Below are 144,179 nucleotides of genomic sequence, written 5' to 3'. Positions count from 1 at the left end.
TTGGTGTGTGCGACGGCAAGGCTATAATTATTTTCACATAGCTTTATCGGTGGGATCAGACATAGAGTGCAGGAAGCCACAGTTAAAGCTTTACGAGGAGAGAGAAAGAAAAAGAGAGAGGGGTGTGTGTGTGGGGGGGGGACTTTTCTGGCTTTTTCTGGAAGTAATGGTGGTGCTCGGTGCGCCTTGTTAGCGTGGACGTTACCCCACCCCCTCCACAGTACCACTCAGGCGATAATTCACACAAGATGCCTCAACTTGTTTCGGCCCCAGTTTTATCAGCCACACCACTTGAGCTATCAAGTGGCCGAGTTTGTTTAGCAAACTGCTTAACTTTTCCTGTAACACTGAGCCACGGGGCTCGATCTAAGTGCTCAGCGAGACCTCGCATAGGGACGGAGGCAAAGTGGATGTATGTGGTCTGCTGCGATTCAGAGGGGTGTTAAAATCGCTCTCGTTTAAAAATAATGAGCAGAGTTAAACTTCCCCACTGAGCTTTCGAGTCAGAGTCGTGCAAGCCTTATTTCTGCACAGCCTCCATTTCCTGTTTGCACGTTTATTATTTATTTTTCTTGTGTTATGTGAAGATGGAGATTATTTTTTATTGTGCTGTGTATTTTCATTTATACATTTATTTTTGTACATGGAATAATCTGACTCTATTTTTGTGTTTATTTTGTCTGGGCCTCGCTGGAATCTTGTGGTACTTTCAGTTTGGCTAAAAGAAGACTTTTCCCTTTGGATCTGATAATCCTTTAATACGGTTTGATAGTTCTGAAATAACTTTACACTGATGTCAGAAGAGAATGAGAAGTTGAACAAAAAACTCTAGAGAAAAATAAATGTAATAAAGTGTCATTTCTGTATTGCAACACAAAAAGGTAAAAGCAGACACTACACATTTTGGCTATTCCGTGACAGATGGGCTTGCCTCAATTGTGATCAATAAAATTTTAATGAAAAACCTTGGAAGACCCATTTCCCAGTTCCAGTATTGGTGCAGTTACTGCTTTTTAAAATGTGCAATGCCATTGACTCAGATCAAGCAAATCCTTTGGAAACCCAGAGCTAAGCATTAGTAACATATACAGTAACTAAATGTATTTACCTATTTCTTCCTGAGTCTCTGAATCCTTTTGCAAATGGATTCCTGTCGATCTTCAGTCTTGTTATCTGTAAAAAATCCACACACAAAACACATTCTCTTTACTGACCCAAAGCCTGTTATGTCAAATTCCCTGACCTAGCACCAGTGACCCTTATCCCACAATGCAATGTGTGTGGGTTTATTTTATAAGCTTTTTTCTTCCGTATGTGTGTGTGAGAGAGAACATGTGTGTTGTGTTTTTATAAGCTCAGACAAATGGGTGACATAATTTCTAAAACTTGGCAGTTAACATGAAAACGATGATAAGATTTCAAGCTCTAACTTAAAACATGCTCTGGTATTAATCTGTTATAGCAAACGAAAACACGTTCATTTAATCAAACAATATATAAAATCAAAATTTTTCTGTGTTGCAATTTATAAATACTTTGCTTCTGAACTGTAGGCAAAGGAAAGTCAATACATTTGTACCCTTTATAAATAAATTGCCCTTTATGGGGTGTTGGTTGCATACTCTTTAAGTCTCATAGAGGCTTTGATCTATGAATTTAGAGAGCAGGAGCCCTTCAAATCCCAATTTTAGGAGATTTGTATGATTATTTCAGTAATATATCATATAAATTAAGTCATTTATCATACCAGTGTATCCTAAATACGAGCGTTCTGCAAGTTAACTGGGTTTATTATAAAAAAACATAAAACATATTAAAAAAGTTAATAAAATGAACAAAAACAACTATTATTGTCACAATAGAACAGCTCTGCTTCATCCATTGTATTGAGTCCAGATGATTCTAAAATAGGTCCTGTGTGTAAAATTTTGCATATCTTGTATCCTAATAATATTATTCATATTGTATATATTACTTGCTTTTGTCTTGCTTGCTTGGACTTACAAAAATAAATTGGCCAGTTTTGTTGTGGCTGGCATGACTTTCCTATTCATTTGTTTTATAAAAATCAAGCCGTAATAATGTAATCCAATAAAAAGAAAAGGCACTGAGCCCGACGAATTCCTCTTCATTTAATTTCAAGAAACAATCTGAACCTTATTTGCAGCTTTTGTGATGTGTTATCAAATTGTGCATAAAACAGTTATGGCAGGATGTGTTGGGAATTACCTGTTGGTTTTGGTATGCAGTCACCGTTGTGAAGACAGTTTCAGGGAAAGAGAAAGCTTTGACACCATCCCCAGTGGGAACCGCCTTAACCGGCGAGAGTTCTTCACCGCACTCCTTACGGATGACGTGGACACGGGGCTGGTACTTGTGCATGGAGTGCAGAATGATCTGGAAAACATTACATCGCGCATCAGTGTTTAGAGTGGGAAACGGAGGAATTACCAAAGCAGTTTTCTACCTCAATAAAAACACACATGCCTCCATTTTCAAAGGCCAAACGGGCCTTTAACTGCCTCGCCCTGGGGATGTTTTCAATTGAGTTTGTTTACAACCCTCCACATTACAACATGTTTAGACCTTTAAAAAAAATACAGCAAAACAAAATGCACACCGGGCGACAATGGCTAGCATATGTGTAATAGGATGCATGAAAAGAGTTGTCCAATTATAGCATTTCATTTATTTCAGGATCACAGAGGGAAATTCTAAAGGTCTGCTTTACTAACTAACTTATGAAGTCTTAATGTATTTGCAGGTTTTCCTTATAAGCCTAACATAGACAAAAATTGTGCAGTTTTCCTCATTCAAATGTACAAAAACAACAACAACAAAACATTTATATTCAATAAATTACTCTTGGATACATAATAAGAGATTGTCTCACATGGCCTTGGTCGTCGAGCTCGTTATTGGTCAGTTTGAGTTTGTCGAAGCTTATAACCTGGCGCATCCACGTCTCACCGGAAGCAGGGGAATCCGGATGGATGTAGACGCGTGGAGGGACAGGAGAGTCGGCGTTACCCGCTACCATCCACTTCGAGCTGTGGTACACATACCTTGGAATGGGAAAAAAAAAGTCAGTGTGGTGATTTAGGCTACATAATATGATTTACATATTATGTAAAATCATATTTACATAAAATGAATTTTAGACGGCTCGACTTTTTAAAGCAATATCTTTCAGTATAGTTTTGGACTCAATGTATTTGAGTTTCGTCGCGCGCAACACATTTCTTTGATTTCTCCGTCTCAGACTACATGGTTGCTTAGTCACAGTTTCTATAATATATTTGTGCTGTGTAAATAATAAAATACATAATGACAGTAGCCTTATTGTTTTGTTTATGCAGTGAAAATGAACTGAATCACTTGAGATCACCCATTACTGTCTTTACAGCTGTAAAAAAAACCGTTCAGATCGCATTGAACTAACGCGATATGAATTTGTTTTGACTGCCGTTGTCTCATGACCTTCAGGTCCACGAGGTCAAGCTCCCAAAAGGGCATCGCAAAAGGCCGGACTGAAGATGTCAACAAAGTCCCGGAGTGCCATTTGTGGAGACGGTTAGTTCAAAATGCTCAATATTATGCAGCGACCAGTTGGGAAGACAAATTTCGTAAATTGCTCACCTGTACCGTTTGTTGTCGACAGGAACAATATCCATAGCAATATAATACTGTTGATGAGGATCCAGTCCCACAATCTTAACCCTCATCGCGGGAAACATTCGCCTGGGATAAAATGACATTTTATATTAATATTTTCATTAGGACTACATAATATTGAGGCAAGCAGAATTGCAAAAGGAAATTCAGATTTCCAAAGAGCACAGTTTTTACCTTTATGTGGGCATCATTTTTCTAATGGTATAGCCTAGGTTATAACGCAGCCCGTCTAAGTCAAATAGCCTACTTTTTTCCAAATAGGCATATTTTTAGAGATACGTCAGTTAATTTAAATAAATGGTCAGTCAACAACTCAACATAAAATTCAGCATAAAAGTAGGTAGCTTATAATGCACAAAACCAGGTCTAATATAATAGTAAAATCTATCAAATGTGTGAAAAAAAGGCTATATGAGCAGTAGGCCTATTAGCCTAAATATGAGCGGCATTTTCGTCGCAATCCCTTTTTAATTCAGTATTTAATTCCCAAAGTCCATTTCTGAAAGTAACCCCATACAAAATAGACTTTAATTCAGATTTTTGGATTAAGAATTCATGTTTGGTTGCATCAAATAAATGTTTTTATAGAAATTAAAACAAGTCACATGGCGTAGGCTATTTTTACTATAAAAGAAATTAGTGTCTTTATGATTCAAACGTAAATGTGAATATTGTGATTTTAGCCAATAACCATTAAATATTGTAACATTGAAAAGCGTGTTTTGTGTGATGCACCTGCCGGCTTTGGTGATGATCATTTCAGTTCCTATCTCGTGGAATCGCTTCCATAAGTCTGAGCCCTGCAAATCCACGCGCATCTCCTCTCCGGAGCTCGTGCCCGATTGCGCGAGGAGCTGCGCGCCCTGGGGTGCAGGTTGTGGGCTATCCAACAACACGTCCTCAGACTCAGCTGAGAAAGACAGAAAGAGTTTGTCTGAATTATTGCATAACAATCTGCAGAACCCTTTTTATTAAAACTATTGTTATTGCAATAACGAGTGCTGAAGTGGCATGCAAACTTGCTTTGCAATGATTTTCTGTATTCGTACTACATGTATTTACAGACTAGGCTATTATTACTTTATAAATGCTCTTGAATATTATAGTGCAATTATAAATAGCCTACATTTCCCCCGTTTTTTCCGTTATGGAATTAAGAATTTAAGTCATGACTTTGTGATGCATTATCGAGATGACAGATTCTTAGAAGAACTGCATTCGTTTACTTTAAAATATAAATAAATAGGCTAAAAAAATAAGCGAATTTTATATTTTATTCCAGCTCTATCCATAGTTTGTTTGTTTTTTTGCAAGTAAGCCTATTTAGGCTTTAGTAATGGCAAGTTAATTTGAGTGTTTATGATTGTGGCCAAACTCATAAACAGAATAGATTAGTCACTCTCTTAGTGCCCATATTTATGAGGCTCATAACTGTGTTATTTTGTGTTTCTATACTGTATTTTTCGTCATTGTCACCCTGACTTGACTCAATTACATGTCTAAATTACAGAGGTAGGCTATTTTTACTTCAGAATTTATTGATATATTTATTGAACATTTTGTTGGTGAAAGACTGTCTTCTTTAATGTCAATTTTTGGTTTGTATTTAGCAGCCTATTACAAAACTATAAAGGCTAGAAATACAGAATAACATTGTGTATGTTTTCATCGTGCCATGTTAGCCTACTTTTCAACCAAGATAATAACAAATACATTTTTATTTTGTGGTTGTGGTTTGTTTCGCGCGTAACAAGCCTATTTGTTACATAGCTAAGTTAGTCAAGGGATGGCTACTTACGGGATTCGTCGCTTACGCAGTCTATCTCGCAACTCCTGGTGCTGGGACAAGTTCTCCTAGTCTGGGGTTGCGGACTTTCTGTCAGGCTCGACTCCTCGTTTACCTCCTCAAAACAATTTTTGTTATCCTCCTCCAGCTTTCTTTTTTTCTCCGTGCCAATGAGCGCTTCTACCGAGAATGCGTGCGCTTTGAGGCTCATAGTACACGGGGACCGTCGTTTCTCAGCCATGGTTACAAACCGAGAAGACAGATTGGACGAGAAAGAGAAGTTCACCAGAAGTGCACATGCAACAGCACTTAATCTAGCATTCCTTGAGTCAGAATAGTCCACTTCAGTAACTAATTAAAACGGGCGATGTGACAAAGACGCTGAAAACGAAGCGACAGTCTATTTAAAACAGTCTCATCGGTCTGTCAACGCGCACGGACACCGAGGCAGTGGCCGGGATTCGTTAAAGTGCCAATAACCAGGGCAGAAGAGGGGCGGGGGCTCCTCACGTCAATCACCGGCGCTCTCTGCCAATAGGCGCGCTGCGTTTCGGCCCTCGTGTGAAACGTTCCGCCCATATGTGGTAAAGCCTGGCTGAATGAATCATCTCTCACTCACTGAGCTCCAGTCGTGCTCGCGGCATTGCGATCATTTTCACACTGCGGCTGTACATGCTCCACATGCTTCCGCATTACCTCCTCACGAGCCCTTGTGAGCCAATTCTGTAGAATTATTACCAAATCTACGCCTGTATCTGCGTGAGGCCCAGTAATAATACATGTCAAAACTGACTTGAGACTTGCAGTCTACAGTTTCTAAATACAAGTCCCCAAGAAGCACTCATTTTTACTACGAGACACAATTTCCTGGTTCAATAAATCACCCCCCCCTCACCCCCACCCCCCTCCCAAAAAATAACTATTCACTGTTAATTGTATACATAATTGGGGGGAAAATAAAACGACTGAATGCCAGTAGCCTATACAATTTTTTAAAGAAAGATAATGTTTGCATGTAGGTATTGATATACAGCAAGTTTATACATTTTGAAAATTAATTAGACATTTTACCAAGCAATTATAAATAGCCTTTAGCTTTAAGTAAGGCATTTTTATTTATTTAAATAAACAGCACGCATTATCGATTGTGTATTTTGGTAGGCTGTTTGAGTTGGTTTTACTTGTGTTATTTGCTTAGGCTATACTAAATACAAGAGGAAGAATTTTTTTTTTTTTGTGCCAAAAAACAATTTGCCTTGGGCCTATTTTTAGCTAGATGTTTTTCACAGATAAACACGGATAAGTCGCATAAATGATCATTGATTCGATCTATTAAACCCATGTGATTTTTTGAGCATCTTGTGAGTTTTATGTGCAATGCTCTGGAGGCTTTATATTTTCCCGCTGTTTGAAAAGTGTAAATGATTGCACTGCCATTTGGAGAATTCGTGTCCCACGCGCATGTGAAGACATTAGAACACATGCAGTGCGGGTTGACTTTCTGTGCCTGTCAACCACCAGAAAAATAAGAAAAATAATAATAATAATAATAAGGATGAAAGAAGGAGATGCGTGCATTATTTAATAATAATAGCCTATTACAATATAATTAATACAATAAAAAAGAATGTCCAAATGACAGTCGTCACTTTATAAAACGCTCACTTTTACCTATCTTTACATTTTGTCATACAAACTGTATAAGGCATTAGATTAGATCATTAGATCAATGTTTCTGCGTAAGATAAATATAGGCTATGCAGACGCACAGTTTTGAATGTTTGCACACACTATAGCCTACTATTCACTCATTCTTCGTTTATGTCACTTATGGACAATAGCCTGACTACAAATTACAGTATGTCTGATGAAGGCATTGACAATGGCCGAAAACTATTTCATTTAGTGAGTGTTGTACCTTTTCTTCAGTTGAGATGAACTTTAGATTTTTGGTCAGTAGGTTAAGCATCCCTTTTTAACCTTTTATCCAATTGCAGTGGCCACCATTATTATTTTGACCTGCACAATATAATGTGTAAAAAAAAAAAAAAAGTCGGGACGACTTACAACTCAGATTTTGTTTGTTTGTTAGAAACATAAAACATATATTTAGAAGTTTCTGTTTTGTATAATGATTATACGAATTATTAATATTAGCCTACTATATTAGAAAAAAACCAACTTTTAGTTTAGTTGATGGGGGCTAATGATTTATTTTGAATAAATTACAAAATATTCAGCAGTACTAAATTACATGTTCGGTCTGCCCATGTATAGACATAATGTTTTACTCGATAGAAATTGAGTCTATTTAATATGTAAAACATATTGTATTTTCAGTATCATTTTAGATTATTAATATTACCAGTAAAGTCTTTTTATTAATTTGTTAAGAGTTCGCATGGAGAGCTGCACAAGAATTTCATTTAGAACTAAACGTTGCGGCTTGCCATTCAATATTGAAAACAAAACCTGTAGATACACTTTACTTTGTATCGAACAAAGTAGGCTATTTTTATTTATTATTTTTTAAAAGGCATTATTGAAGACATTTAATTGATTATGCCTATACTTAAATTATTTCCAGGTCTATAAGTTTTGATCGTCTTTGTACATTCATGAACAAATTATGAAACAATTTATAATGTGGGTTTATTATATGACGGCTGTAAATCACAATAAGACATCCTTTTCCTATTATAACTAATAATAATAATAATTATTGTTATGCCTATCCATTTGGACATCTTAACCTGAAGCAAACGAATACTTAATGAAACAATTATCTAATTAATTAGATTTTGTTTTGTATCTTGAATTTACTCTATAATCTGCAACAAGCGTTTCTATATTTTTTATTTCTATGCCTTTATGCTGATTTTATATTTCTATGTAATATAGCCTACAATTAATCATTTAAATGCTTTTATATCTGAGAATGATAAACTGATGTATTACAAAAACCTTTTAGCATAGGCCTATTTGTTTGTCCTCAAGTTTGGATATGTGCATTTAGTATCTGCAAAGCAGCATATCTTTTCCGTTTTTTACATTTTTTGAGCATATTTTCGTTCTTGTTTTTCTTGCACCTTTAATGCATGTGTATAGTCAGTTCATGGAATGAAAAGCGTCTAATAATAACGGTTCTTTTCAACTCGTAATAACCCGGTGCAGAGAAAACACACGCTTTTTGTTTAATCTCACAGCTTGCAATTAACACATTTCTGTGTAATCGGCATTGCACAACTAAATTTAGGCTTATTTAAAATTGCATTGAACATATATTTTTTAACAAACTTCTTCGCAATAAATGAATGTGTTTCATTGTGTCTCTTGTGAAGCATCAATGAAAATGATGTGTGCACTTAATGCACATATGAGACTGCACTCATGTGTAAAAGGAGTTTGTTTACTAATCCTCGCTCTGTAACCTCTGGCATCACTGGACTCAAACCATGTCGGCTGGTTAAACTTTAGAGTCGGAATTGCTGTGTCTGGGCACCATATTGTTAACAGTTATTTTGCTAGTGCTAATGGCCGCGTGGCAGCCAGCCAAGGGCTTTATAGCGGAAGTGGCAGCGCGAGGAACAACGCGGGTATATAGGAGGAAGAAAAAACTATTAAGAAAAAAAAAATCCCTTTGAAAGCAGGACGAGAGAGACCCCATTGCGACCCACTGCTGCCACCGTTATGTGTGTCAGTGTGTCCATATGAGAAAAAGACCGATCACAGAACCGGTAACCGGCGGATAAATGTCTGAGGGCACTGAAGCATCCTCAATCCGCCTCAAATGAAACGACACGCCAAACCATCCGTGACCCACAAACCCATTCATAAAGTTAATCTCCCCGTGAAAATGCGGTATTTCTTAACCTGCACCATATACACTGATGTATTTACCGTATTTATGACAGTATTTATGGGGCGGCGCGGACAGGGACCCCAGCGACTCTGTCGTTATTGACATTGGATTTCCGCGCCGCGCGTTACGACCTGTCACGCGGGAGTGTAGCGAAACACACGTGGGCAGAGGTCAACTTTGTTTGTGTGAGAAAATGATTAGCTGAGCTGGCATGAAATATTCATGTCCTATCTTATCCTTCCTTGCAGCCCAAAAAAATTAAAAACAAAAAATATGGGGGATAATTTAATCACACAAGACTATTTAATAGGTTTCCCCTGTTAAAAAATATGCTGGCCTTACCTAGTTTAAGATGGTCTCCCAGTCTGACCTGAAACATCTCAAAAACCAGTTAGCAGAACGATTTGACCAGATTAAGACTTACAAACACAGGTGAATAATATTATAGGCCTAGTTAAGATAATCTGATTCTATATGTTTGGTTTTGTGATATTAGCTACTTGGTAAAGACGGTGTCTTTTTCATCTGAACAATGTTCAGAAGATGAATTCATGCATAAAAAAGAAGAAGGGATGAATATAGAAATAATCAACAGGCTCCCTGGAATTGAGATAGATATATTTTAGTTGAGGCTGGAGAAAATGATGGTAGTTTCTAATTTTAGCCTCTAGAGGGAGATGAAATGGTTTCTCACTCTATAGACTGACGGCAGGGAGTGTGAGCATCACTCAGAGGGTCTCCAAGCCTCTTGGGACAACATTAGCACTGGACGGATGAAGTACCAGAGAACTACTCCCTCTCGTAGAGCACAAAGAAGAAAGGAAGTGAGAAAGAGGAAGTGTTGAATAGAGAAGAGGAAAGAGATCGTAGTTCAGATTTGGGGGGAGAAGAGAATAAGATGAAAATTTAAGAAAAACCTAGAGCAAGCAGGTGTTTTTTATGAACTCTACTCTCTTGAGAAAAGATAGTGAAAACAATTTAAATCCAAAAGCAATAAAATCATGAATGAGTGAGCCGCTCAGAGGAAATGACTGGGGAAAGTAAAAGAAGAGGGAGGAATAAATAAGAAGCAAAATACAAAATACACTTTTTCTTAAGAATATGTTGAATGCGCTTAACTTAGTTGGAGTAAATTATTTTTTTATCGTATCGTTACAGTTTATGGGTCTCGTCATTTAGAAAAAAATTACTGCCTTTCTGTATACAAACCTAGATCAGAAGGACATCAGCCAAAGGTAGTCATTTTAAAATCAATTAAATTTAAAGATAAAAAATACCAATATAAACCCATATATAAGCTTACTGCATGAGATAAAGCTCTTCCATCTGCATTTATTCTTATGAATTGTGATTCTTTAAAAAAAAAATAGAATGTATAATGCAGTGTTCTTTTGGTAATGTAGTAATTCAACAAAAAAATTGAAAAGCACATTAAGCTGTATACTTCAGTATGTTAAGTGTTTTACGTGTCTCATACTCACTTACACACATGCATATGCATACTCACACACAGCAAGTCTTATTTTAGACATTTTAGAGCGTGTAATTGAATGTAATGGTATACAGCTGGACTTTGGGAAGAAACTAGCAAAAAAGACCAAAGAGTTCAGAATTACTGAACTGGACACACACAAAAAATTCCTCCCTCCACTTATCCGTCAGCTGTCTATTTGGTCTGTCAATCTTTCTTTAACAGCTCATTAACACATATACACTCACACACACTCTGTTGTTTAATATTTAAGGATGGGTTGCTCTGTCCCATGCTCCTTAAGCGCTGCGGTATCCCCTGGCTGAGTATGGTTTTAATATACATATCTGTGTATAGGACTAATAGAATTATACTGTGTCTGATGTGTTCTCCGAATTCACACGGGCATCCTGCCTGGACACCTGCAATAACACCGCAAGGACCTACTGAAAATATCCGCACTGTCAGGCAGCCGCAGGGCAGCCCTATTCCGGGACTTGGACTGTTTGATAGTTTATGAATGGGAGGAGAGAAGAGAATGGAGGAGAGGATGAGACTGGGGAGTGAAGAAAGAAAGCGAGAGAGTGTGCTTATGTACACACAAAAGCTGTTTTCTCTTCCTTCAGGTTGTCATCAGAAGGGCTCTCACACTCGGCACACATATGGAACACTTTGAGGAATCTGACTCGATGCGTCTTAAGGGCACACGGTGCGGGCCGTGAGTGAGCGACTGCGCGATGAGGTCTGGATTCCACTGACTGACATGCTGTGAGGTTCAGAATCTGGCATTCAGAATATAATTTAAACCTGGAAAGTTTAGAGAAAATGATGAATTCGTTCGAATCAGTGTTTTGAGTTTCGAACAAATTGTTTGAGTAAACTATTCAGTCGGTCACTTGTTTCAGTGTTTTTGAACAAATCAATTGTAGAAATGAGTCAATGGGTCACTCATAAAGACAGTCACTTGTCTCCACCTACTGGTGTAATCTTCAGAAAGATTCACTTAAAAATTCCCTCAAAATGTAAAATAGAACCATTTTCAATAGTAGTCTCAGACTTTTGGACTCCGCTGTATGTTGTAAAGTCCTCTTTTATGCTTGGCCTCAGAGACTGGAAGAGTATTGAAGTGATTAAGTGGGTGAGTATGAGATGTGTTGTATTGTGAGTCATTATATCTGTGTGTGTGCCAAAGCAAGAAAGAAACACATGACAAGAGAGTAACCTAAGATTAACACGTGGCAAGAGAAATAAAACTTTCTTTTCTCTATATTCCAACCAATGTATAAAACAACAGTATATTTTCACCCACTATCTATCTATATCTTGCACACACACACACACACACACACACACACACTCATTTGAAGAGGCCTGAAATCCATATAGAGACAGGTTTAATTAATAAAATGCAAATATAAATATATGCAGATATATATATATATATGTATGTGTATGTATGTATATATATATATATATATATATATATTATATATATAGGAAAAGCAGAACATAAATTGAAGAAATAAATGGAGTAAATTAATAGAAAAAAGCAAAGTTGTTTAACTCTGTCCCATTCTCTCCCTCTCCCTCTCTCTCTTCCTGTTTTATATGCCCCTTTATTCCCTTTCCTGCTGCTCAAAGCCAACCACCATGAAACCACTGCCACATTAGAGCCTTTAACTGGCTATGGCCGGCCCTATACTGGCATAGCCACCCCGATCGTGCCACTCCAGTCCTTATCAGTGTCAGTCATGTTTCATCATTCTTCATTCTTCAGCTGTCATCACAGACAACCTTTAAGAGAGCCCATAAACCCAAAACTCAGTTCCTGATTCATGCTAATCCAAGACAGTTTTTTTTTAAACCAGCACATTTTTAGAGTTGTTCTTTATTGGGCTTTGCACAGAATGTTTGGAACATTCGAGGATGGAATGGCGTCGTAAAGACCAGCTGGACTGGCATGACTTGGATGTTCTGTTAGAATGAGATCATCAGCATGAGATGACATATTTCTGAAGGGTCATTATAAGAGACCGGAGTTAAGTTGTGCTGTTTCACTGTCACATGTGGTCACAAAACACCCCCGTCCCCCAGAAAACGCATGCATATAACGTTCAAAAGTTTGGTTGGTAAGATTTTTCAAATCTTAAAAAAAAAAAAGCCCGTATTTATTTGATCCAAAATATAGTACAAACATCATTATTGTGAAATATTATTACAATTAAAAGTAACTGTTTTCTATTCTAAAATGTAATTTGTTCCTGTGTTGGCATCATTACTCCAGTCTTCAGTGTCACATGAGCCTTCAGAAATCATTCTAATGTGCTGATTTGCTGCTCAAGAAACATTTCTAAAGAAACACACGTTACTCCATATGGTCACTCCTATAAACTTTCTTTTCTCAATGATGCCATCACTTAATTAGCCAGAACTCACTAGTTCAAAAGCATTAATCTCAACATGTAGTCAAACCAATGCAATTTTTTTTAGCAATGAGACAAAAGTTAAAACAGGTGGATGCCATTATTCTTAGTCACTGCGGTCATTAGCAGCTGCGATTGGGTTTTAATCTAATGAGAGAGAGGAAGAGATGAAGTATGTGTGATGTGAGAATGTATGAGAGTAAAAGACTGAAAGATAAAGCCAGACAATGATGTGAGGTGATCAATCTTTACGGGCTTAACGCTGCAGTGTTTATCAAAAACACAGCTGGACATAATGAGACAAAACAAGACCTCATGCATGCGTGTTTGTGTTTTTATGATGCGCATAAAAACTATTTTACATATTAGCATGCGGCGAAAGCGATTAAACGAATGGTAATTGAATGTATTGTGTGTGTAAACCTGTTTGTCAGTGCTTGTGTTTGCTAAAGTGTCCTTGTTCAGATTGTTATTCACCTCTAATTGCCAGTGGTGAACGCTCACTGATTATCTTAAAATGTTGCTCTTGAAGTTCTGACAAACAACCAAATAACTATTTTCACATCTGTGCTTGTCCAACACATTTCACTCTTGGATGTAATCACAAGACTATCGTGTATAATAGCGTAATTGCACTCAATTCGTAAACAGCCATTTAGCTCACCATTTACAATTCAGAGACTGTAGTAAGAACTCGCAACGCATTTGCCACTTTTTGAACATCATCAGGCCGTGCTGAACCCCCAAAAACGTCTGTTTATAATTGAAAAACTGGCCATCTAAATACATATTTATGTCAACAAATTGATGACAGAGTTTTGACCAAATAAAATCCCTATCATTACACTAAGAACCATTGGCACGCTGCTTGTCTAAACCAATTTAATCTGCTGCGTTAAAAAAACACAAAGCAGTCTTTTTCCAGCTCTTGATTCCTGCCAAATCTATATACGCCTCAGCACACTCTCTTACAAGGGGAAAATATCCATAAAAAAATAGAGTAGTTTAGACAATGTAACAGGAACCTTCATGTAAACAAGATAATTGTGTGCATGTATGTATGTATATGTATATGTATATACTGTATATATATATATATATATATATATATATATATATATATATATATATATATATATATATATATATATATATATATATATATATATATATATATATACAGTACCAGTCAAAAGTTTGGAAACATTACTATTTTTTATGTTTTTGAAAGAAGTCTCTTATGCTCATCAAGCCTGCAGTTAAAAAAAAATATATATATTATGAAATATTATTACAATTTAAAATAATGATTCTCTTTTTTAATATACTTTAAAATGTAATTTATTTTTGTGATGCAAAGCTGAATTTTCATCAGCAAGTACTCCAGTCTTTGGTGTCTTATGATCCTTCAGAAATCATTCTAATATGCTGATTTATGATCAATGTTGGAAACAGTTGTGCTGCTTAATATTTTTTTTATAACCTGAGATACTTTTTTCAGGATTATTTGATGAATAAAAAGTTAAAAAGAACTGTATTTATTTAGAATAGAAATCTTTTGTAACAATATACACTGCCGTTCAAAAGTTTGGGAACAATAACTATTTTTTTTTTAAGAAACTAGTACTTTAATTCAACAAGGATGTGTTAAATTGATAAAAGGTGATGGTAACGATTTATATTGTTAGAAATGTTTTTATTTTGAATAAATGCTGTTTTTATGAATAAATGCTGTTAACGTTTTACTCATCAATGAATCCTGAAAAAAGTATTCCAAAAAAATATATTAAACAGCACAACTGTTTCCATCATTGATAATAACTGAGTATCAAATCATCAATGATTTCTGATATGGTATTATGATATTAGGATCATAAGACACCAAAGACTGGAGTAGGCCTAAAAAAGAGAACCATAATTTTAAATTGTAATAATATTTCATAATATTACTGTTTTTTTTTTTTTTTTTTTTAACTGCAGGCTTGATGAGCATAAGAGACTTCTTTCAAAAACATTAAAAATAGAAATGTTTCCAAACTTTTGACTGGTACTGTATATATATATATGTGTGTGTGTGTGTGTGTGTGTGTGTGTGTGTGTGTGTGTGTGTGTGTGTGTGTGTGTGTGTGTGTGTGTGTGTGTGTGTGTATATATAATGTTTTATATTTTTTGAAAGCAACTTTTATTCAGCAAGGATTCAAGTTGATCAAAAGTGAGAGTAAGACTATTCTATTATGTTATAAGATTCCTATTTAAAATAAATGCTGTTCTTTCTAATCATCAAAGAATCCTGAAAAAAAAGTATCACAGTTTCCATAAAAAAATTAAACAGCTCAACTGATAATAATAAGACATGTTTCTTCACAAAATCAGCATATTTCTAAAGTGAAGACTGGAGTAATGATGCTGAAAATTCAGCTTTGCATCACAGGAATGTATTAAAATAGTATTAAAATAGAAAATAGTTCTTTCAGATTGTAATAATATTGCACAATATTACTGTTTTTATTTCTATTTTTTTTAAAACATAAAAAAACGTACAGACCGCAAACCTTTAAACGGGTGTAGGCCTACATATAGGCCTAACTGACCCTGACACGTCCAAATGGATCATTTAAACATTTAAATATATAATAGGGCAGCAGAAAGTGCTTTTAATACAGGAACAAACTTTAGTCATGTTTAAATGATCCATTTGGATGTGTCAGGGTCAATCAACATTTTGTTTTGGTCCTTGCTTGGATTAAGCCTCTGCTGCCAATATCCAACTATTTTGCAGACTACCATATTTAGACGTCTGGCAGTGATTTCAGACTCGCACAAGCACAGTAGTTGGACTGAACAGGTTCTGAATGAGACAGAGTAATTATAGTCTTACGAGTGTAATGTTTCTTACATTTAATTCTTATTTGCTTGAAAGGCACTATGTTTTATGTTGAAGCGTATTATTTCATGTGGTGGATACACTGATAATAACTGTCTTGTAGTTGTTCTTTACCACACTGTTGTGCTGCTGTGGTCTGGGCGTAATTCATTTCATACTGAACCTGTGGACAGACTCTCAGTGGGGAGGTGGATTATTTTATTCCCCCTGATCATTTCATAAATCATATCACTGGAAGAACGAAGCCGCATAGTAAAACAAAGCAATCCTCGCCGTCACGTGGCCCCGTGGTGAAGACTCGGGATCTGTGCTGAAATATGATAGAAAAGCTGCGGTTCTATTCTCTCCTTCTATTCATATCACACTGAGGCCTAACTTAACAGGCTACAGGAAGTATATGGTGGCTCTGTGGGGACAAAATTAATTTGCATTGAAAGGTAATGTTGTGTGGATTACCAAGGACCGAGGAGACGGCGGTACGGTGGCTTTTATTTGATGGATGAATTGAAATAAGTTGCCAGACAGCTTGGGTTTGGTTTGTACATTGGCGTTCCAAAGTGCTGATGATTCGTTTGTTACTCATAATGCCCGTTTTGCTGTCTGTGTTAAAACCGTCGTTGTTTACCTCTACATGTTTTTGGCCATGGTCTTCACATCTGATGGCTGTTAGGTGGATAGTGTAGTGACATTTGTTTGTCTGGATTGAGCCAGCAAAAGGGAAATACTAATTTTAACGTCAAACACCAAGACTCTTGCACTCAGTTCTGACCTTGTTGAGAGAGTTAGAGCAAGAGAACATTAATGACATGTTTGAAGAAAGAGAATGGCTGCCTTCCCAGATCACCTCATGCTGGCTGCATGGCGCCATCATCAGACTTTAAGTGGAATGTCAGCACACAGTCAAAACAGCCAGTTTTTCCCCCCCTCGGTGTAAATAAATAAATAAAATAAAATATTAGGCTATTATCATTACTAAATATTAATCAATAATGATTATTAAAGCTGTAATATGTAAGATTTTTGTAATAAAATATCCAAAAATCCCTTGCACAGTGAGTTATCCTGCAGTTGTGTATACTTACAATATCCCAAAAGTTCCCAAAGATTTTTAATTTCAGAGAAATTCCAATTTTAAATAATGTCTCGTCCCGGTTCACTTGTCGCCTGTCAATGACGTAATATCCGTGTTATCCCTGTGGTTCTGCCGTAGTAACCATGGCTCACGCTGTTGTTGTCTCGTTCAAACATCATGGACCATGTCAAGCAGACTTTGGGACAAAAGGAGAAATAAAACGAGGATCAATATCGGCGTGGCGTTTTTCGAGATGCCGAGAGCTCCACGTCCGTGACAAACTTTGACTTGACAGAGACGCGCAAATGTACATAAAACTAATCAATGTTATATAGCTCAACATGATGAAATGTTAGAATATGATCAGTATGTTATTCTAATGTTGATCTAGCTTACTGCTAGTCTCATACAGACAAACTAACACATAGAATAACATTATAACTTTCAACACACTCAAATGCAGTTTAGTGTGATATTGTAGACCAAGTGAAACAGCGCTGCGTTACCTCATAAGTTTCATTCGTCTAATAAACTGACCTGTGTGAGTATTATTCATACCAAGTTAAAATGTGTTAATGTTAAAAACATCAATGTATTTACTCATCCATAAACATTATTAGATCCTTCGGCATGACGGCAAATTCCATAATTCGGCTTATGCGTCATCAACATACGCTTTTGTCATTGTAAGAGGTTAGCGACCCCTAGCGGCGAAAAAAATTACATATTGTAGCTTTAAATTATAATTTCATTATTAAACATCACACATTATGATGTATGATAATATATACACATTATTATAATTTAATAAATAATGTTAACAATGGAAACATCACTGTGAAAACTTAAAAGAATGAAATAAAATTATACAAAGTCCTGGATTTTAACAATGCCATGAAATCATGTTAGATTTTTCTGGGAATACATCAGTCATAAATCATGTCAGACACTTTGTCTCTGGTCTCTAGTAAGCAGGGTTCAGCTGATCCTGACTGTCCTTTGACACACTTACACCCTCAACTGTTAATCCACTCATGGCCTCACTAGTTCAACTGCTGAGGGACCGAGCTGATCATTGAGCTTCTCTCTCTCTCTCTCTCTCTCTCTCTCTCTCTCTCTCTCTCTCTCTCTCTCTCTCTCTCTCTCTCTCTCTCTCTCTCTCTCTCTCTCTCTCTCTCTCTCTCTCTCTCTCTCTCTCTCTCTCTCTCTCCCCCTCTCTCACACACACACACACTTTTTCTCTCATATAATATGGGATTTTTCTTTCTGGAGTGAATGAGCGTTGAAATTACATTTCGCTGAAGTTTCCATCGTAAAACGTCTATGCGGAATTACTTCTGGCTTTCGACATCGCACTTCTCCCTGCTTTCTTCTTTTTTTGTCAACAGCTCTGTGAGAGAAAGGAGTAATAAAACATAAGAATTTTAACCAGCTCTTGAAGCAGTCGTTTTTAATTTGCTCTCCAGTGGGATTTCAAGGGCCCTGTTGATCCCCCTCGACTCGACCCGAACTTGTTCTGAGCACTCAAGCATGATGGTCTGAACTTCACAGAGAGATGGAGATTGGCAGGGCTGTGTGTGTGTGTGTGTGTGTGTGTGTGTGTGTGTGTGTGTGTCATCCATGTGTGCATAGAAACTTGTGCTTGAGCTAGAAAATAAGCAATTCCATTGTCATAATGATCAGTCCCTTTTACATTTTATGATCATGGACCGCGCTTGAATTGTTAAGAAAGAACTTTTGAGTGAATGCGGAAAGTATGTCTGATCATGGTATGTTTCTTCTGTGTGTGAGGTCTGTGATCCTTAGCCTCGCACCTGCAGCGCTGTCGTCTCTGCACCCTGGGGTTTATTTAGATGAGAACTAACTAATGCTTAAAGAGCGATCCTCCCATCATGTGTCTCCCGAAGGAGGAAGTTCTAAATTAAAATCAGCCTTTAGAAATGAAAGAAGAATTTACAAAGAAGAAATGGGCACTAAATGACTGTTTGATATCAGTGGGGTTTCCCTGATAAAATGGTTTAGTGGTCTTGGATGTCTTTTAAAGAACATTTTATTTTACTTTAATTACATTATTTTCTTGTTAGCATAGAAGTAACTTTTTGAATATTTGACTTTTGGTGTGTGTATATATCGTTTAAAAGTTTGGGGTTGGAATGATTTTTAAATGTTTTTGAAAGAAGTCTCTAATACTCACCAAGGCTGCTTTTATTTGATCAGAAATACAGTAAAAAAAAAAAAAAACAGTAAACATTAAAATTGTGAAATATTTTTACAATCTAAAATCAATGTTTTCTATTTTAATATATATTAAGAAGATGCATCATTCCTGTGATACAAAGCTGAATTTTTAGTCATTAGTGTACTTCAGTGCCACATGATTCTATATGCTGATTTTGTGCTCATTAAATATTTCTTATTATTATCATTGTAAAACAGTGCTGCTTAATATTTTTTGTGATAATTTTTTTCAGAATTAAATTTTTTTTTTATGATTTAAATGCATCCTTTCTTAATAAAAGTCTTGACACAAACATTTTTTTGTAAGTTATAACTAGCATTGTACCAAACGTATATATATATATATATATATATATAATCTTTCTGTTTTTTTTTTTTATGTATTTACTCCACCTTAGTTAAAGACCAGCTGGTCTTATAAGGTCTTTGAACATCCATGTAAAATAAATGTATTTTAAAATAAGTCTCCCCTCACAAAACAACAGATCAGCACACCATGTAGCTGTAGCCTCATTGTTCCTCTTCTCCTTATTCTCCACAGCCTGGGTCACTGTCCAGATATTCATGACATCTTGCTTTACTGGCCTCTGTTTTCATTCTGGGATTTCCAGAGGAAGGAAAAGTGTGAGAGGGAACAAAAAACAGTCAGGTGTGAGGAGTGTTTGTGTCTCTGGCATCCGTAAGCCTTATGTGTGTGTGTGTGTGTGTGTGTGTGTGTGTGTGTGTGTGTACTTGGCACTCATTTAGCAAATGTGTTTGTGTATGTGTGTTTAGCGAGTTATGACCTGCTAAAACAGCCACATCTTAGTCTGCACACTGTAAATCAGCAGGAAGCACCAAACACAGCAGGGTGATTGGTGATGTGAGACCACACCCCCTAATTACTGCAACCCCTCATGCCAATGTGCTAACGATGTTCTCGCAGCCAGCCTTACTCCATTTAACCTCGCTGCATTTAATCACTGACCTGATTCCAATAACCCAATTTACCTTTTGCTCCTCTTTTCCGTCCCTTTTAATGTTTCCTAACACGAAACCTGAAAATAGAACAGCGTTTATAAACAGCTCAAGTGTTATATGTACATACGTAATTATGCCTTTTATCTGATTTACGACTTTCCAAAATGTCCTTATTTTTTTGCATATATTATCAATATATTTTTTTGATTTGTTATTTAAGCAACAGGCAATTATATTGTTGTTCCTTTCAGTTCTTTCAGTATTTAATATTTGTGTCTGGGTAAGGATGATAAAATATTCACTATTTAAAATAATTGTGTTGGAGTTGCTAAGGAAGTTCTGAAGAAACAGGAAATTTGGACATTTTTATAATAAACTGACACATTCGGAATAAAGACCTAAGGTAAAAATCAGGGATAGATGTATCAAACTATATCAGAAAGATGATGACAATAGCAATAAATAAATAAAAGATAGGTCACTGAGTTAGAAGAGTTTATATTTTGTATCCTTTCATGCACTTGTCTCAAGACATAATATGCTTTACTAGCTTTGACCTCAGAATGTGTTCTCTTACTGTCAAACAGTACTGAAAAATGACAGACAATGACCGTTTAGTTTGCTGATCCATAATTCGCGGATTTACTGCTCATAGCCCGAACCCCTTTGTTATAGTGTAAAAACTCAGTTCAGAGTGAAGATTCTGTTGGCCAGCCGTGGCACTGAAGGTGTTAACCTGTTGCATGTGAAGCTGAAAACAGCTAGGAGTATTAAACTCACACATCATTAGTGAGGTGTAAATCCCCATCCCACACAGACACACACTCACACACTGAAGATTGTTTTTGTGGGTCCTGGAGGCATACCACTGAAAATGGACCCAGTTTAACACAAGTTGCTTTTAATTGGCTGTTTCTGCCTGGCAAACAAGGTGTGCCATTAACAACATAACACAGAAATATCAGAGAGTGAAAACACACTCACTCACTCACACACACACATACTAGTCTAAAGCAGAGGTTTTACTCTAATGCAGGATGAAAAATGCTTCATTTAGAGTGGCAGAAGTTGGCAGTACAGTGTCTCTTTACAGCAGTGCAGTGTTCGCCGAGTGAAAGTGAGAGAAAAAAGCCCATGCGGATGTGGGGGTGGCATTTGTCGATTTCTCATTTCTCTTGAGCCGAGCTGCGGTTTCTTTCCCATCTTAGACCCGATGACTTTATTAAATACCGGTTCCTTGGCAACCATCGCCCTCCAACACACACTCTCTTTATAACCACACGGCCAGCTGCTGAGTTTGGGTTTGATGTGGCATAGCCACAGTCTCTTGAAACCATGTGCCCAGCAAAAAAGGAAAGAGTGGGGAAAGAGGAGTTTATCAGGCATCGCAGATAAATTTACACACAAAATATTTTTTATTTATTTTTTTTAATTATCATTAAAATATAATAATAATATATGTTGTTGTATTTATATATTATTTTTTATTAACATTTATATATTTATTCACCAAATGTATAATTGTTAAATATTAAATACACACTGCATAGTGGTTTCAAAACGTATTTAGACACACATACAAAATATATGAATATACTGCATTATATAACACAAAAGCCTCATTTTTATTGTAAAAATGTTGTAAAAACGCTATACGAAAAAAAAAAATTTAACAATAAGTTCCCATACTATGGAAAAACTGTAAAAGTTCTAATTGGTCATTTCATGTAATTCTTACAGTAAAATACTGTTAAATGCACAGTTTTTATTTTTATAGCATTTATTTTAATAGAAGACAGCAAAAACTTTTAAGTGCAATTAAAAAAGGATATTTTTTTAATAAAACTATAAAAAATAAAACAATATTTGTATTTCAAAACAAAAAACTGTGAGATAGATAAACTTTCCATATTCTAATGTCATATCACTCATCTTATTAAATAAAATAATTTGATATGCTTGCATATGAAATGTCTATCTTTATAGAAATGTGCCTGTTGTGAAAGGCATTCTCACAAGGTTTCATTCAGTCGTACAGTTAACGGCAGATTAGCAGAAATCTTTTGTTCAGTGGAGCAGACAGCCGCTTGCATGACTGCTGTTAAGTTTGGCAACACATGTACATTAAAATCTTGCCAAATTAAGAGCAGATTTTTGTTAACACTACGATGCATTAATGATTTCAGCAACTCGCAAGCGCACGTGTGTTGCACGCACACTCATTAGCAGCACATTTCCAGCCATCTCTCATCTTGCTCTTGTGCTCTCTCTCAGCAGGTACGAGTCTGTAGTGAGGACTCATCAGTACACAGGTTGTAATTCATATTTGGCCCGAGGAGCAGAGGAGTCTTTACAGGCTTGAGAAAACACACGTGTTGTTCCAGTCTGTTTCCTTTCAATAAAACCCGACACTTAGCACATCATTTCAGACCACTTCTGATAAAATGATGCAGGTTAGTTAAAGAAGGAAAACAAAGGGAGCTAGTCAAAGAGACGGAGAAATGGGCCGATGAAGAGAGATAGAAAAGTCAGTAATTCAGCAGAGCGTTTCAGAGGTTTTTTTCTTAAGATAAGTAAGCCTCTCTAAATGGAGGGTGATCGAGGCGTGCTCAGCACAGCACAGGGGGAATATTTTACTGCTGTAATTTTCATGCGCCTTTAAAACTGCCTCTAAATTAAGAGTGGGCTATACAATATATTATAGCCCATTATCGACCATTCACACATACAAACCCCAAAGCCAGTGTTGCCAGATTGGGCGGGTTCCCGCCCAATTGGGCGGTTTTGAATTTGATTGTGCGGGTAAAAAAGGGTTTGGGCGGGTGGACAAAATTTGGGCTGGTTTGGGATCAGTTCGGCGGTTTTCAAACATCTACATTTTAAAGTCTAATTGGTTAAAAAACTAAAATAAAGTGTGCATGTAGTCCATAAAATCAGTCATCATGACATTACTGTACACACACGCCCATGCAGAGTCAGCTGGCATTGGTGTTGACATCACCGACGAGCACGCACTTTTAGCCAATCAGCGATCAGCAGGCAGATGCGATTGAGCGCGATAAGTTGTAGCTGTATATTCAAGTGATGGCTAATGCCTCTACTAAGTTGTATGTACACAGTAAAGAGTGAGATAGTGAGCAACTCTAAAAATGTACACGTGGTGGGAGATATCGATGGTGACTATAACTCTGAGAGGAGAGCACAGTTATGTCCATGGTCATGTGCACACTAGCCTAACTGTACCAGACATCGTCAACTTTACACCGTCCAGACTGCACTATACTCGCCCCTGACACCTGCTGAAAAAGGTTTGAATCAACGATGAATCAGTTTTGACTGCTAAATTCTGCGTTATGTTCTGCATTGTGTACTTTCCTAGGGTTAAAGTCATCGGTTCATTTCTTGATTGCCGTTTTGACAGTGTCCATCTGGACATTTTAGTCATATTGGCTAATTCTCCTTAATTATTGCCGTTTTGATCTGTTTTCCTGGATTTTTTTTTTTTTTTTATTTATTTTTTTATCATTGTTATTTGTTTTAAGGAGATACAAATTGTGCTTATCAACCTTGAATGACATGGTAATGAAATTATATCATATTATTTTGGCAGTAAAATTTTGGGCGGTTTTTTCTTGTAGTGGGCGGGTTTTGGTGAGCTTTTGGGCTGGAAATCACCGTTCCAATCTGGCAACACTGCCCAAAGCCCAAATCGCATAAAGATTGTATCAAAGGTTACAAGACGGATTAAAGCTCTACACACACACACACACACACGATTTTTTCATGTTTTTTAAAGAAGTCTCTTATGCTCACCAAGGCTGCAGTTTTTAAAATCATAAATACTGCAGGTTTTTTTATGTTATTACAATTTTAAATAACTATTCTATTGTGATATATTAAAATCTAATTTAGTTCTGTGATGCAAAGCTGAATTTTCAGCTTCATTACTCACATGATCATTCAGATATCATTCTAATATACTGATATATACTGCTCAAAAAACATTTCTTATTATTATAAATGTTGAAAACAATTGTGCTGCTTTATATTTTTGTGGAATCTTTTGTACACTGTTAAACATTAATGTAGGGCCTCATTTATATTGTAAAAATATTGTAAAAACACGCTTTTTTTTAACAATAAGTTCCCGTACTATGGAAAAACTGTAAAAGTTCTAACTGGTCATTTCATGTAATTCTTACAGTAAAATACTGTTAAATGCACAGTTTTTATTTTAGTGTCATGTTTGTTACCATAATTTTGTGTTTGCGTGAATGACTTTGTGCACCTCCTATAATTCAGCTTGTGGAAAGGCTTCTTGTGAAGAACTTCTTCATGAATCTTTATGTGGCTTTCTCTTTTAACACCTGCATTATTATGTTGGATGTCAGTATATTTTAAAGGTACAAAATAGATTTTAGTAGCAGTGTGCATTGTTGGATTTACCAATTCAAATAGCAATTTTCTTGTTTGTAAATAACAGTTTCATACTGTAATATTTACAAATTGTTCAAAATACAGAATTAATCTGGCAACCACGATTTTTTTTTTACAGTGTAACTTTTAAATCCCTTTTCTGTCACTTCTTTACACACTTTTGATTAATTTAATGTTTCCTAGTGGAATTTATTTTTTCCAAGAAAAACTTAATGACCCCAAACTTTTAAATGGTATATGGCTGTTCATCTTTATATAAGTATATTTTTTATACTCTTTTATGTCCTTGCTTAGCCCTGCATGGTACAAATGGAACATTTGAAATGGTCTTTTTCCTTTTACATATTTTTTTTTCATTCAATTTTCATGTGTCACACTTTTTCAATCTGTCTGCATGTTCTATATCTAGAACTGTCCATATACATCTCTCTCTCACTCGGACACACATACGGAGGAATCCCTCCAAACCCACCCTCAGTTCTATTTTCAGGAGGAAAGCCAAAGGCAGCCATTAGCTCACCACACACTGCTATTAAACTTAATATAACACCCTTTCCATAAAACACATCCATTATGCTGTATGGTCTCTCTGCTGTTGACTTTGGGTGCACGGATGACCATATGAGCAGGAAATCACTGGTATTGTGGTAGAAAAAAAAAAATCTATGCGTTCAAAATGAGGCAGAGAGAGTCAAATAATTGTGAATTTACAGTCAGGGACGTTTATGGAGAGATGGATGTCATGGAAGTCATTTTTTGGGAAGATGTTTTTTGCATGAAAAATGCTTTTGTCGCAGCATGCTGCTAATCAGTGACAGAATGGCCAGGAAATAAGACTCGCAAATGCATAATTGGTATAAACACTTTTTTGCATGTGCAATTAATGAAATGCACAGAACAAAAGCCCCTTTCTTGTTCTATGCTTGCACGTTTAAAACGGTTTCCCCGTTTAAAAGCTGCATTTTTATGTATTGTTCAGAGTGCGAATCATTAAAGAAAAAGCTATTTCAGCAATGGCTTGTTTTACTGTGAGTTTTACAGTGACCACAAACTGAATTGTGTCAAATGATTTATTATTACAGGACTACAGTGGAGTTCCAATCCAAACAACATTGGATTTGTAAGTTATTTGGTCTCTTTATAAACTTTTTTTGAGCTGATTGATTCATTTTTGACCTGTGTAAAGGTTAAAAACCAAGAAATAGCCTATTAATCTTAGTGTTATATTAGGTCAGAATGCCTTCAGATTCCCTGGAAAAATGAATAGGCTAAATTCATATATAAAACAAGGTATAATATATTATGTGACTTATTTATATTTAATTTTTTATATTATAAAATGTCAAATGTCAAAAAAAATAAAAATAAAATAATATATATATATATATAGAAAAGGTTTTCTAACGTTCCTTTTTTTGCTACTTTTTTTTTTTTTACTCAAACAAGGGTTTGCTAGTATGCTAGTGTGTTTATAATCAAAAGAACCTTTCTTTTGAAAAAAAAAAAGTTGCAAAAAAGGAAAGTTGCTTTATATACATACGATTGTACTGTACCAGGTGTTTTGACCTAAAAACTAAGGTTGTTAAGAATTTTCTCTCAAACAAAAGTGTTAAAAAAAAGAAAATGAAAAAATTTCCCTCTAATGCCCTCTTCTGGCATCTTCAGAAAAAACACTGATGGACTCTGGAAAACATCTGGGATTCATGCATGTTTCCCATATGCAATGGAAGGGTCTCTATTTCTCACATCCACATGCATTCTTACATGATTAATGATACATTTATCTAAGTTTAACGTTTTCCTATCTGGTACAGCACATCCACGTTAGCACATCATTCACTCTAACAATTCAGAATAACATCCACTATACAGCAACTGTTCTCTGAGGAGATTTTTACTGCAGTTGCACTCTGTTGATTTGGGCCCTAAAATCTGTGCTTTTAGCTTTTACACACACACACACACACACACACACACACACACACACACACGCACACACACACACACACACACACACAAGCAACAGCCCACATCCTTTAGAAGGTGTGCAATTTACGAGCTGTGAGCGCAGCGTGGCAGTTCCACCATCTGAGTTCCTCACAAACTCACACACAGCTTTTCATTAGCACAGTAATTAAGCCACAAGCTGCATCACACACACATGCATGCAAACACACACTTACTACTCAGAACACTCACTTAAACATCACTCTGTTATTTTATCCACCTCTGTCCCGAAATAGTGCGGTTCGCCCTTTAGCAGGACGTCGTAATTAAGTTTTGCTGAGCTGCTATGTCTGAGTGACCCTAGCATTGGTATTAATGAGAACTAAATGTCTGACTTATTACACACCAGTGTGTGTGTGTGTGTGTGTGTGTGTGTGTGTGTGTGTGTGTGTGAGTGAGATTTCTGAGATGTAGTGTGTGAGACATCTGGCCATGGTGCTCAGGAAATGACTGCTTCACTTCACTGCTGTCATCACCCTGCCCCATGTTACTCTGTGTGTGTGTGTGTGTGTGTGTGTGTATGTGTGTGTGTGTCTGCAGCAGGTCTTCATTAGCTGTGTTGAAGCATTTTCAATGTAATTATGGTTTAAACTCGATCCCTTCTACAAGCTTACAGACAGGACAATCTCTCTCTCTGTCTCTGTTCCTCAGTTTTATTTGCTTTCCCTGTCTTTCTTGCAGAGCGCTCTGTTGACAGCGCAAGGCCTCTAAACAAGCTGTGATGCTGGCAGTAAATGAAGGTGTTTGTTTGAATTAAGGCTGCGTCAAGACATTGTACAATTGTGTTTGAGTCAGGCAAAACGAAATATTAAACACATTTGCTGACAGTATCCGCCATATACCATTGAAAGAAACACACACACACACACACACACACACACACACACACACACACACACACACACACACACACACACACACACACACACACGTTGGGTTTCCATGTTTTATGGGGACTTTCCATTGACATAATGATTTTTTATACTGTACAAACTGTATATTCTATTTCCTAACCCTCAACCACCAAAAATTTGTGCAGTTTTAAATAAAACAAAACTATCATTTAGTATGATTTATAAGCGTTTTTTTCTCATGGGGACCACATTTATTTTGCCACAAGGTCAAAAATGACTGGTTATACTATCTTTGTGGGGACAACACAGGGTTTATATACTGTATATATATAATTTATTATTTATGCAGATATATTTAGAATACTAAACAGTATTATTATATATTATTATGTTATAATAATGTGTTATAATATTATGTGTATGAAGTAATTTAACCAAAATATCATTTGTTATCATTCACCACTATTTCTTCTAAATAAATAAAATATAAAGCATTAAAAAATCTTAAAAAACAAACAAAAAAATGTTAATTTAGGCAAATAATGGCACATTTCCATAGTGACAACCTAATGTATGTATGATTATAGTTAACCATACTCTGCCCTGAAAAATTTGTGGCAACTATAGATGCATGCTCCACTATATCATAGGGATGTTGAATAATATAAAAAGGTTCAATAATATGTTTTCATGTGTAATTCAGCCACAAGAGGGCGACCTTTACAATGGTTAGTAGCCTACTTGTTCAATCTGATCAAAGCTGACAGACTGTTTAAACTGTTGTTCACAGCACATGTTATTGAGAGAACATGCTGTATGACTGTATGACTTATGCAAGCTTAAAGGGATAGTCCATCCCAAAATCATTTTCATCATTATTTTCTCACCCTCCTCATGTTGTAAACTGAATGAACATAAAAGAAGATTTTTTTTATTATTATATTATTCTATATTATTATACTTACATTATATTATTAAATAACATATTATTCAACCAATACATTATTTGACACAATTCTGTCTAAATGAATGAAAAATAAAACACTAAAAACCTAAATCAATCGTTTTAGTTGTTACAAGTGAATCATTTACTCACCTTCCTTGTGTTTTTCCAAAACTGAATGACTTTGAATGAGCTGAATGAGAATTTTCTTTTGTCTATATACAGTGGAAGTCAATGGACTCCAATGTTGTTTAATTGCTAAAGTTTGTGTGTTCTGCAGAATAAAGTTATACAAGTTTAAAATGACATAGGGATTAGTAAATGATGAAATATGGGTGAACTACCCCCTTAAAAGAGAGACTGCAGACTGCACAAATATCTGAATAATTTAACTGCTAGTATGCTTTATTTTTTAATTTATGTTGTTTACTTTGTTGTGTTGTCCTTGATAGTACATTTTGCCGGGTGATGATTCTGCTGATATGCTGTTATGAAACTTCCTCGTGAAGATTAGCATGCTTGCATATAGGCGCGGAGATGCTCCAGAAGGGTTTTAAAAAGTTATTTAGTGTTAAGATATGCTTTAATGGATTGCTGGGGATTGGTTTCTTACAGAGCAGGAAATGGACAGAGGTTTTCAGCACTATTAATTTGACCGCGCGGTGTTTTGCCAAAGCCTCGAGGCTGGAACACATTTTTTGGGGGTGAACGCAAAACGTTCTGTTCTGTGCGTCTGTGTGTTTGCACATTCTGGCTCTCTTTGTCATGGCCTGCTTTGAACTATGGATATAAAACTGTTGAGGCACACACACACACACACACACACACACACAGCTTTGCCATATAGGGTCTCTCTTTATTTCCTAGATATGAATGAGAGATATTTACCATACTGCAGTGTATATATGACCGTGTGTGTGTGTGTTTGTACAGTATGGTGGTCTCAGATTCCAGCCCCTTGCTGCTAAGTTCATCCCTCTCCGGTGGATGAATTGAGTAAGCGAATAAGAAATAAAGAAACCTGACCCCAACCACACACTTATCCAACAATGGCCTCTCATTCAAGCACACAGACCCCTACTAACACACTCTGGTCCAAGGCCAAAACCAGATGTGTACTTCACTTTCTAAAATCATTTTATGGTATTAATATCATTGTTTAGCCAATGAAATCTGTCCACCTCATTCTAGAAGCTTGTTTATTGGAAGATGTTGCTTTTTAAATTACTGTAATAGTGAAATTATTTGGGGGGAATATGAAACTGTGTAATTAATGGGGTGATATGTCCTTCATAATTTAATTTCTGATTTAGTGGAGGATATTAATCTCAGTTGTTAATACTGAATGTACAGGCTTACTGAATGTACAAGAAATATATTACTGGACCTTAGAGAGACAGACACATACAATACAAAACATAACATAATATGATATAATATAATATAATATAATATAATATAATACAATATAATATAATATAATATAATATAATATAATATAATATAATATAATTTTTCTAAATGCCAAATATATACAGTATATATATATATATATATATATATATATATATATATTTCAAACTTATATATTCAAATATATAAATATAAAAACATATTCCTATACAAATGTATTATATTATTCAAACTTGCATCATGTGTGTGTGTGTATATATACATATATATATATATATATATATATATATATATATATATATATATATATATATATATATATATATATATTTATGGATGTTTGGATGTTTTGGCATTTAGAAAAAAATATATTATATATTATATCATATCATATTATGTTATGTTATGTTAGGCCTATATATTTCATAAACTGACTTAGGTTAGGGTTAGGGTTATGTATAACTAGGGTTAGTTATACATTACAAAAATACATTTCAAAAAGACATAAAGCTAGCAGAAATATGTAGAAACTAATTAGTAGTAAATAGAAATAACTCAAAGTTTCAATCCCTCTTATGCACTTATAATATACATTAAAACTCTGCAATGTCATTTTTTGGGAGCTGTGTTTTTCAGGTTGCGTTCCTCTGCGTGCGTGTAGGTGGGGGGTCATTACGGTGTAGTGTGTCCTCTCACTACGCTAGGCTCACAGCATCAACCTGAGACCAGATACAGTTAATTATCTACCAGGCGCACACACACACACACACACATACACACACAAAGATAAGAGTGCATGAACTAACCAGACTGACAGAAGAACCTTCCGTTGGACCGAAAAGAGACAGTCTAGATGAAAAAAAACAGATAAAGAGAGGTAGATCTGAGGCTAGAGACGAGTAAAAGACAGGTACCTGGTCCCAACACAGGACATGTGATTATGGATCACTATCAGGACTAAAGAAAAAACACACGAGAGGAGCGAAGAGTGGATATTCTCCTTCTTAACAGGACAGAGCAACACCAACATCTAAAGAAGAACCAATGAGACCAGCCTCCATCACTCATGCCCTTCCTCCCTTGCCAACCGGTTTTCCTCCATCCTCTACCTGTCCGCTCGGTGTCACCCTGTGGATCTGCTAGCAGACGGGCATTACTGGCATCATGCCGGCTGCACTGAAGTCATCTCTGGATGGGAGCATGACAGATTCAGGGGAGCTGGAGCAGGCGGCACCTCCCTGTCTTGGAAAAGTGCCCCGCGACCTGCTCCAAAACTTTCCTCACACTAAGCGTGTGGGCAGCTACCTGGTGGGCAAAATGATCAACAAGGGCTCGTTCGCCAAAGTTATGCTGGGGATGCACATCAGCACAGGAGAGAAGGTAACAGGCACACACCCAGTCTCTTACACGCAGACGCCTGTCAATCAAAGGCACAGTGTCACACACTAATGGTGTCAGTCATCAGTGCGCTGAAGGGTTGTCATCCATTTTTCATGCTGTCTCTCTGTCTCAGCTTTCATAGCGACTCCGTCTTTCCTAATCTCTGACACGCACCGCAGTAATAATCCATTCACACAAACACACTCACACTGACGGAAACATTTAATGGCACTTTATGTTTAGTGGGATGACCATGAATTGTGTGTTGGCTAGTGATTTTTATTCATGCTAACTAGTTTGGTAACATTTTACAGTAAGGTCCCATTAGTTAATGCACTAACAAATGTATTGCTCATTGTTAGTGAATGTTAGTTACAGTATTTATTAATCTTCGTTTACATTAGTTAAAAAAATAATTTCATTGTTTGTTCATGATAACTCGGGTCCATTAAATAATATTATATTATGATTAATATTATAAATTAACATGAACTAAGATTAATAAATGCTTTAGAAGAATTCATTATTAGTTCACGTTAACTAATGTAACCCTACTGTAAGATGTTACCTGTATTTTGTCTGCAGACGTATTACTAGATGGTAATGATATAGTGGTACTTTAGATCATCACTGTTTTAGTGATTTGAAATTTTATTTTACAATTTTTGCGTTGTAAAACATTTCACATCAGCTTTAATAGAACTTGAGTGAAAAATCTATTTTTCATGTGAATGTATTTGCGTATGAATGTAATGTAGGTTTACATATACATTTGATCATTTATAAATAAATATATAATATTAACAGTATATCAGTAATGAGTACATTTTTGGTCATTTGAAAACTTCCGGGTTCATCATGACACAGACAAACAGAGAGAGAGAGAGAGAGAGAGAGAGAGAGAGAGAGAGAGAGTTTTTAGCTCAATCTGGCCTCCTCTCCTCACTGTGGTGACCTGAGCTTTCACGGGTCAGTAAATGTGGCCTGTGTGCGTGTGAATGTTACCAGCTCTTATTCACATCACTGAGCCCTTCCTGACCACTCTGTTTACCTACACAGGTTGCCGTGGTGATGCGTAAGCATACATCACCCCAAGCACAATCCTAGAATTTTAGAATGTAAATTATTATCATGGAGTTCCTAAAGAGAGGGACTGTGAGCTATAGTGTACGCTGTGCTATGGACGGCGTCGGGAAACTCACTTAAACCAGTTTTATAAGTTTTCTTTACACAATATTGTCTTGTAGAAAATAAAAATCAAGTGAGATCTCTTGATCCCCCCCCCCCCCGCCCCCTCAAGGAATTTACGGAGAAACAGCTGTGAAGTTAAATTAAAGACTTCTTACACACAATTTCTTACAGGATATCTTAAAGGGATTGTTCACCCAAAAATGAAAATTCTGTCATCATTTACTCACCCTCAAGTTGTTTCAAATCTGTATGACTTTCTTTCTTCTGCTGAACACAAAAGAAGATATTTTGAAGAAAGTCGGTAACCAAACGACTGATGGACCCCATTGACTTCCATAGTAGGAAAAAAAAATACTATGGATGTCAATGGGGACCAGCAACTGTTTAATTACCAACCTTCTTTAAAATATCTTCTTTTGTGTTTAGCAGAAGAAAGGAAATCATACAGGTTTGGAACAACTTGAGGGAGAGTAAATGATGACAGAATTTTCATTTTTGGGTGAACTATCCCTTTAAGTACTTCTAAGACTAAACTGTCCTCTTACATTATTATTTCTTCTAATAATTTTTACTAGAAAAACCTTAATAATAATAATTGCTCTCTGTTTCTGCAGGTGGCGATCAAGGTGATAGACAAGAAGAAGGCTCGTCAGGATTCATACGTTTTAAAAAACATGAAGCGTGAACCCCGGATTCACCAGCTGATCCGCCACCCCAACATCGTCTTGCTGCTGGAGACGTTGGAGACGGAGAACTGCTACTACATGGCTATGGAGCTGTGCGGAGGAGGAGACCTCATGGACCGAATCTGTGAACGCAAGCGGCTGGAGGAGAGGGAGGTCCGCAGGTACACCCGCCAGATACTGTCTGCAGTGGAACACCTGCACCGACACGGGATAGTTCACAGGTAATCAGCACACACACCGATACTGACAGGACCTGTTAAATGACAAAATTACACCCACGAAATGAAGTGTAGAGATCATATGGAGTGTTAGGGATAATGGGGTGGAATGAGAAAGAAAAAGAAAGGAAAACGCTGAGAGGGTGTTATGCCGTAGAGCGGATTCTAGTCTATAAAAGCCTAAAATAATGAAGTGCTGTGTCATAGATGAGAGAAGTGTGTGAAAATGGATGAAATCAAAGAGCAAGCGTATGTGTTTGGCGGTGTGCTTGGTTATAGTGTGAGGACACATTATCAATAAAAAAAAAAAATGCAATTTGTAAATTATTTTAATTTTACCCCGTTTCACAGACAAGGCTTAAGCCTAGTTCCCAGACTAAAGTGCATGTTTGAGCTGTTTTAACTTAAAGCAACTTGCACTGACATATCTCAAAATATTTCAGTGCCATTGTTTTGTCTCAAGATGCACACCAGTAATGTTTTTTTTAAAGGCAAGTTTATAACAGCTAAATGGCTTAAATGAACTAAGGCCTAATCCTGGCTTAATCTTAGCCCTGTCTGTGAAACCGGGCCTTAGAGTCTTATATAGTTTTTTGGTTGCACTTTATTTTACAGTACGTGCACTTACGTGTACTTACAGTGTACTTAAATAAGAAAGTGGTTAATATAAGGTAACTAATTACATGATTAAGGTTAGGTTTAGGGGTAGGTTCAGGGTTAGTACTTAGTTATTATTACCCAGCTATTGTAATAACTATAATAACATTATACCCCAATAACAGTACATGGGGAACAGGACTGTAAAATAAAGTGCTACCATTTTTTTTTAAAATAAAAAGTGTGTCTGAAAATAGATGAAATCAAAGAGCAAGTGAACATGTGTGGGTTTAATTAGCTGTAGTTTGTGGATACATTTTGTATTTGATCAATTATATCAGATCACTAAACCAATAAATGATTAATAATACAAATTATATAAAAAATCTAATTTAAAATTTAATTTAAAATCTAATTTAAAATTTAAAAGTTAAAAATTTTATGAATTTAATATTTAGTGTAAAATTTCTATTCCAATATGAAAAAGTATAAATATATCTAAAATGATCAAATAAAAAAATTATTACATTTATTTTAAAAACACATTTTGTTGTTTTAGGGGTAGGGATAGAGTAAAAAAAAAAAAAAAAACCTAGTCTAAAGGATGTCCTGATTTAAACAAGTAAATGTGTATACAGTATGTGTGTGCGTGCAGTTCTTTGGTCTGCCAGTGAAGCCTAATTGAGGCAAGAGTGGGAATGTCATTAGCTTCTCATGACATCATCAGCCAGAGCCACTATGGTTAACACATCATTCACTGACTTCCTTACTAATGGAGTCCCAGGATGAAGCTTCATAATGCTGAGGTCTATGTCACACACAATCCACTCAGTAAAGAGTCTTTTTTAGAGTATGTCAAGGATCAAAGGACGTACATCAACCTACACGCCATACACACACACACACTTGACTACCCGCCGCGTTAGTCAACAGATACAGTCCCCATGGTAACCAAATGCATGTGGGTTCATGTCCATTTCAGTTCAAAAGTTCAACCACTTCAAATGAGATTAATCAGCCCAAAATCAAACTATTTTATCAACTGGCTCCACAAACACTCTCTTTATGATTTTAAGCCTGTTTTTGCTGACCTCTCTGTACACACTAATAATACCCACAAAAAGCTCAGTCAAACTGCTTTCCCCTAATACACTGTCAGAGAACATTAATACTGGCAGATTTTCAGAGTAGTCTTTCAGCCTTTTCTTTTTTGGACATTTTAGGGACAGTGTCAGTGTGTGTGTGTGTGTGTGTGTGTGTGTGTGTGTGTGTGTGTGTGTGTGTGTGTGTGTGTGTGTGTGTGTGTGTGTGTGTGTGTGTGTGTGTGTGTGTGTGTGTAAAGGAACGTTAGGCCGCCCATTGAGCTTTGAGATGTTAGCCATGTCAGTAAAAATGGAGGGAAATGAAAATAGCTTTGAGGGCTGTGATATTTTTATAGGCTTTTCATATAATTTCATATTAAATGTGAGGAGCGTGCGGTCGTCAAAGTGAGTGCGAGTGTTTATTATGAAGTGGAAAGAAAGGGAGAAAGGGAGTAAGATAAAAGGAAAAAGAAAGCGGAGAGTGTAAAAGTAAAAACTTGGCAGAATGACTAAACATCCAGGACCACCAAGCTGTGATATCACCAACAATAACTCTCGTAGGTCTGTTCTTTAGTACAAATCCCCTTTTAATTTACATTTTTCATTACATTTTGTGTTCTGCTAGAGGTTCTTGGCTGGTCATGGAGGGAGTTGATGGGGTCCTAAAGTCTGAGACCACTAGTAAAAATGCATCCATTTTGCATTACATTATATTATCATCATTAACTAAAACTATTAAAAATGAAAATAAAGCTGCAATAAAATAAAATGTAAATATTAGATGAAAAACTTAAACTTAAAAAACTAAAACTAATAAGAATTACAAAAGCAAATAACAAAATTACTAGACCTTAAAATGAAAATTGACAATATAACAATAAAAGCTAATTCAATACTATAATAGTACTGAATATAATTAATACTAAAATTACACTGATGAAAACAAGAATGTTTTTTGCTCAGTTTTCCTGAGTGGAGACCAAGAAATAGTGCCAAATCTTACCTTTTTTTTTTTCTTTCTTGTAACAAGTGTTCACAATCCTAAAAAAGTTATTTCCAGATTTAAATCTGAAAGGGAAAAAAATACCCAGATTTTTAAGTGTGGTATCAGAATTTTGCACCCAGTTATGTAGGGGTTATTTTTAACTAACCTCCATCTCTGAATATTGTTTTTATACTATAGGGATTTGAAGATTGAAAACTTCCTACTGGATGAGCACAACAACATTAAGATAGTTGGTGAGTGTGTCTTGCCTCTCGCCTTTTTTACATAGTGTGTATATGTACATGATTTAATATGAGGAAAGTTTTGTCAAAGCTTTCTTACTGTAATACATTAATACCTCTAAGAATGACTCATAAATATGGTTGCAGTAGTATACACAAATGCAAGCACACATTTACAATTAGTCATTTAGCAAAATTTATCACTTACCATTGAGAAATATCATAAGTAATAGCATCAACCAATGTCTCTTTCATCCTTTTATTCGTGTATTTCATTTTAGGCTTCTGAAATCTGTATGATTTATTCTTGAATGTCTAATTACAAAAACATCTAAGGAAGAAAAACCAAAAACCAAATAGAAAATTAGTTTATTAAACAGTCTGCTATTCACAGGATCTGTATCAGAAACAGTGGACAGTTGTATATTCATGCAAGTCCACTAACATGAGAGTGTGTTTGTGTGTAGACTTTGGTCTGAGTAACACTCTGAAGGCAGACTCTCTCTCTCTGGAGCTTCTGAACACTCAGTGTGGCAGCCCTGCTTACGCTGCTCCTGAACTGCTGGCCCACAGGAAGTACGGCCCTAAAGTGGACGTGTGGTCTGTGTGAGTCTTCTAGAACTGCCGATCACATATAATGCCAGCTGATTTTGGGTGTCTTTTTAATGCGGCTCTGTGTGTTTCTGTTTATGCATAGGGGTGTGAGTATGTTTGCCATGTTGACCGGCACTTTACCGTTTACGGTGGAGCCCTTCAACATCAAGCAACTTCACCTGAAAATGGTGAATGGAGAAATCAGTGTGATACCGTCAGACATCAGCAAAGGTAAAATGTATGGCAGTGGTTATTGCATTTTGCACTGTGTGGAAATAGCAACACAAAGTATGTTCTATGCACTTAATACAGTAAATGCTATTTTACACTAATTGAAAATAAAAAAAGCTAGCGCACCATCCACCTCTCTACGCTACTGCTCCTGTTACCAGTGGCATTTCTTTTGTAATTTTGTCTGGTTCAATCAGACAATGGTGGGCGGAGTTAGTGTAAAATGGCTTCTGCCAACAAAACTATGAATTATGGTGGGGACTTTCCATTCACTTTATTATTGAACTTTTTATTGACATTTACTATCTTCTACTATCCTCTAACCTGAAACTATTGGCTGGTCCATACAATGAAGGTGATTTCATCTATGTGTGGAAATTGATCCCCATTATATACACTACCATTCAAAATGTTTGCGTCAGTAAGAGTTGTTTTTCAAGACATTGATATTTTTATTCAGCAAGTGACAGTAAAGACAATTCTTATGTTACAAAAGATTTCTGTTCTTTTGATCTTTCTATTTATCAAATAATACTGGAAAATGCATCACTGTTTCCACAAAAATATTAAGCAGAACAATGCTTTCAACATAAGAAATGTTTCTTGAGCAGCAAATCAGCATATTAGAATGATTTCTGAAGGATTGTGTGACACTGAAGACTGGAGTAATGATGCTGAAAATTCAGCTTTGTCATCACAGGATGAAGTGCATTTTAAAATATATTAAAGTTATTTTAAATTGTACCCCAAATTTGTGAACGGTACTGTATATGCACACACATGCATAAAGTTAAAGATTCATCCCTAGTGAATTCTTCATCAGGACAGGATACACAGAGAGAGAAAGAGAAAAGAGAATGAGAGAAAAGATCAAAAGTGTTAAGTGCAGTGTCCTTCTTCCCAATCAGATTGTGAGATCATCTGATCCCGACACATTAATATTAATCTTCATGAATATTAATAACAGAGTATATTCACCAATCACAAAAATAGATACACTACAAACATGATGACGCAAAATGTCTGCTAGTGGAACAGAACCCGGCTGGGTTCCCCGATTCCGTTGCAGGTTACATTAGATCATCGTGAGGTAGTTTGTACATTACGTATGGTGAATTGCCTCCTGTTTCTCTGAACCAGCTCATTGTTTATTAAAAAGAAAAATAGACTCGCTGGGCAGGGAGTTCTTGCCCAGAACAGAACCAAACCACCAATCCAAACTGTATGCTATTTGTCAATCATCTTAGATGATAGTGGTCCTGACAGAAATTATGGTGGAAATGAATTATTATTGAAGCTTACGGTATGTAATTTTGTGTGCTTTGTTGACATCCTGAGGCTGTCTGTAATGGCACTCTAAGCGAATGAGTAAATGTGATCGTCACTGTCTACTGACACAAACACTACCCTCACACAACACAAGGCCAGCGCAGTGCCAAACTGGCACTCTGATCTGAAGAGTCCCCCCAGATTGAGAAGCTGGCACAGGGGAGCAAAGTGCTTCTTGAATCTGATCTGCCCTTCTGTAAGAGAAACCTTGAGAAGTTCAGTCTGGGTCGGACACACACACATTCGCTCACTCCTCTGACAAATCAGTGTTGAGATCTTCTGTGTAAGGTTAAAACAAAGTTTTGAGACTACTTTAGCAGTGTCAGGATGTCAGTGTCCTCTCTCTTCTTTTCTTTCTAGCGGCTGTACAGTTTGTCTTGTCTCTGCTGGAACCAGACCCAGCAAAAAGGCCAACAATAAAAGCAGCAATGGAGGATAAATGGTTGAATGAGGGTTATGCCAAGAGACCCCTCCATACTGTGACTCATAAAAACAGGTACCTGCTAAATGAAATCTAATGCTATACAATGAGATACAACTTCACAATCCATTTAACATTTCCTGATACGTGTATATGTGTGTTCTTTGTTGCTTCTTTAGGCTGCGTCCTGAGGATCTAAATTCAGCTGTGCTAAACTACATGACTGAATCTTTAGGTTACGGTCTTTCTGATATCATCCACACTGTCATCAGTAACAAGCCGTCTGCCATCTTAGCTTGCTACCATATACTGCTGAAAAAACTCAACAGGCATCAGAAAGTTGTGAGGACCATGAAGGTAAAAAGATATATCAACCATTGATCAGTTATTGACCATAACATGAGAATACTTATCAGTATTTAAATACTGGCCTAAATACAAGTATATTTATCAGCATTTCTTGACATGTCAAAACTTGATACTATGATACTTCCTTGGTTGACATATTATTAAAGGGGGGGTGAAATGCTCATTTTCACTCAATCTGCTGTTAATCTTGAGTACCTATAGAGTAGTATTGCATCCTTCATATCTCCAAAAAGTCTTCAGTTTTATTATATTTATAAACGAAAGATAGGCTGTACCGAGTCTTTCCGGAAAAAAACAAGCGGCTGGAGGCGGGCCGTGTGGGCGGAGCTAAAGCTGTGTGGTAACGCGCCGAGCTAACAACACACAGAGACAATAGAAGCAGTTTTACTCACCGCACGGTTCCAACGCACGACCGCGAACCTTTATCATTGTGACTGCTCGATCCTTAAGCATTAGACGATCTGCAAATCCGTCGATCTGGGCTTTGTTTATAAAACAATCATCGTCGAAATGCAGGGAACAAACAGTCTTGCGCAACCTCCGTTGATGCTCTGAAAAAACAAACTCCATCCACTGCTCCCTTAACGCTGGGTTCTTTGGGAATCTGTGCAGGGTTGTCTTGCCCTGGCAACCAAAAACCCACTTCTTTGGTGACATTGACTTCCCTAAAGCCGAGCATAGCGCTTTGATGGGCGTACTGCTTTCGCTCTCTTGCTCTGGTCTACGAGTGCGCGCGCCCGCCCGCGGTTCTTCCGGGAGAAGTGTCCTTAGGACCCGTATAAGGAAATTCCGTTACATCTGACGTCACACATGCCCATACTCGAAAAAAACTTTCCGAAACTTGTGAAAAACCGGAAGGAGCATTTTTGGAACAGAAATACTCCTTCAAACGTACAATTTAATTTTTGAAACTTTGTCCATGTTTAGCATGGGAATCCAACTTTAACAGTGTAAAAAACTCAGTATGCATGAAATAGCATTTCACCCCCCTTTTAAGTTTTGGATCACAGCTAACATGTCAGTCATTGTCCTCAGAGAGAAGAGAACAGCGAATGGAATCTTCTGAATAAGGGCTTGTCGAGAGGGAGAAGCAATGCAAGTGCTAAGAGTCAGCAACAGGTGATTTGTCCTTCTATATCAAGAATTTCATCTTGTTTCTTAAATACTCATGGACACACAAAACATTTAACACACTCTTCCTTCTCTAGTCTCCTCAGAGTGAGAGGAGCTCAAGGCAGGCCAGTAAGACCCAGAGCAGCCAATCACAGGACAGAGATGCCCAGACTGGCATGAAAAGACCTGCGGAGATCATTAGACCAAAGCAGCCAAGCCTATTGGACAGAGCAGATTCCCCCACCTCACTGCCTGTGGACACAGCGAATGAGATTGCCATACTTGTGGAGACACATGATGGACTGATTCCTAAAGGTAATGCACGTTTATAGGAACGATCATTTTTATAGAGTGTTGCAGTGATGATCTATTTTTGTAGGCCAACCCGGAAGTTAGCATTTTTTTACATCGGCTTTATTTTAGATTATTGGATAAAATAAGCTCTGAATAGTTACACATTTTGATCATTAAGGTCGTTCTCAATATTAAAGAATAGCAGAGTTCACACCAAAGCTATAACAATAACCGCACGGAAAAACGATACCGCTGGAATCTCTTTATCCGGCTGATGAATGATAAACATAGACAGCCAATCAGAATCCATCCAGCTGTAACAAGCTCAAGCATTTAAAGTGACAGACAAGCACGCACTTAAAATAAACAGAACGATATCATTATACTTATCTTTCTTGGAGTGAATGGGGCTTTTGGCTATAAACGAACTACACCACTACACAAGTTTGACATAGAATAGTTTGCAAGAGTGTGAGTGTAAACACATCGAGGCTGTGGAAGCCAACTAGTGAGTAGATGAGTTTACCTGTTCGGCGTGATGACGTTTAATGGCCCACACAACCTCTGTAGTCCCAATTAGCTACCACAAGTGGGGTATTACTGTTGTATTTTATTCATAGAATAAAACTTGAAAATATCTTGAGCTTGTGATAACCACATCTTTTTTCAGGCATTTAATCAAAAACCCATTCAAAAAACCATTGACTTTGGGAAAATGGAACCAAAAGTGCTCACTAATTCTCTAGGTTTAAAGATTCATTCCTGCTGAACTCTACAATGCTATTATCATTTGTTTAATTTTGAAATTCACATAATGCATATTCTGCTGACCGAAATTGTATATGTGTGTATTTTAGTCTCAACGTTTGGTGAAAAGGAGATGCTTCGTGTCTCGCCCCCTAAGTGTTCCTGCAGAGAGGAGAGCGGCACCAAACTCTGTGACTCTGCCCCTTGTGATGCCACTGTAACCATAGACACCTCTAGAGACTCCCAGACAATGAAAACACCAATCAAACCACATGATCTGAGACCGGCTTACTCTGACAAATATCAGTCTCTGGACTGTGAATATCAGCATGATGACAAGATAGAGAAGTTACAGACGTTCTACTCAGAGAAAGGGGCTTCTCCCAGAACGGGACATCGCTTTAAGGATCTATTACTGGCCATTGAGGAGAAAACCTACAATGCTCGCCACTTCAGCGCCATGGAAACCACCACACAAACCTCCCCTTTACCGCGACTACGACACACTGGGACGCTTAAAGAATCCGCACCTAGAAAAGTCACTTGGGTAGGCTTGACGCGGCACACAACGGCTGGCACAGGCTCCTCGTCTTTCTTGGTAAATGGGTCCAAACCGCCACTGTTTCCATCTCAAAGACAACAAGCTCTCGTCATTAAAAACCTGAGACATGGAAAGGAGAAGAGGAACGTGGGAACGGGAGGGGGAGGAGGGACAGGCATCCCCAGTAATACAGCGAAAAGAAACTCAATTCAGTTGCGAACGGCTATACAGCGCCGAGCCACGGACCTCAACCTACCAATGCTTCCGTCCGCTTTACAAAACAAATCTGACAAAAAGACAGAAATACTCAGAATGGATTTTGGGTGAAATTTGAGGCTTTCTTAAAAGGAGTACTCCGGGTTTAATACAAATTAAGCTTGCTCGACAGCATTTGTGAATTAATATTGATTACCACAAAACTATCTCTCATTTTCTTTAAGACAAGACAGGCAAAACTTTAGTTTTTTCATGCACTGGTCAGTTTTGAGATTTTGGGCTTTTTTGCTTTCACAACGTGTCTTATTTCAGACTAGTGGAAGGAAAGCATCTAACACACATTTACTGGACATGCTTATTTTATTACACTTCTGTTTATTTGCGTCTGTACAATACTTGTCTTTAAAGGCTGTTTTCTCTAAATGAGTTTTTTTTTTCTGGTGCACTGAGCCAGACATCTCCACTTCAGTAGCTCTTACATGCACCAAACTTTCCATTTAATTCTAAAAGATTTTACAGTGGATATATATAACATTTTATTCCTAAAAAATGATTTATGGAGTGTTTAAAAAAAGAGATATCCAAAATCCCCACAGTATATCGACATCTGGCTATATTGAATCTGGCTTTATCCAGTGTTTCTGTTTTGGAAATGTATGCAAATCAGTGCATATTTAAATAGATAACAACTCATTTCCGTATTTAAACAGTACATTAAGACTGTTTTGTATTACAAGTTGTCTGAAATGTTCTGTGATTAATCAATCAAAAGTATGGTGATTTCTATTAGTTTTTTTGTTCTATTAATTCTTACCCTATATAAGTACCTCTCTCTCCAATTTTTTTTTTTTTTTGTGTGGTAACATTATGGCACAATTGCCGACATTGTTATCCGCTTCAAAAAGCAGTCAACATCTCTTCTTCCCATTACCTTGCCCACCCTAATCCCCCGGTCCCAGGACAATTTGACTACTCTTAATTGTCTGGATGGGATTTGACTGACGCCCATTGTAGGTTTTAAGCTCCTATCATGTTTCTCGCTTTATGAATGAATGCATCTCAATGGCATCACTCAACTATGTCAGTCGGTGCCAAAGGATGAGGATCCATAAGCCAGCTTATTGAGGAAAATAATTGAAGTATTTTACCGGACGCCTAGAATTCAATGAAGTAGAAAACTATTGTTCAGGAATCTGGAAATGTAATTTTGGTATGTCCTTTTTTTAACTTGTAACTTGTGTTACAAATAAATTGACAAGATACACAATTCTGGACTGCTTGCATAATTGTAAACATAGGCTAATGTTTGAGTATTTGAGGTGTGCCTGTTTGTTAAATGACCAACTGTGTTGTGGCTGCTCCCCAATGGACAGAAGGGTTTTGAATAATGAACATGTAAAGGAATCTTTCCCTCTTTTCAACTGGTGAGGAGCTCATGAATTATGAACACTTTGTTTTGGTACATGATATGGTGCTGAGGGGGCTTGGCCTTTGTGTGTGCGTGTATAGATATGTGCTGGAGAGAGATTGATCCGAAGTGAGTGTGGCATGTCTGCGCCTCTTCTCAGACTTGTAACAACATAGTTCCCCAACTTGAGGACGACTAAACACCCTGAAATTATATAATCCAACATTTTTCAATTTGATTGCATTAGGTAACAACACATCAAGCCAAGTGGCATCTGTGAACAAATGCTGTTCTTTTCTCAGAATTTACTTTTCAAGCCATTTTTACAAAAATACCCACTTTGACCTAAAGAGTCAAAACCATTTAAAAGTTTTTTGTCAGTTTTATTGAAAGGCAGCTGCATTTATTTAAAAACAAAAACATTTTTGCGCTTCTATTTTATTATATAATGCAATGACATTCATTTGAACTGTGCAGGCTTACATGTCCAAGAGTATATGAACATGTCCAGCAATACATCACCAACCAGTGGCCTGACCTCAAATACACCAATGACATAATGTCTGGACATTACCAGGGTGCTACCATTACCTCCAAGACAATCCCATCTGTCTCTGCTTTAATTAAACACACCAAAGAAGAAGATAACAAATACCACCTGAGTGACTTAACTGGAAAGACGCTACAGGGGTATCTTACTGTGCCCGACAACCTACTGATGAAGAGGCACTTCACCCTGAGTTCCATGGGAATGAATATGTGATAGGCCTACATTTAGATTTGCTTTTTGACAGAACACACTATTAGTTGTTTGTATATCCTTGAATAGATTTCTCAAGCTTAACACACTTACTGTTTGAGCTACAGGAATGTTAACAATTTATTCAGTGGACTGAGTCAAGGTGACCAGGCACCTGTCAAGCCCAATCTTGCATTAAACAAGCCCAAACTTGCCTAACGCCAAAGATAATGTATAAATCATTAGTCGAATTGAAAAGTGACGCACTTGCACAAATGGACGTTCCCTGACTTGTTTTTAATTTTAAACAATTCTGTGAGGGGAAAAAAAATCGATTTTTTTCATTCTGTCAGTATATAATGTAGACAATGAACATGGTCTGTGTTATTTGCAGACTATTTAAAACATCAAACTATCTCAAACACGTTTTAATTACAAAACACAGCACAAGTCTGCGATAAAATAGCGCGAGAACTTCAAACCCCCACGTGCTATGGGAAACTGAAAGGTCGCGCGGTGTTGAGCCGTTATTAACCTCGAGTTCATCATCACTGATGTAAACGCCGTTAATCCCGGTTTGAATAAAATATGAATGCCGGGGCTTCTGGGTCAAGCAGAAGTGACACCGCTCGGTGCTAATAGTAACCCAGATAAAACTTAGCAAAATTTACAACTGCATGAAAAAATACAACCATTAATGCACGAGGCGGGAAAACAGCCACACGTCCCCATGTTCGAAGATGATTTCTGTGTAACGTGAGGTGCGGCCGAGTCCTGACTAGCGTTTCCCAGGAAATAAGGGCAATACACCGGGCCTCTCCGGTTTCTAATGACGTGCATGCATTATTGAGCGCGCACTCCCGGGCAGGACGGCGCGGTCCCACTAGAGGTACCGGGTCAGCCACGCACAAAACGGACTGCGCTCCAGGAACATTACACTGACACTGGCGTTGGTTAATTCATGCAACGTCCGATTAACTGTCAGTTTAAGACCAGGATCATCCCGCGAAAGTGTCCTCACCCTCAAACACTTTGTAACACTTATGTAAATAGGCTACATATATAATTATTATTATATTTATATGAACAATTCTGAAGTTTTGAAAAGGATACAATATATATTGGATTTCACAACTCAATGAAATCCCACAACTGGGTGAATGCTTTAACACCTTTGTAACGATTTGTCTTCATTTTTTATAATTACAGTTAAAACTAATAGTAGCCTAGGCTAGGCCTTTACTACTGTGAGTGATATTTGATTGGGTTTCTAGAAGCATAAGTGTGAATGTAATGTGGGCAGCACAACTAAAAAGAGGTTAGAAACTAGGCTACTTTAAAGACCAGCTACAAAGTGTTATTGCAGTTAAAATCACAAAATATAACAAAATATTTGCAATACATGTGTCATATATATGCACAATATCTCATCCCACTTGCAAAAAAAAAAAGATCAAATATTTTATCTAGTTACTTGTGAGCATTAACGACATTAGTGAACACTGAACAGTTAACATTCAAGTGTGTTACTGAAATATTAACATACAATAACAGGAAGTACTTCAAGTAAATATTAGGCTCTAGGGCATAATGCCAACTATTCTTTCAAAACTATTTCACAAACCACCCTCTTGGATACAAATTTCTACATTCAAAAAGAAAAAGTGTGTTTTAACTAATGAACAATGACAATACCATGGTTTTATCAACTAAACCAGCAACGCAACAATACTTTAAGGGCTATTTCCTGGAAACAAAATATTGGTGGTGCACTATTTAGTACCTGAAACACACAGATGCAGCAGCACTGAGTGAAATCCTGCCTGTCCTGAGACTGGGGTGTCAAAATCTGCAATAGGACAAAATGATACTGTGGATACACTTACATTTAATGGGGCAGCACAACAAGATAATGTTACAACATGGCTGGATTTTGTTTTACAATATGCAGAGGTTTGAGTGTTTTTATCCCACTTTAGATTAAAAAGAAAAGTTATACAATTGCTTGTTCTTGAAAGCATCACACAAATGCAGTTATACAGCAGTTATCCTGCCACCTGTATAGTTCGAAAACAATCACGTTTAAAAGGGATGCTTACAGTTTAAAATTGATAATAATAGTAACAAACAAAATCAATGCATCAAGCAGCCACTCTGACAGTAGCCTCCCCTATCAGTATGTGCACTAATAAATTGAAATGTGCCAATTTGTAAAGTAAATTTGACCCTCAGAGGAACAGACTCCATGCAAAGAATGTCAAAGTTCTATCACATGCAAAGAAAAAACTAAAAGCGCCATCTACTGGCTAAAAAAAGCTTTCTGATCTAAATTCTGCAGGAGTGCTCTTAGGAATGAGTGTCATCACACCGTTCTTTAACAAATAATATATTGCAAAATTGTACCGGTCAGTATTTAGATATTGACATTACAGTAAATACAGAATTAACTCTGGATATAACAAATTAAATTATGTATGTTATCCATGCCATTTCTTGATTCATGTGAAATGGGAGGTGTTTGTAGGATAAGAAATATGTATCTCACCGTATTATTGAAGTTAAAAAAAATTTGAACAAGATGAACAACGACAATACAATGTTATAACAACATGGACAGGCTGTACATGTTTAAACATCAATCGATCGGTTTCACTGACTGGCTCTCATCTCATAGAAACAGAACATATGGAGGCATGAGGTTTCCAGAGTGAGAGTATGTAAACCACATACACAGATATATACATACAGTACATATGCACATACAAACAGGCACTCATCCAAACATATATACATGTGTAATATATATATGTATACACACACACACACAATACATTCAGCTCATGCACACTTCTGGACACGGAGACCCAGTGAAAAAATCCTATAACCATCATACAAGTCCTCAGTCCACCAAACAAAATATGTAGATAGACAAAGTAAAGGAAAATGAGAGAAATAAAAAGACTAAATGCTGGAATGAGCTTAACGCAGGCCATGACACCTGTTGTTTGCAGGTTTAACAGACATGTTGAACTTGGTGGCACACAGACTAGTGCTTTTATCGTGTTTAAAGAACGGAGCGAGGTTTGACTCGCTGATTCCAAGTGCACCCTCTCCTGGTCAGGGTTTGAAGCGCACTCTTCATTCAAGCACAAATAAACTCAATAAAAGCTTACTAGTGGAGCAAAACAAAAAAGAGAACTGGAAAGAAAAAAAAAACTGAAAATCGGCATGCAGACACACCATCACCAATGTAAAAAAATAAAAAATAAAATAAAAATATCCCAGATAGAGTAGTTATACAAGTTTTAATGGTCAGATGAGGTGGTGGTTTGAGCCGTGTGTAATATTAGAAATAAACTAGTTGCTTGTGTTCACTGTAATGGAGTCAAAACAAATCATCTTTGAGGTGGTTTAAATTTTTCTTGTCATTATTACAATTCTATATAGTTTTAGAGATCAGCAAAAGCACCATAGTTTTAGATAAGCAATTAACATCCGTTCCCTCGTACATATAAATAAGCTTCATATTAACTGAAAATTAAGACTGTTTTCCCAGTCTTCCTATACTGACTATTATAGAAACGTAATTCATTAATGCCTCTTTTTGATTTCATGACACCCACCACCCCACCAAAATTAAATGCAAATAAAATCTTCAAATCGAATAAGCTAAAGACATTCATCACTTCCTATGTGTGTGTCCATCATCATGTGGTTTGCTACATGTGATGGTGCGTGTTGGGAGTGAGTGTGACTCATCTGACAGAGCGTATAATTGAGATTAACCATTCAAGGCTCCTAGTATCTCAGCTGAAAAGCACATTTCCTTAGGAAACAAGCGAAATCCCCAGCTTCACGGATACCACACAACCAAACTGTCTCCCCTCAGAGCGAGCAACACAATACAGTTCTTTCTGCGAGGAATGAGCTCTGTTACACAGCTGCAAGTCGAGGCACTGTAGGTCCTGGGCTCAGTGGATCCTGTTGTAGAGCTGCATTTCTGAGTCCCATTGTGTAATTGTGTGTCTGAACCCAATATGTCCTATGGCGCAGCTCCACCCCTGGGCACAGTGTGCCCCGTGGTGCAGCTCTGTCTCAGGGCTCGATGAGCCCCATGGTGCAGCTCTGCCTCAGGGATCAGTGGGCCCTGTGGTGCAGCTCCACCCTCTTGTTGATTGAGCAGCATCCTCAGAATAAGAAGGCGCGTTTGGTCAGTACAATTTGGTTTCCTGGCGTTAGCTGTGTCTTCTTGGTGATTGGTGAGAGTCGGCTAGCTGAAGAGCATGCTGAGATAGCTTAGACCTCAGCAGCCTTCAGGCCGATTTTCTCCTCGTCCTGTCAGTCCGAATTGGGCTTCTTCAGTGAGAAAGCATATATGTTAAAATGATCACTCAGCTGCTTCACCTGCACAGGGAGACAGAAAGAAAAGATGATAATTAGAAAAACATGACAACTAACAAAGGATATTTACAACATTATATTTATTATATATCATAATGTTTAATAAAGTTTATTAAATATTAAAGGGTTAATAATAACCACATATGTATTACTATTATTCATGTTTTTTATTAGTTATTTTAATATTAACTTCAATATTAATACATAAAATTTTTAATCAAATATTTAGATATTTAATATTCATATACAGTCGTGGTCAGAATTATTGGCACCTTTGGTAAATATAATCAAAGAAGTCTGTGAATCTGCATTGTTTATCCTTTTGATCTTTCTTTCAATAAGTTCACAAAAATCTAACCTTACATTGAAGTAAAATGAATGAATGTTGGGGGGAAAATCACATTAAAGGTAGGAACAATGCCAAAGAACTAGCACTGATGAAAGCTGACTGCGTTGTCGCCTAGCATCTGGGCAAAAAAGCTTCACCTGAACACACCGAAAGGACAACAGTCGATGGTCAACCAGCACGCATGTTCTGCGCCTCTGTGTAAATGAGATATCTGTCTATTTCTGCAGCTATATTTGTCTATATTCATCATTCGAAAAGGGAAACCTAAACTGCAGGCTGCAGATACAAAAGCCGTAAACAAAGCAGTGCGCGCTTACCATTTTGAATATCAATCATGCTAATCACTTTCTTTATTCCACTCGGCTCATATTATTATTAAAATATTTGCCCAGGAATACTCAGGTGAGATGATGTAAAATTAGAACAGCCTTCTCTCTGTATGGTCTTAACTTCTTTGCTCGCTGCTTTGCTATTACTCGTTCACTAAACTGAACAGCCAATCAGAGTTCTCTCTCCCTCGCCGTCGGCCCAACGCCGATTCTACATGCAGAATCGGCCCAAAAAACCTAGGACTAGAGCCAACGGTGCAGAACACACTAAAAAAAAACAAGTCGGCCGATGCTCAAAAACAGCCCGACACGAACAACGTTGGCCACAATCATTGATACCCCTAGAAATTCTTAGGAGTAAAATATCTCTGAGGTATAATCCCATTTTTTAGCACACCAGGGTGACTATTAACATGAAATTATCCAGCCATGACTTCCTGTTTCACAGGAGTATAAATAAGGTAACACAAAGAATTCCGTAAATCATCCATCACAATTAGTAAAACCAAAGAATGTAGTTCTACAGCAAAAGATTGTTGAGCTTCACAAAATAGAAAGTGGCTGTAAGAAAATAGCTAAAGCATCAAAAATTCCCATTTCCACAATCAGGGCAATAATTAAAAAGTTCCAAACAACAGGATGCATTACAAATCTGCCTGGAAGAGGACGCATGTATTGTCTTCATGACAATGGATAGTTCGAGTGGCCAAAGACTCTCCAGGAATCACAGCAGGAGAATTGCAGAAAATAGACTTCAAAACACATCAAAAAGCACATACACCACTACAAGTTTTTTAGGAGGGTTTCAAGAAACATCCTCTGATCTCATACAAAAACAAACTCCAGCATATTCAGTTGTCAGACACAACTGGAACTTCAAAAGGGGATTGGGTTGTATGCTCAGATAAAACTGAAAAAAAGAGAAGCTTTTTGGCAAACAAACATCAAAATCAACACAAAAAAGGGTCACTGAGGACAAAATTAAGGTTCTTCCAAGGCCACCCCAGTCCCATGACCTGAATCCTATAGAGAACTAGTGGGGTGAACTGAAGAGGAGAGTGGACCTCATGAACCTCAGAATTTGAAGGATCTGGAGAGATTCTGTGTGGAGGAATGTTCTCTGATCTCTTTCAAGTTTTCTCCAAACCCACAAGGCATTATAGGCAAAAACAAAAGGCAAAAGGAGGTTGCAAAAAATATCGAATAAAACGGAGCAAACAAAGTATTGATAGTGGTAAACAAGTATTGGAGAAAAACATTTATGAAAAATATGAAACCCTTTCAATTGTTTTACTTCAATATTTTCTTTAAATAAAAGTTTAAAAGGACTAACAATGGAGAATTATTTTCACAGGCTTCTTTGTTCATATTTACCAAGGATGCCAATAATTCTGACCAGGACTCAGGATCATTTTATAATTTTAATATGAAACATACTAATAACAAGGATTAACTAGTGATTATTAAATATAATTATAATTGAATTCAAAATATATCAATATGAAAAAGATTCTTCATGACTAATTAACTAGGTAGCAGTCAGTGTGCCGGTACTCACCACTGATACTCCATAGTGTATGTGAGTGAGGAGGACTACAGCAGTCCAAATGTACAGGACAATCGTTTCACCATCATGCACAGTCCCAGATATCACTAGCAACACCACTAATGTCATCGGCAACAACAACAAACTCAGTGGCTTGCATCGAGTATTGCTCATCTGGCATACAATGAGCTTGCACTGAGAGAGAAAAGGAGAAAAAAGAGAGCATGTCAGGAGAAGACATTGACTAAATGCTTCAACTGGATCTGAAAGGCATCCATTGTCATGGCAGGATGTCAGATTTCATTAATCGTGTTGGACAAGAGTCACTAGCTGAGTGACAAGATGAATGCGGAAGATTTGGTTTTAAAAGCGAAATGTAAAACCTGCAAAGGGTTAGTTGTGTTTTTCATTAAGAATAATGTACCCAAAATTCAAGAAATTGCCGCCCCCGAATTGTACTTTCGCTTTCGAATTAGCGATTTAAAAGCAGAAATACCGGTATTACCGGTGTTGTCACACGTCGATTAACCGGTGGAAAATGTCCTTACCATCACAACCCTAGTGTGAACTTGGATGGGTTAAATGCAGAGGACAAATTCCGAGTATGGGTTACTATACTTGGCCTTCACATCATGTCACTGTCACTTTTATGCCACCAGAGAGCTAGAGGACTGTGTATACTCACAGTAATGTTGGAGAAGGCTGTTCCCACCATAAGATAAAAGATTCTGGGTTGCTGATGGACAATGTCTGAAGGAGAAAGACTGATCCACAGCGTAGACAGCACAAACAAAAAAACGGGAGAGAAAAACGGCAACAAGGCCTCATACATCGAACTGTGCTTCAGGGTGTTATTCCGGTACGCCCTAAATACAGAGAAAAACAGTGAGAATAAACATCCCTGTTTCAAAGCATACATTATTTATCAGAACATCAATATGGTACAAAGAGTCATTTTCTATGTAGTGCAATACTGTATGTTTTAAATGAGGTGCAAGAGGTCTGGAATGAAACTTACTTGAAGACATTGTAGAGGCTCATTGGCAATGTTACAACAAATAAACAACCTGAAAAAAAAAACCAAAAACAAATATGAAATCATCCTTTAGGCGTGTTCACAATTGTAGTTTAGTTCTCTTGTTTCTTTTGGTCTGGGCCAAAAAAAAGATAATACATTTAGTCCTGGTTTGCTTAGCATTCACAGTCATTTTTAACATCAAACCTAAAGAAGAAAAAGGTTTGTGACGGAACTTGTTAAACATCCAAAACAATACTGTGTGCTGGGGTGGGCGATATGACCAAAATCTTATTTCACAGAATGAGAAATTAAAAATAAGAACAAAGAAGCAAATTACAATACAATAGAGCAAAGATACAAATTAAAGGTCCCGTATTATGCCCCTTTTCACAAGATGTAAAATAAGTCTCTGATGTCCCCAGAGTGTGTATGTGAAGTTTCAGCTCAAAATACCCAACAGATCATTTTTTACAGCATGTTTAAATTGTAATTTTTTGGGGCTCAGAAAAACGCTCTGTTTTAGTGTGTGCCCTTTAAATGCAAATAAGCTGCTGCTGGACGGCACAGGGGGCGGAGCTTCATGAGCTCGCGCTCAGTCTCTCAGGACAATTTCCTCTCACGGAATGATGATAATATCAGAAACTCTCAGTAACGGTGTTCAGTTCGAGTCGGACAATAATGCCTACAGAGTCAGAGTGCTGTATAAAGATGAAACAGGTATAGTTTAGTAGTTTAATTACGGTTATTATAACGTATTTGTCATCTGCTTGTATGTATCCATTATTTATTAATAGCCTACAAGTCTGCTGTCTGAATGATAATCAAACATGTACTGATGAGTTTAATAAAGTTTATTGTACATCACACAAAAGATGAAGCGTCAGTTTTACTTCAGAAAATCACCGTAAGAGCTGAGTAAACACAGTAAGTTATAAGAAGTGCGCAAGTACATAAACGAATTTCGGTAGAGTTGAGGGAGCATTCCTGTGGGCAGAGGTTAGTCAAAAAACGGTTTTAATGACGTCATTAAAGAAGGAAGTAGAGGGATGTAGTCCAAACGGGCCGTTCGATGTAGTCAACTTCTGTTAAATAAAATATCTCGCTTGGCATTGAACTTTGAGCTTTATAATTTTACAGATATTATTTATACTCTAACAACAACATTACACACTAACTAAAGTTTGAAACATGGGATCACGAAGAACGGGACCTTTAAAAACACAGCTAAAGTACGTTTATTTAACATGTAGTAAGAAATACTACAGAAATTGAACCATCAAGTGTAAAACAGTCTTCACTATATGAATTAAATATGAACTGATTATTATTAAAGATACAAAAGTGATTCAGTCAAGAGCAGCAAGTAATTTTCCCTTTGTCTTTTGTTGTTTGATTAACATTAATGAGACAGACAGTAGTTTATTATGCAGCTGTCCCTTAAAGACTGCAAAGATCCAATTTACTGACACAACATCCGGTTTTCACCAAACTGTTTATGTTAATTTAAGACATAACCGACTATGTTTACGTGAATACTCCAGACGACAGGCATTTTGACATTGTGCGTCTATCTGACCGCTCAAGCGCAATAAGACGAGAGAGAGAACTGAATTTGCGATTGCATGCTGTCTGAGGGAGGCTTTTCATTTTCACAGCTTATTGAGCTCAACATCAAGCACATCCCAGTCTTTATCACTCTTCCGTGTGTTTAACGTTTAGTACTGTTCTACACAGATATATATTCTAGACAGAAACCCATCTTTTCAGCGGTCTCGGTCCGCTTGTTTGGTGCACACCAGGGTTCGAATGGCAGCGTTCACACTTATTCGAATGAACTGCACAGAGCAATCGCACCAGGATTCATTTTAATCAAACCAAACATGCCAAGTGTGAACACACATTTGTTAGTTTGGTCTCAGAGCCAGTGAAAAAACAGCATATGACATTTAACTGAAAGAGGAGCCAATGAAAGGGCAAAGTCCACTCACCAACAATCATAACAGTGAAGAAATCTCTGTAATAAACAGTCCAAATAACGGGTTTGTACCATGTTTCCACGCCAACCAGCGCTGTTATAAAGTACACAACAGAGATAGTCTGAAAAGAACAAACAGAAAAGGATCATTACAACCTGCCTGGCAGTGCCTTTTCATGGTAATTATTTAATTCAAGGATCAATAGAGTATTAAAGGGATAGTTCACCCAAAAATTTAAATTAGCCCATGATTTACTCACCCTGAAGCCATCCTAAGTGTATATGCCATTCTTCTTTCAGGCGAATACAATCAGAGTTATATTAAAAAATGTCCTGGCTCTTCCAAGTTTCATAATGGCAGTGTAAGGCTGTATGTCTTTGGAAGTCCATCAAAGCACATCTATTTATTATTAAAGTGCTTCACACGTCTCCGGTGGTTAATAAAGGCCTTCTGAAGTGAAGCGATGCGTTTGTGTAAGAAAAATATCCATATTTAAAACTTTATTGACTAAAATAGCTTCCAGCAGATGGCCGTACGCATCGATTTACACAAAAAGAGTAACCCTTGACCTTTACGCACTTTGTATTCGTCTGAAAGAAGAATGGCATATACACCTAGGATGGCTTCAGGGCGAGTAAATCATGGGCTAATTTTCATTTTTGGGTGAACTATCCCTTTAAAAAAAGTATACTTTTATTCAGCAAGGATGCATTAAATTGCATAATGTCAGTAAACACTTTTATAATGTTACAAAAGATTAAATTTCAAAGAAACGCTGTTCTTTTGAACTTTCTATTCATTGAAGAATCCCTATCAATGTTGAAAACAGCACTACTGTTTTCAATATTAATAATAAGAAATGTTTCTTAAACACCAAATCAGCATACAAGAATGATTTCTGAAGGATCATGTGACACTGAAGACTGCAGTATTGTATTGTAAAAACTAAATGTTTACATTTACAACTAAATTGTAACAATATTTCACAATATTAGTGTTTTACTGTATGTTTGATCAAATAATCGCAGCCTTGGTGAGAATAAGCAACTTCAAAAAACATATTTTAATATAGTGCATTAATTAGATATTTTTATATTTTAATATTATATCACATTAATATTGTCTTATGTTAAATATTATATTCAATATATCAAATAAAATAGCTATATTTTAATATTTTGTAAAAGCCATGTTTTCTTTTCATTCAGCTTATCATCAGGTCATATTAAATTACCACTTGACTGATGTCGTAGCCCCAGGGCAGGAACAGAATTCCAGTGTTGTACTTCTCCCAGTGAGAAAGTATGAAGGAAAACAGGACAACCCATAACAGATAATACAGCGTCACCACACTGACGCCTGTCTCACCCCGTCCAAAGACAGAGTACACTGTAGCGACGAAGAACACACATGCCCAGCTGTCCAGGCCGTGGTCAAATAGTTCACCCAGCGGCGTGCTGGAGTTTGTTCTGCGGGCCTGTTTTCCGTCCACACCATCTGCATGCACGCACACAACAAAATATATTTAAGTCACATATGAATGCGTACACATCCGACAATCTTGCTACCACATCAGCATATTGTTTCAGATATTCTCTGAAAAGAATTTTCACAGCCCTTCCCTTACAAAAAAAAAAAAAACAGTGCTAAAAAGCAAGCTTCAGCAAATTTGCTACAATTTCATATGCAAAATGTGTGATTTGGGGCTGTATAATGGTCAAATGTTCCTGTTTAGTGAGTTATTAATGTATACAGCACACCTCAGCAGGTTTATAAATGTACACAGGTGGGAGGAAAAATATGATTTTTGTCAAAATATCAGACCTGTGCATTAGGCCTTAGTACAAATGCACCCTAACAGACCTAATGATGTTGTTATTTTAGTTTTTCCTGTGTTAACAAGAATTGTGCATTTTTTTTTTTATATATTTTTTGACAACCCTGTTAGCAAGAATGTTAAAACAAATGAATTAATTTTGAAAATGGATTCCCAGACATTTAGACCACTAGTTGCCAGAAGAGTCATTAACATTAGTATTATTTCAAAAACAAAAAGACACACTTACCTAAGGTATAGGCCAGGAAGTTGAAAAAGCCAGCAGCTACCCACACCCAACTTGGCACATGTTCATTGCCTTGCCCTGTGCCACACAAGAAAACCCAAATAATGAATCCCATTTGTAAGTAGGTACTCAACTACAGTAACAGCTTTACACTTTAAAAGATATTGAACTTTTATTAGGGCTGGGTCTTGACACAATTTTTACACTGTCGATTCGATTTCGATTCACAAGCTTGCAATTACATTTCGATTCAATTTGAGTCAATAACAATTAATCGGATATTCATGAATCGGATATATGTCAAGTACAGTACATGGCAAATTTTCTCACGAAAAAAAAAAAACTCACTCAAATAATGCTGTAAATCACAATTTTTTATATTCTTGATTCAGTTCTGCACCATTGTTTGTTGTTAGGATGACAAAAAGTTACATTTTTAGGGTGGCCCGCCTCTGCGGCCTAACAACGCTCGTCAATCAGATCAGAGGAGTCGTCCTTACTGTTCACAGAAGAGGAGTGAGAATTCCAACGCAATGCTTAGATTTAGCCATGAAAGAGTGCGTCGTAAGATGCAAGTAGCTAAACATTAAATATTAACGATAAAAATGTTCAGCTACTGACAGTAATATCCATAACATTTTTATGAAATTTCGTTTTTTTTTAATTAAAAATATGCCATTATTTACATGATTAATTTCAATCATAACTGAATTTGACAAGCCAAGAAACTTTTTTTTTAAATATATAAAAATATATATAAAATAAAATAAAAATATAAAAATATATATTATTTTTTAAATAATTTATTTCATAACTACAATAGACCTGAAACCTTTACCATTCTTATTTATTTTTCTTTATTTCCTTAAATCCCTTTTAATCATTTATTTAATTCCTTTAAATAAAACCAAAATATTGCGAATGAATGTGTGGGAGACGTGGTGCAAAGTTCTGTTTATTTATCAACTGAGAACAGAATAGACAAAAAAAAATCCAATCTTGGGATTTAAAAATCAATTTAAATCGAGTAATCGAGTTTTTTTTACCAGTCCTCACTAAAAATTACAATGAATCCTTTAAATAATTTGCTGTAATTTATACATTACATTTATAAAATATACATTACAGCATTTATTTTAATATACATCTTTATTTAATCATTTATATAATTAAGTACACATTAACTAAATATTTTGCCATAAAAAGTTATGGAAAACAATTTATTTCTTTTTGGTTAATTTATGAATAACTAATTTAACTTTTCAATGCTACACATCAGTGAAAAGACCATTTTGAGAGACCATATTTGATTATTGCTTCAATTTGCTCAGCTGTAAAACTGCAAGCCAAATACACTACGACTTTATTACTCCTTAATGGAAAAATATATTTGTTACTGGAAAAACGACACAAATGTCACACTACTGAAATACATATGTGAGTGATCTGGGAATGTGTACAAATGTGGCTGTGCATGATGACTAGTTGATAATTGTAAGAATGATGAGCTGGAAGTGAGACCTTGATCCTTGTCATATAAAAAATTAACATACTTATACAACACAAAGACAGAGGTAATATTTTCTCTTATCATTGTACATCATCACTAATTTAGTAGGTTATAGTTGTAATCATTACACATATGTTAAGGGCTCCAAGCTTTGAGGAAAAGGGCATTAACCAAGAATACTGCATCAAAACTACAACAGTCATACACAGTTTATTGACCTCACCTGAGGCATCAAAGTTAAAGTCGAAGAAGGACAGCAAGGTGAAGGTTAGTACCAGGAACATGAACCCTGTAAACGTGATGAGGTTTGGGGCAATCCATGTAGGCAAAACCTGAGACACAGAGAGAGAAAGAGAAATTAGCAAGTTGCAAACAGTCTGCTCCTCCTCGCAGGTAATCAGATCCAGACGGAACATTCATTAATGTTGCATATATGCAATTCAATGAAAGCAAAACACAGCGTAATGTTATGCTTTGATGTGGAATACCACTATACATTTATGGATTCAAAATATTTTTTATTTAATATATTTAACTATTTAATAACAATATATTATAAAATATAATATAATTACAATACATTTATATAAGCCAAAACATTATAACAACCTGCCTAATATGCTGTGGGTCCTCTGCGGTCATGGACTCTACAAGACCCCTGTAGTATTCCCATACTCAGCAGAGTGCCATGCACTGTGTGTTGTGACACATTCCTTCCATAACCATCATTAAAATTGTGTGACTTGTGCCACAGTAGACCTTCTGTTGGCTCGGACCGGCCTTGATAGCCTTCGGCGGTTCGACTGGATAGCCACGCTGTCAGCGGTTTGTCCATTCTCAGACCACTGTTGGCAAATTCTCACCACTGCTGACCGGAAGCAACCCACAAGCCTTACTGTTTCATACATACTCTGACCCAGTCGCCCTGCCATAACAATCTGGCCCTTGTCAAAGTCGCTCAAATCTGTATTCCTGCTCTTTTCTCCTGCATCCAACACATTTATTATGAGAACTGTTTGCTTGCGTCCCATCTAAATCTACCCAGGACTTAATATGTGGCCTTGTTAGGAGATGCTCAACGATATTAACTTCACCTGACTGGTCATAATGTTTTGGCTTATCATTGTATAATTAAAATAATTGAAATATATTATAATAAAATATTTTTGTTGAAAGGACCTTTGTGTAGGCTATGCTTGCCCTAATTTCAGTCTTGAGTTTTCACGCATCCATTATTTGTGTAAATAATAAATTATTATTTAAATAGTACATTTTAAGTAGCGACATTCAGTAGGGACAGAATGCCCTTGTGCATTCTGGGTAACATCCAAAATGACAATCATGACTCGAGCGTTCTCACCTTAACCACTGAGTTCCAGAAAGGGTGCATGACGTAGATAGAGAGAGGGTTGGAGTCCACCGCACTGTACTGTAAAGAAGAGAAAGACGACAAGATGTGCAGAGTAAGAAACTACATTAACACCCAGGTCAAGAAGCGTGAATGTTGAAAAGTGCAAACAACAGAGTGCTTCTGCTAATATGACACAGTGTTTCTGCTGACTTCTGATGAGATTATTAAAAATGGTAACTACATTATATCCCTGAATCTCTAATCAGCTTCTGCCCAAGTGACTGGCACGACTGGAAAATAAACTCTAACCTCGAGACAATTTAGAATGGCTTGAATGTAATAATAACTATCATATATGAAACTCTTCACTAAAGCACATTATAATGTGTGGTATGATTCAGGGGTGAATTCAGATCACTTTTCCCCCCAGCATGTGTTCCCTGCGTGAGGTCACACTTGGAGCTTTAGGGAGGGGTGGCCATTGAAGCCTCGAAAACATCTGGATCTGGGAAGGTCTGTACCAAAACCAAAAAATATACACTAAAATGCATATTATTATTATCAGTTCAGTTTGCTTGTGTAAAAAACACAGTTTAGTAAAGAACAATTTAATGTCAGAAAATGAATGTACACAATTTAACACAATATTTACTCAAAATACATTAAAAATGAATTACTATCCATTTACAAAGATGTTTCTAGTGTCAGCCATGCACTCTTGCATTTTCTAAAAATTGCTTTCTAAACATTTAGCTGTACAGTGTCGATACAGGGGTTAAGGGGTTAAAAATGAAATTGCGCAAGAGGGAGTAGTCATGTATGTTCAAGTGTGTGCAAACACGCAAAGCAAGAATAGCACATACCAACTCAGCAGCCCGTACACCTAACAGCACAACATCAGACCAAGAGAACATTACACCAGGAGACACAGATGGTCAAAGCTACTTTTATTCACAAATAACCACTCAGAAAAGCAGAAAACTCTGCATCACACCCAGGAATTCAACCTCTCGACCCCTCTAGTACCTCCACACCCTTTCAACCAAACTATCCTGTTTAGAGAAGCCTAACACCATCATGAATGTTTAGCAAACAATACTGATCATCTTTAAGTGTCCAATAACTGATATGCGAAACTGATTCATAATTGTTTATTGCAGGTATTAAAAACAATCACCACACAATAAAAACATAATACGCACTATGAGAATTTCAACAAAAACAATATTGTTAGTAGTTGTTTGAGATATGAGCAGTTAGGCCTATATATTTTTGAGATCATTGTTTTGGCCCCGTTTATCTTCAAATGCATCCTGCCTCAAACAAAACATTAAATAAGCAATTAAATAAGCAAGCAAGTCATATTTCCTGTTGTTTCTTGTTGAACACATCTGTATATAATGGCATTGTAGGTGGCTTTTAATTAGAGATCCATTAAATGCTGGTCACTTATAGAACATACACTACCATTCAAAAGTCTGGGATGTATAAAACATTATTTTTTTCAATGTTTTTGAAGGGAGTCTCTTATGCTCACCAAGGCTGCATTTATTTGCATTATATATATATATATATATATATATATATAGGCTATATTGAAATATAATACCATTTAAAATAACTATTTTATATTTGAATATATTTTAAAATGCAGTTTATTCCTGTCATGGCAACGCTGAATTTTCAGCATCATTCCTCCAGTCTTTCAGTGTCACATGATCCTTCAGAAATTATTCTAATATGCTGATTTGCTGCTCAAGAAACATTTTTTGTTGTTATTATCAATGTTGAAACCAGTTGTCCTGCTTAACATTTTTGTGGAAAGCATGACACTTTTTTTTTCTGGATTGTTTTACGAATATGAAGCTCAAAAGAACAGCATGTATTTGAAGTAGAAATCTTCTGTAACATTAGAAATGTATTTGCAGTCCCTTATGATTAATAAAGTCCTTGCTGAATAAAATATATTTTTTGAAATCTTACTTTTGAACGGTAGTGTATATTGATTAAAAATGATAGATTAAGTGTGGGTACTGGTAAAAAAAATGAAATAAAATAAAAAGATTAAAACAATGCTCGGTCTACCTTAACCCAAGAGTCAAGACACAGACTAAGCAAGCTAATGCACTTGTTAAACTATAATGATCATGAACACAAGTCACAGGTCGTGTACATATGCAACCAGTGGATGATAAAAGAGCTTTGCATATCAATCCTGCCAGGTGCTTCTACTGTAAATAATATCAAAGCACTGACACTACATTGCCATCTACAGACTAGTAATACGTGAATATTAAATTAACAAACTAACAATTCAAGTGAAAGCACGGAGAGTGTGTGACTCACATGCAAATAATGTCTTAACCATAGATCCTCGTTGGAGGCGGAAACAGTAGCCCATCCCTTTATAATTTAACCCGGTTTACACACTAACCAACATAACATAGTACGTAGGTCAACTAAAAAAAAAGAAAAAAGAAAAAAAGGACACTCTGTCCAGTTGGTAAAAGTACACAGTCGCCTAAGGTTTAGAAATGAAGATCTACTTTCACTGGCGTTTTCAAGTCACTGTACCACAGCACTGAATTAACCGGTTAATTCCACTGATATATCTTTTGAAGCTTCACATTTTAAGTATAAACACTAATAACTAAAAGATGAATCAATTAATCTTACAAATTCGAGGGGAAATATGTTGTTTCTCTTTAAAGGTGACAATAAGCAGCAGTTGTCCTTTCTAGAGAGCAGCACACACCGGCAGACCTCATGCTTTCAATGATAGCATTACAGCCCGGCACAGCTAGCCGACACCCTAAACTCATACACACTGTGCAGAAAAGAATGGATAAGAAGGGCCTCACCTTATATTTATCAAAACCCGAGAGTTGCTCTTGGGTGACATAGTCGTAGAGAGCCATGATGACCGCTGCACGGCTCTGAGACTAACCGAAATTCACCACCCGTGTCGGGGCTCACAGTATCCGCAGTGCTGCGCGTGAGCGGTGGCTGTGCTGTGGCGTGACGCCGAAACTCCGCCCACAATCCAATGCATTTTTCAAAATAAAAGCCGATGTGGAACTTTCAGTTAACAGTGACACAGTTAAAAATATATTCTAATTCTAATTCTAAATATAAAAATATAAATTAATATAAACTCACCAAACTAATATAAACTAAATATAAATATTTTTTGGAAAATATTTAGTTTCTATTCAGATACATTATTACGTTATTATATGTGTAATACTTATACATCATATTACTGTACTGGTTATTTATTATGTATTACACATCAAAAATATTTAATTTGAACTTTTTTTGTTTTCTCAGTTTTCTCTAATCTTTTCCACTAACCTGCTGCGAGGACTTTTAAATCCCTGTGCTAGTCTACATTAAACATTTACAAATGTAGCCCTATATAGACTAAATATGCACCGTAATACAAAAACATTTTCAATTTTTTACACTACGTGAGTTTAGTCCGGGGTTAGTCACACTATTTTATTTCTGTGAGTAGGTTCACTTTTTAAATTGAAATTGCTCTATAAGCATAATGCCTTACATTTATGGATACAAAACAGCTATTTAATAAATTGATTTTATTGTAAACAGAATATTTAAATTATGTATGAGCACATGGCTCACTTATGTTTGCATTTTATTCGATATTCACTATTGTGTAAGGCCCCTGTTCACCCACTAGGGGTCAATACAAATCTACGAATCTAATACAAATTGCAGTAGAAAGTTTACATCTGTTATGCACACGACACAACTCATACAATATATTTGTATATTACTGATAAAACTAATAAACTTCTCGTGCGTTTATACTTTTTTACAATTATTCAAAGATATCGTTTAAGAAATAGTAGGCTACCTGGTGATAAGATAAGCTAAACTTATATCCATCCTTCTATGCTCTTGTGCTATACTGTGATTGTGTTCAATCTCATCAAAATGTGAATAAGCAATGATAGATTCCTAAAATCAAAACTTAAAAAAAAAAAAAAAAAAAAAAAAATCTGGCAAATCGGTAAGTTTTTTTTAATCACACACAGTAATAAAAGTAATAAAAAATCACAGGACTCAATTACTGAACACACTTTTCTTACAAAAGTATTTTTCTTTGCTTTTGTGGTCACAGGCAGATCTAGAGCAAAGCCTGAAACATCATTAATAGGGTGCTGCGTCCTCAAATCAAGTAATAGGGACCAATATAACGACATGGATCTGCATTTATTAACATGCCATAAAAAGTATCACATGTCAAATAGTTACATTTCTCTGATTAAGGTGCTTGGCCCTGCAATTGTTGTTTGCATAAACACAGATCACATTTAAGACAGCTATATGAGTAACAAGCCACATTTATTAGGCATCTAATAACAATTAAACAGTAATTGTCCTACAAACATTCGATTATGCATAATATATATAAAAATATTAGTAAATCATGTCACAGATCTTTTTTGTTTTTAGATATGTTGCTTAATATTTATTTAAAAGTCCATCAAGGGTCAAGAAAGTAAAAACTGGAGGGGATCTTGCTGGTATTGTGAACTCTTAACAACACTATTAATTCTGTACAAGCCTTTATTTGTTCCTCTAGCAAAATTAATCAGATTTTAAATAATAATGCATTTCCCTAACCCCAAAATGTATCTGCTGACTTCTTTCACGTTTTTTTTTTAAAGGGAAATTCTGTGGAATGGATTTTGACATGGTAAAACAGAGCTGAAGGCATAATCAAATTAGTCCAAATATTAAATAAATACACACAAAAGGGGCGGAGAATACGTTGTAATTTGTGAACGATGCAGAGTCCATGCAGGCCTGCCGATCCCTGAAGAATCCTGTCAGCTGCATCATGGTGTCAGCGCACATGATGACTCTGCTTCCCATTAGGCTTGAGGGTCACCTTTACCACGAGCTGCGGGGTATTCGTGTGGACGGGGCTTGTTCTGACTGTGAGCCTGCCGGAGGTTTTTTTGTGAGGGTCGAGCAAAGCAGGATGTCAAAGAGCGTGAGCTGCAGTCACAGGCTCCATCCTGGCAAAGAGAGGGGGAAAAGTAAGGAGATATTCTCATCTCAGCATTATGACAAATCAAGTGACAAAAAAACAAAAGCTCTGGAAAATGCCTCATTTCACCTTATTTTCAAATAGGCTTACTGATCCAATATTACTAGAGTGACTTTTTCTAGTTGTATTTAGTAAAAATGAGTTCACCATGGTTACACTGTATTTGTGCCATGTACTGAAAAATTGTTTAAAAAATGTAGTGAATGTATTACACGTTGTCATATGAACAGCCAGACATTAAACAGACTGATGCAAGTCTCACGAATCTGTACATAATTGTACCTTGAATTAGATAAAACCAAAAATAAAGTTCACTGAGGGAGTCAGATGTAAACGGCTCTGAATGATTCACAGATTAAGCGAGTCTGAATCACTAAGGCCAAGACTCACTAAAAAGAGCCAGTTCATAATAATCATTTTGTTCATGACAAAACTGCACATGGACACACTCAATGAGTCATTTTAAATGATTATCGCACAATTTTATTTTACATTTGTGACCATTTTAGTCTCTAAAAGTGCAAACTTTTCAAAAAGTTAAACTTTGCTGCTAACCTCCAAGCCCTTGTTCTTGCTGATTGAACCCCTGTCGATTTGGCGCTGGGTTTGGGTCTGACTCTGACAGACCGCTTCCTCTTTTTGGCTGTTTTTCATAAATCTGCGGTTCACGATCTTAGTGATGCTGTCATTTCTGACCAGTGGGACCGCTGGTATACGAGACGGGGGGTGCTCCGATTTCTTTGAACCCACCAGTCCGACGTGATCCCTACGAGCCGCTGGAGCCTTCTCCATCGCCGGGTTGGTCTTCTCTCCTCGGCCACACACGTTGCGCAGAAACTCCTGGACCAGACCGTACTTGTGGACTCCTACGTTTTTACGACCGCCAGGTTTATCGTTGGCCTGCGCTGATACTGAGCTCGGCCTGCTAGGTGTCGATCCACGTTGCGACAGAGCCCACAAACCACGGTCCTTAGCTCCGTAATCCATCCTGGAAGAGGCGCTCAGAGATGAGGAAGAGGACAAAGAGGATGTAGTGAAGGATGAAGAGGATGATGGTGAAGTGGAAGACTTAGAGGAAAACGGAGAGGATGTAGAGTGTCTGCGCTGTATTTTCGGCGAGGTGGAATGTGGTTGAAAGCGCTCTGCAGGACCAGGTACCCTTTCCAATGATGCTGACGTCTGCTGGGTTCTAGCGGATACGAATGAGGTCACCCGGGGTGACCAGTGCTTTGCGGTATAAAGATTTCTAGGGCCATCGGTCTGTAGCCCGACTGTGGTCACCTGTGGTTGGGATTGCGTTTGAGTTCCCGTACTCACAACACTCGCCACATTGCTCCCAAAATCCTTTCCTCTTTTCCTCTCTAGAGGGCTGGATTGTGAGGTTTGAAGCACACTGGCTGTGATTTCCTTCATGTCATCACTCAAGTTGGCTGAGACGTCCATGCTATTGAAAGCCAAGCGTGAAGGGGAAGCAATACTGGAGGTCTGAAGACCTGAACAGGATGTAGAACTGATGACAGCTCTCTCCGTCAAAGTTTGGCAGACAATCGGCACGCTACCCAGCCAGTTTTCATATGCAGAGACCCAGTCTCGGTTTACAAGGCCACAGGAAAAAGCATTGAAATGTGGTTCCTGGCTCTCCTCACACTCTTCCTCCTCTCCTGCTACCAGAGAGCTCATTTGGATCCTTTTTGCTGATGGTGGGCTGAAATAGATACGAATGCTGGTCCTCTCTGGAGCAGTGTGGCTTCTCTGGGTCAGCTCCTGGTTTAGGTTCAAACCAGGGAAACTGGAAGGCATGATAGGGCAGTCCCAAGTCTTACAGCCGTCTTCTCTGTCCAGAAGGGCAGCTTCATGACTGAGGTACTTCCAGTTCTTGTTGGGTTTTGCAATGCCAGTTTTGAGAGTCATCCTGGTGGGAAAGCAAACTCTATTAATTAATTAATAAATCTCAAACAAGTTAGAACTTTATATAGATAGATATCTTGAGATGGAATTACTCTGTGAAATAAAATAATCTGACCTTTCCATTTTTCCATCTTTTGTCCTCTTATTTCTGAAGGACTGAAAGTGGGTTAGAAAGATTATTATTTTGCACTCATGATTAGTGTATTTTTATATTAAATATGTAAAAATGAATACTTAGAAAAAATACATTACACACACACGCACACAAACTATATGTATAGTATAGAAAATATTATATATATACACACACACTCACATATACATATATATTGTAATATTTCATTTCTTAAGTTCTATTTATACTATAATATTAAAATATTATATATTACTATATTATATATACTAAAATATTATGTATTAAAACAACCTGTACAACCTGGATTTTTCAACAGAAAAATATCTCGGAATGAATCAGGGACAGGGAATCCTTCTACTATTACTTAGGGATGAGGATTTTTAAGATGCACAGTAATCACTGTCTTATTTAGGGAAAGTGTGTCAGAGTGCCAGTTAGGGATTACAGAAAAGAAAACCGCAAGAAAACGCTTTGATCAAGAAAAAAAAAAACACTGGAAAAATGTCTCTGCATTCCAATCCAGGCTTTACTTAACCCCATCAAAGAACTGTCACTGTCTACATTCCAATTTTATTCTTAGTATCTATGATAATGAACAGATCATTTGTTCAAAGGGAAGAATGAAACTGCTGTCAAACTGGGGGGCAACAATATAAAATCATGTTTTTTAAAAATAGAAAGTAACATCTAAAACCATTTAAAGATCCATTATGCATTTGATCCTCTAAATAATGCCTCCTCATTCCTCTCTCTCTCCTCCTTTCCCTCGACCCTGCACAATGTTTCCCCCCGTTTACTGTAAAGTAAAGTAAACTCCTTATTTGAACTTCAGCTGAGCCTTGATAAGTGCCTCTGTGGTCACTGTGGTTAGGCTAAGCCTTTTTCAGAGAGAGAAGTTGTGATTGAAGCTGATGTCTGTGCTCCGCCTGCTGTCCTACAGTCCCAAAAGGGGATTAGCCCAAATTCTGTTGCCATGCGGCCCTTTAACACACACAGGCTCACGGGACTGTCTCAAATCTCTGACCTCGGTTGCTTTAGGACTGTGAAACAAAGCCATTTGGCGAGTATTATGCATTAGTATAATCCATATGTTTTAAGTTTAATCAGACTGAATAGTTACAGTATTAGAAAATTGCATTAGTAAAAGGGGGATTTCAATTATTTTAATAATGATAGTTCAGACTTCGGGTTGCGGGCATACAATACTGTTCGAACATTCTGGGTTGGTAAGATTTTAAGATTTTAAGATGGTAAGACGTTTTTGAAAGAGGGATCTTATGCTCACCATGGCTCCATTTATTTGATCAAAAATACAGTAAAAACAGTAATACTGTGAAATATTATTACAGTTCAAAATAGCTGTATTCTAATATGCTGATTTCCCTTTTGAAAATTAACCATGGTTTTATTACACTAAACCATGGTTAATTTGTGATTTCCATGGTTTAACTATTATAACAAGTTTTTTGTTTGTTTTATTTGTATATTTTTATTATATTTATTATAGTATATTTAAAACATTTATTATGACCGCCGCTAGCATAGCTAGCGAAAGCGGTCATATAGCGATTGTCAAAGTTTTTTTTTTTTTTTTTTCGTCACCTACTGAATTTTCCGTCAACGATACCAGGGACACCGAAACACCGGGGAACATGAAATTTTGTGGGCATGTAGCCCCACTAGACTTTTACGGAAAAATTTCGTTTGGTCCCCGGGGGCCACTCCCCCCCCCCGAGCTGGGCCCCCCCAAACCCCAAAAATGTTTTTCCTACATAACTACTTGAACCGTGGCACTGAGGATGAAGACATTTTTATGGTATGTTGGTCTTAAGGGCCCACATCAACCTAGCCCATAATCACTCATTTGTGATTTACGCCACTCCCATAAAAAATTAAAATGCAATATTATTCTGCTTTAATCGCCCCTATCTTCAGTTGAGATGTTCAGAACTGCACCATATTTCATGTGTATGATTAACTTGACATCCTCTGGGGGTATCCTCTGCTAAGTTTCGTAGAATTTCATCCATGGGGGGGTTTCATTTATGTGCACATTTAGTGACTGTACACTCATCGGCCTGTAGATGGTGGTGTTGAGCGAAGGGTTGCTGGTTTAGGATGATACAGTCACACACACACATGCAGGAATACAAACAAACGCAAGCATGCACACACACTGATATCCACACGCACAGACACACACCCATACACACACAAACAAATCCACATGCACAGACACACACGCACACGCGCACACACATGTACGCACGCATACATACACGCACACAGACACACACACACAGACACACACATACACAAACACACACACACACACACACACACACACACACACACACACACACACACACACACACACACACACACACACACACACACACACACACACACACACACACACACACACACTACTACTTTTTTAGGTATATACATAAACACGCAATACAGCCAAATTGCTCCACGTCATTTATTTTTGTGGAAAGCCAGTGCAGGCCTGAGCGGCGGTCATATTTTGGACCGCCATGCGGTACATCTAGTTATTATTATGAATGTTTAAATTGGTTGAACATTTTTGTGGAAACTGCGATTACTTGAATTATTTTATTGAAATAATACTTTTCATCAGTTTGATGCATCCTTGCTGAAAATTAAAGTACAAAATTAAAATCTCTCTGACCCCAAACGTTTAAACGCTAGTGTAGGTCATGAAAGAAATGCCATAAAAGACATAAATGGCAGAAACAGGTAAATATAAAAAATAATAGAATTAAATAATAATACGTTTCAGTTTATTAACACTAGTTATTGCATTAGATATCGTGAACTACTGAAAAATTTTACAGCATTTATCAAAGTTAATGTTAATTTATCTATTTTCAAATGCTGCAAATATATTAGCATAAAATTATTAGAATTCTAAACAAACATGAATTAACAATAAACAAGTGTATTTATAGATTAATATAAACCTAAATTAATAAATGCTTAAAATAATTGTTGTGGTTCATAATACCTAATGCACTTACTAATGTTTCCAAATTGAACTAGAATTACTATAATTGATTGTTCTATGTAGAACTATAATGATTATAAAGTGTTATCAATTAAATAATCCAAAAAAAAGAACAATCTTTGCTCTGACCTGCATTTTTCTATTTTGCTTTGCTGTCTTCGACCTTTCGCACTCTAGACGCACATGGTTCAGGTGTTCCAGCAGTTCCTGCCGCTCAGAGCCCCAGTTGCTCTCACAGACCTTCAGCTGTCTTGTCAGGTCCATGACTGCAGTGTAGGACTCAGCTAACAGGTGCTGAAGCTTCTCAACGTGGTCCTTCTGCAAAGCCGCATTCAGATCTGATGGACCCTTTATTCCTGCCTTCCCAGCTGGACCCTCCAGCTATAAACAAACACAAACAACTATAAAACCATGATGATGACTTTTCCGTGTCATAAAGCTTTTTTCATTTCCCTAAAGGCTGAGAATGAAGAAAGATGTGATGACATGAGAACCATGGCAACAGGTTCATTGATGCTCTCTGAAGGGATTTTACACTGATCGTCTGGTTCTCACCCTGCTTATGAGGCTCTTGAGCTCTGTACACTCCACGGCCCACGCAGCTTTGGCGTTTGCAAACTGTCGGACGACAAACTGGGCTGCCCTGTGCTGCTCCCAGAGTTCACAGAACAGATCCTGCAGGGCTGTCCTCAGGTCTGACAGCAGGGCACTGCTCACCTGAGAGAGGAACACACAGGGCTGAATGTACACTGGGCAGTGGGAATTTCTGTCATGTGTTTGGCATGGTAATGGATATGACAATGTTGATATATTTGGTCTTTGCGGAATAGATCTTCTATGCTGCTGCTGCTGCTGTTATTGCTGCTGCTCCAGAGCAAGTATGGGACTTGCTACTGCCATTACATGCACGACAAGCTGTTTTGAGCAAGTAAGACATGCTGCTGCTAATCAATATAGCGTACATGAATTACCCGTAGCAGATCTATACAGGTGGAGCGTTTTTGAAAGCGTGCTGCACTGCTAAGGCAAAAGCTAACCATGTATTTGAAGGTTTAGCATGCAAGCTCACTGACTACTGCGCGAAACTTAACTTGTAAGACTACATACATGTTTTTATATCCACATATTTAGTTCTAATGTCACAAGTAATAATATCAGGGTTAACTGGATTTTACACAATTCTTTTTGTAGTGTGGTATTGGTGCTGATAAAATAAACATTGTCACAGGCATAGATATCATATAAAGGCTAGATGTCTTAAGGCGGAGTCACTTCCGGCATCACCGGCGGCCATCTTAGGACAGGGCTCTGTGAATTAAGGTGAGTGAGCAGCACGCACACAAATCCTCTTATCTCGCTGAAATCTGGACGGATTTACAAACGGTTTGGTTTCTTACAAACGTTATTAACGTGGCTATAATTCTGAATGCTTAAACATTTTGAACATAATTATTCATATGTATACAGTATAATAGCTACATCTCTGACGTTTATAACAAACCAAACCGTTTGAAAATCGGTAGAAAATTGAGCAAGTTATGGTTATTTAAAAGTACATGCACCATGTTATGAGTGAGCGAGCACCCTGTCGTAAGATGGCCGCCGTGTGCGGATGTCGAGCTCCATTGGCCAGCAGCGCGGACGAGACATCTAGCCTTTATATGAGATCTATGGTCACAGGTGGACCTTTCTTCTTCTCACCGTTGATTCCTGATGGTTAAGACGAAAAGGACCTGAGTCGCCCCCTGTCGTTTCACAGAATAGTACACCAGATAATTACGTAAGTATAAACGCCTTGTCCGTTTGGGGAAAGTATAAACAAGGCTTTAGCCTGTGCCATCTAGAGTTTCATGACATAACTTTGTATTTATCTTCCCCTGTTGCCAATTTTCAACAATGCTATTTGGCTAATCTATGCCCAGATATAATGTACAGTTTAATTATGAAAAAGGCAATTTTTAATGAAGTTCTTTCAGATTCAATTAGTGTTGTAACATAACTAACAAAAGTTTTTGATTCTATTATATTTCCCTCATTCTTTTTCATACCTGAGTGTTGCATTTCTCTTGAAGATTGTACTTGCATTCTCTTGACTCTGTGTCCTTTAGGAGATGAATTTCATTCTGAAAATACATCTGAAATGAAAAGATATTTCATATAACTGGGTGTTCTTGAGTGAAATAAACTAATTATTGTGTGAAAAATTATTTAAAATATAAAATATAATTTCACACCAAACAATTTCGCTACTAATAAAGCTTTTTCTAAATTAAGTGAAATTTAATTTGTTTAAATTTAAAAATTAAGTACAATATGTGAAAAATGTATAGATTTTAGAGAAATTATTTTAAATTTAAAAATATAAAATATTTTATTGTGCATAATTTACAATTTTCTCAGATGATCCCTCTATATATATATATGAGCTCAAATTATGCAAAGGGTGTGAAAATATGTACAGTGTCAGTAACTGTGTATATTAAGGTTACATTAATGGTAAACAACACATTTCCACCAAAAAGCATTATTAAACACAATACAAGATAAGCTGTGAAAGATTTGATGTGAATATATGTACTGTATAATATTGTTATTGGGCAAATTAAAGTGTTTTAATGTGTCACAGGGCCAAAAAGTGCCCAAAGTCGACAAAGCACCCAACTAACTACATTATTCTGTTATTTCAACTGCAAATAAGAATTCTTATAAAGACAATCTCATCCACCTCCATCAATTAAGATGCATGACCACAGCAGAAAATGTAGTTGCCCAATTTACCTCGAACAGGTTCTTTCCGTCTCCGTTGGGTCTCTCTCCCTGCCGCCACTGCTGGATGAACCATCGGAGCTGCAGAGTGAGCAGCACTAAGCTGTCCTGGTTACACCCATTTCCACAAATTTCTTCACATGGACGTTCTTGTCTTGCTTGATTCTTTGTGTCCTCTTTCATTGCACTTAAATCTTCACCAAAATGTAATATATTATTTTCTGTAACAAGCCCATAGTGCTCTGAAGTGGAGTTTGACAGCACCTCCAACTTTTCTACAAGAGCACGCAGCTGGGCTTGTAACACTTCTAGTCCATTGGTCAAGGGACTTAACATGGGGTCCAAAAGCCATTGATGTGTCTTGCACTGAGGATCCACTGTCGTTTTGCTTAGGTAAGGGCCACCAGGATGGGTCTTATGGGCATATGTAGGTGATCCGCCATTTTTAGCTGGGGCTGTCAGGAGCTGGATAGTTGATCTGACAAGCAGCGCTTGGTCATGGATGGCAAGAAGACCTTCTAGATCCTTCACACCAAATGTGCAGTCTGACTTACATTGAGCTCGCCCATCTTCCTCTTTAGTGTCTGCAGAAAGCTCCTGTTCCCCACCGATCGGCCCTTCTCTGTGCATGTGGATAGAGTTCTCCATGTGTTCTTCCTCTGCACGCATTTGGATCTCCTGCGTATTATTGTGGATTGTCAACGCATCTGCTTTCTCTACACCATCCACACATCCACCTTTAAGCACCTCCTCCTGCTCCTCCTGCTCCCTCAATGCTAACCCTTCACCAGCCCCCTTCACCATCTCCTCTTCTTCCAAGCTTCCTCCTCCTCGTTCACGCAGTTCACTCATCTCTGCCCGCAAACCACGGTTCTCTACCTCTAGTTCCACAATCCGACGACTCAGCAGCGTGGCTTCTTCTTCCACCAGCCGCAAGTGAACTTTGACCTCTGCTTCTCGGGTGTGGGCGGAGTTAGTGGTGCCCGCTGCAGCCTGGTTTTCATCTACATCACCGTAAAGAAGGCGGTATTTGGAAAGCTCCCCCCGCATCGCCTCACTCTCCAGGGCCATCTTTGTTAGCTTCTTGCACATGAGCGCAGACTCCTCTTTGGCAAAGTGGAGCTGGCATTTCAAATCAGCACTGTCATCCTGCAGAGAGCACAGGTGTGTTAAAATGGTTGGCATAATTTGAACTTTTACTAATACATAAACACAGCAAGGCTACCTTTGCTATGGCTAACAGGACTGTGTCACTAATAATTAAATTGAGAATGCATTTTAAAATCTTATTCAATTCCTGAAGTGAATATTTGAAGTGAATTTGAATTGAGATGGCAAACATGATGCAGAATTAAAATGAACTGGGATGGATGGATGGATGGATGGATAAACCAGCACTAACCTTCACAAATCAATCATTTACACTAATGCAACTTCCAACTCACCTGTGGAGAGAGTTTCTTTTCACTCTTGCCGGATGTTGATCTCAAACTTCTTCTCTTTAGAGAATTCTGTGAATGCACCACATCCATAATAAGTCTAAATACATTTTAACAGCTTATATAACAGCTTACTATGCATATTATGGGCAATGCAATTTGTCCCCTAAGATAATGTCCTCCTATGGGCATAAGTGTTCATTTGAGTTACGTTCATCATAGTTGTTATTTTCCATCATACCACTGTCCAATGCATTCCAATTTCTAATGAAATGTGTGACTGTAAGGAAAGTATGCACCTAATAAACACACTTAATCATGTTCGTGTGAGGTGGCAAGAACTCCAACTCCATAACTCCACCAAACATCCATACTGCTCCAAGTATGTCAAGAATGCTGGCTAGAGTCAGTCTATCTGTCTGCTGCTTTGTCTGGGTCGCTCAAACCCTTAAAAGTACAAAGAGCAAAGGAGGAGCATGTAGTCTCAATATTATCTTTAAATGTTAAAAAGAATTCAATCCAAACCAAGACTGAACTGTCATAATTTAACCGTAACTCCAAGATAAATGTATTTTAAAAGTACAGATTGTTGCTTTTGAGATTACAAATCAGTAATTTATCTTGTGGATCAAGATTGCAAAACGATTTTTGACCGGATGGATGAGTAAAGTGTTCGTATGTAGATCATCATGTTTCAGGTAGTGTCAGGCTCACTCGAAGCCTTGATAATCTGGTTGTAGCTGATTTGCTCTGCTGGTAAGGATCAGGAATGGGCAGCAGCTGTCTGAGCTGAGCTGCGCGGATCCACTTCTAAGCACTGAATCCTGGATTAATCTGAATGCGTGCCGTTATTAAAGACCTACAGGCCTTCATTGCCAATAAAAAAAATTACATTTTTCAGCGCATTCTATTGGTATAATAGTGGAAAACACTTTTTTTTATCATTATGAGATAGTGAAAGTAAAGAACACGCCTTCTTGCTAGTATTTTAAGCATGTATGTCGTAACTGCATATCATAAGACCCACATTGGGTTGGACAACGACAAGGATCTCCCTTTCAGATGTATTTATAAGTGGCTGCTTTCTTACTCTCTCTTCACCCTTGTCTTTCAAATGACCCGTTTATTTGCTCTCTTCTCCCCCTCGTGCATCCACAAAAGAGAATGACAGCTGTGGTTTGAATTCAGACCCTTAGATCATTCTATGCCCTACCCAAGCAGTCAGCTGTTGGTTACACCCACTATATACAGTTGGGGTAAAGGTCAGATTGTAATCCTAACGGCATCATTAAATTAAGAAACAAACAAGAATTGCTGTACTGATAGAAGTCATACTTATAGTGATATAAGGGGTATATATAAAGTACGTACAGTATTTTAGCATTCATAAGTTTCGGGTCAGTCATTTTTTTAAAGAAATAAAAGAAATTAATACTTTTATTCAGCAAGGATGCATTAAATTGTTCAAAAGTGACAGTAAAGACTGTAACAATATATTTCTATTTCAAGTAAAAGCTGTTCTTTTAAACTTTATATTCATCAAAGAGTCCTGAAAAAAACGTATCACGGTTTACACAAAATTATTAAGCAGAGCGACTGTTCCTAACATTAATAATAGAAAGACATTTTTATAATAGTACATTCCTTGAGGACCAAATCAGCATATTAGAATGATTTCTGAAGGATCGTGATGTAACGCTGAGGACTGCTGAAAATTCAACTTTGCCATCACAGGAATAAATTTAATTTAAAATATATTACATTTGAAAACTGTTATATTAAATAGTAGTAATATTTCACAATATTACTGTTTTTAAGAACCAATAAATGCAGCCTTGTCAAAATTGATTTTGACTTCTTTCAAAAACTATTAAAAATCTTGCAGACCCTACATTTTTGAGGGGTGTGTTGTGTGTGGTTCAGGTAAACCCTACATTATGGGGACAAAATGTAATATCCGAAAACCTTGTCCTTGTGGGGCCATTTTTTGGTCCCCATGAGGAAACCAACTTATAAATCATATTAAGTGATGTTTTTTAAAAATGTAAAAATGCAGAAAGTTTTCTGTGATGGCTAGGTTTAGGAGTAGGCTTAGTGTAAGGGGATAGAATATACAGTTTGTACAGAATAAAAATCATTATGTCAATGGAAACTGTATATATATGTATAGTATATATACATATATATATGCACACCAAAGTTTTTGTGGTCGTAGCACCTGTGATTTGTCCATCTCAGCCTGCAGGACCTGCTTCGCCACCTCCAGATCCTGCAGCCGTTCACGCAACTCCTCGTTTTCCCATTCTAGCTGTGAATTTTTCTTTTGAATGGCCTCAAGTTCGCTGTGCAGGCGAAGGGACACACTTTTTGCCACCTGGGAAAACAATATTCATATAGAGTTAAGCAAATACACTACAAACCATGTGTCATTGCTAACTATCCACAAAGACGTTGATGTTAATATGATCATGATCTCAAGCCCTTTCATTCTCTTGGGGAATATTATTAGACACAAGAAGCTCTATTTAAAGAAAAGAAATATCTGATACTTTATAGGGAACATTGCAAAATGTGGATTAAGTTACTATGTTTCAGCTGTGGTTTGTGACATTGAGGATGTGAGGAAGTAAAGTGATAAGTTAATTGTTTGGGATTCAATATGGGTCGACTCTCCTACGATCTCCCTCCTTTGCAAAGCACTCATCCTGTAGATGCTCAAGGGGTTGCTAACAAATGCTAATAATGCCAAGGGAAAAAACTGTTAGAGTGCATGTGATTATGCCATGGCATCTGTGCTTTTCTATTTCATAGCACATTGAATTCAAGGAGAGACTCCACAATCTCGGATTTCTCAGTGAAAAAAGTAAGTTAATGATGAGAATGTGGAGTAGAGCAGACACTGAAAAGGATGCTGTGAGATATCAGGTTGCAGGACACTCCCGTGGGGGCTGGTGAAGACTGAATAACTTGACGGAGTGCTGGTGAGGACGCTGAGCAGCGATGGGCACACACACACACACACTGGCCCAGTTTGTGAAAGGAGGGTATCTATTTCTCTCACATGCCTTTAAAAAGACTGGTCATGGACACACAGACACACACACACCAGCAGCTGTGCTTGGACACTTCCCCTCTCAGATACAGTGGATATAGTCCTTGACACATACCATACACATGCAAATACACACACTCTTTCATTCAACCTTGATTCTTGAGTAATACTTCACATTGTGTTTCTACAAAATACAAAATAAAATTTTCACACTTAATTCAGTGCAAACAAAGGGCCTGGGAGAAACCTGAGGAATAGTCTGACTCTGGAGGAGGCAGATTTCAAAAGAAAACAGCCATTTTATATGGGTCGCCCTGCTGTGTAGACTGCTGTGTAGATTGGTTTTTAATTTGTAACGTTCCTACACAAAGCTCTGTCGCTGATTGGCTGAGAAGTTCAAACCAAAAAATGCTTATGCTGTGAGTGGCCCACCACAAATTACCGATTGTCTGCCAAACAGAAAACCGAGGGCTTTTCTACTCATTTTACCAGTTGGACCAACTCCAAAAATAAAACCACTCACTACACATGTCAAACTATAAAACAAAGCGGCATTTTGACTCTCACTAACACAATTTAGTAACAAACCACAATGGAAAGATTACACAATCCATCTGAGTGCATGCTGATTCACCAAAACAGAGTTTTGACTCATATAGTGACTTACTATTAAACATTTAATTGGCACTAAGCAGTGTTAAGCAATTTTGATAAACATCCTGTCCCGATGAATGACATGGACTGCATCCAAAACCCTAACAGTGGGTTTCCTGTACACACATACACCAGTGTAGCTTAATTGCTCCCAAATCATGAGGGAAATATTTATTTAATTACACCCTGAATGTCTCATACAAGTATTTTCTCACACAAACACACTCAACATCAGCAAATAATGACTGTAAGCGCATCACATCCTCACCCTAATATCATGCTCAAGTGTTCTGATAAGCTCGCCGTCCACCTGTCCCGTCTGGGCTACACGCAGGCTGCGTCTCTCCGCTTTCCTGAGTCGGTACTGCAAGATGCGACAGGCCTTATTGGCCTGTTCCAGCTGCTGTCGGAGTTCCTGCAGCTGGTAAACATCCTCCTCCATGTACATGTCTCTCATCTCCAGCATCTCGGAGCGGAGCTCCTCCATTTCATCCTGAAAAGAGACAAAAATGGTGTTGTTTTGGGAGTTTTAATTGGAAAACATGAGAAAAATCTATGCATTCTACTTCAGTCTAAACAAAGCATATGTGTTTGTGCATAAAAAGAGTGTTTCTTATATCACTATTAATTTTGGCCTCCAACCAATTCGCCCAAGCCAGCATTGGTCTTACATGTCGAGTGCTTGTGCACATTAACCCACAGAAGTGGGTGCATGCCAAGAATGATGCACTGTCCTTCTCAGAGATGCATTGATAGACTTTCTGTTGACTTCTTGATTTCTACTGAGAAACCTTGCACTTAATCAGAGTAAGGCTTGTTCTCTTTGTGAACCCGTCCTTCTATTGCATGTCAGAGACAATGAGGGATGACACAAGCCAATTAGTGAAAGTGTAATCTTCTAAGAAGAAAGTAAATCTTACAGTATAAGCCGTATCACGTGCAGTTTATTTCTGCTTTATGTGCCTGTTAAAATATTGTTATGTGTAGCAGACAATGTTAACACTTTAACAAACATGATGTATTCCGAAATAGTTTGTTTCAACAGTTTTAACTCAGAATTACAGAATAAAAACCACAGGGGGAACTATGGTTTTTGGTTTTGGTATATTCATAATGGAACATAAATGTATATAGCAAATATTTTTAAATACGATAAATTCTCCTAAGCACAAATTTCTTCCTTGAAAAGTTTGCAGAATTAGGTTTATGTCATTTAAAACATGTCATGAGCTTAAAATGTTTTTTGAACATTATAACTGGTTTGTAACCTGTCCAAGGCAGACTACCAGCTCTAAATAGCTTGATCAAGATCTAGATCAATAGTCCTGCACATCATGTGACATGGTTTATGCCATATTGGCTCATAAAAGTATGATGCATAATACCTAAAATCCATCAAAACAGGCTGTTACAGCAAAGATACCTAAAACACAAATAATTAAACAAACTTTTGCAACAATACCGTTTTTGTAATTGGCCATCCAGCCATCTTATATGCTTGAACTCGCCCTAGTATAATTTACACCATGCAGAATAAATGAATATATCAACCAATCAATAAATCTCACCTTTAAATATTCATTTTCCGATCTTAGGTCGTCAATCTCTCTCAGCAGATCCTCATGCACCCCATCAGCAAAGTCTCCAGTCAGATCCGAAAATGCCACAGATGCGCTCAAGTTCAAGCGACTGTCCTGGGAAACGTAGGACCGGTCTCCAGGAGAGATGCTTCCCTCGCCGAAGCCAAACCCTGGGGACAGCGTGGCATTGATCAGACCATCATCTTCTCTATCTTCTGATATTTGCTCAGCTAAACCGTCCATCATCTCTTCGTGGGTTCCTCTGTGACAGACCTCACCACCCTGGGCATCAGTGGACTGCTTATGCTCCTCAGATGCGTCCGAGATCTCAGAGCTGCTGTCCGTGGAAGACAGTTTCCCGGCAGCACAGCCAGAGTCCTTACTCAGGTCATCAGACGTGATGCTTCCATCCGATAGCTTTCTTCTCCCGGATGATTTACTGCGATTGCTATCGGAGCGTTTTCTCGACTCTGGTTTCATCTCCGTTTTCCCAGCATGGATGTTTGGCGTGACAGATAATCCACGCTTTGGTTTCTTGGAGTGAATCTCCTTAGTCTTGTTCTGTGAGGGAGCCGCGTTCGCCTGAGGTTGTTTTGACGTCATGTGTTGCACATGATGCCGGTGGATTTGTCTTGACTGGTGGCTGACCGCGTCTCCTCCACAGGCTTTATCCTGCCCGTCCCGTCCGTGCTGGGATGAGCGTGCATTAGACTCAGGATTGGCCTCAACTTTGGTCTTTGTCATTGTTGGCGTTCAAATATGAGAATCTCCTCTTATTCACCGTTCATTGCTTATGTGAAGAAAGAAGACAATTCTGTGTGTTTATGTTTCCAGGCAGTATAATGAGAATGCCAGTAGAGTCCTCTGAAGAGTTTGTGTGAGATGAGGAAAAGTTAAGGTAAATCCGAGTAAAGCCGTTAGTCTGGTTGAGTGAATATCTTTACTGTGTGTGGCCATGTGCCTTTAAAACTCCAAAATCTCCGCCCCGAAAACAGGAGCTTTTCCCCCTCTCTCTCTCTCTCTCTCTCTGTCTCTCTCTCTCTCTCTCTGAGTCAGAGTTAACTCAGCTTTACTGGCATGATTACGAACAGCTAGAAGTGCCAAACCATTGCTTTTCTAGGATTAAAAAATTAGATTTTTTTCAAGACACCCCTGCAATGCATATTTGCAATGCATATAGCCTATGCAATATATATATATATATATATATATATATATATATATATATATATATATATATATATATATATATATATATATATAAATTGGTTTCAAAAGAAAGAAGGTGTATCACAACTCACACACTTCTCAAAGGCACGGAACTTAAAAGTTTAAAAACATTGCTCGGTTGACATCTAGTGGCTTCAAATGAAACGGAAGATCTGGCCGCAGAAACACACGTCACGGCAGTTTGAGAACAGCAGCCTCAGACCCGATTCTCCGATTCAGCCCCGGACAGACCCAATACCCGCCCCAACCACTAACCCCCTACCCTTCAGCTCTACCTTAACGAATGCCCACCCCAACACTAAAATCCCCATGAAATCACAATGAAGTTTTTGGGGTTTTAGTGAATATGTTAGCCTATGGGCTACTGTTATCTATAAGCTTGTGTGCTCCAAAACAACTACAAAATTCACATTTAGAAGATATAAGCATTCAAAACTTAGTCTCTCACTTCCGCCCTTCACTCTCACTGGATCAATGATTTTGATAACATCAATCTGCACTAGGCTCCTTCTCATCTTTTCACAGCTTCTCATTAGATTTTCTGTCCAATCAAATGCTCTCTATAATTTAAGAATTGTTTAGTTTTATAGACAACGCTTTGCAAATAAGAAAAAGCAGTAAGAATAGAAAATATTCTATGGATTAATACATAGATCGCAGATCACACTAATATTTTAAAGGTCCCGTTGCATGCGATTCCATGTTTCAAACTTTAGTTAGTGTGTAATGTTGCTGTTAGAGCATAAATAATATCTGTAAAATTATAAAGCTCAAAGTTCAATGCCAAGCGAGATATTTTATTTAACAGAAGTTGACTACAAAAAACGGCTCGATTGGACTACACCCCTCTACATCCTGCATTGGTGACATCACCAGAACCGTTTCTTGACTAACCTCCGCCCACAGGAATGCTCCCTCAACTCTACTGGCTACTTGCGCACTTCTTATAACTTAGCCTACTGTGTTTACTCAGCTCTTACGGTGATTTTCTGAAGTAAAACTGACGCTTCATCTTTTGTGTGATGTACAATAAACTTTATTAAACTCATCAGTACATGTTTGATCATCATTCAGACAGCAGACTTGTAGGCTATTAATAAATAATGGATACATAGCCTACAAGCAGATGACAAATACGTTATAATAACCGTAATTAAACTACTAAACTATACCTGTTTCATCTCTATACAGCAATCTGACTCTGTAGGCATTATTGTCCGACTCGAAATGAACGCCGTTACTGAGAGTTTCTGATATTATCATCATTCCGTGAGATGAATTTTTCCTGACAGACTGAGCACGAGCTCATGAAGCTCCGCCCCCTGTGTCGTCCAGCAGCACCTCATTTGCATTTAAAGGGGACACACTGAAACGGCTCGTTTTTCTGAGCCCCAAAAAATGTCAATTTAAACATGCTGTAAAAAATGATCTGTTGGGTATTTTGAGCTCAAACTTCACATACACACTCTGGGGACATCAGAGACTTATTTTACATCTTGTGAAAAGGGGCATAGAACGGGACCTTTAAGACAAACAGGTAGGCTACATTAAAGCTTCGTACAGCTTCGTGTCATATTTTGAATTATCCCAGGACCGCAGTCATATTCAATCAAGGAGCGCCGCTGCCAGCCTACGGCGATATTTATTGTTACCGGTATTATGATTATAAATAACCCACATCCCTGCCTTTTTAGTACCGACCCCTTTATGTAACATCATATAGTCCCGCCCCTTCGAAAGGTTATTATCGTGCGTTCGCAAAGGGGTCTTCTTTCACAATAGGCTACTTCTTCTGTCAATCAACCATTTCCCCGCCCCTCTGCGTTTGGACCCGTTACTCAACCCTCCAATCCAGATTGCTCTACTGTCCTGGCGAAATGTATCCGCCCCACTGTCAGTCTCTTCCCAAACTGGGCGCTTGGTTTCTGTCCCACCGGAGAAAAGGAGCTATCCAGCTTTACGTTATTGAAAGGTAACTCGACACATGCACAGTATACAGCTTGTTGAGCGAGATTGACGATACACGTCGTGTTATTTTGTGCTTTATTTAAGGTTTTCACTTAATCAAATGGGTTGTTGAGTAACATGCGGGTTTGTTATTGGTCAAGGCGCATTGCTAGCGGCTAACGCGGGTCAAAACAGCTCAAGCCAAACACCCCGTGCTTTCCTAGAACCCCGTGCCTTCCTAGAACACTAAGTAGATCTAGTTTGGAGATGCCGAGCGAGGCAGGTTATTCATAGCATCAGATGTGTTTGTATATCTAACAGTGTATAACCTGAATGTCAGCCTGCCCTCATGCAGGGATGGCTGGACGTTAGCTAGACTATGATTTGGATGGGTGAATTGTATTGTGAATTGTATGGTGAATTGTATCATGTGAATTGGTGATCTGTTTGCCCTGTAGTTTTGATGGGTTAAATCTGCTCCACTGCATTCAGTGACACTCATAATGAGAGATGATGAGACACATCCATTTGTTAGTTGACAGCAGTTCAAATTTGGGGAAGTATTTTTGACTCAATTATGAAGAAAAAAGTAAAAAAGTTTCCTTACTTTTTACTGTAAAAAAAAAAAAAGTATCAAGGTTTCCTCTAAAATATTAAGCAGCACAGCATTGATGAAAAGGAATGTTGCTTGAGGTTGACCACCAAAATGATTTCTGAAAGATCATATGACACTTAAAATTGGAGTGTTGGCTGCTGAATAAGTTACATTTTAAAATTCAGTAAAATGGAAATATAGTATTTTTAATTGTAATAATATTTCACACTATTACTTACTGTAGTTTATCAAATAAATGCAGCCTTGGTGAGCATAAGAGACTTATTTCTTTTTTATCATTAAAAATCTCCCTGATTTAAATCTTTTGAGTGGTAGTGTATACTCTCACGTGACTCCAGTCTTCTAGACAAAGCTGTTTTATTTGACTACTGCTGCTAATAATATGTTTATTTCATATAGTGCTTTCCGTCAGTTAAGACTGAAGCAGCAACAGTTAGTAAGCTAACTTTATGCGTCAAATGTCAATATAAAGTCCAAAACTATTGGTAATATTGGGATAAATGAGAGCCAGCTGAACAAACAATAACTTACAAAGTGTAGTTTGCAAGTTATAGACCATTGTATATTAGGTATTTTTGCACAGCAAGTTTTACAACTTGAAAATGAATGGCATTATTTAGGGGATCTATGACATGTGCAATAGCAATTGGTGATATCTAAATGAGCTTCTTCAAGTTTAGCCTAACTACCAGGAACTGCACAGCTTTTTCTGAGAACCAACTACTTATGCGGTTGTCTTAAGTCACCATCTGTAACACTATCATTTCCCAGTCAGTTGTATGACTAGATTTCTCTGTTCACTGTTAGTAGCCCATTATAGCCAAAGGACATGCATCCAAATTTCACTTTAGCTGAAAGATTCTGAGGTATTTTATTTACTTGATTATGTTTAAAATGAAGTATAAAAAGGTTGTGATCTGTCAATATGTTATCTAGGGAGTTTTCTTGCAGATATATGATGATTAAATAATTCTGTTTATGTCTGTTTGGGTAAGGTGTGCAGTGTTGAAGGCTGTATATTGTGTAATGGAACTAGATGATATTTCTGTTGATATTTTAAACAATATTGAAATATTGTATTATTCACAGATCTTTAACTTTGAAAGCTATCTTCAACGGTTTTTCGTGGTTTCTACAAATGGTCTGTTTTATGAACTGTAGCGACTAAAGTTTGGCTGCCTTTACACCCTATCCTTCACATTAAGAGTCCAAGGTTTTTCTTTGTTCTGATCCAAAGCGTGTGATCAGTCACTGCCATCTCTAGTCTGCATTCATTTCTGTTGATGTACCTTGAATTTGTGTGGTTGCAAAACGACGGGAGCTACGTGCTGCTCAGCCAGCCAAGACTTCCTCTATTGGCAGTTTACCACATGGGTGTTTGAATATGTGATAGCTGTCAACTTGATAAGTGTCTGCTTTGCCTGTCCGTGTTCAAAATAATTTGCATGGTGCCCACCTCCGTTATATGGCCAATAGTTTTTTAAACTGCTTTGCATGTTGGTGGTCATCAGCTGTATAAGGGCTGTTGAAGAGTAGCTTGAATCCTTTGTTTTATAGAGTTTTGCCTTTTAACTCTCTATTCCTGTTTCTGTTCGTGTGTGGGGTCAATGGCGTGATGCACAATTTGTCCTTTTTTATTTATTCAAATATATATATTTCAAATCTAATTCATACAGTTATTTGAATACACTTCCTTCATGATGAACCTTTTTTATTTATTTAAAAAATGTCAACTTTCCTGATAAAATAATGAAGAAAAAAAAGCCTCATTAAAAGAATGAAATTCTTGAAAAGGGCGTGTGTTTCAGTTTTAATTTTTCCTTGCAAAATCAAAGTTATGTGTTGCGATCAAAATCATGCGGTAAAACCAGCATGCCGGGAATAAAAACACAAACTAGGGAATATTTTGCACGAATACTTTTACACGATCTCATTTTACATTGTTGCAAAAAATATCAATTTAAACTTAATGCTCTTTTGAAGTTTCTGTTCATCAAAGAGTCCTGAAAAAAAGTATCATGCTTTCCACATTTTTTATTTACTGTTTTCAATATTGATAATGAGAAATGTTTCTTGAGCACCAGTTCAGAATATTGTTATGATTTCTGAAGGATCATGTGACACAAATTCAGCTTTACCATCATATATTAAAATAAAAACTAGTTAAAGTAATAATATTTCACAATATTACTCTTTACTGTATTTTTATGAAATAAATGCAGCCCTGGAGACTAATTTCTAAACCCAATGTTTTTCCTTTAAATATATTTTATGTACTTTTACTGAAAATGGCATAAAAGTTTTTCAAAACCATATGAAATCAACATGAATAGCCTATGTGTTTTAATTAGATTGGACATGATATTTGTGCTACCAGGACATTTGCGTCATAAATTCTGAGTGGGATTTTTACATTAAAGGGGTCATGAACTGCATTTTTTTAAAATATATAATTTTCTCTGAGGTCTACTTTTTACACATTTTACAAGCAAAAACATCATAATTTAGAAGAATTAGGCTACTTTCAATCCTGTTTTTGACCCTCTCTTTGAAAGGCATGCTGCATTCAAGATATGGAAGTAAATACTGCTATGATTAGGGAACAGCTTTGCATATTAAAATGATTTTCTACGCCCCACCATTACACGTGTGGAATTGTTTTGAAAACATCCAATGTTGAAAAATGTCAACCGGCTAAAATACTTGGAGTTACCAGAGGTATAGTTGACAAAGGATAACTTATGGTGTTTTGTGTAGACAAATTATGAATGAATGTACCATTGTTTGTTCTTATATTCATTCTTATACATTCATATATTCATCATTCATCATTTTCAGTAAACAGAATGTAAAATCATTACATATCAAATGACAGACAAAGCAATAGTGACACATTGTGAAAACGGAAAACATTGTTACACTTGTGTGTAGCGACACTATAGTCGTCTCATCATCTTTTATTTTCAGTCTGCGTCGAACTGTGTCTTGTATGAAAATGACATGCGCATTGTTGTCTTACTGATACAATCTGGAACTTCGTTAAAAATAAAGTTCATCCACACTTGAGGATCACAAGAAGCAGGCAATGCAAAGACTGCAAAAAGTCTTGTAGTCCTCAGAGGCATCTAATCACAGTAAGTACTGTGTTTGCCTCTCTCTCACCTCCCACTACATGTGCAAATTGGTGGGCGGGGCTAAAGAGCAATGATGTAGAAGTAGGCATTGATCTTCTTCTGCTGATGCCATCTTTTGTCAGACTTTTAGCAGTTTGGTTTCAATAAAAGCTGTTTTTGGGCTGAGGAAGTTTTGGGTTCTGAAACGTACAGGATATTTTTTAGTACTCTTATGTCAAAAGATCAAGGAAAATTTGATTTCTCAATTCATGACCCATTTAATTAAGCCCACAATAATGCAATAATGACATTATTGCAATCTCTCTCTCTAAATGCAATCTCTCTCTCTCTCTCTCTCTCTCTCTCTCTCTCTCTCTCTCTCTCTCTTTCTGCCATTGGCCATTAAAGGATTAGCTTGGTCGGCTTAGCTTTGCCAAGCACAGCTGTTTAAAGACTGCAGTGCGGTGATTGGATTTGTGTGTGTTCAATAAGGGAATAGATGGAGAGTGGGCCCACATGAGTGACCAGTTTGTTCCAGGTTCACGGCATAGTCTACAGTACATTAATGATTCATTGTTATTAGTTGGACTGATGATGTCTGATGTCCAGCTGTAGGTCTTTATATCCATTTAATATTCAAACCTACTGTTCTCTGGTTTGATCTACAGAACACATTCAAGCTGTGAAACGATGCCTTCTGATTGACATCAACAGCAACAACTGTCCATCATGAACAGCGAGGAAGAGTTCTATGATGCTGAGACAGGTATGGAATTAAGTTAAGTAAGGTACATCACATTTTCTCGTCACCTATGGCTAAATCTCTCCTTCCGTTTCAGGTTTGGAATCAGACGACTCGTGTGAAGTCAGCTTTAAAGATGCCTGCGTCTATTCGAACAAGCAGAGTGTGAATGGCAAAGTGCCGTCTGAGAATGGAGTGTTCGCGAGGCGGTAAGGTGTCAGAATAATATCCAGCGGCAGGAAACGGAATGTGAAGGTCTTTATCTATTGGATTGAGTAATGCATTAATATGTGTGTCCGTGTGCTCAGAACTACTCTTCCAGCGCCCATGTTCTCCAGAAATGACTTCAGTGTATGGGGCTTCCTGAAGAAATGCATTGGAATGGTGAGCGTAAGCTACTTTGACCAAGCTGTTGGTCAAAAGTGCTCAGTTTAAACAAAGCATGAAATATGAACTTGTAAAAGAAACATATTATTTAGATTGTATTGTCGTTGTCCAAGCCAGTTCTATCTGGGAATACTTTATCTTTGCAGGAGCTGTCCAAGATAACAATGCCTATTGTTTTCAACGAACCACTGAGCTTCTTGCAGAGGATTACAGAGTACATGGAACATACATACCTCATCCATAAAGCTTGTAAACATTCTGACTCTATTGAGCGAATGCAGGTTAGTACCTCCTCTATTATTTATTTTCACATGTGTGCTTGCATGGAAGTCTCAATCAAAGCCTTTTGCATCTCATTTGTCAGCTTGTTGCAGCATTCGCCGTTTCTGCAGTTGCTTCACAATGGGACAGAACTGGAAAACCTTTTAATCCTTTATTAGGAGAGACTTTTGAGCTTACAAGGTAAATCTACAGAGCAAACGCTATACATCTTCTTCTACAAAATTAGCTTGCACTAATGATTTGCATATCTGTGCTCAGGGAGGATGAGGGTTACCACATGATCTCAGAACAGGTGAGCCACCATCCACCAATCAGCGCCTTCTACGCAGAGTCACTCAATCAGGACTTCTCGTTTCACGGCTCCATCTATCCTAAACTGAAATTCTGGGGGAAGAGTGTGGAGGCGGAGCCTAAAGGCACCATGACACTTGAGCTGTCCAAGTGAGTTTTATTCATGTGACATCACCAAGTACAGTATGATCGCTTTTTTATTGGAGCTGGAGAGTCACTGAGATACTCAAGCACAGCCACACCCTTGATCAAGGCACGTAACCTTTCCCTGCCCTCAGTGAACTGTAAGTTGCTTTGGAAGTAGCTTTATTTACTAGATAAGTAAAATGCTGGAATGTCCATTTATTATTCAGCATGTTTTGTATGTGTATAAAAGAGATTTTGTGTCTAAGTTATGGCTGAGCTCTTTTTTAATTCTTCATTAGTTAAAATGACCTAAAGGACAACACTTGAACAACACCTCTACAGCATTTGTTAATTTATACATTAATATATTTGAAAAGTCATCTGTTAACATTAGTGAATGCATTAGTGAATACTCAAATAAGTATGTACTTACTATAGAGGTTAGAGTTTGGGGTTAGTTACTTGTAATTATGCATAATTTACTGTTATTACTAGAGTAAGTACATGTAGTAACATGTAACTACGTCACCTTATAATAATAAAGTATTATCTAAAAATATATTGCTCATAGTTAGTTTATGTTAACTAATGTTATTATTATTTTCCTCAGGCACAGAGAAGCTTACACATGGACAAACCCTATGTGCTGTGTGCATAATGTTATCCTGGGGAAACTGTGGATTGAGCAGTATGGGACAGTGGAGATTGTCAACCACAGGTATGTCATCTCTTTCCTTTCTGACCCTAAATATCCAGCCTGCATTTTCACTCTATACCATTTTCCAGCATTTATATAATGTTGTCATTGTGGATCAGTGTTCACTCAGTGTGGTTGGTGCCTTGTTCTTGATTGGGAAACCTCCTCTCTGTTCATTTCAGCACTGGGGACAAGTGTGTGCTGAATTTTAAGCCGTGCGGCATGTTTGGCAAAGAGCTGCATAGGGTTGAGGGATATATCCAGGACAAGAGGTGAGCAGTCGTTCGTATCAAATGTCAGTGGGTATATCTGGCTCCTTGCCTCTAGTGTTCACACTGCACATCCACTCTGTGTCTAAAGGCATCAGCAATGTCTTTTACAGCTGGATTGTAAATGTAGTTTTATTTTTAACTCTTTATAGATTTGATGTCGTGTATATATGACTCATTGTGTTTGGGTGTATTTCAGTAAAAAGAAGCATCGCGTTCTCTACGGGAAGTGGACAGAGTGCGTATTTAGCATTGAGCCAAAAGTCTTCGAAGCCAACAGGAAAGCAGAGAAGAAAAGTGGAGGAGATTCCAAGAAACACAAGCAGGTAAAAGGCGTTAGTCATTTATCTCTTACTGCAGAGCCATACTTTTCTGTTCTGTTTTCACACGGAAGTCCAAAAGGGCTCTGACGCATCCTCAGTAGAGCTTGCAACACTATGCCAACCGAAAAAGTTTCAGGATCTTTGTTGAAGAGAGATCAGCCAGAGTGAGGTCTTTCCAGTGTGTAACTCTGTTGGAGTTTTGGTTTTTATGTCACTATTCAAACATTGTCAATTTTTTTTCTGTGATACTTAATCAGAAATTTGATTTTATTTCAGTAGAATACATATTAAATATACACTACTGTACATGATTTACATGTACATGGTCTGTATGATTTATCAATGTTTTTAATATTATTACAACTCAAAACATCTGTTTTCTATTTTAATATATTTTAAAATGTAATTTATTCCTGTGATGGCGAGGCTGAATTTTCAGCAGCATTACTCCAGTCTTCATTCACATGATCCTTCAGAAATCATTTTTATATGATTTGGTGCTCAAGAAACATTTCTTATTATTAATCTTAAAAACAGGTGATCATTTTGTGTGTGTGTGTGATAGTTCAAATTCATGGCTGAATAAAGCTATTCATTTCTTTAGATCTTTCTGACCCCAACATTTGAATGGTGGTGTTAATTGAAAAATAAAATGTAATTAAATAAAAAATATTTTTATTATTATTATTTGATACAAGTAAACAGTGTTATATAAATATATAACCTCTTTTCCTCCTTTGTATTAACATGCAATTTCAGTGAGAGGTGAAGGTAAAGACAGTGGGTTTTAGCAGTGATGCTACAGTAGCTGAGCCACCTTAGTGGAGTTAGTTGTTCAGTTAGTTATCCTAGTCCATGTGGTTTCCTGATCTTGCTCTATCTGTAGTTTTTAATGAACATGGTGCATTTGGGGGTAGTACTATTAATGATAGTACTCTATGAATGTGATTAGGAACAGGGTACAGGGGGTGATGAAGCAGATGATATGCCAGATGTCCAGGAGACAGTCACTATGATCCCAGGCAGTGTTCTTCTGTGGAGAGTAGCCCCTCGACCGCCACACTCGACACAGGTAACCACAACCTTGGAATTTCGCATGGTATTAAAGAGGCCTTATTATGCCCTTTTACAAAGTCTTGATTTTGTTTTTGAGGCCTATAAGAATAGGTTTTTATGATTTGAATGTTCAAAAACATTATTTTTTGCATATTTTATATTGTTGCAGCAGCTCTCTCCTAGTCTGTCAGTAACACTCTGTTTAGTTCCTGTCTCTACGAAGCCCCTCCTTTCGAAAAGCCCAGTATGCTCTGATTGGTCAGCTTGACAAGTGTGTTGTGATTGGTCAACCACTTTGAGCGTTTTTTTTTTTTTTTTTCAAAATGTCACGGCCCTGTGTTTCAACACTAACACTACTCATACTAACGTAACACACCCAGGCCTTGCCCCCTTTTTTGGAAGGTAGGAATTATTTAAATGAAGAATATTGTGATGTGTATGTTACCTGAAGAAAACTCAAAACTACAATGGAGGTGTTTCAAGGAGTTCAGAAACAGTGCTTACTGATATAGAGAATAACTCTCTATGGAGTAGACTTTGTGCTTTTTAACTCTGCAGACCTTTTTCATGCTCAAACAGCAACATTACACATTAAAGAAATTTGAAAATGTAAAAAGCATAATTGGTTGTTTGCATGTGACCACATTGCATCTGCACTACAAATGCTAAAGCATGCCGCAGTAGCATAGCCAATGGGGCCTGGGGGGGCCTAGGCCCCTTTATTTACATTTCTGGGCCGCCCCCCCCAGATTCCTGATTGCTTAAAATAAAAAAAATAAGGAATTGTTGATTTATTACTCTAATTGATAGATTGACCAATGCTGTGTGGTAAAATGCAACGGCTGTATTCAAAGTTTGATTAACGTGTTGTGCGTAGCCTACGCTGTCATTTTCTTTGCGCGTGAGAGTTCATTAACATGCGGTGACAATGGCGGATGCACATAGTTCAATATTACGCTTTTTCAAGAAATCACGGAAAGATGAGCGAGAAGGAGAAAAAGTGCAATCTACATCTGAGCTTACTTCACCTTTCCACGAGGAGACAGCGAGTGAAGAGACACCTGCGGCTTTCCATTTCCAGGACTCGCATATTTCATCACTGGACTATAGTAGGCTTCCACAACACAAATCGGCACAATGCCAAATGAATTTGTCTCATTATAACAGCGGAAACAACTTGAAATACGTCATTTATGGTCATACAGATAAGAGTAAGACATCATTTGAAACTGTAAAGGGTATCTTATTTGTGTACTCACAATAAAAACAAAACAAAACATTGTGCTTTTGTAAAATAAAGAAAACAAACAGGATGCCGCTTCCTGCCGTCTCGGGTTTTCCTGCTGTCTCGGGTTTTCTTGCCGTTAAGTTGTGGAGCACGTCACAAAAATTCATCGAACCTCGGCTTACTTGTCGTACTGTTTTTTCTTTTGTTTTGTTATTGTGTATTTAAGTGGAATATATTTTGTGTAAATTTAAGTGGAATATATTTTGTGTATATTTATGTGTGTATATATATATATATATATATATATATATATATATATATATATATATATATATATATATATATAACTTGTGTGTGTATATATATATATATATATATATATATATATAAGTTACTAGCCATGCATTTTCACTGCTGTCACTTTAAGACCTGACCAAGTGGCAACCTCCCTGTCTCTCTCTTGAAACCAACACGGAAGTGAATTAAACGGCAATTCATCAACTGGCCGCTTGAGGCTGGCTGCAAAAGTGAGTCAAATCTGCATCTCCCCCATGTTGAAATGCCCAACTTTACAGCAGAAAAAAAACATGTTTACAGCCTGGACTAAAAAGTGGCTTAGGTCTATACAGCTAATTTTGCCCTTCATGACAACTGTGAGGGGGGTGATTTTTTTTATAACTCATCCATTTAAATTATATTAAGCCTTAAAGCAGGGGTGGGCAAACTTTTTGGCTCAAGGGCCACACTGGGTTTTAAAAATTTGACAGAGGGCCGGCCCAGTAGCAGTAGCCGGCCCAAAAATCTTTTTTTTTTTTTTTTTTTTTTTTTTTGCGTGCATGCTACACACTGTAAACCCCTTGGTTAGGATTAGGGGTGTGGAGTGCGTGCCTATTTCACGCCATAAAGTGCATATCATATGCACGCGAAAACATATTATGCACTACAAATACAATTCGTGGTATTCGCACTTTCATAAGATCGGGCTGAGCAAACAGACAATGTTGTGGCAATGTCTGTGCGAAATTCAACAACTGAGAGACGACATTCTGACAATAATTTTTTTTATGGTAGATATCCCCCATTTAGCATGTTATGTTTTGATGTTAATTTTTAAAGATGTTAGATAATTATAGCCTATACTTTTTAAATATTGTTTATCCTTATTATTATTTAATGGCCTAACAGTAAATTAGAAACAAAACATCTGCAAGTGTACACTTAGAAGAGTAAAAATTACAGGTTACGTTAATTCAACTTAATTAAAACTGAATGGCAATTTGCACTTCCAAAAGTCATACATTTGTGGAAATAAACGAATATACAAATTTATTTTAAGAATAATAAAATAAAACATAAAAGGCAAAGGGAGATCAGAACATTTAATGAAAAAAAAAAAAAAACGGGTTCTGTATGGCAGACAGGGGAGCGTAGTCAAAAGCCGGACGATAAAGGTCGGTAAACGGAATCGGGCAGGATACATCCACAAATCCAGAGGAGCAAAGAAACTAAATAGCAGACAAATCAAAGGAAAAACTAAGGTGTGCAAGCGGTTACCAAACATTTTTTTTTCTCATTGAGTTTCCAAAAAAGGAAAAAACATTAACGTGCAACAAGTCTATGCGCTTAAGGCGCTGTCTGTTTGGTTTCCATAGTGACGCGTCATTGCTTGTTACGTGACACACCGCAGCCACAACAGCGCTGAATGAATGATGATCTGCTTTTATGTCATTTTTCCTTTTTTACATTTGTTAGCTATGGCATGCAATATCTGATATTCCGATTGTCAAATATATGCAACGCAATATATATATATATAAATATATAACGCAAAGTATTGCAAGAAAAAAGGCAAAATTAATGCGATCTTAAGACAATTTTTTTAAATACTCGGCGGGCCGGATTAAACAGCCTAACGGGCCGCATGTGGCCCGCGGGCCGTAGTTTGCCCATCCCTGCCTTAAAGGAACACTCCGACTTTTTGGGACTTTAGCTTATTCACAGTATCCCCCAGAGTTAGATAAGTCCATACATACCTTTTTCATTTCTGTGCGTTCTGTAAGTGTTATTTGACGCACCCACCGCTAGCCTAGCTTAGCACAAAGACTCGATGTAAATGGATAAGGTAGCATACTAATCCCAATAAGTGACAAAATAATGCAAACATTTTCCTAGTTACATGTTGTGATCTGTATAGTCACAGCGTGTACAAATAACAAGGCTATATGAGACAGAGACCATTTTTAATCGTATAAATACTGGGAACTATATTCTCACTAGGCGTAGGAGCACAGCTACTTGGGCGGAGTGATTAGCGCAGCACACGAGACGCCCTGTGGTGAGGAGCAGAGAGTTTGCTCAGAGTTGGAGTAATAGAGTCAGCAATTACTAGATAGTAAATTTATAGTTTACAATCATGGGTGTTCGCTGTATCTTGTCTTACAGCTTCCAAAGTTTGTAACTCCTCATCTGTGTATTCTGGCTCAAAACTATATGGTTCTGGATCTTGGTTTGATACCCAGTAAAATTCCTCTGACAATTCCTCAAAGTCAGCCATGATCACGAGTCACGTTCGCTACTAGCTAGTTAGTCACGTTTGTTTTGTTTACGGAACCATCAACAGGGCGTCTCGTGTGCTGCGCTAATCACTCCGCCCAAGTAGCCACTCCGCCCAAGTAGCTGTGCTCCTACGCCTAGTGAGAATATAGTTCCCAGTATTTATACGATTAAAAATGGTCTCTGTCTCATATAGCCTTGTTATTTGTACACGCTGTGACTATACAGATCACAACATGTAAATAGGAAAATGTTTGCATTATTTTGTCACTTATTGGGATTAGTATGCTACCTTATCCATTTACATCCAGTCTTTGTGCTAAGCTAGGCTAGCGGTGGGTGTAGAGCAGTGGTTCTCAACCTTTTTTGGGCCAGCGCCCCCTATCCAATATTCAGGTCCCTGAACGCCCCCCACCCCCAAACTACTGAGCAAGCAGGAATGAGTGAGAGTTAATAGATGAAATAAGTGCAAAATTGTCTTTTGTTAATACAACTGAACTATACTCAACAGTGATTCATCCCCCCTCCCCAAAAAAAGTTATAAACTGCATTGGCATAGCAATACCAGTATTTCTCACAGGATTTTAGTAAATCTGTGGTGAGTGGACCTCAAGCCTTCTAGGGGGGTCCGGGGGCATGCCCCCCCGTAAGAAAATTTTGTGCATTTTAATGTTAAATTCATCAATCTGGTGCACTTTGAGAGTTCAAAATTAAAAGTGCCAACCCATATTCAGTGTACAAAGAAAAATTTAAACCTCTTTTAGTTGTGTCTGTCTACATTACACTACTACATAATAATAGTTATAAAATTAATCCCATGACAGTAATAGCCATATATTGTAAAACAAATGCACTGAAAAATAAAGGACGATCATTAAAGTGGTAATGTTTGCACTTAGGTTTTATTACGCATTTAGAAGAGTATTGCAAGAAGCTGCTTACATTAACCTTACTTTCGAAAAATAAATAAATAAAATCTTGATTTTTCATGAAAAATTATGTTAGAATTGTAGGCCTAAAATACCATGGTATCAGCTTGTTTTCTTGTTTTCTTTCTTGTTTTGTTTTCTGGTATAATTAATACAATTACAATTAATTTGGTTTGTTGTGATTAATTTGTGTTCATAATCAGTAAAAAAAATCTTCTAACAAGAATAAACACATATGAACAATTACATTATTATTGTATTATTAATTATTTGTATATCTTGAAACTACCCAAGCAGTGTTTCCTGCTCAGATGTGATGGCGGAATGAATACATTACTAAAATGTGATTGCAGAATATATTTAAATTATCCATCAAATTGTAATTTTCTCCTTAATGTGAGTTAATAATGCCTGACCAGTAAATTACTTGGTGAACAAAGAAAACATTTTGGCATTTGGGATTTGAATTAGTTAATGCCTAAAAATTTAAAAGTTTTACCTTATAAATAGAATACAGTTTAATTAATTTTAAAATTCGTCGCCAGAGTGAATGGGAACATGATTTATTTAAAATATTTGAAAAAATATGTGTTTCTTAAGTCAATACTTTTTAATGGCTTGTCAACTTTCCATACCTTTGATTCTAGTACTGTAAGTGCTGGATTCTCAGCACCACCGGATTGTTGTCAGCGCCAAACACATTTTTGAGCTCGTGAATGCTGATTCTTATCAGCGCTGGATTCTAGTCAGTGCTTGAGCGCTGGTCTATGACTGGAAAAATAATAGAGTCGTTGCAAAAGTAACGATAGGCTACATGTCGCATAAAACTGGAAGATTTTAGAATGTTAGGCATTCTAAACTTTTGAATAAGAAATAATATCAAGTCGTCAAAATACAACTCGTCATAACTCCTCGAATCACAACAAGCGCGCGCAGTGAGAACACTCACAGCATATACACAACTTGACTGCACATCATGTTTTTTACATTATTGATACTGCTTTCAATCGTAATGCAATAGAAATGAACACAAAAAACATGCCTAGTGCCTACCTACTACACTGACGGTGGACTTGCGGTCAGAGCGGGTGCGGACGAATGTTTTTTTGTTTTTTTTTTTAGCGCTGCTGAGGTATTCTTTCACGCGCACCATAGATGCGCACAATATGATATCACACTCTGCGCAATGCGCATGTTTTACAACATAATTTAACAAAAACATAGTCCTAACGCTTTTTAAATAGCCCACTTACAGTGTTTATTACAACTACTAAATGCTTAAAATGAAAAAATGTAAAAATTTGTGAACGCCCCCCATTAACACGTGAACGCCCCCCTTTCAAAAATCTTGCTTCTAACGCCCCCCGTTGTTCTCTGAACGCCCCCTGGGGGGCGGTACCGCCCCCGTTGAGAACCACTAGTGTAGAGCAACTTTGCTCAAATAGTTGCTGAAATAACACTTACAGAACGCACAGAAATGAAAAAGGTATGTATGGACTTATCTAACTCTGGGGGATACTGTGAATAAGCTAAAGTCCCAAAAAGTCGGAGTGTTCCTTTAAATTTCTGCATAATTAAGGTTCAAAATCAACCGCCAATATCTTCCATCCATAGATAACTTGATCACGTCGAGCTAGGTGGGTGTGGTTTCAGCACCAGGCTCCTCAGCTCCACCCACGTCCCGCCCCTTTCCCCATTTTCGTTTTTCCGGGAGTGACGCGCTGCCAAGATGGCGACGGTCGGCTACGCCCACTTTAGGCTTCAAAAACGGTCTTCAGAAACCTACGGGTGATGTCACACTACGTCCATATTTTTTTACAGTCTATGGACCTGACGCATGCATTATACTGTTACATATGCGTTTTCTTTCTCAACTGTTTACATTCACTGTAAACATAACTGATTGTGTTTATGTTAATACTCGCCAAGACTGGCATTTTGATGTTATTTTGTGTGTATTTTACTGTTTAAGCGCAATAACCAGCGAAAAAGAACTCAATTCAGTACTGAAAGGCGGCTTTATGTGTGCGCACTTTGTGTGTGAGCACAAAATATGCATTAATGAATAGAATTATGCGCAGTGCGTGCAATCCCATGCCGAAATTCAAGCCCTGTAACAGCAACAATATTCATCAGGGGCAAATGAAACGAGTGAGTGAGGGGAGGCGGGTTTGTGTGTCAACTCGCTGTCGGAGAGATGAGAGAGTGAGAAAGCGCAGCTGGTATAGTGTATCTATTCTGCGGAAAAAGAGTATTAAGCTTTTCAGATATTTCAGTACTTCATTAAAAATCTATAGTTTTGACAACATTACATTGCACATATTGGACCCCCCAAAATTCTAATTCTGGCTACGCCACTGGCATGTCAACCAAAATGAAATGACACTGGACACTTTCCCGAGACGGATGCTAATACCAGTTGGAAATCCTTCTTGTTTTCGCTCTTACAAATGCAGACACTTTATCTAGCTAGTTTTGCAATACAGTACTTATTCTCTCTTTGTTCTCTTTCCTCGATTCTATTTAGATGTATAATTTTACTAACTTTGCAATGACGCTTAACGAGCTGGAGCCAGGCATGATTGGAGTCTTAGCACCAACAGACTGTCGCCTGCGGCCAGACATCAGAGCTATGGAAAATGGGGATATAGGTATGGGCAATCTCTCTTTTGGCCCGTTCTGTTACCATTTGTCTTGTAAGCTACCTCTTAGAGGTTGCTCTACTTATTTTACCACTAAATTTAGAAGCTACTCTTAAATTCCAGATACTGCAAGTCAAGAGAAAGAGAGATTGGAAGAGAAACAGAGAGCTGCCAGAAGAGAGCGTGCTAAAGATGAGGAACAATGGTCTACAAGGTGAGTATTTGGATTAAAGCGTAACTCTCGCCAAAATGCAACCTTGTTTTTTTTTTGTTAATCTACCTGAGGCAAACTTTCGTTTAAAAGCATAATTAGAATGGAAACGCCACATTTAAGTTTGACCGTATTTTCGTTTTCGATCAAATTGCCTTTTGAATGGGAGTGCTTGGGGCACGACTATGATAGCATCAAAATCGCTATTTTTGAAACACTAAGAAGGCTCGACACAACATGAAACTTTGCTCGAAGTATCACCAGGGGCTCTACACATGAACTCGAGCATTGAGAACATTGTTTGTGTACAGAGTTTACTAAAAAGAAAGATTTTGTACAACTCGCTGTAGCTGTTGTTGTTTCCGTCGCCGTCCGCCGAATTTTAGTATTGTTTCTTATATGAGGATCCTTTTTCAAATACAAGGTCACTTTTGATTTTCACTAGCGACAAAACAACAAATTATCTGTGAATTTATATGGCACTAAGCTTTAGGAGCTTTCCATCTTTACTTTCCTCCCAGTTACGTTGCATTTGGAGATCGACTATTTTTGACTGACAAAATGCCGGCGGACGGAAACAACAACAGCTACAGTGAGTTGTTCAAAATCTTTCTTTTTAGTAAACTCTGTGCACACAAACAATGTTCTCAATGCTCAAGTTCATGTGTAGAGCCCCTGGTGATACTTCGAGCAAAGTTTTATGTTGTGTTAAGCCTTCTTAGTGTTTTAAAAATAGCGATTTTGATGCTATCATAGTCGTGCCCCTAGCACTCCCATTCAAAAGGCAATTTGACCGAAGACGAAAATATGGTCAAACTTAAAAGTGGCTTTTCCATTCTAATTATGCTTTTAAACGAAAGTTTGCCTCGGATAGATTAACATAAAGACCCTAGGTTGCATTTTGGCGAGAGTTACGCTTTGAGACCACAACAGTGACTGCCCACTATTTCAGCGGTTTGTTTTCTTGGATTGTTTTGCACATTTACTCATTTTATCTGTAGGCATTAAAAAAAAAACCTTCAATGAAATGTTGAATCAAGCAAGACTGCAACATTACAACCTTCAAAAACAAAATTCTAAATGAACTATGCAGTAAATTATTGCTATATTTAAATGATAAACTGACTATTACAATAGTTTTGAAATCACATTGACTTCAGGCTTCTACAAAAGCACATATCATCATTTAAATATTTTTGATAGGTCTTGAAAGGATTAAACATTAGTGCAAAAAAAGGTTTTATCTTCATAACCTTTTTGGCCTCCCATCTTTCAGATGGTTCCAGCAAGGCAATAATCCGTACACTGGGGCAGCAGACTGGATCTTCAAGGGTGGTTACTTTGACAGGAAGTACTCTGACCTTCCAAACATCTACTGATTCGGTTGGGAAAACTGAGAAAGGCTTGAGATCAGTCCATATCATCTCCTCTCCTTAAGCTCTTTTCAGTTTTCTCTTTTTCCTTCGTCGGAACGTGAGATTCAAGTGAACAGTTTTCGGACAAAGCTTCTTCACGAGTTCTGCTCTTCACTAGAATCTGGAAATTCAGCGTGAATTTATTTATTTATTTTGAGAGGTAGGGAATGCCTTAAATTATTCACTTTTTTGATGTATGTTAGATTTTGAGTTAAACATTCTGTGCAAACCTGAATATGTTTAAAACTTGCTAGTTTATGTATGCTAACCTACCTTTCCATGCGTCTCGCTAGTTACACTCAGGTATTCATTTTATGGGTACAAGCGGTTAGTGATGGTATCAATCCAGTGCCATCTGTGAAGATAGCCAATGTTTGTGTGATTATTGAATTGTGAGGTTTCTCAGAACCTATTAGGAGAGCTTCATTTTGTGTTTTTGCTCAAACTAATGCTATTTTATCTCTAGTACATGCTTTTTTTTCCTTATCTCAGAAACATGACCTCTGTTTTGGTATGCATGATGTGCAGGAACTTCATAGTTAAAGATTCTGCCTGATTTTGAGTACCGGAGAAGGAAAAGGACTTTATTTTTCAGAATCATCCCATCTATGTTTAGAAATCACGGTTGCATAAGGCACTCAGGCCATTCTCACCATCTCCATGGTACAGGGGAGTTTACTAAAACTAATATTCTCATTCCTCATATTTTAGATCTGTTTTGTTTTTGTTCAACAGACAAAAATGAAAGCTGCTTATAAAAAATGTTTACTTGGTAAAAAAGCAAAAAAAGTTTTTTAATTGTTAAAAAAAGCTCTTATAAATAACAAAAAACATCCTGTCATTGATATTTTGAATATGCTTATGGTTGCCAAAGCCTTTTCTCCTCTCGTAGAAACTAAAGCCATATAACCCATCAGGACTGCAATGTTGAGTGATCCATCCTGGTGAATAAAATGGAGATGGGTGCTAAACTCAACTTTTTATTTTATTTCACGTCATGGCTCACGAATGTCAAGGTGCTTCACCTTAGCCCACATATATACTCACATGCACCAAAAATGAACAGAATGTGCTTCACTGCTCAAATGCTTTTTGCCATACAGCAAGTTTCATTCTGCAAGGACTAATTTTTTCCATGACTTTAGAGATCGAGAAGACACCACTGTCTTTTATTTCTAAACTTTTAACAATACTGTGATTTTATCTCGCTATGCAAACATTGATGGGAATGTCTGTCTGTCTATGAATTGTACAATTTTATGTGTCAATAATAAGCTTCACTGTTTATGTAAAATCTTCAGTTGGCCTAGTTCAAAGGTGTAATGCATGCTAGTACTTTTGCTGATGGTTTTACACACTCATGTTGGCTGTTTTGCACAGCCTAAAGTTGGGCTGATGTGTTGTTTGATGGAGACACAGGTGTATGTCACTACAGTGATTAATGACACTCTTATCTATATATTTGAATTGTTTAGCATCTACACTTAATGGGAGTTCATCATCTATTGTGTAGCACAAGAATATTTATCTTTAACATGTTCCATGTAGCGCGTACAATTCCAAAAGCCAAGCTCCGGGCCATGATCTACTTTAAAGGAAATTGAATTCCCTGTGTATTTTATACAATATATTGTGGCATGTCTAAACATAAATGATTTAATCTCACTATCAATGCTTAGCAGTTAGAAATACCAGTATTTGATCCCACCAGCTGCTACCTTAATGGCTTTAAATGTCCTTTGAATCTTGAGACATTAAAAACATCTCATCCCTAATTGTCTTATGATTTTTCCCCATCTTTATCAGTTATTCCTGTAGCAGTCACATCAGGTTAACATACAAGTAACCCTTGTCACTTTGAATGCAACTATGTAAAGCAAACATACACTCAGAAATGTTCATTTTAAGTAATTCTGTGTATGTTCTTTTGTGACACTAGGGAATGACTGTTTCTGTTGTGAAACTATTTCACAGATAGAAACCCAAATTATACCACTGTGGTGCTATGACGGCTTTACATAATTGTACATGATGTATTGTGACTTTTTACTACATTTGTATAGATCACATGAAATGCACTTAAACGGTCTAATAATTCTGCTCACTTTGTAAACTAGCAATATTAATGATATATGTGAGACCTCACTAATGCTAATGAAAGAAATTTCAGTTTTTCTCTTTTGTCTCTCAAGAGACAAGCATCAGTTTGGAAATTTTGACAAACTGTTTGGGAGAAGCTTCAGCTTCCTTCATATGTAAGATGGTGAGAACGTTTGTGAATTATTATCTGTTGTTCTGCATTAACCTAAAATGTGAACTGATCTTTATCAAAGTCAATGTCATTGATTAAGAGGATTTAATTAAACACATAACAGAAAAAGCATGCTTTCTGTCTTTATTAACTAAGTTGGTTCTGATTTAGGAGTGCGATTATAAGATGATTTAATCATTCATTTGAAAAGGATTGCAAATGCTCAAGAGACAGACCTTGTAAGAGTTACTGAATTGCTCCAAGGTCAGACAAATAGTGTTTAAATGAAGGACATTCAATTAGACTGTTACTTGGACAAGCTGTCTAGCTTTATAAACTCAATACAAAGGCATACAATAGTTCAGAAGATGACAATCAATTCCATAATAACTGATATGGATTTCTTCCCATGCAGTACACTAGTCATAAATTCAACAAAAAGAACCAACTTATTTGAAAGCTAAGAGGACAATGATCCTCAACACAAATTGTTCAAGCAAAACATGCTTTGGACAGTGCTACAAGTAATGTATTTGCCCAGCTGAGTGCAAGTAATTTGATCTAAAAATGTTTTGCACATGTTGAATCAATGCCCTCAATACAGAAACTTCCACCAATCAAAGACAAGCCCCTCCCCTTCTGCTAGAAGGGGTTGGTCGACATCAAAAAGTGGATTAGTAACTAATTATATTCGCACTTCACAATGATAATACCTCAGTGTGATGGATAGGGGGAATGTTCTTTTGCTAGCTTATTTCACTCATTGCATCATACGCAACTCGCAAACCATCAAAAATTATTTGAATGTGTATGTTTGCTTGATTTTAATGCAGACAATGCAACATTGTTTAGTGATTTGGAATAATTAAAGACTGTTTATTTATCTTAAGAGGTTTAGTTTCAGAGGACTCCAGTGAACTCTGAAGCAGACTATTTTAATGTTGAGCAAGCATTCTCGTGGGTGGCAGAATCAGCAGAGGCCAATCAGTTTGCCACGTAATAATGACATGATTGCTTGCAGGTTTCATAAAAGGACCTATTAGTCTGTGCCATCTGAGTGTCATGACTTAACCATTTATATTTAGGCCCTGCTCCCTCTGCTGGAACTATCAGCCCATTAAACTGAGTGACCTGCAGAGTGTCTTAGCAACAATGAATGAAAGACATGGAGGTGGGATCATTATAGTAGGTCTAGTGCTATAAAATTGCTGACACTATGAGATTGTATTAAGTAGGCTACTGACATTGTCAACTTTCTTTTTTCAATGGATTTCGCAAGTGTTTTAACATTGAGGTCATGATTCAGGTAATGCTGAAGTGCTGCAGAAGCTTGCCTCTCATCCGGAGAATCTCCCCCTCAAAACATGGAAGAACCCCACAAAATGTTCTTTTACCTTGCCGCAGTTTCAGCAGGTTTGACTACTACTGCATAGTAATGCACCGAAACTATTTTTTTTTTTTACAGAAACAAAAGCTGTCATTAAAGTTTGCATGAAACAGAAATTGTGACTAGTCTTTTCTTCCCTATTGGGATCTAAATCCGAATTAAACTGCTTCTCAAACAATGTAGGGCGGGGCTTTATTTTGTCCATCTGAAATTTATTGGATCGTTGAATCGTTGTGGTTTGCTATTGCTGTGATCTTAAGTGAGTGACTGGTTGCCCCACCAAGAGGGGGAGGGGGAGTTTATTTTGATTAGTGATTTATGAAGTTTAAAAATATGCACTGATAAATCATTCATAAAAAATACTGCATAAAGAATTGTCAACTTCTATTTCATGGGGATGTTAAGCCCGAAACCAAAATAAAGTTTCAGTAATTAAATGTGTTTAAATGGGTAACTGAACTCGACATGCTGTTCAGGGTGCCATGTTTTCAGGTGATAAATGAAACCGTTCATAATAAAGTTTTTCAGCAATGACAATGAGTCACAGTAATTCCATCAAAAAAATTACATATTGCTACTCTAGAACATTTTTGTTCATGCTGAAGTGCATCCACGCTGCTGACATGTTGACCTTGTAGCTTATCAGTGCTGTGCACGTCAAAACACCTCACAGTGGAAAATGTCACTGATTTCGTCGTCTATTTCCGAAGTTTCGGTATATCACTACTGGTAATTGTGTATTTCTTAATTTCAAAAACAAGTTTGTCAGTGATAAATCTAAGATGTGTGAAATAAATGTGGAAGTTGGGACCTTTGAGTCAGTTTGGATTACTAACAGAAGCTCAGTCAGGTGGCCAATAAAAGAGGTTATCTTTAAAATGTACACAAACTGATCTGGTTCATTCCAGCTAAAACCTTTTCTTAACACACTTGTTTGTACTTTAATGTACATACATTCCTCTCTCCCAGACATCCATTACGTCTGTAGTTTATACAAAATGGCCTTACAATGGCAAAATTGGATGTACTCTAATGTATCAAGACAATTATTTTTGGTTAAATTTACAAAAATTGTGTGATAAAAAAACTGAAGCTTCCAGTAAGAACAGCGTTTTTGAACAGGGGTTTTGTAGACGTGTTTGCCAAGGCCATGGAAGGTGAAGGTAAGTCAAATGAAGAAGGTGACGAAAAAAGACAAGGAGGACGTTTGGATTCGGCAACTCTCCACATTTTTTACTCTGTCTACTGTCTTCATCCTAGTTTACCCTAGAGCTTCATGTTGTCTATAGCTAAATTTAAATTCAATTTTTTTATGCTAACGTTGTCCTATACTAGCTTAAAGTTGCAATGAAGCATAAGTAGCAACAGCTATTCTTACATATTGTGGCAAACATCTGAGTGTAACGGATTATCATAAAAGAACAAAAATGTAGGGTGGGTACTTGGTTCTATGAAAATGAAATCTGAATGAATCACTTAAAAAATGAATGTGAGCTTTTGCAGAGGGATGGGGTTCAAGCCAACTAATTGATAAGCATCACAAGGTCTATAACAAGATCTATAACAAGCATTTACAAAAAAATATATATTTATATTTTTACCCTTCATTCGGTCTTTTTAAGTATAATTCACCCAAAAATGAAAATCATTAATGTCATTAATGACTCGCCCTCTTGTCGTTCCAAACCCTTAAGTTGTTTCGTTCATCTTCGGTACACAAATGAAGATCTTTTTGATGAAATCTGAGAGCTTTCTGTCCCTCCATTGACAGCTACCACTTTGACGCTTCAAAAAGTTAATAAAGAGATAGTAAATGAAGAGATAGTTGGTGAATGTTCATCTGCGAATAAAAGCCTAAATTCAATCTGTTCAACATACAGTATAAAGCCATTGTGTCTCTTCAGAAAATTTGGACTAAACCACTCAATTCATATGGATTAGTTTTACGATCTCTTTATGAAGAGTGGTAGCTGCGTAGTTGTCCATGGTGGAGGTATTTGTGTTCCGAAGATGATCAAGTCTTACGTGTTTGGAACAACATGAGGGCGAGAAATGAATGACAAATTTTTCATTTTTGGGTGAACTAACCCTTTAATGTGGATTGCGGTGCTTTCAACATTTATGTTTGTTTAAGCAGTCTCACTTAAGTACTTCTTGCTAAACTAATAGCACAGGGGTGAGATAACCTGCATGTCTGAACAATAGGCATTTCACATTTCTCTTTTAATCGATCATCTCTTTATCTGTAGTAAAAATCTTTTCCAAGTAAAGAGACTTGTAAATAATTTGGCATGTATAAACAGTGACGACAAACACCAGACGAGTGAAATTTAAAAACATCTTTATAAATGCAAATAGAAAAAAAAATGACAACACACAGCATCTACACATCACAACAGATAGGACCCTGTGAACAGTTCAGTCCAAACTAAAGTCTGTCTCACACTGCCCAATAAACACCAAAATCCAATGGTTTTTGGTTCAGTGTTAATCCTGTTGGCATTTTATCTGGCAGTGCAAACCAGCCTCACATCATTCTATGACATACTGCTAAAATAGACCATTTTGAAAAATAAATCTTTTGGAAGAAATTTCATAGACACACACTCAGAAAAACAAAACCGTATTCTCATGCAGAATGTCACAGGATTCCCCTCACAGTGTTTGTACTGTTCAACCTCCTCAAAAAGCTTCTACGACAGTATCACAGGAGTGAATGTATTCACATACGGTGAGAAATCAATCAACACGTCACACGGTTTTCCAACCGGATCTACAGTCACATTCGTAACGTGTGTCAAGGTGTGTGATGACTCGGTATTAAAAATATTCAAGAGGCGGGATGTGTGGAAAATGTTATGGCAACAGAACCGTACTGACAAATGTAATAGAAAAGGCACTTCATTCTTCAATGCTCAGTGAAGACTAATAGTGAAGTATGATTACCTATAATTCTCTCCAATTCAATTACAATCTCACAGTTGATCATTTGTCTTAGCAATGGGAATTTTGATCAGTCTGGATTCCTGAGGGAAAGGAGCCAATGGCCCATACAGAGCCATCATGTTAAAAAGGCCACCACTAGATGGTGGATATGTGCTTCAGTCAAAACAATCAACAGAAATCAGATATGAAAACAAAGTTGCATATTTCTAGTAATGCTGCACACTGTGATACTGTCCAGGTCTGAAAGTAAACATGGGCCACTCCTATATGGTGTATAAACATTTCCAAACGATTAAATTACATCAGAGATCAAATATGTGATACTGTATGAACAGTAACCAAGAAGATTCAGAAAGGTTAGGTCGTATTCAACACTGCACAACACAAAACAGACTCACTCGGTCAATGAGGTGCCGTTTCCTCTGTGACCAAATACACAACAGTTGAATATACAGGTGTGGAGTTATCTGTAACACCTACTGTACCGTTTGAAACATAGTCAATCAACATTGCACATAAGATCATTAGGACACAGTAGAATGCCAAAAATTTAACATTTTATCACTGTAATCTTCACAGCTGTGCATTAAACTGAGAAAAAAAAAAAAAGAGTTTTTGTCAAGACATTGAACAACTGGTAAATGGTTCAGTTTCTGTTTAAAAATGGCACTCACATATTCATAAGACTTTTTACATTCAACGCTAACAGGGATAGTTCACCCAAAAATGAAAATTCTGTCATAATTTACCCACCCTGAAGTTGGTGATTGAGTTCTTCAAAATATCATCTTTTGTGCTCAACATAAAAAAGAAATACAACTTGGGGGTGAATAAATGATGACATAATTTTCATTTTCAGGTGAACTATCCCTTTAAAGAACATTGAATCACTGTTAAACCACAGTCTAGTAGTTGGTAAATGTTTGATAAAAAAAAAAAATTAGAGAGAGAGAGAGAGAGAGAGAGAGAGAGAGAGAGAGAGAGAGAGAGAGAGAGAGAGAGAGAGAGAGAGAGAGAGAGAGAGAGAGAGAGATTAAGCACAATTAATGTGCCCGTTAAATGTCATCTCTAACATAGAGTGCCAGGCTGGATACGCATCGGAATGCCACACACACAGAATACCCCAAACCGCAAAAAAAAAAAAAAAAAAAAAAAAAAAAAAAAAAGCATCATCAAAAATATATTCCGTTTTCATAAATTATGAATTTTAACAAAATTAAATTCATCCAAAAATAAAATATTGCATAAATAAAGTGATGCATTAAGACAAAGCTTTAATAAATGATGATTAATAAGCATTTGTGGAATTAAAAAATTGAAATACACGAGAAAAGAAAAAAAACTCAGTGCTTCAAGTAAGCCTGTCTCTACACATGTATGATTTATAAAATCAGATTCATGAAGTGAACGAGTGAAGATGGGAGTGTCTAGGCCAATGGCCATAGCTGAGAGAATATTCCACTGATCTGTTTAATCAATAAATAATACAAATAACCTTCCATAACTGCCATAAGATAAGAAAGCCACCTCTACAGGTGGTCTACAGACAGCTGTTAAAAGAATAGTTCACGCCAAAATGAAAATTCTGTCAGCATTTTCTCACCCTCATGTTGATCCAAACCTGTATGACACAAAAGTATTTTGAGAAAGTTTCAGTGTTTTTTGTACCAAGTCAATGGTAACCAAAATGTTTTGGATGGTCTAACATTCTTCTATATATCTATTTTTTTTGTGTGTGTGTTCTGCAGAAGAAAGAAAGTCATACAGGTTTGGAACAACATCAGGGTGAGTAAATCATTTTGGGGTGGACTATCCCTTTAAGGGCCCTCTCCATTTCATCCCTGCTGTACCAGCCTGCGATAGTGAGGCATGACCTTGCTGTCCGGGAGGTAGAGTGCCATCTCCAAGGCAACCAGAACCGTGAACTCCAGGGAAATCAACTCTTTGCGATTTATTCGGAAACGCTCCTCTAACCTCTATTCAGAGCATGGCAGATCCATGGGTAGGGCGAAAGAGAGAGAGAAAGTTACTACATAAATCATAATAAAAGATAATAAAATCCAAATCAGTAAGACACTTACATCGATCAGTTGCTTGACCTCCTGTTTCTTGAGGTCGCTGCTAATCTTGGCAGCTAGTAAAACGCAGGCGGCAGACACCAGCTTTCGGTTGTTCTTGTTCAACCTCCCTTGCAGAACCAGCTTCTCAAAGTAAACAAAGGCCATCGCTATGGTAACTGGCTGTAGGCCACACTCCTCGCTCACCGAGCGCATCTCCCTTTTCAAACTGTGGTGCAAATTAAACTTAATTAGAACAAATTTACAACATGCCTATAAAAACAGCTTAAATATGAATCACATTTCAAGATACTTTATTTCATTCAGCCTTATATGTACATAATGTTATGATAGTGTTATGTGCTAAAAGACCCGATGAAATGGCTTAACGTGTGCTATTTATTTCCTGTGTTGACATTCCCGTTTACACTTGGTGTTTTAATCTGTCTCTTTTGTCCACTTTCAACAACTTCTGTCCTGATTTCTTTAAAGGGACAGTTCACTTTGAAATTAAATGTTGGTATGTTTTAGCTTACCTCAAGGGCATCCAAGATGTAGGTGTCTTTTTTTCCGCAGTAGTTTCAATTTTGATATTTTTAGGTCAAACCGTTCTTGTCTGTCAGTCATATAATGCAGGTCTATGGTCACTGTCTCAAAGAGCATGCACAGAGTCCAAATTAAAACAATTCCCCATCGTCCAAATTAAACAATTCCCCATCGTAAGTACACATTGATGGCCTAAGACACGAAACGAGCGGTTTGTGTGAGAAAACAAACAGTATTTATATTGTTTTTACCTCTTATACACAGCCACGTCCAAGTGATCTGAGGGCGCGGGCGCTTCCTGCTGTGTGACGTGTACGCAGACTGGTGCATAGATATAGATACACTAGATGTCGCCTTAAAGACATTCGTTCCAATGAACTGCCATAGACAAGGCGACATCTAGTGTCGCCTTAAAGACATTCGTTCCAATGAACTGCCGTAGACAAGGCGACATCTAGTGAATATATCTATGCACCAGTCTGCGTAAACATCACACAGCAGGAAGCGCCCGCGCCCTCAGATCACTTGGACGTGGCTGTGTATAAGAGGTAAAAACGAGATAAATACTGTTTGTTTTCTCACACAAACCGCTCGTTTCGTGTCTTAGGCCGTCAATGTGTACTTACGATGGGGAATTGTTTAATTTGGACGATGGGGAATTGTTTTAATTTGGACTCTGTGCATGCTCTTTGAGACAGTGACCATAGACCTGCATTATATGACTGACAGACAAGAACGGTTTGACCTAAAAATATCAAAATTGAAACTACTGCGGAAAAAAAGACACCTACATCTTGGATGCCCTTGAGGTAAGCTAAAACATACCAAAATTTAATTTCAAAGTGAAATATCCTTTTAAGGGGAGGGTCTATGGGCGGGTAAATGTATGGGCTTTTCCAGATTTTTCGATCTAATGGACGAAATAAGCTTGCACAATTTACATATAAACACACACAGAGACAATGGAAAAAACATATGGAGAGCATCAGCTTTTGTTTCTGCTATGAAAGCCGCAAGATTAGGCTGAACGCGGTGCGTGTTAGAAATCAGGAATGCTGATAGAAAATTGTGCTTGGTACGTTTTTCGTCTACAAACCAAACTTGGGTCTCTAGCCGACAAAGTTTAAATCCTGTCTGGCTAGCGCGCTTCCCATAATGTTCATGCGTTAAGTCAATAGGCAGTCATTTGAGGCTGTTCGAACACATTCAACCACATGAGCGTTTACTCTATGAAAGCAATCCGTTTGAATGCGTTTCCGACTACTTCTGGAAGTGGTCGAAAGTGGACAAGCTCAAAACGTTTTAGACCCCGTTTACACCTGTATTTAGCATCGTCCACTTGTGAACCGATCGATCAAAACGCATCTTAAAACCAGGTTTAAACAGCTTCCAAAATGCATAAATATAACATTTCTGGCCAATAACAAAAAATGGTCAATAATATTAAAATTCAATTCCGTCTTGTCTAAAAATAAATAAAACATTAGAAATAAAATCCTTGAAGTTAATTTAGGCATCACAATATTATAATGTACATTTCTGAGATTTGCAAAATGTGTTTTTAAAGATGAACATAAAATGTGATGGTAAAGCAGATCTAAATGTAGAAATATGAGAAAAAGAGCATGCACAGTGAAATTTCCAATATCTAATAATGCTAACAGACATGGACTAAAAGCAACACAACTCAGGTCTTCAACCATTTTATTTAAAAATGACTTTACCTTCTGATTTTGCTTAGTGTTAGCTTTATGTGAGGAAACTTCTCCTTGAACGTCTCATTCATGTCTTTCTTCAAGTCAGACGGTTTCACATACTCTATAACGGTTGTCTGGAGGGGACAAGGTGAATTATTATAGGTGTCAAAAGACTATGGCTACTAAAATCATTATGGATGTGAGCATTAAACTTTTACAGCTAAAGCCTAGTCAGCTGTTATACATAAGAGATCATGCATCATGCCTATAGCAATGGTTAGACCATATTGAGCCCTAAGGGTTATCATATGACATACTGATGTGATCTGATATAGGGTAATAAGATGGGTTCAATGTGCAATTCAAATGTCCTTTCAAAGCCTTTTCATTGGTATCAGATTACTGAATCTGTGTTGGTTCAGTTAAGAATCTTACCACATAAGATGCAAAAATTAACACTCGTTTGTGCTTCCCACAAGGCCACTGGGGGTCACTGAGTAAGTTGGGGTCATAGTCTGACAGCTCGTCCACACCTAGCAAGAGTTACAACATTAATCATGTATGTACACATGTATGGACTTTTTTGAAAGAAATTAATACTTTTATTCAGCAAGGCTGCATGAAATTGATACACAAATTTCAACATTGATAAGTGGGCTGAAACGTTAAGTCGACATTATTGACAATGTCGACAATTCAAAAAAAAAAAATCGAAAAATATTTTTTGTTGTCGAATAGTCTTTCGATCTAAAGGCCTGCAATAACGCGGTTTGAACAGTGGGACGCTGTAATGCTATACAGTAATGCATTGCAGCCTTCCCAGATGCAATCCAATAGAAGAAGACACGGCGCTTCGGAGTACAAACAAAGCCAAAGCATTAGAGTGTTTGGCTCTGTTTGGAAAGTTAAACATAATTACAAAAATAAAAACCTGTTATATGTAGGGCTGCTACACCCACACATTCAGACTTGCGCAATTGACACTGTTCTTACACCACAGGTCAATTTTCTCATGAAAATGGAATTGAATAGAGTTGAATATGTCAAAATCGAATCACAAGCTTATGAATAGAAATCGAATCGTGAAAATTGTCAATGCCCAGCCCTAATAAAAAAACAGTACCAGTCATCGTAGCAGTTGGACTATTGATGACTTCTGAAGAGGACAGAAAACCTGAAGGAAATTGGTCTATTCAGTTTGCTTGAAGTTTATTAATAAGACATTTTTGGGGAGCATAAGACACTTTCAAAAACAGCATAGAGGCCTTTCTGACCCCAAACTTTTTAACAGTAGTGTAAAAGTAATGTGCATGCTGGAAATGCATGCACATTAGATAAAAATCCCCAATGAATAAACATAAAAATGCTATAATTAGCACATAATGTATCTGCACATGTAACTCACCAGTATCTTGTATAACTGTGCTGTTGATTCGGGAAGGGGTGAAGTTCTTCTGCCCGTTGATTCGGTTTCGAGACATTGCCGTCTGAGCTGTACTGATGTCAGGTGGGCCACTGCTCTTCTGCCTGACCAAGGCATTAGTTGGGAGCAAAAAACGGGCATATGATACTGTCTGCAACACACAAAATTCCAGGGCTATCAGAGAAAACAAACATTTACATTGCGCAAAACACTCGCTGACCCAATACTGCACCTTGCACAATCATGCTTTAAAACAGATATTGATACACCACCAAATAAACAACCAAGGAGGTTTCTAAGCCACATAATCATGCCTTTTGCTCAATCTTAGAGTAATATATCCCATCTTACCTTTCCAAAGTCCACCTCCACTCCCTCTAATCCAGGGACCATTTCAACTCCACCACCAGAAGAGTGTCTCTGTCTCTGGGCTTCTAGTTTAGAGTCACTGCAGAGGAAAGATAAATTATTAACCGTCAGAATTTAATAACTTTTCTCTGCACTGAAACAATTTATTTTATTCCGATATTGAGATAAAGACTCCTCTGTCTCTTATTGCTGTTGCCTGATGCAAAAGACACTAGCGGAGCCAGTTAATATACCAGCAGACTGTTTATAGGCTGGTCTGTTTGTAAAGTCATTCTTCATTTGCAAGTTATTACGGTTTCATTATGTTAAAGCTCAGAATGATACATCTTTGTGTTTTTTAAATAAATGCATACTGACAAAAATAAAATAAAATTCTATGAATGATGTGATTGGCCAGTGTATGACAGGTGGATGACAAATCACTGTGAACTGGACTGCCAAAAGCAAAATATGAAAAAAATGATTCATTTTATTTAAAAAACTATTTATTTATTTTATTTTATATATATAAGAAATACACATAAGAAAATGTGTTGAGTGGTTTTCACAAAGCTGGATGTTGAGTGTGTAAAGTGCTCTGTTTTAAAATTATTTTAATTTATATGAATTAATTAATTAATTAATTAATATTTTATATATATATATAGCTTTGTGAAAATGACTCAACACATTTTCTTCCATAAATAAATCATTTAGTCTTTTGTACATCATATTTCATAGTCCAGGCTTTACTTAAAGAAAAAAAACAGCTGATTTGTCCATCCCTCGTGGATTTGCATGATATGAAATGAGTTGTTTGGCTGACTGTGGTGGCTCTGTACCTGATGTGATAACTCTCTCCATAGGGCAATACAGAGAAAGCAGCACACAGGGACCTCTTGGCACAGATCAGCACAACCCTGCAGGACACAGATGGCAAGTGCACACAGAAAAGACAACATCGGTCACCTAAACCATCCCATTACACCAGCCATGTTTACACCACACAAGTGCATATGGGTCACAACAACATGCAGCACAATGCAAATGAGAGATCAAATGGCACTGGAAATGACATTAGTGACAAAATGAGCCAACAAAAGTCAATCCATTCTTCAACCACACATCCATAAATTGTCCATTTAAAGCAGCATGTAGCTTTCTATGTCAAAGTAGATTGGTCAGCATGACCAAATCTGATTACAACAAACTCTGTCACATTTCCCAGGAGCCTGAACGGCATCACAATTAACAGGTCAGCAGCTTGTGACATGGGTTTATGTTCAATGAGGTCAAAGGGCCATTATAACATTACTGCTGATGTCATGAGGCTGGGGGAGAATGTGCACATGAGTGAAGGCGTGATTTCATGGTTGATGATGTAATGCGACATTAAGCCAGGGGGTAAAACTGTGAATTGCGTAATAAACAAGATAATCTCAGAAAATAGTACTCCTTTTTCTTTTCTTTTTGAAATTGAATCTCTTTGCACTATGTGTTTACTATGTTTGTTCTTGCTTTTGTTTTTTCTTTCTTTAACCAGTGTAAAATTAACGACCAAATAAGGTTGTGTATAAGTCATGTTATGTTATGGTGCAATAAAAAAAGAAAAGAGAGAAAAGAACACTTTGCTGATGCAGAATACAAAAGTAAATTGGGATTTTGGCACAGTTTACAAGAGGAGAAAAGTAAGTTAGAGGGAGAAAGCAAAGGAATCAGGGAGGAAGAGCACTTTTTGGAAGCATTTATCTTACGTAACCGAGTTTCATTACATTTTAATGTCTCTTGCCAAGGTGTAGTTCTATTTCAGAAGAAGCCAGCGATCTATAAGGTTCCATTCAAGATTGATTTAATTTAGCTCGGTTGTTCCCCGTGTAGGCAGACACATCCACCCCCCATTTCTTCTGCCTAAGAACCTAAGTGAGATATACCAGTGAGTACTTATGCCAGTTATTAAGTTAGCGAAGGAATCACAGAGTCTGTCTGAAGCTGCACTGTTTCACTTAGCATACACTTTTTTATATTCACCCTATATGACTTGAGTTATGGGAATTGAACTCCTCTATCCTAATTGTTGACAAAAAGAATAAAAATAAAAATGAATAAAGTAATAGTAAAATTATTATGCAAGTTAACTAAAAAAAAAGTTAAGCTGAAGTTCAGCAAAATTATAGAAAGTATAGAAAATGAAATCAAATATTCATTAAACAAAATTAAGTTAACTTACTAACAAATAAAGTTTAGAATCTAAATTTCAGCTAAATATTTCATTGTCCCACCTACAAAATGTATTAAGTAAAATGAATATGTAATGTATAAGTATTTTACACATTAATGATCATTAAATGGTTAAATTGGCTTTGCAATGTAAGCATCATCAAGTATGTAAATATATTACTATATGCTACAATATGCATGTTATTATCAGTCAGGCTCAAAAAGCAACTCTCAGATTTTTTTGAACTCTGTCTTTGTGTCCACCAAGGTCTACTTAGCTTCAAACAGATTCAAGACCCCTGGTCTAGACTAGGCATGTGCCGGTATCAACTTTTCATGCTGCGATTAATTGATTGAGCTTTTACCACGGTATACGGTATTATCACGATATTTTAATTGCTCAAGAGAAATGGATGGATTGGTGGGGGGGATGTAGAAAAAAAACTACTTGTATTACAATAGTGATTGTCAAAACATTTGGTAACTAAATAGAATTTTACACAATTTTCACGCTTTCAATTCTTGGGATTTGATTTCAATCTTGATTCAGTATTGACTTTTTGGATAATTATTAGGTAGGCTACAGTAGACAGACGTTAATTTTTCTCAAGAAAAAATATATCTCACATAATGCTGTAAACATACAGAGAGCCCTGTCTGCTGGTATTATTAAAGGTTAAAAATTAACTAATTAAATTAGATATAATTTGGTTTTCATTATAATAACAATTATGACACAAGTAAAAATATAATGCAAATGTAATATAGTGCACATATTTAGCAAAATACTCCTCTCTATAGCTTTTTTTCTAGTCAACTAACGTGTTGGTCATTAAATCAGCCCGGTCTCACCCCAAAACGTCACATACTGACGCGTCTTGACCAAACGGCAATATACGACGAAAAGGGTACCCCTAAAACGTCCATATGAGACGAAGACATAAGCGCACCAGCAGCGCCTCTTAGCGGTACCCTAACGCATACCTAAACCTACCCATAACCCGAATAGTCACATACGGACGTTTTAGGGGTACCCCTTTCGTCGTATATTGCCGTTTGGTCAAGACACGTCAGTATGTGACGTTTGGGGGTGAGACTGTGTTAATTAAATGGCTTTCCTGAGGTAAATGTAACGTTCTGTGACATAATTGTTCACCTGCAGTTTTATTGACCTCTTTCCGTGGTTGAAAAACACTGAATGATCGATATTATGTATGAGGCATATATACCTTTCGGTAAATTGTAGCCTACTGTATCTTTAAATAAAAAGTAACAGATGATCGGTTTACTTGAACTGAGGCGCTACAGTGATCTGTCAAGTCACATTTACAAGCACCAAAACAGTATTTATTGTCTGAATTTCGTAATAAAATGGACAGAACATGAGAGCTGAGAATTGTTTTCATACCATAATAACCTGCTCTGTCTAGTCTGTCGGTCTCCGTGTCCTCTTTGCTCCGCGATTTTCCTCTGCGTGAGAAACTGCATGTGGCGCGAGAGCGTTTGAAAAGTGTAAATTGCGTGAGTCTCACGCTGAATGCGTATTGACAGCTCTGCTTTTAGAAGGGGGATAAATCGTCGGCAGCGTGCCTCCTTCCGTCATGCTTCTTCTCCATGTGAGGATTGTTTACATTAGACTAGAGTGCGCACTGCGCCGCATGCACACAGCGCTATACATGTGGGGATTGTTTACATCAGAGTGCGCACGTGTTTCGCGCAGCATACGCAGTGTTTGTTTAAGCGGTTGATGGAAAATAAGCTAATACGCGTTCTATAAATATAAATTCTGATCTATTATTTTTCACGGTATTTTGAAGTGCCCACGATAACAATATCGTGCATATTCATTACCGCGATTTATTGCATTACCGAATACCGGCACATGCCTAGTCTAGACTGATGGTCACCGTGATTTAGCCAAGTAAGACATGTTCCTGGCTCAACAAAATGTTGATCAAGGAACAATATTTTTGTCCTAGCCATAACATATCCCTAAAATCAGAGAGAAATGCTAGGTGAATAACACTGATGTAGAAGCACCTAACTCTGGTTGTAAACCTAAACTTGAGATAAACTGTAAACTTGTCCCTAAAATCTGATTGGTATGTTGTAGTTGTTAATGTACAGACTTAATATGGGAAAACAATATAACATAGGAATAAAAAACGTCCTTATGGGGAAAATACTTCCTAAACCATGTCAAACCCGCCAACTCACCTACTCCCTCGAGTATCATACGGTCTCATAGTCTTGATGAAGTGCACTTTCTTGGAAACCTTTGGCCCCGGAGACCCAGAAAGGTTACGTGTCCTGCAACAAGAATGTAACAAAAATGTAGATACATACATGCGACTTTAATTTGTATAAGCTTAGAGACAAATTGTGATGTATTAAATTGAAGTAAAGGCATAATCTTTTGGCCCTTGACTATAAACTACGGCTTAAAAGGTCGCCCGTCCAGCATCAGTCTGTCAGAGCAGACCTTACATAAAGAGATGAGAGGATGAGAGGAATAGAACAGGAGAGAGATGAAAGGCAAATAACAAAGACGACACAGGAAATGATGTGCATATGTACTGCAGTGAGATCACGAGGCTCCGTTTACATAAGCAACATCACCTACTAGCAGATAAAGCTTGTTGTGACTGGTTGATGGCCTTTATGCTATACTTCTCTGACTGACTCAGCAGTCTCCTCTCAGTTATCAACTCTCACAGCAGTGAAATCTCACATTCTCAAAAGAATGTGTCTTATGAGCACGTCCTTTTTAGTGAATCATAAAAAAAAAACAACTGTGTGACTTTCCGAACAAATGACTTTTATAAGTCGGTTTCTATTGTGCATCACATAAAACATACATTGCAACATAAATAGTCTGATTTCGGGATGAATAAGTTTAATGAGTCAGTTCTTTTTAATGAGTCAAAGATATGCAATGCAGAATAGTCTTATTACCAAACAAATTACTCATTTGAGCTGATTCGCTTATCGCTTATCAATCAGTTAAAGGGTTAGTTCACCCCAAAATGAAACTTGTCCAATAATTTACTCACCCTCAAGCCAACCTAGGTGTGTATGACTTTCTTCTTTCAGCCAAACACAATTGAAGTTATATTCAAAAATATCCTGCCTCTCCCAAGCTTTATAATGGGAGTGAACAGTAACTGTGATTTTGAAGCCCCCCAAAAAAGTGCATCCATCCATCATAAAAGTAATCTTAACGGCCCCAGGAGTTTAATAAAGACCTTCTGAAGCAAAGCTTTTTTGTAAGACAAATATCCATATTTATAACTTTATAAACTATAGCCTAATCACTGGTTTCCAGTAACGAACGTATGCGTGTAGAGTTCCGCCCAAAGAGTGACCTCTGACCCGAAGTATGACATAGGATGTAGGAGTAATGTAAGCTTAGGTGAGAGTAGTTCAAACAAATAGGGCTGGTCAACAAACTCAAGCTCCTCTAATATTTCTCTTTAAAAATTCTCGATTTAAACATCTAATTCGTGACCGGTGTTAGACCGGAACTAGACTCACATACAGCTGTTATCGGAAGCCAGTGATAATAGTTTACAAAGTTATAAATATTAATATTTTTCTTACAAAAATGTATCACTTTGCTTCAAAAAGGCCTTTATTTAACCCCCTGGAGCCGTATGGATTACTCTTATGATGGATTGATGCGTTTTTTTGGGATTCAAAATCTCAGTTGCTTTTCACTCCCATTATAAAACTTGGAAGAGCCAGGATATTTTTAATGTAACTCTGATTGTGTTCAGCTGAAAGAAAGAAGTCATATAGACTCACTTTATGAACAGCAAGTTATTACTTTCCTCATGTCCGACTCGAATTGAACCAAGAATTGATTTTATGTTATGTCAAAATGCAAATCAAAAATAGTTGATTTTCAAAATGTAGTTACAGATAAACATTGTTTTTTGTTGTAATAAATGGTCATTTGTATTTATATAAATTATTATATAAAGTGCTATTACTGAGTAATATAAAAGTTAGAACCAATATTTCGATTGTCTCACTAGTTGAATTTGTATTTTTTTAAAGTAGCCTACTAAAAAAACCGGAACTAGAAATCCTTACGCTTCCCAACCTGTTCATTTTAGCAGGTCTCAAAAATGTCGCAGAAATATTTCCTGTCAAACCCTTGCCTAGAAAACAAGACCTCAAAGATGAAAATGAAAGTTAAACAATAAGGCGGAAGTCAGTAATTCAAGGGGATAGATTCGTTGTTGTTTGGTTTTTCTCGTACTGTAATGTGCACTGTTTATAATACTGATTGAAAAGTCATAAACGAATGTAAACACTGATAAACAATAGGCCAGATGCAGTTGTGACTATCCAAAAGCGTGCTAAGATTTGGAAATAAACATAGCTTTCATAAACAAATATATATATTCAGAATTGTTTAGGACAGCTGTAGAAAAGGTTACATCACACATTTACTCCACATTTGATTGAATGGTGTAATTTATGCAATCAAACCCAGCCAGAGAAAAAAACGTCAATAACGCGTGTCATTGTTTGCCAAGCTGTGTGTAAAAACAAAGCTCACCTTTGACGGGGATCAGGCACTGGGTTGGAGCCCGGGAACTGGCTGGGTGGTTTACTTGATCCTAAAACCGGATTCAGCGGTCCAGAGGTCGGTGAAAGAGGGGGTGCCTGAACTGACAAAGGATCTGCTCGTCCATCCTCAGTAAAAACGTCGCTGATCCCTTGGTTTAATACTGGAGGAGGGCTCAGAGGAGCAGGGTATGTGTTAGTCCTCGGTATAGGGGTCGCAGTTCCTCCGCTGATGGAGGATGTCACTTGTGTGAAGGTTCCGTAGCTGCTGGATGTCGACAGAGGGGGACCCGTCACCGCCGACGACACACCGACATCTAGACACCGGCTCTCGGCTTCCCTGGGGCCAACGATTCCATTGCTTAGGTTGTAAACCGGTCGCCCGTCCAAAGATATATTGGTGAGAAACAATAGTGCTGCTTGTCTGCGACGGGAATCCCGGCTTTTTCGCAGGTGTTCTTTGTGAGGTTTGGCTGAATTAGTCCTCGGACAGACGCGAGGACCGCAGGCAGCGGCCGCCATTCTACTGTGAGTAAGCTAAAAGCAGACAGAGAGCTATTAGAGCGGCTGAGGGATTGGCCACGCCCCCTGAAACCTTATTGGTTCAAATTTCTGACACTTGCATATAAATTAGACTTTGTCTCAGCGGATTGGACGAGAAGTCTTAGTTAGTTCATAAATTTGGCTTCAAATGTACAGGAGGACACAAGACATCTGTTGCTTTCTTTGAAACATTATATATTTTTAATGAGAGTGACACTTACGTTGAATTATTTTATATATGTGTATATAAAATATAATTAAATGTTTATTTCTAAAAATAAGCATTAAGTTCCCCCTAAACTAATAATCAGAACGTGTCCCACTGTATTCACCCTTTTTTTTATTACTAGGGAATATGAATGTCCATTTATGCAATTTCTAGTTGTATTCACGCTGTAATGTTTGACTAACTCTGCTAATACTTCTACTTCACATGATGCTGTAAAAATCAATGAACATGCAGGTTAGCATAAGCCTGTCTAAGCTCTAAGTTTTAGCACAGCTCATCACAATGGTTAAAGTGTCTCATATGTACAGTTATTCTGTTATGTAAATATGCAGTGTGACATCTAAAAAAGCTCATGGGATAATAAAAGAGGATAAAGAAAAGGTATTACTGTTAATAAAGAATTACATTTATGTTATTTAAATACATATCCAAATGCATAAAAGGTTTGAGCATACAAATATGGCTGAAAGCATTACTGTTGGAATACATACAATTCCACATTATGTCATGTAATAAGGCTTGAGCAAATATTTCATAATCTACTGGTCCGCTGTTAGTGGGGGAATAAATCCGACCCTAGTCAGTCTGCTTAAAATGGAATTTTGTTTTATTTTATTATCAGACAAATCAAATTCATTTCCTCTGAATTTGACAGTGGATCTACAGTTTAACAAAAAAGTGAAAAGTAATAGTTTTGAATGACATCTCTAGATTATGCCATTGCTTTGAGATAATGTATTGCATAATATAGTGTTATGGAAGTTGATTTAGTGCCTGTGGTGTGAGTAAAAGGTAGCCTATGTGTTCATCGCTGTTAGTTTGTTGTAGTTAAAACGTCTTCCAAGTGACACAGTAAAAAGTATCTTTGTGATGTGAATGTTTTGATCTTCCTCATTGCTATTCAACTGGTTTCCACATGAGTGCAGTATGTATCAAATCAAAATCATTGGCTGTGACTAGTAGTGGCTTTACATATTTTTGGAATGAGTGCTTGAATGAAAAACACTGCGGTGTGATGCTACAATATCTTAGTTTTTCATTTATCTTAAAATGGCAGGCAAAACAAAAGACACTCTTTCAGTTGATGCTTTGGTCAGGTCAGTAAACACACAATTTTGCTTGCTTTATTGTCCAAATAAAACACATGGCTGAAAATCGACATCCTTTTTACAGTCGACAGCAACAGTCTTTCAGGTGCAGTGTAAGGCTTGACGTCTTTCAGCGTGTCTATGGTAAAATCCAGCATTAACCAGAGTGAACGAGTATGATCCACATTGATAAAGGACAGCATACAGAGGCTGTGTTGAGGTGTTCCAGCTAGCACAAAAATGGTAACACAAATGGACATACTGTACGTAATGGTTATGCCAAGATGTGAAATAGTTACAATGGACTTACTGTAGCAATAACATGATATCAGTGTAAACAGCACAAATACATGGATTATTCATCTTCTCTCTATTCAAAAGCCCAATGGTCAATCAATGCAAACTAATCTAAGGATTGATTACCAAATGTAAGAAACAACCACAGAAAAGTTATTAACCGAATTTAAATGTTAAATAAAATTAGATAAAGAGACGGATACTGCATGGATTTGTTCATAGGCATACAAAATTTTCAAATTCACTATTCAAACATTTATGAGTATTATTGCACCAAATTATGTAAATGACATGGGATGGCATAATCATAACGCTGATAACTTTTCATTAACCCAAAACAAGAAAAATTTTGAAGCATATGCTATATTATTTTCTTCAACTGTCATATGGGTACTTTAATATTTGAAGACTTTGTAAGTTTAGAAGTGTTTGAAATACTGCGGCATTACCATATTACAGGCATATAAACCAGCTTGATCAGGGTTCTTTGTCCTTGAGATGAACATTTATTCAATCCTTTTTAAAGGTGCACTCAGCCATTTTTCAGGATCAGACCAATTATTTCCTCATTACAGATATGTCCTTGGAGAACATTAAAAAAAATCAGTGATATACAATTTTTCACTTGAAAAGTAAGCAGAAATGTCCACTGAAAAGAGACCTTGATAATTGTAAAAAAACATAGTCTTTGTTGCAAGCAAAGTATGATCCCTGTTCTTGAAGGCAACAATTCTGTGCTTAATAAAAATCCTCATGATGTTATCAGAAGCTCAACCCTTCCATCTTTCTTTAAAGACTCAAAATGTTTTCATAAATCCACCAATGTTTTAAACATTAGCTGCTGAAGAAGGGTGAAATGCACCTTTTAGATGCTGAATAGCCAAACGTAAGAAAGTCGATTAAGGCCTTTAATGAGAAAACTCACTAGTTGTACTTGTACCTATTACAACCTCAATAGCCAACAAACTGTGACCAAGTGGATTCAGTAATTGTGGTTTACAGCAGCTGCCACAAGAGATTTAAAAACACCCAGAATGGTTTGAAACTGTGTTTAGGATGTGTTTAAGCACCATTGCTGTTAATGTACCACACTGATATGTGATTTTATTCATGATACATTTACCGTGGCCTCACTGCTTTTTCATAAACTTGCTCGAAACGGACCCCAGCCTAGCCTCCTAACCCAATAACCTGTGGTAATGTCTAATGTCACCACAGGGTGGCTCTTTTCTAGACACTAATGCATAATGTTCCTCCACAGACGACGAGTCAATAAGAGTTCATGTGGAGATCTGACAAAATCCACCAAATAAAGCTGGAGAGAACTGACTTTTTTTTTGCACGCTAATAAATTACATCTTTTTAGAACGTTTCAGACTGTCGTCTCATATTCCATCACTTCCTTGGGTGTGCCTAGACATCGGTACTGGATCCTCGGTGTGACCGGAGCAGCACCTTCCAGAACCAAAATGGTTTTTCGTAGCCTGCGGTCAATGAAGTGGGCGTCCCAGGCTGGGTACTGCTTTCTGGGAAGGTCGATACGAACTACCGGACCCTCTGTCCTTGGGGTGAGGCGAGGCGCGGCGTTTCGCGAGGCCTTAAGGGTCCGCATCTTAAACACATCGCCAATGTCGTCTCGCTGTACTGACTCTCCTCCTTTAGTCCTCTGCAGAGTCCTCGGCGGGCTGCTCACCACGTCCAGAGGAGGAACGGAGGTGGGCGACGAGATACAAGGATCTGAAACAGCCCCCACCTGGACGCCACAACATCCAAAATAGGCTCCAGACACAGGGCCGTCAGGGTGCAACAGGCAGTAGTAGACAAACATAAAAAATGTGCCCAGAGCATAGCTACAGGCCACTACACACACCACCACCACAGCGTAAAAGTCCGAAGTGCGCGGGTTGTGGTATATGTACCACACGGCAGTGAGGGCCACGTTTTCGCCCAGCACTATGAGGCTGTAGAGCAGAAGCCGGCACCGAGTCGGGCCTTCACGGACGCTGAACCAGCAGAATATGTACACGATGCCCACCATCATGTTGTAGATGATTTCCTCCCACTTGGACATGCAGAAGTCCGTCTCACCTTGGATGATCCAGAAGGTCATGGCGCACCAGTGGGCCACGATGAAAATCCCGAAGTAGAGCTGGAAGATGGAAACGAAGAGGGCGAAGGCCATGGCGCGGGCTCCCACTGTGAACAGGTGCCACAGCATGTGCGCCACCACTGATTTATATGACATGGGAAGCTTGTCGTCACGAGAGTCCCGTAATGTCTTCTGATAAGACGCCATCATCCAGCCCAGAGACACCAGAGAGGCTGACGCACACAGACCTGGGTCAAATGAAGCACAACGAGAGAAAAAATGGAAAGAAATGAGTCAAGTACATTAATTAAAATCAATTACACTGCCTGAAAATAGTAATAATTGGATTGTTGGATAGTTAGATTGTGTTTGCAGTGTATTAGGAAGGATGCCTTAAAAGGATAGTTCACCTTAAAAATGAAAATTCTGTCATAATCTACTCACCCTTACGTTGTACCAAACCTGTATGTGTTTCTTTCTTCTGTTGAACTAAAAAGAAGATATTTTGAAGAATGTTGGTAAGCAAACAGTGGAGAGTAGTAGAGTCTGGTTATCAATATTCTTCAAAATATCTTCTTTTTAGTTCAACAGAAGATAGAAACTTATACAGGTTTGAAACAACTTGAGGGTGAGCAAATGATGACAAAATTTTCATTTTGGGGTGAAATATCCTTTTAAGAGGCTACTTGCTACTGGTTAACACTACATTGTCTATAAAAATAAATATACATATATAAATAATAAAACAATTAATTATATTAAAATAATAATGAGGAGAAGACGACCAATATAAAAAAAGTCAAGCATATTAAATATTTTTTGTAAAAAAAAAGGAAACATTTTATATTTTCACTGTACTAAAGCCAAAATTAATTAAAATATTATGTGGACAATATTTATTTTCTATTAATTTTATAATGTATCTTTTTTTTAGCCCATACTTATAATAATGTTAGATATCTGACCTATTAAAAAACAGATTTGGCTTGATTTCCTACTGCTGAAATGTGGGCTGCCAAAAGAAGGCCCATTATTTTTTATTGCTTTATACTCTTATTTATATGTCAAAAATTGTCGCATCATTTCTCTTTTTATTTATCCTAAGGAATTTTAGAAGATACATCAGTGACAAAGCCGATACTTGAGCAGTAAATTAATTTCAAATCAAAACCTACACCAATGTATAAAATGAGTCTGTATATAAGGAATGACAGTACACCTCACCATTATTCTCAGAAAAAAAAAAATGAAATTCTGTTGAGTGCTGTAGGCTCTCTGGAAGCTCTCATGAATATTTAATCAGGTTCCTGTCTGGCCATTCATTAGCTCACCCGTTTTGTCAGGAGCAGTCAAAACGGAAAATCTCTCCTAATCAGCAAAAACATAATCATTAGCTAGTTCTCCAGCCGTCTCGCATTGCACCGGATATGATTATGAGCGATTATGACAGACCCAGCAAAGCACCTAAATCATAATATCAGTCTGGAAAAGTGCAGGTCAGGACAGACCAAGATGAAACGCTCTTGCACTGATGCCTGTATTCTCTACACCGCTGACTGTAAGGTGGAAGAGTGCCCTGGCCATCTCCTGAGAACTGGATATGCTCACATATTGGCTCTCCTCTGGGTCATTTTTATCCTTCTGGAAAAAGATGCCTTCAGCGGCCTGAATAAATGTAATATAAGCAGGGCTGCCACATTTTAATACTACACCTCTCTAACTTTTATTCACAAAGGCATTGAAAGAAAGAAGATCACGTCAAATGATAGCTTTTAAACAAAAATTACATCCTGTAGTTAACTAGCTCTGGGCTCTCTTTAAAAGTCACAGTTTGTGCTTTGACATTTGGATAAAATTCCTCAGGGAATATCTGACAGTGGCTACAATTGTTCCCATGGAGCTGAACCAATACAACAGCGAGCTCTCGCAGCTCTGTAATCAAAGGCACCTGTCAGGTGGGTTTATAGCTATCCCGTGTCCTGTTCCCTCCTTACAGAGCCAAAGATAGACTGGAGCAATGAAACTACAATTAGATTATTTTAATATGTCACCATTACTGTATGATGACGCTGGTGTGAGCATCTAACGAGGTGATATTCTAAATGATCATTTGATTACTGTCATTTTCATGTTAAATTATATATCTCTTTAATATTACTCGTTGCAAATTTGGAGTGTGCTCTTTCAGGAGACAATGAAACAAATTGTGTCTTAACTGCTGCTGGATAGTTTAATCATTAATGAAACTACTTAAAGATTCATCTGATAAAATGGTCAGTCTCATGCACAATGACCTGTAATATGTATAACCCATTGACTTCCATATTCAGTCACACTTATCGCATCCTCAGTAATTTGCCAGCTAATTTGCAGTTGGATTGAAAATGAGATGCTATGCAAACGCATGCTGTGAAATTGCACTCAGATCCTTAATGATGGCCAAATTAATTTCTAAAACAATAATGTGTCACATTTAAATTAGATGCAAAGCAGAAATCAGCCAGCAAGAAGGCATTAAATCAAACGCTATACTCAGTGAGCTGGTGTATAACAATATGACAGATGTTATAGTCTGTGCTTCTGACAGAACGCCCTCAGACCACCCACAGCATGTTTACTGACCGTCTCATGTATACCACTCTCAAAAATCACCAGTTAGAATCTGATTGGTTGGCTTTATGCACATTCTGGGAGTAAAGGCACGTAGGTTTTTTCATCAATATTCCTAGAGAAGTGGAGTAAATGATTTTGAAGAAGAGCTAATCTATGGATTTATAAGTTTGTGGAATCAAATATATATTTAATAAATTATATATTTAATATATTTATATATATATACAAATATATTAAGCAGCTCAACTGTTTTCAACATTGATAATAACAAGAAATGTTTCTTGAGCACCAAATCAGCATATTAGAATGATTTCTGAAGGATAATGTGACACTGAAGACTGGGGTAATGATGCTGAAAATTCAGCTTTACCATCACAGGAATAAATTATGTTATAAAATATATTCAAATAGAAAATAGTTGTGTAATAAAATTTCACAATATTACTGTTTTTACTGTATTTTTATCAAATAAATGCGGCCGTGGTGAATTCTTCTTTCTCAATTATTTTCTTCTTCTTAATTCTCAATTCTTACCGACCCTACATTTTTGAATAGTGTACAGTATGCCTGAAAAAAGATCAAATCAGTACTTCTAAATATTGAGCTGGTATAAATTCTAATCATGAATCTCAATATACTGCCAAGCCATTATTTGAATGATTTTTGCTTCCATGATGGTCTATATTAGATAGCCTTGCCCATAAACAGGCAGTTCATAATTTGCAATTTGGGGCAGACTTTCTGTCATAGTCAAATGTCTGGCTACTCGAGACTACTGATGAAATATGAATATCATGAATATGACCCAGACAAATAGAGCAAGCCCAACTATTTCTAGCATACTTGGAATGAAGCGGTTTTAATCATAGCTGTCATCAACTTACCCTGCAAAGGGAGGACCCGGCCAGTCAGGACCATAATGCTGAGTTGCAGAACGAGCTGAGGTGCGCTCTTCAGGAAGGTTTCCAGCAACCTCAGCATGTTGATGTCAGCGTTCTCGAACATCGTACGCCAGTAGAAGTGTTTGTGCTCGTGGTCCCCGCGCCAGCGGCTTTGCACGCCCAGATATAAGGCATGAACATACCTAGGGTAAAAAACATAGGATAAGACCTCTAGATCATTTCTGAACAGATGAACTAAAAACTTATTCTTTTAAAGGGCCTCTTTTATGTTTTATTTTATTTTATTTGACCTTTCCTGTCCAGCAAGCAATAGCCGTCATTTCACCGTCTAGGTTTATTATAGACCCGATATAGTCCGGCTATGAGTAACCCATCACTCAAAAAAATAATCTGTTGAACGAACTTAATTAAATTAAGGAAAGGTTTTCCACGAAATTGAATTACATTTTTTCAACGAAATCGAAATAGTTTGAAATAATTTGTTGTAATCTTGTTGTATGAATTTAAATTAATTCAGTCATTCCTGCTAGATAAAGTTTTGTCAGGTTAACTACATTTAGTTTTTGTCCTGCCTTAAATAACCAACATTATAATTTTAGTTAATTTGACTCTATGGTCACTTCTAGTGATAGACACTACTAGTGTTTAATTGAATTATTACTTATGCAGGTCTGTGAGCGAGGATTATACAGTGTACACTGAGAGCCCACAGCCTGAACACGAGGCTTAAAGTACATATAGCATTATACTGAGCCCACAGCCTAAACACAGTCGCCACTCTTCTGCAAAATGGTAACCACAAAATTCAAAAACATTACAGAAAGTCCTCTAAGTTTCTGACATAACTGAACATTAAACACTAACATTAACTAACAACATCTTTCCATTTACTGAAAAACACATAAAATAACACTTTTTCCCTAAATTGACCATCTTAATGCAGTCCCTTGCAAAGCATGCTGGGAACTACAGATCCACTGCCCAGTTAGATGTCAACAACAATGATTCATGTAGTTTTCACACAAATGAATTAGGTTAATTGAACACATTTAAATTAAGTTGTGACAATATTAAACAATCGTGTTACTTTTGCTTATTGTAATTAATTATTTTAACAAGAGGCCAAAATTCTTTTTTTGAGTGACATCCGGTTAAGACGAACGAAAAATATTCATGTTGACTCAATTAAAAAAAAATTGGTAAACCAAATTTTTTAAAAATTACATTGATTACATTTAATGAAATTAAGCTGGAATCATTTCTATGAAGGGTTGTGTTGTATATGCTCATTTTAATTAATGAAATTGAACAAAGAGCTAAAATCATTTTTTTGAGTGCACCTCTAGCCAAAATACCTTGCAAAATGTATGAGATTCCATCATGTAAGCAAAGTAAACAGTGATTACAAGGTGTTTGTTCATTTCTTTACTCATATCATTTCTTTGTTATCTAATTGATGACTAGTCTATTCTTGGGCTATGGTTTAGACGTCTATTCAATTTTGTCTTGTTTTAGCATAGATGTCTGGGCTGTGTTTGGATGGCTATTAGATGTCTTTTCAACGCAAAATTGCTTGCTGGGTTTAGTGCATAATATAGCTGTTTGAGCATGTAAACAATCTGCAAAGTTACAAAGCACAAAGTCCATGCCAAAAGTCTGATCATATAAGTATACTTGACTTACAGCCAAGTCCACAAGACTATAGGTTTCAGAAGGGTGCTGGAAAGAGTTTACGTCACAAAAGTGTGGACTCTTGAGGGTTTAGGGCTCCATTTGGGACAGGGCCATGTGTTTTTCAGCGTGAGGGCGGGACAACTTGTCACTCACATGAGATCACTACAATAGCAATAGCAAACCACAACAATTTAACCATACAATCAATTCCTGATTGTCAAAATCCCGTTGTATATTTTTTCTTGATCAAGAAGACATTTACGCCACAATAGGGAAGAAAAATCTATCGCAACTTCCATTTCATGCCGACTATAAAAAAAGCTTTTAGGCCAGACGAGTGAAAAGAAGTGCTGCAGCAGTGTACAGTATGCTCGTTTTTTTGTTTTGTTTTTTTCAATTCATGTAAATCAATTCTAGTAGACCCAGAAAATAAAATAATGGACTTGTAAATGAACAAAAATGGGCACTTTAATGCATCTTGTATGATAGAACCATTTGGAAATTGGTAATTCCATAGTTACCTCAGTGCCAGTCTGCAGACTTTGTAAAGAACTGGAGTCTGCCTATAATGTGACTGCAACCAGCTGATAAGGGCAGTACATTTGTCTGGGCCGACTGCCAGTCCACTATAGAGCTCCAGCATGTCATTTTCTGTCCTCAGCACCACAGTCTACAGGCTGTTGTGAGACACACCAAGGTCGCTCTTCAGATTACACAGATGTCAGAGAGCATGTTTTCACGGGAGGGATCACTGTCTCTTACATTCGTACCTTCAAATTTCCTGATTTACGACCCCAGAACTCCAGTGTTTATCCTGTGAGATGAATAACTGCCAGAAGAAGCATTCCTCTACGAAAGAGAGCGCCTTTTGGGAGATATGAAGCAAAAACTGCAGCTGTGCATTCGAAACATATTTATGTGTGCCCCTTGAAAAATCTCCCTTTCACTTGACTTAATTTGTTTCTTTTGACAGGAAGTGCCATGTTATTTCAGTCTGTCTCAAGGGTAGCGAGAGTAATAGGAGTGTTCGCAGGATGTCAGGAGATTGGCAGAATGAATCACCCTGACTTGATGAGGTCTATAAAATTGCTCCACATCCTTCACACAACTTGCTGTGCAAAGAAAAAAAAGCCTCTAAAAGAAAAATCAAGCAATAGAGAGCCTGGGAGAATGGATGTCAGCGAGCGAGTCTCAAATTTGACAAGAAACAGTCTTTCTTTTTCTGAATAAAGGGTGTGTTTTCAATGACACAGAAAAGCTCTCTTCGCTTGTAAAATTCAGCCCTTTGATTCCCTGATAAAATCAAACCTTGAACCTTAACTATGCAACTGTTCTTGTTTTTTTTTTCAAGAAAAGGTTAACAAACAGGCAGCTCTATGGCAGAGAAAACATCTCACAAACAGCCACCATTGGCAAGCAATGCATCAGTATCCATGGTGACGACTGACAAACATTGCAGCTGACAAGCTTGGCCCATTACTTAACTTAACATTACCCAATCTGAGGCAATCATCTGTTAGGTCTGCGTTTCACATGAAGATTCGGCATGTCTTCCTCTGAAAAGGACTTTCTATTAGAATCACCCTGTTGCTGTCCACTTGCCATTAAACTACTTTTGAATTCAACAATATTCAGAACAGCCAACTTACCTACTCGGTTACTCAGATGGCACAGCTAGCCAATCAGCCCTCAGCTATTGAGTCCAAAGACTGGGTTCCAGTAAGTAAATACTGGATTTACCCCCTCCCCCCTCCCCTCCTGCTAAATTTAACCCTTGAGAATGGCAGCAGAAAGAAAGAAAGAAAGAAAGAAAGAAAGAAAGAAAGAAAGAAAGAAAGAAAGAAAGAAAGAAAGAAAGAAAGAAAGAAAGAGGGGAAACAAAAGAAAATCAATGTTGAATGTTCTATATCAGATTTCCAGCTGGCTAGAATCAGACTGTCATTACTTTTATTGAATAGTAAAGCCCTGCTGAGGTGGTTATGAAGACACTGGATCATGTCATCATGCAACAGAATTACGAAGATGAAAGTGCTTTCTAGCCTTATTTCCCGTTGTCATATACAGTACATTTCTTTCTTTATTTGCTGTGATTTTTTGTAATCTTTTTATTTTTCCTTCCAGGCCCTTCTGAAATTTTTATCATAAATAAACTACGTTTTTCAGGTACAGTATGTTTATTAAACATGTATAGGCTACATTTATTTGTTGTTTGATTAACTTTAAAGATACGCTGTGTAGTTTTTTAAAGTATTTTATTAGCTAAAATCAATGTCTTTATTCATAAATATGTCCTCGTTGGTGTAAAATTACCTCTGCCAATGATCTGATTTATCCTCGTAAGCGAAGAATTTCTTATCTTTATTTACATTGGACGGGTAAGTCCAAGGAGGCTTCCACGTCGTTCCGCCATTTTGAAAAACTATAATAGAAGAGAGGGACAAAAAGCACTAGCCTACCTCAACGCTAAACACTAAAAATAGAGCTGAAATACGGTACATCTGGTCACCCTGGACAAACTACTAGCCAGAGAGAAAGCAAAAAAGAAAGCAGAAAACATCACTCCTTAAATTAATGTTTAATATCCGTATTGTTTAAACATTAGCCTACTTTACAAACATATTCAATAACTGAATCATTTAATGTATTCAATGAACGTATGCAATTAATATTGAGCATATGCAAAAAAAATATGACACTGAAAATTAAGTGAAGACCTCTGCTGATCAACGGTTGAGGGCTCTCTCATCTCCAGAAAATGTTGTTATGTTGAGTACAAAAAAAGCAGTTCAGACATAAAGAAATAAACATGATGCATTATTTAAAGCTTGATATTTTGTCTCTACATTATAAACAGAATCCCATCAGTAACCTACTTTCATTGCATTGCTCATGCATTGCTCAACCCTTCATATCAGACATACCTTCAAACATTTACAAACCTAAATCAACACTGCCTACAGCTTCCTGCAGTTTATCAAACGTATACACAGCTTAAGTTTTATTAGGTTCCTTTTCTCGTCACAGTTAATCCCAGTGCACCCTCTCTCAGGAATATGTCTCAAATAGGCATTAAGCTGTTTGGCCAACAGCAACAGACATCCCCTGGCTATCTCTGCTCTTGAATGTGTCCTCCTCAGTCCTCCTTGGCGGGGTTTTACTTTGATATCCATGGGGTGAATTAATCACGCAGGGCTTGCAAATTTTCTCATTGTCACAGATGAGACGGTTTAAAAAATTGGTGTTTTTCGCCTTCCTTCTTGCTGCCTGACTTACGCTTTACTTCTGTTTGAGTCCCAGCTGAAAATGTCTCATGTATTTTTAGATCTTTTGAAAGAGAACGAACATTTTAAGCACACTCTTGGCATCCTCATTAGGGCACCACATCTGAAGAAAAAATGTCTTCCACTGATGGAGCGATTCACTCAGTGTGTGCAATAATAATAATCAACCCCCAACCTGCCAGAAAGGATCCTGTCCAAATAAAGTCCAAATTAGTAATAAATAAATTTAACAGTAACTATTAAATAGTGTGAATAATTGGGGCATTTGTGGCCTAATGGTTTGAGAGTCGGACTTGTAACCTGAAGGTTGGCAGGAACGTACTGGCAGGAAACGACTGAGGTGACCTTGAGCATGGCACCTAACCAACCCAAACGCTCCCCGGGCGCCAAAGTGAATGGTTGCTCACTGTGTGTGGGTGGCTCCGAGTGTGTGTCAACGGTTTGCAGTGTGTGTGTGTGTGTGTTCAGTACTCACTGCTCCTAATGTGTGTGCACTAACTTGGATAGGTTAAATGCAGAGGACAAATTCCAAGTTTGGGTTACCATACTTGGCCTTCATGTCATGTCACTTCACTTCACTTCACTTCACTTGTTGAGGTCCAGAGAGAAGGAAATGAAAAGTGGAATAAAGTCGTTATTTTTGTTTGTTTTTGCGCACAAAAAGTATTCTTGTCGCTTTATAAACTTAAGATTGAGCCACTGGAGTCACTTGGACTATATTAACAATGTCTTTAATACATTTTCTGGGCCAGCAAGTTAAGGTGCCAATAAGCCTGCAGGAGGAGTGATCCAGCACTCAGATTTCATCAAAAATATCTTAATTTGTGTTCCGAAGATGAACGAAAGTCTCACGGGGTTGGAACAACATGAGGGTGAGTAATTACTGACAGAATTTTCATTTTTGGGTGAACTAACCCTTTAACTGGATGAACATGTATCCATTAGAGCGTCAATATCACCAAGATATCATTACTTTCATTGTCATTACTTTTCACCAATAATGCTAATACAATTTAGAGATTTTCTTAAATGTGTAGTATTGCATTATTTAAAGTAAATGTTAATGTTTTATGTTTTAATAAAAACGATCAAGATTATATGAAACTCATTCATTTTTAGGTTCAACAGCACTTCTGAAAAGTCATTTCTCTCAACACAGCCTGTGTAAAGGTGTCTTTTCTTCTCCAATGGTGGTGACTGATCCTGATTGATCCTGCTCATCTAATGCTTATGCTGCAGGGAACATGGAATCGAAAACCGTCTTTGAACGTGTTCAGTGAACCAGGTCAGAGTACTCAGAGGGGACTCTCAAATAGGGCACACTTTTTTACACAACGCTTAGAAAATGTGAGAGACAGAGAGAAAATGAATATTTTATTGCACTCATTTAGTCTTATCATTATTTTATTTCTGATGTGATTACAAGCCATGAGGAGAAATTCCTTAATAATGGCTAATTTTCATATCAAACAGACAAGTTTTCTCATATTCTCTCCCTCTCAATCATTCTCTCAAAGATGCACCATCTTCTCTTTACCTGTTCTTTCTTTGCAACAGTGCACCACTCTCTCTCCCTCTCTGGCTGTCGGCTGCAGGTAAGGACATGTAAACACTACAGCTATAATCCCTGTAATGCAGAGATGTGACAAGCTCAGTGCCGGTGGCAGCTTTAATGGCATTACTGCTAATTCCAATCAAACAAAGACAGAGCCTGGAAAGCTCTGCTCGGAAGCTTTTAAGCAAAGACTCAGTCAGAGAGTATTGGTGAAAGGTGAAGAACAGAAATAAATCCATGTGGGTTTATTGCAGGTCAAACAGAGGTAACGTGAAAATGTAAAGTGTACTTCTTAAAAGGTGCTATTCTTAGCAATACTGATAGAAAGCGACAAAAAGACAGCTGAAGATATTTCATTACACATCAGCTTGCAGTGCCAATGATGAATGAATTATATATTAATGGGAATGTAGCTCAGAAAGGCTTAGGCTCAAATTCTCAAGGCTAATTAGTGAATAAAATGGGATAATGGTTAGTTTTATTCAAATGAGATGAACATTATTTGCTGGCTGGCTGACTGGCTTGTTTTGAATTACAAATATCCACATTCTCTTTCTGAAAACTGTTTGTTATGGTAAATATGCTATCAGAAAAAAGAGGAACTCCTCTAAAAAAAAAAAAAAGGGTCAGGAGGAAAAGAATGAGTGACAGACAGAGAATGACACAGACGGCATGAGAAGGACAGCGCATGTGTTGTGACAGAAGCATAAATGAAGCTTGATGGAAATGCTTTGTGATATCAATGGCAGCAAACATCATTAACCCTGCGTTTTCCTGCAGGTCAGCCGGCAGCAGTGTCCAGTCACACATAAGCTCAGTCCTGTCACTGCTGATCAGCACAGGCTTTGAAAGACAGGCACATCACCGCCTCTGTGTTTACAACCACAATTACACGGCACTCACTCACTACACATGCCTCTAATATGTGTGGGTGTGTTTCTATTGATTTATATGTGAGTGGATTAAACTTTTGGACGGGATTGTGGGCTGCAAATTTTCTTCTCTGCATTATTATGGAAATTGCTTTGTGCGTTGCAGCTCACTGTCTGTCAGCAATCAAGACCCTTAGCACTTGCACATTCTGCTCATGGCAATCGCACCGAGTCGAAAAAAGTGTGAGGAAGTGAAATCTAAGGTCTAACTGTGTTTCTTGAGCTCATAGAAAATCATCATCTTTAGCTTTATGGCAACTTTTAGGTAAAATCTGCTGCATATAAACACCCCATCAAGCACAAAAAAGCATTTCTCATTCATCATAAACCACTGGCATTGGTATAAATAATATGAAAAAGAAAAAAGAAAACTCTTTTGCACTGCTTTAAAGACAAAAGGATTTTAGAGTGTGTGCATAAGGCGATTTCTGGTGGACAGATTGAATGAGTGGATGAGTGGAGGAGTCTCTCCGGGAGATTATTGACCCACAAGCTCATGAGAGGTGGAGGAGGAAGAGGAGGAGGAGCCTACAACCAAATGGCTTGGCGATAATGATGAACTGGCATGGAACAACAGGAAATACAAGGAGGATCCCTTTTCCACACTATGACTGCAGGACATTCATTGGCAATGCAAACTAACAGCATTGAGGTTGAATACTTACTGTATAACCGTACCGTATAACTGTATAACCACCTATTTTGCACAAGGTCTTTTCCACATTCCAATTCTATTAGTGGCCACTGACATTTGTTCTCCAGGTTGATTCTTATATTTGGTCCCTTTATATCCAAGCATGTGCTTTCAAAAATGAAAGCAATACATATTGACTGCATAAAAGTTGTCCCTAATATTTTCTTTAAATAGGCCTTGCCATCTTAGGAGCTTCAGCTCTGAATGCCTCTAGATGTGGGTGTGGATTTGTTGTAGAGAGGGCAAGTCAGGGGATGACAGAACAATATGATGCTGAATGAACTGCTGATGTGACCGGTTAAAGGAATCTACTATTTGATCATATTGAGATCTATACACTCACGTACCTCCAGACCTGTGCCAGCTGAAGAACGTGCACGACGCTTTGGAAGAGCCACACGCAGGCTCTGCAGCAGCTCTGAGCGTTGCTCCGGGTTCCGGTGACCGCAGCGGAGCGGCCAGCGCCCCGCTGATCGCTGTCCTTGGTGCTGAAGTGGCTCTCCGCATTGGACGCCGCTACCAATGCAGCCGCAGCCGTGCCGCTCCCGTTGGCGTCCGAGTAATCGTAGGCGAACCATCGGAAGCTGAGCACCTGCACCACCACAGACGGAATGATGATAAAAATGAGTGTCAGAGCGAACCACAAGTAGTCCCGTCTGAGATAGTATTCGGCAGCCAGCCACAGGTCTGTAGCCCCGTCCGAGAAAAAGACCAAGAGGGCGCAGAGGGTCCAGCAGCAGTCCAGGAGCGAATACTCCTTCCCGACGGGACGCCACTGTGGCGAGCGCTTCTCCAGCCCGGGGAGGCACGTCGGCGGAATGTCATTCTGCAAAGAAACGGCTGTACCGTCTGATTTCGCGGCCATGTTTGTTGTAGAAAAGAGAGTAGATGAAAAGGAGAGACGGGCGTGTGGGTGGGAGGGGGTCGTGTGTCTGTGTGGGAGGGAGAAAAGAGGGCTGGGACTGGGACGAAAACGCTTCTCGTCATTCCTGCTTGAACATCTAGCTCCTGTTTTTCCACATGAAAGCAATTTATCACGGCAGTCGATGCCAGTAACATGCCATGACAGTGGGTGTGCACGCACGTGTTTAGTTTTTGTTCACAAAAGCCTATAATGTGATATAGCTAAGATGAATAAAAAAGCGATAGGTGGATGACATCCATCCTCGCGGACTGAGACTAAAGGTGCCTTTGCACTCCTGATTCATATTCAGTTTAGCGCCTGTATGTCGTCTCAAGCTGGATAAGTTTACGGAAATATAGTAAGGTATAGCCTATATTAAACAGTTCATACCCAAATTATGTAACAGGCACAACAATTATGTCCATGCTTTATCGCTACGCTAAATGCAGCCTACTGTACATCATAGCATCATATAACATTGAAACAAATTAGTTCAGTGGCATCATGCAGCCTAAGTTATTTAATTAACACTATTTATATATTTTATATTACACAAAATATCTTAAATATGGGGTGGGACTGGTTTGATTGTAGCAAAAAGGATATAATAGTACTATGATTTTTACAAGCGCCTGCTAAATAAATGTTAATGTAGCCTACATTAGACAAAGCTATAGCAGTTAAAATGCTTCTGACTCTTCGGAGTTTCATTGCCTTGTAAACAGCGGCGCCTCATGGGTTTAGTAGCTAAATGAAGTCATAATCTTCCCTTGTAGTGCAAATGCAGTCATTTAAAACAGCTCGCACCACCACAGTAAGCCTAAGTACATATTAACATACAAAACACTGTTTAAAAAAGCGAATTAAGACTTAATTCGCGAATTAAAATGTATAGTCAAGTCTTTGTAGATATTTGATTTTTGTTGATATTAACCAAAGGTTTACTACATTTTACTGCAATAAAGGTTTTTAGCAAGATTTTCAGATGACAAGCTATACTCTCAAGTTGTGCAATAGCAAATAATGAAATATCCAAATATACTATCATCATTATTTTCATATTTACTTATCACTCGGGGCATAACTCTAAATGTGTTGTTTAAATTATAAAGGACACCAATAAAGAATTAAAGTTATTGTTGACCCTCTGTTTTATGTAGTAATAAACTGAAACTTCAAATGTGTGCTAGTACTGCCACCTCCTGGAAATGAGGGCACTGATTGCAGTTTGGCACGGAAGTGAAAGACAGGTGAAACATTAAAGCCACATTCCCGACAAATTTGGTAAAGCACAAATTCTACTAAGAAAAATGTAACTAGCCAGTTCATCTCTGGTACTGTCTGGTCTTAAAAGTGAGATGGTTTGGCTTAGCCAGACAGCGATTTGACCTTAAATAGCAATATGAGAGGAAGAGGAAGATTGATATGTTGGTATATCAATTGTATCAGTAGTTATGTATTGGTATTTATGTACAGTATATAAATAAACATAATAATAAAATGAGATGCATGTACAGTTGGAAATACCATTCTTCCTAAACAAATATGTGTAGCCTACAAAATAATCCAGTATAATACAGCAGTTGCTTTAAAGTGGCCAACTATATTTATATAGTATATAGTTGAATATTTATAGTTGGGTGTTTGTCAATTATATTCTAAGAGGAAGTGAAACTAAGCAAATCTAACCTAACAAAACAAAGTCCTTAAACAACCACAAAGGGGCAGTATGGTAGTCTCTTTTAGCTCTTGGTCCAGAACAAAATATTACAGAAAAACTGTGGGAGAAAAAAATCATGTGTACGAGTATCTTTATCAATAAATACTGTATGGTTATGTTATGAGAAAATAACTTAACTTGGTCAAATTTACAAATATGTGGTTTATTATTGTTCATAAATAATACATTTTTTTGATAAACAACCTCTTGGAAAGCACTGGTAGCCTTCAATTATTTATGGACTTCAGTGTTTAAAGGGCCCCTAAAATCAATAGTTTCTTGATATTTGACATTATTTTTTTTATTCTGATTGAAAAACATAAGGTCAACTTCAAACCTTAGGACCCTTTTGACAATAGCATAATGAATGAATGCTTATGTACTGAAAACACAGCCTGGGTGTATAATTGTAACGTAGGGGGAACTCAAAAATGAAGGACAGCTGGATCAAAACGCAGTGAATTTTATTAACAGAATAAAGGAAGGACAAGAAAACTTGACAAGGAACACAAGAAACACTGGGAGATAAATACACAAGGGGAAAACTAGACACACCTAAGAATAAATCAGAACTAATCAACAAGAACTACAAAACATGGCACAGAACAGAAAATAAACAAAAGTCCACACAAGACATGGGGAACATAGGCTGGGATCATGACAGAACCCCCCCGGTGAAGCGGAGGCGGACTCAGGGTAGGGATGGAGGCCAGGCCAGTGTGGTGGATCAGAGAGCTAGCATGGAGCTAGCCGAGCAGGTGGCCCCGGAAGAGTAGGCGTCCATAGTGGAGCCAGCAGAGTAATAATAATAATAATAATAACAATAATACATTTTATTAGTATTGCACTTTACATTGCCAATGAAGAGATTTCAGGATGGGGGTGATGTGATCATGCTTGCACACCCTCATCAGGATCCTGGCAGTGCTGTTCTGGATATATTGTAGTTTCTGGATGCTTTTGCCAGAGATCCCGATGAGGAGTGCATTACAGTAGTCCAGCCTGGAGGACACAAAGGCATGGACGAACTTCTCTGCATCTGCCAGGTTGAGTATTGGACGGAGTTTGGCGATGTTCTTGAGGTGGTAGAATGATGTCTTACAGAGGTGTTTGATGTGGGTTTCAAAGGTGAGTTGAGAGTCCATTTTAACACCCAAATTGGTGACAGATGTGGAAAGGGAGATGTTTTGACCAGAGAAAGTGATACTGTTGATGGTGAAAGAGTGGAGCTGATGTGGTGTGCCAGCTAAGATGGCTTCCGTTTTGAAACTGTTCAGCTGAAGGAAGTTGAGCTTCATCCATGCCTCTATCTCTTCCACCTGCCTGGTGGTAAGTGCGGATGTTGGCAAGGGAGCAGAAGAAGTGGGGGTTGTCCTGAGATAAAGCTGTGTGTCATCAGCATAACAATGGAATGATATACCATGTCTGCTTATGACTTTGCCAAGGGGAAGCATGTAAATGGAGAAGAGTGTGCACAGAGCCCTGAGGGACACCGCAGGTGACATTGTGGGTGTGTGATTTGGCTTTGCCCAGGGCGACGTGCTCGGTTCTGCCGGTCAGGTACGAGATAAACCAGTTGTGAACATTTTCTGAGAGTCCAATGGTGTGTTGCAGGCTGTGGAGGAGAATGTTGTGGTCTACTGTATCAAAAGCAGCTGTTAGGTCTAGTAGGATGAGTAGAGATGGGGAACCAGTATCTGCTGCCATCAGAAGGTCGTTGGTGATCCTGACCAAGGCTGTTTCTGTGCTATGGGCAGGGCGGAAACCCGACTGAAACTTTTCAAACAAGTTATTGTGTTTGAGGTGAACATAAAGTTGAGCTGCAACTATTTTTTCCAGAACCTTTGATATGAATGGAAGATTGGAAATGGGCCTGTAGTTGGAGAGAACTTCTGGATCCAGAGTGGGTTTTTTCAGTAGAGGTCTGATGACAGCAGTTTTTAATGTAGATGGGATATGGCCAACCAGGAGGGAGTGGTTTATGATCTTGGTGATGAATGGAGAAATGGCAGAGATATCGGCCTTCACCTGGGCTGAAGGGAAAGGGTCCAGGGCACAGGTGGACGGCTTAATTTTTTTTGATGACGTCCTCCACTTCTTCCTGTGTGGCATTAGAGAAAGAGCAGAGGGGCTGGACAATCTCAAATGGTGGGTGAGCCTTTGGTAGGGGCAGGACAGCAGTGGCGGAGACGTGTGAGCGGATGTTATTAACTTTTTGTTTGAAAAAAGTGATGTGCATGTTGCACCTCTCCTCGGTGGTCTCAGAGTGTGGGAGTAAGGGGGGTTTAAGAAGGTGGTTTATTGTTGAAAAAAGTTGTTTGGAGTTACAGGGGCTGTTGTTGACGATAGTGGAATAAAACCTGGACAGTGTGTCCCTCAGAGCTTCTGAATATGCCCTCTTTTGTGAACAGTCAGTCCAGAGGCCTTGAGCCACTGCTCAAGGACACGCCCAGCTGCCTTAATCTTTCGCAGTTCGCAGGTGTACCAAGGTGCTGAGCGCGTGAATGAGACTGACCTGGATATTAAGGGGGCGTGGAGGTCCAGAAGATTGCTCAGGGACTGGTTGTAGAAATCCATGGAGTCAGCAACAGAAAGGAAGTCAGTAAAGCCAGAGGAGAGATGTTGAAGGTCCTGGGCCAGGGCATCCACATTGATGTTTTTCAGCTTTCTGAAGTGGATCTGTCGCTTTGGTTTGGTGTGGGGGGAAGGAAAGGGCAACTCCACTGACACAACCTTTTGATCTGAAACACCAAGATCATAAACCTGTAGGTTACTGAAGGGGGTGGAGTTACAAATTACCAAATCGAGTGTGTGTCCCCTGGAATATATGGGGACATCAACATGTTGCTGTAAGTTGAGGGAGTCTAGCAGCTGAAGGAAATCGGCAGCGGGATGACATGAGGGAGTGTCGACATGAATATTTATATCTCCCAGGATTATGGTATTGGCAGAGGTAGTACAGATAGTTGTGAGGAGATCAGACATTTCCTAGGTGAAAGCAGAGTTGGGTTTAGGAGGCCGGTAGATAAGGAAAACAGTCATTAGAAAGGGGGGCTTACATTTAAATGTAAGACACTCGCAGGAAGATGTTGCAGGCAGTGCGATGGGGGACAGCTCCAGGTCCTGTCGGTGAATGACAGCTAGGCCACCACCGTGGCCAGTGCTGCAAGCTGCCTCCAAATAACTGTAGCCGGGGAGACAGACTTCATTTAGGGCAGAGTAAACCTCTGGCTGGTGCCAGGTTTCCGTCAGACACATGAAGTCAAGTCCTTTCTCCCTGATGTGTTCTTCAATCAGTGTGGATTTATTATTGATGGATTGAGAGTTGAAAAGTTCAAATTTAACCAATGACTGTAGGGTGAATCTCTGTACAGGTCGCAAAACATTAAAATCCACTCTGTGCAGACGAAATGTATCCAGCCAAAAATGCGGGGATCCCATGCCAGAGTGCAGAGGTCTCGCAATATTTCCAGTGTTGATGGTAGCTGGAGCGATGGTACTCTGATGATGCGTCAGACATGCGACAGATGACCAGAGAGATGGAATGTTTGTAGCAGAGCAGCTTGGCTAGTTATGGAAGATGAATTTCGACCAGAGCCTCTATGAATGTAACGAGGGTGGCAAAGAAGTCCAAGTTCTTTAATGATGGGGATGTTAAATCCAGGTGTGGTTGCGAAGTTAAGTCGTCGGAGCTGCGAGCTGGAATAGCTGAACGCCATACTGACCGAGGAGGGATGCCAGCCGGACAACGTTAGCAGACAACACCAGCACCAAGTACTGGAATGGTGGTGGAAGAGAGAAAAGTTGTCCGTCAAGGCGATATGATGGTTGGATCCAGAGAGCCCTTTTCCAGGTGGAACAAGGTTGACAGCTAGAAGTCGTCGGTATAAAAGGTGGGTGAAGCGTAGGATACGAAATCCAGAAAAACTAGTACACAAGGCTCGTAAAAATAGCACAAGCACAAAACATATGCAATCAAACTATACAAGCGCTATATAAGCGCAATTAAAGATCGCGGGCAGAGAAGCAGCGAACAAACAATGCCAGCGTCCTCTCCATCCTGATCGGAGAGTAGAAGACCACCACAGCAGATCAGGCAGAACTGGGGACCACCACAGTGGACGACCTCCAGGGCAGAGCAGGCAGAACTGGACACCACCACAATGGATCAGGCGGAACTGGAAGCCACTACAGTGGAGCAGAAGACCACCGTAGTGGTCGTGTCAGGGCAGACAGAGAGTTTAGGGGTGACCTCCTTGGTCGTGTCAGGGCAGACAGAGAGTTTAGGGGTGACCTCCTTGGTCGTGTCAGGGCAGACAGAGAGTTTAGGGGTGACCTCCTTGGTCATGTCAGGGCAGACAGGAAGTTCAGGTTCAACCTCCTTGGTCGTGTCAGGGCAGACAGGATTTTTGGGGGCGACCTCCATGGTAGTGTCAGGGCAGACAGGATTTTTGGGGGCGACCTCCGTGGTCGTGTCAGGGCAGACGGGACATTCAGGTCCGACCTCCGTGGTCGTGTCAGGGCCGACAGAGAGTTCAGGGATGACCTCTGTGGTCGTGTCAGGGCAGACAGAGAGTTAAGGGGCGACCTCTGTGGTCATGTCAGGGCAGACAGAGAGTTCAGGGGCGACCTCCATGGTTGAGTCAGGACAGACAGGACTTTTGGGGGCGACCTCCGTGGTTGTGTCAGGGCAGACAGGACGTTCAGGTGCAACCTCCGTGGTCGTGTCAGGGCAGACAGGACTTTTGCGGGTGACCTCCGTGATCGTGTCAGGGCAGACAGGGTGTTCAGGGGCGACCTTCATGGTCATGTCAGGGCAGACAGAGAGTTCAGGGGCAACCTCCGTGGTCGTGTCATGGCAGACAGGACTTTTGGGGTTGACCTCCGTGGTTGTGTCAGGGCAGACAGAGAGTTCAGGGATGACCTCTGTGGTCGTGTCAGGGCAGACAGAGAGTTAAGGGGCGACCTCTGTGGTCATGTCAGGGCAGACAGAGAGTTCAGGGGCAACCTCCATGGTTGAGTCAGGACAGACAGGACTTTTGGGGGCGACCTCCGTGGTTGTGTCAGGGCAGACAGGACGTTCAGGTGCAACCTCCGTGGTCGAGTCAGGGCAGACAGGACTTTTGGGGGTGACCTCCGTGATCGTGTCAGGGCAGACAGAGTGTTCAGGGGCGACCTCCATGGTTGAGTCAGGACAGACAGGACTTTTGGGGGCGACCTCCGTGGTCGTGTCAGGGCAGACAGGACATTCAGGTCCGACCTCCGTGGTCGTGTCAGGGCAGACAGGACGTTCAGGTGCAACCTCCGTGGTTGTGTCAGGGCAGACAGGACTTTTGGGGGTGACCTCCGTGATCGTGTCAGGGCAGACAGAGTGTTCAGGGGCGACCTTCATGGTCATGTCAGGGCAGACAGAGAGTTCAGGGGCAACCTCCGTGGTCGTGTCAGGGCAGACAGGACTTTTGGGGTTGACCTCCGTGGTTGTGTCAGGGCAGACAGGACGTTCAGGTGCGACCTCCATGGTCGTGTCAGGGCAGTCCGAGAGTTCAGGGGTGACCTCCTGGGTCGTGTGAGGGCAGACAGGACTTTTGGGGTTGACCTCCGTGGTCGTGTCAGGGCAGACGGGACGTTCAGGTGCGACCTCCGTGGTCGTGTCAGGGCAGACAGAGAGTTCAGGGATGACCTGCTGTGGTCATGTCAGGGCAGACAGAGAGTTCAGGGGTGATCTCCGTGTCGTGTCAGGGCAGACAGGAAGTTCAGGTGCAACCTCCGATGTCAAGGCAGACAGGACGTTCAGGTGCGACCTCCGTAGTCAAGTCAGGGCCGAGAGATAGTTCAGGAATGACTTCCGTGGTCATGTCAGAGCAAACAGAGAATTTAAAGGTGGTCTCCTTGGTCGTGTCAGAGCAGACAGAGAGTTTAAAGGTGGCCTCCTTGGCCATGCCAGGACTAGCAGAGAGTTCAGGGGCAGTTTCCTTGGCTGTTACCAGATAGGCTAAGGGTTCACGAGCAGACACCGCCCCGGAGAAGCTGTAGACGTGCGGGTGCGTGCAGCACAAACACATAAGATTGCCATTACAGGAAGCGCAGCCGATGGCAGTAGGACCTTTGGGACCAGCCACCGGACTTGGGACAACCGGACTTGGATGCGTGGAGACCACCACACAAAAAACACTGGGGTTTAAATGTACAAGGGGTTATAGGCAAACAAGACACACCTGGGAATAAATCACAGAAATAATCAGCAAGAACTACAAAGGACTACAAAACATGGCACAGCACAGGAAATAACATAAAAGTCCACGGGACCAGGGGAACCATTTTTGTGCATACATGTGTGTGTGAGAGAGTATTTGTGTGTGTGTTAGTTGGGAAAGAAAGGATAAGGAATACATATCAGTGGAAATCCCACCCTGCAGCTGATTCAATAAATTTCATTGGTCACTGTACTGATTGCCTACATCAAACACAGATCCCTAAACCTACTATCACTGTAACCTTAACCAATGAAATTAGCTGCAGGCCGGGATTTCCACTGAACTGGTTTGGGGCAAAAATGAATTCTCCAGGGGAACACAGGCCAGGATCATGACAATAGTAAAGTGATTCTCAATCACCATTGACAGGCTGTGATGAAGACATGGACAAAACACATCTTTCTTAATCCAGGGTCTTCTGGCAGCCTTGTTTACAAAAATGAAATGTTCTCTATCATTTCAATGACTAGCTAGTCAGAAATTATCAATATGGTTAGTGAAAAAGAAAATGACAACCAAAAAATTATTTGTGGGTTATAATTATTCTTAATTATTATTAGATCTAATTGTTGTTTACTAATAAATAATACTTGAACAGAAATTGTAATTATATTTTTATTCAGAGATATTTGTATAACAGATAATAAATAGAACACTTTATTATTTTTATGACACATTTTAATTTTTGCATTTGGCAGACTTACATTGTATTTAAGGTATTTTATCGGTTCATGCAGTCCCTGGTTATCAAACCAATGGCACAAAAAGAATAAGACAATACATTCTTCTACACATTCTAAAATGCAACATGCATTATTCAGTCACTCTCTACACAACTTATTTCCTCACTTAACCAATTTGTATAGAAGAACAAGAAGTTCATTTATGCACTCTTTATTATTTGCGTCCCTTCAGCCAAGAATATAATTAAAATTGTTTAAAAGCTGAAATGGGACAGGGATGAAGCATGGCATAAGGAGCCTGTATCAAGCATTAGAACACCATCTGGCTGGCACTTCACACCACGCAGACAAAAACAGATGTTTCTAAGATCCTTCACAACAGCGTGTTCCTTGAAAGCTGGCCAAGATCAAGAAAATTAGCTCTCAATCCCCACCACAGAACAAACGGATGAAACTCAGAAATCAACAGTTTCTTTTTTTCTGGGAAAGATTCTCGTCTTCGTTAGCACCAACCTGTCATTCTGAATCACTGTCAAACCATTTAGTTGAAAATAAATACTTACAAGCTCGTCATTATATACAAAAACGTACTTATCATAAGTACTGTGATATCTCAG

General features: G+C 37.9%; 7 protein-coding genes across 10 annotated transcripts in view; 2 read left to right on the top strand and 5 right to left on the bottom strand.

The window, feature by feature from the left end:
- Positions 1-5,913, bottom strand: part of tbx18 (T-box transcription factor 18) — a 9,053-nt gene extending 3,140 nt beyond the window's left edge. Inside the window, exons 1-6 of the mRNA XM_081387659.1 lie at positions 5,474-5,913; positions 4,411-4,585; positions 3,640-3,741; positions 2,894-3,065; positions 2,230-2,397; positions 1,109-1,173 (exon numbers count right to left, since the gene is read on the bottom strand). Coding sequence (XP_081243785.1) covers positions 1,109-1,173; positions 2,230-2,397; positions 2,894-3,065; positions 3,640-3,741; positions 4,411-4,585; positions 5,474-5,702 — 911 coding nt within the window. The 5' untranslated portion in view covers positions 5,703-5,913. The remainder of the gene's footprint in view (positions 1-1,108; positions 1,174-2,229; positions 2,398-2,893; positions 3,066-3,639; positions 3,742-4,410; positions 4,586-5,473) is intronic.
- A 25,276-nt stretch (positions 5,914-31,189) lies between these two features.
- LOC308703211 (uncharacterized protein) lies at positions 31,190-44,432 on the top strand (the record flags this gene model as incomplete). The annotated part of the gene is made up of 11 exons (XM_081386533.1): positions 31,190-31,405; positions 33,211-33,503; positions 36,363-36,418; positions 36,874-37,012; positions 37,104-37,231; positions 38,921-39,056; positions 39,161-39,338; positions 40,386-40,469; positions 40,559-40,778; positions 41,615-42,368; positions 44,147-44,432. 11 exons carry the CDS (start codon positions 31,190-31,192, stop codon positions 44,430-44,432), a joined length of 2,490 nt encoding a protein of 829 aa, XP_081242659.1.
- A 1,314-nt stretch (positions 44,433-45,746) lies between these two features.
- On the bottom strand, positions 45,747-61,979 carry selenoi (selenoprotein I). The gene is made up of 10 exons (XM_081386793.1): positions 61,813-61,979; positions 58,961-59,029; positions 57,824-57,932; positions 56,094-56,168; positions 55,262-55,524; positions 54,040-54,148; positions 52,052-52,100; positions 51,719-51,899; positions 51,046-51,228; positions 45,747-48,812 (listed from the first exon to the last, which is right to left on the bottom strand). Exons 1-10 carry the CDS (start codon positions 61,867-61,869, stop codon positions 48,705-48,707), a joined length of 1,203 nt encoding a protein of 400 aa, XP_081242919.1. The 5' UTR covers positions 61,870-61,979; the 3' UTR covers positions 45,747-48,704.
- A 1,004-nt stretch (positions 61,980-62,983) lies between these two features.
- LOC308702851 (microtubule cross-linking factor 2) lies at positions 62,984-77,508 on the bottom strand. The gene is made up of 9 exons (XM_081385978.1): positions 77,289-77,508; positions 75,533-75,688; positions 73,321-73,386; positions 71,888-73,024; positions 71,158-71,244; positions 69,665-69,826; positions 69,198-69,490; positions 64,590-65,946; positions 62,984-64,002 (listed from the first exon to the last, which is right to left on the bottom strand). Exons 1-9 carry the CDS (start codon positions 77,505-77,507, stop codon positions 63,856-63,858), a joined length of 3,624 nt encoding a protein of 1,207 aa, XP_081242104.1. The 5' UTR covers position 77,508; the 3' UTR covers positions 62,984-63,855.
- Positions 77,509-81,689: 4,181 nt separating this feature from the next.
- On the top strand, positions 81,690-100,432 carry osbpl2a (oxysterol binding protein-like 2a). Of its 3 annotated transcripts, none has more exons than XR_014031698.1 (14): positions 81,690-81,802; positions 86,175-86,272; positions 86,346-86,457; positions 86,557-86,632; positions 86,782-86,916; positions 87,000-87,097; positions 87,176-87,358; positions 87,945-88,052; positions 88,214-88,303; positions 88,500-88,626; positions 89,576-89,695; positions 90,647-90,788; positions 96,917-97,040; positions 97,155-97,171. XR_014031698.1 is itself a non-coding variant. In XM_081386655.1 (14 exons), the coding sequence occupies exons 2-14, from the start codon at positions 86,236-86,238 to the stop codon at positions 98,619-98,621; spliced, it is 1,404 nt and encodes a 467-aa protein (XP_081242781.1). In that variant the 5' UTR covers positions 81,690-81,802; positions 86,175-86,235; the 3' UTR covers positions 98,622-100,432. The 3 variants fall into 3 exon arrangements, 2 of the variants coding, with proteins under 2 accessions (XP_081242781.1, XP_081242782.1); XM_081386655.1 differs by lacking the exon at positions 90,647-90,788 and adding an exon at positions 98,519-100,432 and having other exon boundaries at positions 97,155-97,245; XM_081386656.1 differs by lacking the exons at positions 96,917-97,040; positions 97,155-97,171 and having other exon boundaries at positions 90,647-91,090.
- Positions 100,433-106,422: 5,990 nt separating this feature from the next.
- Positions 106,423-118,632, bottom strand: cables2a (Cdk5 and Abl enzyme substrate 2a). 2 transcript variants are annotated; one of them, XM_081387715.1, is made up of 10 exons: positions 118,097-118,632; positions 115,747-115,839; positions 112,155-112,232; positions 111,316-111,412; positions 110,947-111,115; positions 110,665-110,715; positions 109,977-110,074; positions 109,569-109,675; positions 107,323-107,527; positions 106,882-107,217 (listed from the first exon to the last, which is right to left on the bottom strand). In XM_081387715.1, exons 1-10 carry the CDS (start codon positions 118,624-118,626, stop codon positions 107,077-107,079), a joined length of 1,569 nt encoding a protein of 522 aa, XP_081243841.1. In that variant the 5' UTR covers positions 118,627-118,632; the 3' UTR covers positions 106,882-107,076. The 2 variants fall into 2 exon arrangements, with proteins under 2 accessions (XP_081243842.1, XP_081243841.1); XM_081387716.1 differs by lacking the exon at positions 110,665-110,715 and having other exon boundaries at positions 106,423-107,217; positions 118,097-118,629.
- Positions 118,633-121,633: 3,001 nt separating this feature from the next.
- On the bottom strand, positions 121,634-134,881 carry xkr7a (XK related 7a; the record flags this gene model as incomplete). Its single annotated transcript, XM_081387714.1, has 3 exons — positions 134,349-134,881; positions 125,848-126,047; positions 121,634-122,598 (listed from the first exon to the last, which is right to left on the bottom strand). Exons 1-3 carry the CDS (start codon positions 134,864-134,866, stop codon positions 121,634-121,636), a joined length of 1,683 nt encoding a protein of 560 aa, XP_081243840.1. The 5' UTR covers positions 134,867-134,881.
- Between the last annotated feature and the right edge of the window lie 9,298 nt (positions 134,882-144,179).

Source organism: Scardinius erythrophthalmus (assembly GCF_964197995.2).
Source record: "Scardinius erythrophthalmus genome assembly, chromosome: 15".
NCBI classification, from domain to species: Eukaryota; Metazoa; Chordata; class Actinopteri; order Cypriniformes; family Leuciscidae; genus Scardinius; species Scardinius erythrophthalmus.
Note: the sequence above shows the minus strand (reverse complement) of the source record. Positions and strands in the feature narration are given on the sequence as shown.

What these genes read in the sequence shown, in the direction of transcription:
- LOC308702851 (XM_081385978.1), bottom strand. Translation starts at nt 77,507, where the DNA reads ATGGAGGAGCTCCGCTCCGAGATGCTGGAGATGAGAGACATGTACATG. An exon ending in AAAAGAAACTCTCTCCACAG is followed by an intron (nt 73,025 to 73,320) that starts GTGAGTTGGAAG and finishes TGCTCTCTGCAG; the next exon opens with GATGACAGTGCTGATTTGAA. An exon ending in TTTTTTGGATTATTTAATTG is followed by an intron (nt 65,947 to 69,197) that starts ATAACACTTTAT and finishes CTTTCCCACCAG; the next exon opens with GATGACTCTCAAAACTGGCA.
- osbpl2a (XM_081386655.1), top strand. Translation starts at nt 86,236, where the DNA reads ATGAACAGCGAGGAAGAGTTCTATGATGCTGAGACAG. An exon ending in GTGGAGATTGTCAACCACAG is followed by an intron (nt 88,053 to 88,213) that starts GTATGTCATCTC and finishes TGTTCATTTCAG; the next exon opens with CACTGGGGACAAGTGTGTGC. An exon ending in GGATATATCCAGGACAAGAG is followed by an intron (nt 88,304 to 88,499) that starts GTGAGCAGTCGT and finishes GGTGTATTTCAG; the next exon opens with TAAAAAGAAGCATCGCGTTC.
- cables2a (XM_081387715.1), bottom strand. Translation starts at nt 118,626, where the DNA reads ATGGCGGCCGCTGCCTGCGGTCCTCGCGTCTGTCCGAGGACTAATTCA. An exon ending in TCCAACTGCTACGATGACTG is followed by an intron (nt 110,075 to 110,664) that starts GTACTGTTTTTT and finishes AACTCTTGCTAG; the next exon opens with GTGTGGACGAGCTGTCAGAC. An exon ending in AGGTCAAGCAACTGATCGAT is followed by an intron (nt 107,218 to 107,322) that starts GTAAGTGTCTTA and finishes TGCTCTGAATAG; the next exon opens with AGGTTAGAGGAGCGTTTCCG.